The sequence below is a fragment of the Gossypium raimondii genome, chromosome 11, assembly GCF_025698545.1.
Source record: "Gossypium raimondii isolate GPD5lz chromosome 11, ASM2569854v1, whole genome shotgun sequence".
In the NCBI taxonomy this organism is placed as follows: Eukaryota; Viridiplantae; Streptophyta; class Magnoliopsida; order Malvales; family Malvaceae; genus Gossypium; species Gossypium raimondii.
The window spans coordinates 55,338,611-55,482,789 of NC_068575.1; the positions used below are offsets into that span (position 1 = coordinate 55,338,611).

The window sequence follows — 144,179 nt, forward strand, 5'->3', positions numbered from 1 at the left end:
CAAAAGAGGTGGTTGGACTTGTGTTGCTACCTCTCTCCATCTTTGGGCATATTACCTGAAGCTCTCACTTTGCTTCTTTTCCATATTCTATAGTGTAATTCTGTCAGGTTTCATGTCTGTTACATGGCTATATTGCTTCATGAGAGCCTGTGCCAAATCTTTCCATGAGCAAATTTTGGCACGGCTCAGTTGGTTATACCATTTGGTAGTCGACCCAATCAGACTATCTTGGAAGCAATGAATTAACAGTTGATCATTATTAACTTATCCTGTCATTCTTCGGCAAAACATCATGATGTGAGCTTCAGAGCAACTAGTCACATTATACTTTTCAAATTCTGGAGTCTTGAATTTCAGCGAGAGTACTAGATCTGGGACTAAACTCAGATCTTTAACGTTAACCCCACAATGGTAATCAGCATTTTCCAATTCTCTTAGTTTTTCTTCCAACCACCTGTACCAAACTTCGAGTTGTTTTGGCAGTTCCACCCTTACTTTTTCTATTTCTGCCATTTCGTCTAGATTAGAAACTATATGATTGGTTGGATTGTCCCCCAGATTGGAACCTGAGCCTGTCGGGTAATTCATTGGTATCGAGGTACCGGTCTGATATTGTTGGGGTCTGGTAGTAATGGGTGCCCCTTATAGATGCACGTCTGGTTGGGCCTAGACGCTTATTGGGGTAAAACCTGAGGGATAGATGGGGGCTTCATTATCATCCCCACTGTTGATCACTAGGCCTTTCCCTTTTTCAAGCCCTCTAGCTAGTAACTGCGTTACTTGGCTCATCATACTTCTTTGGGATTCTAGCATCTGATCCCTCATGTCTTGTTGAATTTTGGTCAGTTGTTCTTGCATCTGCGCTTGCAGCTGGTCTTGCATGTCCTTTTGCATTTGCTCTAATCTCTCTAATCTTTGGTCCATGGTTTTAGTTTTTTCGCGTGTACCGTAACGATATTCCAGGGTAACTGCCATAATTCTAATTAATTAGGACCCTTTTGTAAAATTTAACGCATTTGATGAAATGCAATGCAGATGCATGAATGCAAAAAGAGGCGTTGATTCTGATTCAATTATATTAAAATAACTTTACTAGAAAATATTTTTTTTACATAAAACGAATATTTATACGGCATTGCCCTCATACTCCAGGCGAAGACATCGATCCTTTTCTTCATATCCGAATGTTAAGATCAAATCTCGCGAACTTTCCAATGGATGCCTCTACTAGCTTCTTTTTGCTCGATCTAGACTGCGACCCATTGCTCACTCATCCTTGTGATACTCGTTAGCTTCTTTAACAAAGCTGGGACGTTGACGGCTCTCAAATAAGCTTTGTCGGCTTGAATCCTCGGGCAACGAAGCAAAGTCGTGTACTCATTCATCAGACTATCACCTTTCTCTCGTTACATTTTCTATGACCATATTCGGATGACCGCATTGTCTTCCACTTTATCAAGAAATCCATTTTCCATGACCAGCTCTCTATTTAGCAACTGAACGTGAATCAACACCTCTTTTCTATGATGAAAATGCAATGCAATCATAACCACAATAAAAGAAAACACGTCAGTATATAAAATATAAAAAGAGCACTTATTTGGATGACCACTAAGAGTTTGGTGTGGTTCTACCTAGGGTAGAAACAACAACAAAACACAACAGGTTTTTTTTTTTTTTTTTGCAAATTCAAATTGAGTTGGGTTGGGGTCAGGCAAAAAAAAAAAAACTTACCCAAGGCCTACCTGTTTAGAAAACGAGCCTCATTTTTTTCCAAGCCCATTTTTCGGGCCTATATTTTTGTCAAAACCCTCCCACTTTTTAGATGAGCCTTTGGGCCTGGCCATCAGGTCTAATCCCACTTATGGAGTGGTGGTAGATTTGACAACATCTATTCTACTACCATCCCTAAAATGGAGTGGGCAATTATTTTTAAAAATATAGTAAATTTTTTAGAAGGTGGATTTTTTCTTAAAAAATATTTAAGTTTTTCAATGACATTATGTAAAATATAATATTTTTAATTTAAAAATGTGTATTAACTTTTTTTCTATTTGAATTGATGTTTAATTAATTCAATCGTTTTAGACAAGTACAGATATAAAAATTTAAAATATTATATAAACAATATTAAAAGACATGAAGTCTTTTATGATAATATTTTATTTAAATATTTCGATTTTTCTTAACGGATGAGTTGATATTTAATATTCAATTAATTTGAGATACTAACTTAATCACAAGTATTATATAAGTTACAGTAACTTGGTACATATGATCACAAATTTGGCATCTAAAACGTGCAAATTACTAAAAGTTAAATAAAATTAATTTTATTATTTTGTTCGAGTTTCAAATGATAAACAATTTTCTTTTGATATAATGATAATTTGAATTCAAACTATTTCTGAAATAGACCAATACTTAATCAATAGGCCACAACTTGATTACAACAAACTTATCTTTTGCATTAACATTTTAGATTCCAAAAGAATTTGATATAGGTTTCCAAAATAATCTTTCACAATTAGTTTATAATAATTCATATTATAGTTTCGTAATATCAATAAGTGATTGAAAAGAATAAAATGGATGTTTTTTAAGTATTTGGATTAAAAATTAATTTTAAAATTATTATTATTAAAAAATCTTAAATACCATCTCTACCCCTGAACAAAATTAATTTCAAACCATAAAACCACCTACTTACTTTTCAAGTCCGTTCTTCGTGCCTTTAAAACGCCATGCAAATGAGAAAAGTTAGGCGGTACACGTTTACGCGCAAAGTTTAACCAATCATATGAAAGAGTTGACTGAGTCGACAAATGAATGCGGTCCGGTTGAGGCGTTCAATTTCAACTAAACCCTTTATTGACCGACCGCCTTCTCTTCTTAGCTTATGTCAAATTCTTAAGGTATTATATATTTTAATATATTAACATTTTACATCATATAAATATTATTATATTTCATTTTCAATTTATTTTGATGTGTTGTGTTGTATTTCTATCGTGCAATTATATTATCTTCAAATATATATTTTTTTATAGAAATATTCAAAGTTGGATCCTCGTATAAATTTATCTTTTTTCTTAACAATTTCATTATAAATTCTAATCATCTTTTATTTTTCTGACATAATACTTAGAATTACCTATAACCCTTTCTTAACTCATAAATAGGAGAATAATACGTTTCAAACACATTTGAACCTACATCTCCTACATTAACAATAATACTCATACCAATTTATTTAAGATTCAATCAATAAATTTACCCATATTTCGATGCAAGTATTTTATCCTCATTGCACAATGTAGAAAAGCAATATATCAAACACCGCTTCTAAAATTGAAATTGCGGTTTAAATACTTTTGAATTTTACGTTTTAAATGGTAAATTATCAAAATATTTTTATTTCTATTCATTATTTGAAATGTATTGAATTTATATTTTACATATCATTATATTAAATTATTTAAATATTATTTATTATTATGTTTAAATTTTTAAAAAAATTATGTGTTATTAACTTTACAAATAATTTATTAATTATTAAAAAGCATTTAAAAGTATATTTTATGAATATTAATTATATTAAAATGTTATTTAAATTAAATTATTTTATTTTCTAATATTATGTCTAAAATATTTTAACTTTTCATCGTAATTTTTACAACAATGTCAAACATTTAAAATCAACAGACCACTTTTTTATAGTACTTTCTAAAACACTTTTTTTTTCGAATGGAAGTTTTCAAAATCACTTCTCAATCGCAACAACAATACTAAATTAACCCTTTATGTATACATAATGTGGGTAAGAAAATACGAGATATGAGATTTTGAATGTTAAACATTCATCAAATTTCTCTTGATCATAATATTTTAAAAATTTTTATTGGGATAAAGTCCAAAAATATATGTGAATTTTGGTCCAATATGTAATATTATGCATGAACTTTAAATTTTTACAATTTTATACATGAAATGTTGATTTGTTTCCATTTCACAACCAGCCAACATCATTGTCAATATACATCATTTTTTTTTGTACTACTGATGATTTAAGCCTAGGCTATTCACGAGGAAGGTAAACACCTTGTCAATAAGTTGCAACTTAGCGTTTAATATACTGCTATTTTACATTTACATATTTCATACACAAATTATCATACTTATCTAACGTAAAAATACATTAATATATTCATTTCTTTAAATGTATACGATTAAATTAAAATCAAAATTTCATATATACATTTGAACCACCGTCAAAGCTTTAAGTGTATAATTGTATTAAATCAAAGTTCATTATCAAATTGTACATTAGCTTAAAGTCCATGGATAACTTTGATATTTATCTCTTTTATTTTGTAATTTCTTTTGGCATGTAATCTATAAAGTTAACATTTGATGTGTTAATAGTGTCATCTATACTATATATAAAACATTTGACTGAGTTGGTATTACAAGTCAACCAGGCATCAACTCAATTGAGTAATAACAAAATACCCTTCCTTTACATCATAAATTAAACCATTTTGAGGGTAATATTGTCAGATTATATCTTTTATATATGAAAATAAAAAATATACAAATACAATAAAAATTGAACTCAAGTCTCTATAATTTTAATACTTAAACTTTATCAACCAAAGCTTAACTTATTATTTATATTATTTTTATAAACATTATGTTATATAATTCTATTTTTAACTAAATGTATCATAATTTAATATAACTTTATGTTTATTAGTAAGGGTTATTATTCTATCAACTACTAGTGGAGATTTTAACTCCACACGAAGAATTCAAAAATGACGTGTTTGTTTTAATTTATTTTAATTTTTAATATTCCTTAAAGATACGATTGTGAAAATTTTAACTTAGCTAATTGTGCACCAAATAATTTTATTATTAAGAAATTAAATAATGATACATTATTATTGAATTTAAACTATAACTTGTCATTTTCTAATTTATTGATATTATAAAACAAATAAAATTGGCGTAATATTCTAATGCAAAAAGGAAAAGATAAAATAAATGGTGGAGCTTAAAAATTTTTAGGGTCAAAATTAAATTGCATATTTTACAATAATAAAAATTTATATTTTTAAAATGTTTAAATAATTAAATTAAATTTTCCCTACTACGCTATCCACCAGATAAAACAAACTAGGCTTGAGTGTCATTAAAAAATTAAAAATAGGATGACCCGAAGACTTGGCTAGCCTTTGACTACCCCATCCACCCAAAATAAACGAGCTAATAAAGTAAACTCGGTGGAGGCCGCCCAAATTAAGATTAGCGGTATCTATAATTGTTTGATTGGGTGTAATAGGTCATGCGGTTCATAATAAAACAAATATTTGGTTCAAGTGCATAACTCATTACAGGACGGGCCGTGTAAATCTTTATTACAATTGAGATGTTGGTTAATTGCTATTCGATGTAATAATGAATAGAGAAAAAAAATCCCCTCAATGCAAAGCTGATTTGAAGAAATCTACTTTTCAAAAAGCAAAGCCGTGATGATGCTTTTCGTTTTAGTATAGAACTTTGTCCCTCACTCTCTGTTCGAATTACATTTTATTTGACTTGGTGTTCTTGCTTTTGTAATACTACCTTTGAACTATTGTGAATCATGTGATGCATGAATGCATAATTATATATAATTACTTGAAATTTGGTGAAAATATCAATTAAGTTTTTTCAACAAAAACACATTCAATCAAGCTCTTGAATTCTCAAATTATATCAATTAAGCCTTTTTGATCAACGTTTTTTTGTCTTTGACCCTTACAGTGTTGATAAGGTCGTTAATAATGTTGATGTGGCACTCTATGTTAGTGACTACTGCTGATGTGGTATTGTCGCGTGTATGTCATGTCAGTAAAGTTAATAAGCGTTAACTTTTTCATTCATTTGAAATTAATTTGATAAATAATATAAGTTCAAGAGTTAAAAGAGACAAAAAAAATTTTAAGGTTAAAATATTTTTTTTATCAAATAAAAAGACCAAAAAAATCATTTTACCTTACACTACCAAAAAAGAAAACAAGGAAGAAGAAAAGGTGAAAGCAATATTAATGAAACAAAGAGTGAAGCCATAAAAACCACAAATTTAGTGACAATTGACATAAAAAAATAATATGGGTGATCCTGCAACTACGTCATTTTATCTTTGCAAAGAATCAAATAACTAATCAACCAAGAATTGATATGGAGAGTTGGATGGGTAAAAAGTGTCACGAGATAGATCTGGAAGAAAAAAAAATAACAAAGAAAGGAGAAGAGAAGAGATAGAATTTGAGAGAGAAAATGAAGAAGAAGATACTGAGAATTTGGTTTTCAAATTTCATTACGGTTTTTTTCTCTGTCTATTGGTACTTAAGGAAACCAAATAATGAACTTGGACAACTGGCACTAACACACGCTCAAACCACATCGTTTCATTAAACGGTGTTTCCATCAAAACGAATCATTTAAACGAGCACTAATTCCCTTAACCAAAACGTACCATACACAGACAAAAGAAATAACAACAACAGTAACAGAATTATCATTAAATCAAAACCCTTTGTTCAAAACTCAACTGATAATAAATAGTAAGAGGAAACAAAAAGGTTTTGGATTGAGTTTAAAAGTAGTAATTAATAAAATATTTTATATTTGATGATAAAACATTTTCAAACGAGATTTAAAACGTTCAATTTTATTTTTAATGACGCCGCATCATCCGATTTATTAATAATATACATATGAATACGTTTTAACATCTTATTACCATCAAATTGATGAATTTTACTTCTTTCCTTTGTTTTTAAGTTGAACACTGATATTTTGAAAGGGGCGGTTAAACTTAGAAAGGCCTCTATAGCCCAAAAATATGCCTGCCAACATGGGTCTCCAATCCATGAAGTGATAGCTCTACAAACTTAGAATGCGTTGAGCGTGAGGTGTTTAAACGGTTAATCGAATCGAATTAGTATTAATTAAAATATTTAATTCTTTAATCATTAATTGGATTAAATTTTTTTCAAAAAAAAATTAATCGAATTAAAATATTTCAATTAATTCGATCAGTTAATCGAAATAATCGAAATTGATATATTTTTTTTGTTAAAACAAATATAAAACATATAAAAAAATTGATAATGTTCATTTAAACGAATTAATCGAATTAAAACTACATATAGTTTGTATTATTAATTATTAAGTTCGATTAATTCGATTAATTATCTGATTCCGAACCGAATTAATCGATAATCAAATTTTTTTTAAAAAAATCATTAACCAACCTTCTATTGAATTAAACTGATTAATCAACTAATTAATCGAATCAGATCGCTACCCAATATCCCGAACCCAATCCTTCCCATTTATAGGTACATCACATGGGTTGAACCCCTACAGTATCCGGATTATTAAGTTTCAAAGCTGTAGAAAATTTATTACTCGGATTTTTTGGTCCTCAGTTTCAAATTAAACAGGTACAATACAAAATAGGATCAAAGGTATTAGGCAAAAGATCTAGAAATTAGCTATTGAAAACTGTTTTTTAAACAAATGATTTTATCCGCACATTGATTTCCTTTCTTATAAATATATTTGAGTGAGTCAATAGATGAAATTAGATATAAGTAATCTTTTAATGAGACTATTTGTCTAGGCTCGAAGGTCCATCTAAAAAGTGAAAGGATTTGGACAAAAATATATGTTCGAAAAATAGGTTTGGACAAAAAAAATTTTGTTTTCTAAACGGGTTAAGTCTTAGGTAAGATTTTTTTGTCCGGACCCGACCCAAATTAGTTTCAACTTTCTTTCTTGCTGCCATTGCGCTCTTATATTACTACTATTTTGTTGTTATTGTTTGAATATTATATAACTATTGTTTTATTGTTAATTTTGTTGCTATTTAGAGGGATTTACTTGCTAAGTTACAACTATCTTAGTGTTATTTAAATATAAAGAGTTTTTTTAAATGTATTTTCAATTTGTTAGGAAATATTTATTTTAACATTTTTAGTACATTTGATTATTGTATTTTTAAATTTATTTTTATACAAAATAATCTTAAAACATTAATACGAACAGATGATATCAGATTCAAATTTAACATTTTTAATCTGGACTGATTAATTTTTTAAACAGATTTAAAATTTTGCATCAAGAGCAACCTACCATCATTACAATAGGTTAGTGCTAATTCCCAAAAGGCTATCTCATTCTACTTCTTTATTTCATAATATGTAATCTCCCAAACTTGACCTAGACGTTATGGTTAGATTGAGAATGCTACATTAGCCACCGAAATAGCTAAGCTAACTTACGTTATTTTTTAAGACTTTAAATAAACTCAATTTAGATAAAACCGTAATTGTACTTTGAGTTAGCGTAAAAGCATTCATTTATTAGGTTGTGTATGCTTAGAATTCGTTTTATTGTTGACAGTGTTGTTTTAGAAAAGCTGTTTGCTTGTCGCTCTTCTTTAAAAAAAAAACTCGAAGTTAAACTAATACAGCGGAAAAATATATTTTTCAAGTCATTTTGGAAAATTAGTTGCCTTATCAATTTGTTTTTCAAAAACAGTTCCTTTGCAAGGTAGTGGAAACTAGGGAACAATATCAAATTTTACTTAAGCCCATTATTATGCATTATCCGATTATTATGCTTGAGTAATCCATACATGTAAAAATCTTCAAAAGAAAAGTTATCAAGTCACAGACTAGAAATAATTAAAATTACTAGCCAAAATCAATAAAGACTTAATAATACTTGTTCTCCTTTTCTACATTAAAATCATAAATTCTTAATTTCATAGTTAATTAAATACAAATAATCAATGATTGATGGATTTGGGTTTGAATAAGATTCTTGTATGATATTACCATTTATAGTTGCTTAACTCCACACCATTCTAAATATAAATATTAAAATTTTCTTAAATATGTTTTATTTTTAGTTTTTAAAATATATTATTTTTATTTAATATTTAATAAAATATCTATTTCTTTTACTTTCATTATATATTTTATTAAAATTTTATTATATTTTAATATTTACATTATAACATAATAATATATTTAATTTTATATATAATTCAAATTACATAATATATAAATAAAAATATTATAAAATTAAAAACAAATTAAATAGAAGTTCAAGCTTTGATTAATACAACATGTGACAACTCATATTTTAAACAAAGTTAATATTTTAATCAATTTTTTTTATCTTGTTATGGTATTCATCTCTACCCGATTCTCAAACCGATTCAGTTCCCATACCAACCTATAATTCGGTCAGCATGTCCAGCTTACTAATATATAGTTCGCTACCATGCAGTTCGCTTACAGGAGTTCGCATCACCATGCAGGTGAACCCCTACTCAGGAAATACGTGTTCACTTTATAGTAGGATATGTGTTTACCTACATGCGGACCTATCTAATCCTAGTACATCAAATCATGAAACCGTGCCATATAAATAGGAAAATGACTTCCATGAAGAGGACATACACAAAAGCACTCAACATTTTCTCTCATATATCTAGTTGAAGTTGGGAGCAATATATCTCAACTTTATTTCCACAAATAACCAACTTTAGAAAATTGGAAAGGAAATTTGATAAAAATATTGATGAATATTTTTGTACAGTAAAGTAGAAAGAAAATTGAAAAGATGAAAAATTGATAGAGTAGAAAAATAGTATAATAGAAGATATAATTTTTCTTTCTAAATTTGCTTGGTAGGAAAGATGACAAATCAACTTTTTCTTCTTGATTTGAATTTTTTTAGGAAGAAAATGCTGAAAATCAAGAGGAAAAATTTGATTTGTTGGGATAGGAATGGCGTGGAATCATAGTTTCATACGGTCTTTTTTCCTTTTCAACTAATACACATCAATCTCTCGGTTTCTCTTCTCTTCTCGTTATAATTTAGAATGATTTGATTTTATGAATTAGGATAGCAAATGATAATTTCTTATTTTCTTTCTTCTCAATTTTATTTCTTACTATTACCAAGTGCACTTAAAATTTATTTATTTTCGTAAACTTTGTTTTTTATTTTTTTAATTTTCCCATCACCCAAGCATACCAATTAAGTAAATAACTATATATAATTTAAAACAAACAAGACTATTGAAACAAAATAATAATATACAATACTAAAGTAATGAATAGAATAATTAGAAAGGTCATCCCTGGGAATTATTTAGTGTAAACCCCTCATAGATGTAGTTGTGGATGTATCATTATATCTCTTTATTTAAAATCTTGATCAAGATATCAATTTGAAATATAAAGCTAGTTTTTTTACAGGCAAAATTGAAGGGGGAAAACAATAGAATATTCCAATGGCTTCTGATAGGTTAGTTATGTGGGTAGGTAAGTGCAGTTCCCCGGTAAACAAATGATGAATATCGATGCCTGCAAGCAAAGAAAAACATATATCATGCATCCATGTATATTATTTGGGATGAAAACAAATGAAGCAGTAGAAAACAGAGAGGAAAGCAAGGGGAGAAAAGAGAAACGGAGCTCCCTTCACCCCAATACCTAAAAAATCAAGGTAATGACGTCTCCTAGTTCATGCAAACCCTTAGCTTGCGCATCCTCGGCCTGGCTTTCGATGTTTAATGCTGGCTAAACTACGCATCCAGGGGCATCCATGAACTAGCAGCCGTATTTTACCACCCCTTCCTTTTAGGTTCGGAGTTCAGAGAGCCCCGTAATTGGTTCCCACTTTCCAACCCTTCAAACTCCAACCATATATGTTTTATGTTGTAGAGAACTTGTGAAGTTACATGGAAAATGGAATGTCCTTTTATAGGCCAAAACATGAGGATAAATGGAGGAAAGAGAGGAAATTTGGGTAGACGAGTTAGTGATTTTAAGAGAATCAACGAATAAGAATATTTTGTCTGCAAAATTGATTAAGCCAAGATTAGTGGTGATGAAAAAGCATATTTTTTTACCATGAGTTATCATTATTCGCTGAATAACATCTATTATTGTTTCTCCATGATTAACAAATTAAAAGTGGGATATCTTTTAATTTCTTAACAATTGTTTAGGCCAACATATTTCTCAGTTTGTGCAGTGATGAAGTAGCCAATGAGGATTTGGTTTCTCTAATTGGGGCCGGGTACCTCCATTGTTGCTGCTTAAACTGTCCTTTTCATTAATACGAAGTGATTAAGATTTGAAAAAGATTTAAGCTTTAATGTGGGTCAATATTATATATTAGCTTGGCCTTCTCCAATGTTGTTCTCTTACATGCACTATTGATTAATTGAATGGCAGTTTAAACTTTTGAAATAACCAATATCCATTGCTCTATATGTTGAAAGAAGTAAAGCTTATTCTTTAATAGCTGCTTGCTTTCCAGAGTGGTCCACTACATAAAAGCATACAAATATGTTCAAAATTCATAGCTTCCCCCTTGCTTTTGTTTATTAGTGCCTATAAATTCAATGTTTAATGCCGTTTACGATTGCAACTTTTGGTCGGATTCTGAACTGCTTTTGCTTTGTTTAATGCCTAAAAAAAAGTACAATCTTATTCTCTCATGGTCAAAAGCAACAAAGAAAGAACTATCAAATTTCAAAGTTCTGTTTTTTTTTAATTGATACCACTCACGATATGTATCTTATACAGGCACAGATTATCAAATAAATTTTGAACTCTGTGTTAGAGGATTCTTTTGCTTCGGTGGCAGGCATTATAAATTAAAAAATGGAGCATCGTAGAGGTTGTAGAGGTGACCGAGAGAAAGATTAGAGTAGACCTTTAAGAACTAGTGTTGTGGTAGGTGATAGTGATAAAACTAAAAGCAATATGGGAATGAAGTCTATTAAGGGACCAGCAATCTACTTGATCAATGCTATCGTGGGATAACATTTAATTTCTCATTACATGTCTAATTCCAAGATTACAGGCCCAAAAAAAGAAGGTTAGTGTACAATCTTTTTTATAAACTAGCACGAAAACCCTCGATCCTGAGTGTCTCAACCAACCACATCTAAAATCAAGCCTGGCTTCAGCTCTTTGCAGCTTTTGCACGAGATTGCTGCCCTTCTAGTCTTGCTTCTAGTAGTTTTGCTTTTAAGGTATTCTCCTTAAAGCCCGGGGGCAATTTCAGACAAGAATCTGACTTTTCGAAATCAGGAGATGTCAACTTCGAGACCCACTGTCGAACTGGACTAGCGCGACCTTTGGATACACATTGGAATGATTCTTCCCTCAAGCTACACTCAGGATGAACTTTGTCACCTTCCGAGGAGAAGGAATGATTTCTCATTAGCCTATCAAGCACATGACTTGAGCTCATTCCGTGGGATCCATTCCGTTTGACTTTATTATCATGTACAGGCGCTCCGGTAGCCATTTGTCCTTCAAACTGCCCTCGGAAACTATGGAATCTACTGCTCTTGATGGCATCTCGAGACCATGCCTTTTTCCTAGATGAAATTCGGTTTCCTAATTCTTCACGATGACTTACCAAAGCATTGTCCCCGTGAAGTTTACAGCTCCCCTTGCTTTGGACTCTGTTGGCAGTTTTGTGCAGTTCATAACACTGTGAGCCGCTGCCACTGGAATATGCTTCATCAGCTGCACCTTGAGGGGCACTGACAGCTTCATTTAATGGAAAGGATTCTAAAGAATGTTGATGTGAGCAATTCCCTTTAGGATCACTTTTCCTTGACCCAGTGGAGCGTTTGGCTTCAAGAAAAGTTTCTATATCGAGGCTTAACTTGTCAACAATCGAATTCTTTTCTGCAAGATCAGTTTGACCTTCAGCAAGCTTCATTTGCATCCGCTCATCGAGCCATGCCTCTGAAATATGGAGAATTAGCCGCTCAGGGTTTTCCCCGTCAATGTGATCAATCTCGTACTTGTGCTTAAGGAACCGCAACTCCTGTTCGTATTCCCTTATTCCTCTAGCAAACTCATCGCACAAGTTCTCCAACAGAATTCGTGCTTTTCTCTCCCTCTCAAGTTCTTTGAAAGCATTAGCAAAAGAAGATCTTACCTCAGAGAGTTCTCGAGCTAGCTTTCGGTGCATGCTTTCAGAGCGCTTCCTTAACCTCCTCTCGTTTTCCAGCTCATCTCTCACTGGCTGAACAGCAGCTTTGATTCTATCTTGCTCTTTGTTCTTCCTAACAAGTTTATCCTCCGTGACTTGCTTCATGAAATTGTCCATCTCTTGCCTTTCTGTTTGCTTTTCTTGCAACAACTCTTTGATCTGACCCCGAGAATGATCCAGTTCCATTTTCAGGGCATTTACCAATGACATGTTTGATACATGCTGTTCTTCAAGAGCCCAGATTCGGTTGAGTACCTTGAGCAACTCCGTCGATGTCTTAAGGCTATAACCTGATCTTTCAGTCCTTCCCTGAAAATCCAAAGAACTCGAAGGTGCAATTGCAGAGTTATAAGGTGCTATCTGCAAAGAACACAGTTATGAATCCATTAAGTAATAGAGTTGCAGTAAAATGGCTTTATATGCCAATCCGTTACATGAGGAAGCATAACCAAAACAAAGAACTGTAAGGTTGATTGTAAACATCAACTTAATATGATTTGTCATTTTCCAATCTCTGTTGAAAAGGTTATCTCTTGATGGAAGATTTGGTCTATTAGTTGCATCTTGATATGGCGCTATTAACACGGTAGAAGTTTTTCACACCCCATGGGGGTCTATGGAGGTTTTGGTCATGTACTTGGAAGCTCAAGGAATATTGTCTGTTTCTACTGAAAAGAAAAGGTAGTGCCCTTTACGACTGAGGTTAAGGAGATAGCTAATAAGAGACACTGACATTGCAAATGGTTGTTTTGTTAGTTTGAAGTCAAAATCTAATATCAGTTTATCGAAAGCAAAGAAACCAATCTACAGATTATTGTGAATAGATGTTAACCTCCAGTGAGCTTCCACAACTTGCAGGAGATACATGCTGTGGAGCGCGGCCATTTTGTTCAACTGATCGACAGTGTTGCATCAGTGATTCTGCAATGTGCCTCCTCGAGCTACTTGCACTTGCTGGCTGACATTAGATTCAGGGAAAATATTAATTATATATAGAACTAGACAAAGGTGGGCATCTATTTGATTAAACAAGAGATATTTGGGAAACACATACTGTATGGAATAAGATCAACAAGCCAAATTGTAGAGAAGACAAACCAATTTTTAGTTTGCAACTAAAAGGCAAATGAATCTCAAACATATATACCAAACAATAAAACCAGTAAAAGAACCAGTCAAGCAGCAAAGAAAGCAATTTTCACTGACACAACATTAAACTGTTTAATGATGTTTAAAGCTACACTAGACAGACTTTAACTATTACACAACCTGATACATGAAGAGACAGCATTAATCAAAAGACATGGCTTTTCAGTTCACACAGGCCATAGATGAGCAGCAATAGAAATGGTGATTAAAGCAACTTGAAGTGAAATTTAAAGAGGAAAAAGAAGAAAAAGCAGGCATGTTTTACCCTTAGAGCATATGTGTGCGCCCCACAGAAGCAACAGGAAAACCAGACATGAGACAGCTAAGAGTCTCAACCATTAGTGTCAACAAGAGGCAAAAATGTTCAGAATTCACAGCAAAGAACAAGCAGAGTAAAGCAAAAGAAGGGTTATGACGGACAGAGAGCAACGAGAAACACAAGACAAGGGACAGCAAAGCAAGCAAACAATTAGAATCTAAAAAAGGCAAAACCTTTTTCTTTCTTTTAACAAAGAACATACATAAACAAATAAAAAATTGAACCCACTTAAACTACCCAAAGAACCGCCAAAGCATTACACGAAAATTCAAACAAAAGCTCAAAACTTTAAAATTAAAAACATTTCCTTTTTTTTTTTCAATCTTTACAGTTACTTGAAAGAAATCAAGGGAGTACCTGAGGAAGGGGAGTGGCAGGAGGATCAACAGCAGTATCAGAAGCCTTGTCATGGTGTATGCGATGCTTAGAAGCTCCTTTGCGCGTACTGGGAAGTGGGTAGTGAGGATGAAGTTCCCAAAGGTTGGCACATAGTTTTCTAGCTGAAACAAAAGGTCCAGTGGGAAGTTGAAGGAACTCAGGGTTAGTAGCATTTTGAGAAGGGAACTCGAGTCTCCAAATAGGTGAAGGAGTTGAGGGGCCAGCCCTTTTCCCTACCAGGATCCCGCCTTTCAACTTTTTCACCATGAAATCTTGATTTTCTCCTTCACCCTCCACACCTTTTTCTTTTCTTTCCATCACTGTGTGCGTTCTTCTCACACTCTCTCTCTCTCTCTCTTTTCAAAATTTCAAACAATGGGTTCTTTCTTCACTCATTCTCCTCGGTTTGTCACTCTTTTTAGTAATGGGTTCTAGGGTCATGGTTCTTCTCTTCTTTGCTTTGTCTCTCCTCGCAGTTTTGGTCAGCCTCCCAAGACTCGAATTTTCATCGCTACTTGTGGTTGTGGTCATGTGCGGTTCTCCCTTGCTTTGTTTCTCTCTCTCTCTCTTTTCTATTATTTTCCCCTTAATTGAATTTGCCCCTAATTGAGGACTTTTTTATTTTTGGCCTGACCTTAATTCAGGACTGACACTTGTAAGTATCACTCATTGCCTTTGGATTCCCTTAATTCTAGGACATTCACCCATCTATATCCATGTGTGTTTTCATGGCTTTTTATTCATCTATGTTATACACAAGCAAAGAGTGGATAATAAAATTAATGTAACTTTTTTAGTTGATATTTAATTTTTGAAAATAAATTTTACCCTTTTTTTAATAATAAAAAAACGTTATCTAAAGAAACCAATTATTGAACTCTTTTTGTTAACATACTATATATAGATACGACACAGTCGACAGAATAAAAGGAAACAGCATAACTTGACGTCTAAGTTTTACTTTTATACATTTAAAAGAAAAAAGGAAACGCCCACAGTTGAGTTAGAATGCCATTTTCAAAGTCAAAACATAAAAGTGTCTCCTCTTTATTAATTCATTATTTAAACACACACAGAAAAGGAAATGGTGTAGATAAGAGAAATACACCGTCGTTTAATTAAAATTTTCTATAAGTAGAATCTCGTGTTCTAACTTATTAGTTAGGGTGTTTACTATTCCAAACGTAATATGGATTCAAGTCACTGTTATTGTTATGTTTGTTATTCAACCAAAAAATATCTATAAATAAATAGCGAAAATAAGAAGAAACGTAACCATGCCATTTGAGTGAAACGAAGGTAAAATGTGGAGGTGCAATGCAATGATGGCCAAAACACTCATAGGGAAGAATAAAAAGATGGTGAAAAGCCATGCGGCTCACGCACAGACAAAACACAAACATAGCATCATCTACCTAAAGCTATAAGCAAATATTATAGGCATAGATAGGGTCCAATAAACCCTGTGCTTCCTCTTCCTATACTCTGCTGCACACTCAACTGTACTAGATTCCTCTTCCAAACAAAGGGTTTTTTTTATTAAAAAAACAGCTTATCTGAAGCCAGAAACTTTGTTGTACGACCTATAATTGTCTTGCAAGCAATGCATATCTAATACCTGATCCTCCCAAATCCACCAAAATTTGTGGTCCCATATCTTCCTCTCTAACAAAAACTGTGGTTTTTTAACCTTGTACTCATTCATTTTTAATAAAGGGTTCTAATTGGAATTAAAAAATATTATAATGGTCGAGTTTCGACTGTCAAAATCTAATTTCATTAGTTAGGAGACTGAGAGTTTCTGATTTTGCCACCAACAAAATAAATCATATGTCCAACCCTTAGTCTATTCATTGAAGCATATAAAGTACTGTTAGGCGAATATCGAAATAAACGTGACATTACAGAAAACCTGCAAATGCTTGAACCAAGATAAATGATGATTATGATCAGTCTAGTAAATTAAACAACGTCTTTATTTGTACTGCATGTATTAAATTCCATATGGTTTAGAAACCTACATGCCAGAATTCGTTTTTTACCAGTCAATTAACAAATCGAAGACTATAGTTTAATTTGTGGAATTACAAGACGACAACACATGGATTGATATACCAGAGATGGACCACTTTAAAAAAAAAAAAAGTTATTTCTATCTTTTATCTTAATTGAATGTGGTCCTGATTATAAAGCTCATGCAGTTTTACATTATAATATAACTTCACCACATTCCAGAATACAATTAATGTCATTCAAATATATATACCATTAATGCCCGACATGTAAATGATAAAACATCCCTCACCCTACTAAGTTGATGCCATCATTTATCACATACATAGCCAACCACATATGATGCCATCACATGAACCAATGAATGTTCATCTAGTGAGTTAGGGTTTTCTGTTTTCATAGAGTGCATGATTTTTTGTCCTTACATTTATCAGAAGCTAACCCTAATATGATGCCATAAGGCACCATTGTTTCTTTTGTCCCTTACATGGTTAGGGTTGAGCGCAAGACATGCTGAACAAATTTTCATTATTCCCTTGCATGATCTCCATTTGCAACCTAAAACGTGCACATTCAGTTAGGTGCAGCAAAATTTACTAAGATTATGGTCCAAGAAACTTGACAGGAGCCCCTGAACTCAAGCTTGCATTTTTGTGTCAGAGGAACCCAATGCAACCCCACAACCACGATCTTTATGATAGAATGCTTGTGCTTTCGGCTGGAGCTGGACCATTAGTAGTGGGAGAAGGAAAATTTCGTGTCCATTGGCGTCCGGTTGGCTCAGTTGCACTCAGTGTTACAGTTAAGTTGGTTTGGGTTATTGTTAGTTGATCCAAATTTATTTCCATTTGGACCACTTTCCCTTGCCTTGGGCCTTAAATTGTGCCACCTAACTCAACTCACTCAAGGCAAAGCAAAAGCAGTCAAATTAAGATGCGTTTGATTGCTTTAATTGGCAAAGGCATGCCTGGGGCACGTTTAACAGTGTTGTGTCGAGTTGTTAAACCCTTGTATCATTTTATCTGACGGTCACACAGCCTAAAGCAAAAACCATGACTCTTGCAAAATTTAACCTTCCTAGGCTTTTATGACCAAATTTTAATTAGAAGACAAAATATGGAACGGTGGGAATTATGGAACACGCTAGACGACAAAGTTGGAAGAAAATTCTCTTTTGTATGTTTTAAGGAAAGAGTACAAAACATCCGTTTGCAATAATAATAATAGTAATCCACGACAGAAGAATCAGAATATATGCAAATGCAAATAGCCAGCTCTGCTTCTGCACAAATCCACAAATCTCTATAATAAAATAATAACGATACTCAATTACGATATGCAGTGGGGTTCCACACAAAAACCACAACAAGAAAAATGCCTGGCAGGGTAACCGATAGATTTCACCTCTTTTCCCTGTAGTTCGATTACCACTTCTTTAATGCAAAGTAAATGAAGGTTCGATGTTCAAATTTAATGGCAGATGGGAGGGTAATAAAAGAGGCAGCAGGCAAACAGTAAATTCTCTACTCATCAATACTCCAAAAATGACTGAAAAATCCTTGTATCAGAGACAAAGTTATTAATCTGCAGATAAAAGATTTGGCAATGCAAAACAATTACTAATATCTTCAATTTTCATAAATGACCACCTTTACCCGCTGTGTGATTTTCTTTTGGACAGTGATATAATTCATAATAACTCAAAATAAAAGCCAAAGGGAAAGAGCCGAAAAAGGAAAAAGGAATGGTGGGAATTTGGGATGAATTACCCTCAAACCAATCAGAAATCAATTAAGGAGCAAATTCGAGTCTAGGTTCAAAGCAAAAACCAGTGAAAAGCTGAAGAGGGAACTTCTTTGATACCGGACACTTCTGCGCCCATTTCCATAGTTTCTGATTCATGTCGAAAACAAGAAGAGCCGGAGCACCATAGCTCTGGATATATATGAGATCATCTGTACCGCTGCTAGCAAAAACATCATCCAATTCACCAAATCCTTGGAAATACTTATGGGGCATGCGAGCAACCTCATTCCAATTCCTCCCCTCAAGAACCCAGATTCCAATCCCCTTGATTATATCAGGCCGGTCTTGCTTCCCCATACCTCCAACCACGACCAGCTTTTCCTTTAGGTTCATCAGACGACCGCAAGAAAGAGGGCCAGGCACTGGAATAAAACTCCTCAACAACGGAGATGATCGACCAGAGAGACTATATGTAACTAGACCATGCCGGTTTTCTGGTGTGCCACCCCCAGTTGAGTATATCAGAAAGTATAAAATCCCATCACAGATCACACTTTCATCTCCACCCCTCCATCCTGTCAAAACCTCAGTCAAGGAGGTTGCCCACATCCTAGTTTCCGAATCATAAATATGAATTGAAAGGTCCCATTGGAAAAAATTCCCAGGAACTTGTTTAGACTTCACAACAGATACAGTATAATTGTGTGACATCCTGTTCACTGAGATCGACAGCGCACTATAATCAGGGAATTTCGGACCAGGGGGATCCTCGAGCTTCTTGCAATGTTTGGTGACTGGATTGCAGACATGCAACTCGCTTCTACTGTCATTGTCCATGAAACAAACCAAGCCACATGATGAAGCAATAAACCAGTTAGGAGTCTGAATGCAAGGCAGTTCAATGCCGTACCACTTTCGAAGGATCGGGTCATAGGCATAACCAACCGGTTCATCAGAGCTAGTAAACATAAAATACCAAGGCTTTTGCGATAAAACATTCGAAAAGTTCCATAGGAACCTTTTGGAACTGACAATCTCATGCCACCTTCTACAAACAGAACCAGCTCGAAAAATGCTAGCAACGGGGAGAAAAGCCAAGATCCGTTCTAACAAGTCGTCAGGTAGGATTAAGTCCACAGAAACCGCAGTAGTTTCTTTGTTACCTTCATCAATAAGCTCCGAAAACGAATCTAAGCCACCAACTTCTTTTGACATGTCATCAAAGCAATGGCTGATCCATGAAGTCTCTCCCTTCATGATGAAGAACAGCTAAAGAAAATTCCTGAGAATTCAACAAAAACAACAACAAATTTCTTAACAAAATCAAACCAAGCAGGTAAAGAGAAAGTAAATGGGAATCTATCACCACATAAAGCAAGAAATCATAAAGAACTAATTAAAAATCTTAGGCCATGTCCAAACACAAGGGACCTGAACATATATAACAGATTGATATAAGAAAGGCATGACAAAAAATTTATTCATGCCTTAGTATGAAGCATACTACAAAATCGACGAGAAAGCAAAAAGTACTGGAAGCACATTGGGCTAATTTTAAAGAGGAAAGGAGGAAAAGGACGATTAAAATGTGACATATTGTATGGAAACATGACTGTATAACTGTATTAAGCTGCCTAGCATAAGAACATGAAAGAACAAAAAAACAAAACCCATAACTTAAAGCTTGAGGAAGGAAAACAATTCAATAAAAAAAAAGGGTTTTAGAACTATGGGATTACATGCATGCCAATAAAAGGATTTGGCACCAAGTTCACACAGCCAAAAAAACCTCAGATGAAGGGAGAAAAAAAGAAACATAAAAATTTAAGGCATCTAATCATCTGTATCATAGCTAAGACACATACTTAGAAGGAGATACAAACGATTAAGGGAACAAATCAACCAACATATTAAATTAATGTTACCTCAAAAGGAGGACAATGCCAGAATTCTGATCTCTAAGAGGGAGATAATATCAAACACAGGAAAATCAATCTAACTGCATCAATAAATTAAAAAAGAAAAAGACCTTATCATTGGATATATACAGAAGCAAAAACAGAAAAATGTGAATCATTTGTTACTTAAAAAAAGGAGAAAAGCATTTACAGAGAGTAACATCAAAGTTATATAAAAAGGAAACACTTTTTTTAACCAGATTTCTCGCTAGAGTAAGAGAATTTAATCCAAAACAAATTATGTTCTTTTCAGCTAAATAAACAACCTTTCATGAATTTAGCAAACCCCCCCCCAAAAAAAAAAAAAAAAAGAAAAGAACAAAAACGTTTTAAGAATAAATAAATAATGTTAGGTAAAAAGAAAGAAGGATTAGGCCATCCTTACCTATCAATCAAACATCAAAGGTGAAAACCCCACATAACTAAAAGAATCAACAAGCATCACCAACTAAACCAAAACACCATTAGATTAAAGACAGGGAAACGGATCAATAAAAAAAAAAGTGAAAATTTTTCTCCCAGAAAACATGCTCACGAACCTGTAGTGGAGCTGATTCCGGGATAACTGAAGAAATGGGTGTTGGTAGATTCAGATAAAGTTTCCAGATTTAACAAAAAGACAAAGAAAAATCATGCTCACATGAAAAAAGAAAAAAAAAACGGATCATTGGCAGTGAAATATAACTTCAAAAATGAAATATTTAAAGAAGATTAATGGAGACAATATGTAATTTCTTTTTTATTTCCCCTTAAAACAACAGGGAACAATGAAGGGGTCACTCCTGATTCGGCTCATAATAAATTCCTGAGCAAAACCCATTGTAGAGAAAAGAGATTTTGGTTTCGGTTTTTCTTAGCAGTGTTTTTTAACAAACAACAGAAAAAAAAAACGATAGGCAAAGGAATGAAAGAGAGAAACCGGTTTATGTAAAGGATGCTATGTTCATGAATATTTTGAGTACTGACAGAGAAAGTAACAAATAAACGGAGAGTGGTAAGGGAGCGCGTGTGGCGCGTGGAATCTCCTTTTTTTTTCCTTCTCTCTCTTTTTTGAATTTTCTCCTTTTCCTTTTAGTCTAAAAAAATGACAACAACGAAATAAGTGTGGGTGGGGTGGGAAGGTATGAAAGTTTGAGGTGTCTTCAAGCAAGATGTTGATTTTATTGATAGGATAGGAATAAATTATTATATCATTTTAGAAAAAGTAAATAAAATATTATATTATTTTTTATTCCTAAAATGACTTTATATAATTGTTTTAATTAAATATTTAAATAGTATTATTGAATTAATGTCGCATTAATATACTTATATAAAACTTTGTTCATATTTCTTCAAAAAAAAATTCACTTAAAAATTAATATAAATTAGTTATTATCGCAGATATTGGAGGGGGAGGTTAACAATGCGTTTGAATCGTATTCAAAACCACCCTGTCTTAATCCAATATAAGTTTTTTTTTAATGAAGATACTATTTTTAGAATAATTTTTTTCTTAATAAATATTATTACAATATTTCATTTTTAAACCCGGTGTTCATTTACATTATATGCAAGTCCGATTTTGGGAGCTGTTTGAGAGTGCAACCACCTAGAGCTCAAGCTTGGGAGAGGCCTAAAAAATATTTTTCCAGCTTTTAATATGAAAATAATAATAATAATTTAATTAATTGTTTAGAACTTTCAAATTTTCACCATAAATATTTTATCTCTTAAGGTTCAAAAGATTTTCAATTTTATTATATTAGATTTTATATATTTTTTTAAATGGCTCAATTTATTGTATGTCAAAAACAGCCTGATTATATATATATATTTATTTATTTATTTAAAGTAAGAATAAGATCATTTAATAATGAATTATTACACAGATGGATTAACGAACGGATAAAGAAAACAAAAGTAAAATCCCCCTTCTAAAGAGTAAAAACTAAAAATTAATGCTTGCAAAAAAAAAAAAAGTGAGCAGTGGTTTATACACATGGATAGTTTTCAGCAATATAATATATATTAAAAATCTTATCATCGAAGTTAAGCGGGTTGGCAGGTGTCTCGGTTAGGGGTATACAAATTTCGAGTAAAATCGAATTAATTCAGTTGGGGTCGGTTAATAATTTTTTGGTTCGGTTCGAAATTAGTCGGTTAACCGAATTAACCGAATTTAATAAATAAAATTATAATATATAAATATCCGTTCAGTTCGGTTAATGTTTTGGAAATATAAATTAATCGGTCGGTTAAATTTTATATGTGGTTAACCAAATTAACCGAAAAAGTTCGGTTCGGTTAATTTTTAAAAAAAAATTAGTTCGGTTAATGATTAAAGGTTTAAGAGGGTCGGTTAATTTGGTTAATGCTAGTTTGGGCTGGTTAACCGGTGGGTTAACCGATTGAACACCCCTAGTCTCAGGTCTCCCTAACATTTTCATTAGGTTTATTTATAATTTATAAAATTTTAAATTAATAATGGTAATTTAATTTAATTATTTAAAATTATAAATATATAGGCTATTAAAATTGTGAAATTATATTTTATTATCGTAAAAATATGCAATTTAATTTCGCCCCTCCGAAAAAAATTTTGACTTCTCCCCGATGTATGTGTGTATTAGAAATTTTATCACATGCGTATATACAATATCAAAATGAAAAATAGATTAAATTGTGAGTAAAACTAATTTAAATACAAAACGCATTGGATTAATAATACTAATTTAATACAATTGTTTTTCATTGATCTGAGTTTGTGTCGTGTTCATTTGCAACACTAACTCAATCAACATTATTCATATCTGAAATATATAAAATTTAGAACACAAATATATTTATTAAACTTTCAAATAAAAACTAATAATTGCTTTAGTTCTTATGGTAAATAAAAAAATTATATACATGGTGTACTTGATTCAAATCCCATTATGGATAAATTTTATTGGTTATAAAATTATAAGAAAAAAGACGAAAATACACATAAAATCATATAATTTACTTTGCAAATAAAAGGTTTCTTTGGTAATTCCTTAACTAAGTTGAGATTTGGTTGATAAGCGACACTAATAAATACTAAGTATAGAAATGCAACCGTTGTAAATAACAAATTTCACATATTAAAATAAAATTGTATAAAACACATTAAAATAGAGTTTTGGTTGAGTGGTAAATTTAAAATTTTACTAATTCAACAGTAGATTTAAACCCCACAATATACATTTTTATTGGTTTTTATTAAAATGGTAAGACAAAAATATCCTCAAATAATATGGCTTATTCTAATTACGGAATGACATTTCTGTAATTTCTCTAAACGAGTTGATGCCCGGTTGACTCATGACATCAACTTAGTCGGGAACATAAATAATAAGTATATATATACAACTGATAAATATAATAAATTATGCATATTAAAATAAATATACAAAAATACATTAAAATGAAGTTTTGTTTAAGTGGTAAATTCAAAATTTTATGAATCTAGTTGACGTAAGTTTAAATCTCATCATATATATATATATATATATATATATATATATATATATATAAAAATAAAAATGTTAAAGTACCTTAAAATAATATGGCTTGTTTAAATTATAGAAGAGCATTTTGTAATATTCCTAATTGAGTTTGTGGCGATTGACTCATGACACAAACACAATTAGGAGCTTAACTATTAATATAGGTATTTATATACCAATGAACAAATAAAATGTGAAACCACATCAATACTTTTACTATTTTACTAAAAATTTAACCACTCACATATACACATGAATATTACGTTCTTAGAATATAATGTTGTATTTAAAATAATATACAATAAATAATGAAACATATAATTTGAAACTAATTATTAATCGACATGCAATATATACGGTATTAAAATAAAAAATAGATAAAATTGTGAATAAAATCAAATTTAAACACATAAATACATTAGATTAATAATATTAAATGCGCTACTGATTATTTATCATATTATTGTCATAAATCTCGAGTTAATTTTATGTTAACTTGTGACATGCACTCAATCAATGACATTATAATTTAACTAAATGAGGTAATAAAATATGCATAATAAAATTAGAATGTACAAAATATTTTAAGATAAAATATTGATTGGATGGTAAAATTAAAGTTTTATCAATACAAATGTCACGGACTCAAATTCCATATATAATATTATATTTGGTTTTGGTTGAGTTGATTTTGTTTGATTCGTGACACCAACTCAATCAAGGTTAAATAATAGTATAGATATACAATTGATAGAGATAATAAATTATGCATGATAAAATTAAAATTAAATGTCATGGGTTCAAATCCCATATATAAAATTTTAATTAGTTTTGGTTGAGTTGGTGTCCGGTTGACTTGACACCAACTCAACCAAGGTTAAATAATAGTATTGATATATAATTGACGGAGGTAACAAAGAATGCATAATAAAACTAAAATATAAATATCATGTTAAAACCAAGCTTTGATTCAATGGTAAAATTAATATTTTATTGATGTAAATAGCATGGATTTAAATCCAAGTATTTGAACATTTTATTGATTTTTATGATCAAAAGTAAAATTACATTCGAATAATATAACTTATTTTAATCACAAAAATATTTTCATATTTTCCTTAATCAAATTGGTGTTATATTAATAATATACATATTTTTTTATATTTTCTTTAATTTAATCAATATAATTTAACTCTCCACACCAACTTTATCATATTATAAAATTGGGATTTGCCCACCCCAAATATTGCTTTCCTGCTAATCAAGACCTTATTTTTATTTTAGTTGTGATTTAATGGTAAAATAATTTTAAACTTTTTTATCAAATCTTCATCAATAGTCTAATTCTAGAGACTATCCTTTAAATTGTTCCAACAATACAAAATAAAACTCTGATTTTCACTCTTAAATTATTGATTGAAATAATAACTATCTTGTAAGAGAAAAAAACACATACTCAAAATTCAAGAAACACACTTATTAAAAAAAAGTATTTTTTCAATAAAAAAAAAAAGAGAAGAAGCTGAAATTCCTTTTTTGTGGGTGTGCGTGTGTTTGGCCACAAATTTCCTTTTGGTTGATTTGTGCGGGTTGGTGGCACCATGCAGTGCAATGCATGTACAATGAAACCCAGAATTGGTCGCTAATAAATCGAGTAGCCGACGGATACTGAGTTGACTTTTAATGATATTTAGTGACATATTTATGTTTGTTTTTGCTTTGTAATAATGGGAAACTGAAAAAAGAAAAAAAAGTTGATAGTGGCATCACCAGTTCACCACTAGTGGACCTCTTTCCAGCCAAGCATTTCTGTGCACATCAACTCATTTCTCACTTACAATATTATTCAAATGAAGGGTTCCTTTTTCTTTTCTTTTCTTTTTTAATTTTTTAATATGTTGCTCAACTTTTATAAACATATTTACCTACTATTTCTTTTCGATATGGGTTTAATCATAAAACATTGTTACAATACCCACTTATTGTAACCGAATAAATATATAGAATATAAAACATATTGCCTTATTTGTATATACTTGAAATGTAAAAGTCAAAGACAGGACACTGAATGGGGTATTAACCCGAACATTGAAAACGATATTTTTAGCAGCAAGGGTCAGAGGGCACGCTCAGCAGCAGTCGGTCTACTTATTAACAATATGTAGTGTTCGTATCTATGTAAATAATTACGACTACTTGAGATTTTATGGAGTATTTGTTTCGATGTTGTTGTTACGGTAAGTAAAGTAGCTGTATTCAACCGATTTGCTTTCATTTTTCTTATAAAAGTGTGCTGTTATCTTTTCCTTCTTTTTTTCTTATACACTTGACACTCTTTTAATATTTTGGGTAAATTGTATAATTTGTCACTAAATTGTAGATAAATTTTTATTTTAGTTAATTAAAAAGTTATAATTTAGTCACTGAACATTCGAAAGTTTTCATTTAAGTCGTTGGATTGTTAAGGAGTTTTTTTTTAAAAGCTTCACCAGTGAGCTCTAAGTTATGATTCAACAATCTATACAATGAACCAATACTGATTAATGAGTAGAAGAATATACATTAGATCCAAGTTGATTTGACAGTCGGTGTCGAAGATCGGAGAAAAAAATTGTTTGAATTTTGGTTCTCAAATTCATGACATGTAAAGTTATTTCATGAAAAAATTGAGTTATAGAAGAGAAATGGAAAGAGAACTTTCAATTGGTGCAAGAAGTACGAATAAAGAAAGCCATATAATATCTATTTTAATAGCCCTGTGACTTAAATGAAAAATTTTGAATTGTTCAGTTATCAATTTGTAACTTTTTTTTAGTTAAGTGATCAAAACAAAAACTAACTTATAGTTTAGTGACTAATGGTGTAGTCTATAATTTTAATTTTTTTTATGATTTCAGTTAATTTTAAATATTATTTTACAAATTTTAATGATTTTTTGGTTTAGTTAACTCCCACATTACCGATTAACAAGGACACGTGGCATGTTCCGTTTGGTTGCTAATTTTTTTAACACCATTAATGACAAGGGTCCAAAAATAATAAAACAAGTACCAAAATATACTAATGTGAACAAATGAATATAATTTAATGATCAAATTGTAAATAAAACCTATTTTAAAAGATAACAGTACACTAATCACTTTTCAGAAAAATTGAAGATAAATAAAATAATAAACTTTAATATTTTAAGTAATCAATTTTTAATACCGAAAAATAACATATTATTTTTAAATATAATTTTAAAGTGAATGGGCTATATTGAAATTTTTATATACACAGGCCATTTAATGATGAATAAAATAATAAACTTTAATATATTAAATAATCAATTTTTAATAATTGAAAAGATATTTCTAGTTTCTTTTCTACATTATTCGAGCGTGGTTTCAATCATCAAAGTTCATTATTTTATCATCTTCAAATTTTTCTAGAAGTGGTTATTCAATATTTTTATTATAACTTAGAGACTTCAACTAAAATTCTGTATTTTTATTATTAGTAAATATACCAATATTAAAACTACTTAAAAGTAACATATAGGTTTTAATTTAAAATTGTAACTATAATTTTTAACTAAAATTTTTAAATTATCATATTTTAAAACTAATTGTATTTCAAATATTTTAATTTTTATAATAATTTGAAATATAAATCTTAATATTTTAATTTAAAAAATAACATACTATTTTAAAATAAAATTTACAAGCGGAGGGACCATGTAAAAATTGACGAGGAATTTAATCCATACAAGTGTGCCTCCCCCTTAGCTTACACACTTTGACATAAATTAGATTCCTTATCAATCCAATCTAAAACCTAAATTTAAGTCCCAATTTGATATCTCTTATTTCGATTTTCACCTCCTTTGACCAATTTTTTTTAAATAAATTTGAACCCATATTATTGTAATAATGAATTATTTTATTCATATTATTTTAGTGATTTTTCAATATATAAGACAAAAACTCAAACACCAACCGTTCTAACTTCGACTCGAAGTTAAACGTGATCAATCAATGTCCGATTAGGTTTCCAACGCTATTAACCACTTCTATAATTTTTTTTTTTTTCATATCGAGAGAATAAGAGAGAGAAGGAATAGGATCAACGCAAACGTGTATAAGCTTCACCAAATTATTATTATTATTATTATTATTATTATTATTATAGACTCATTGTAATGCTTAATTGGGAGTAGTTGTGTAAATGCCTGGACTGGTCTTGGAATTTATTAAAACTAGTGGCGAATGACGAGGGGTGGAATGGAAAATGGACGGCAACGGTATATGGAAAAAGGTCTAAAATGTGGGAAATATGCCGTGTGTTTAGCGGACTTTATAGCGGGGGCGTCCCGCGTGCAGCCACACCTAACCCATTTGTTGGAGCAACTTGTGGGGTCTTCCTAAAAACATCCACATCGGCGAGGGTGAGTATTAGAGTTGTTCATGTATCGAGTTGGGTCAAATAAAAAATTTAGACCTATTTTCTAGGTCTGAGTTTTGTTCAACTTAAAAATGGATTTAAAATTTTGCTCAAACTCGGTCTGGATTAAAAATGTTAAAATTCGAGCCTGATTCAACTCGCCTATATGAAATTTTTTTATATAAAAGTAAATTTAAAAAATATAATATATCAAATACACAAAAAAAATTATAATAAATATTTCCTAATAAATGGAAAAAATAAAATATATATTTAAATAATATTAAGATAAGACCCGGGGCTAAAACCAAACATAGACATCACAAGAACAATACCTCCACCGTTGAGGGAGTAAGACACTCCAAAGTAGATACTCGCCCTCAACGCTCATCTTTGATCTTTGATCTATGATATATATATTAGGGGTGCTATGCACTTATACATATATAAAATAAAAATAGTTTTATATTGTTTCGTATATTTTTGTATGATTGATATTTTAATGAACCAATCATTGAATTTATTGATATAACTATACTTTATCATGTATGTAAAATTTTGAATTGATCCGATATATCTACCACATCGATCTAAAATACTATATATATTAATATTTATTAAACAACTAAAAGTATTTTTACATAAAATAAATAGTTAGAAATTTTAAATATATGTCAAAATTGATATGGATGATATATATGAATTGAATTTGAAATATGACGGTTGAATCATTAAAATTTTAATCGTACAAAAATATATGAAAGGGTGTAAAATTATATTGATGTAAATGAATCTATCCCCATTACATTATATTATATTAAAGCGCAAAGTTAAAGAAATTTTTTAACAGACTAATATAACATTTATTGTCCATTATATTACTATATTTACCGTTTTAAAAATTTTTATTATTTATAAATAATAATTTTAAATTAACTTATCACCAGGCAATCATTGGGGAGCTGGAATAATGCTGTGCTAAGGGATATTTGGAGGATGCTGAGAAGAGATTGGGAAGTGAAGAACTGAAGGTCTGCCATGTTCATCGTGAGGGGAATCGGGCAGCAGATAGAATGGCAAACTTGGCCGGTCATCATGGTCTTGGTACCCATACGTATAGTCCGAAGTCGTTGGAATTATACATGAAGATACTGAAGGATACATAATGGCTAGAGTAGTATCGATTTAAGTTTTAGTTATGTCATTTTATACAAAAAAAGAAAAAGAAAAAAGAAGAAGACTTTTATTAAAATGATTTTCTATAATATTAAATAAAAATTAAATTTTATATTGAATTATTATATATTTACATTATTATGTTTCCATTAGTAAAAAAGAAAAAGAAAAAATTATATTTCCTTTTTAAATAATAAGTTTTAATCACTCATATGATAAATAAACTTATATTTCACATATAACATTTTATAATATAATATAAAAATATTAATTATATATTATCGATCAATTTACAGTTAAGAAAAAATTGAGTAGTGAAAACTTAATTTACAATATATTAAAATAATTGATATATTTGAATTAGTACTAGATTTGAATTATCAAAATAATCGATATATTTTAATTATGTTAATTGCTTATTATTTTAAATAATGTTTTACATTAACATGACGATATTGAACATCAAAATATTAAAATATATTAATTATAATTATAATTTTTATTAAAATATTAAATAAATTAATATATTTTAATAGATTCAATAAATTGAATAAAAAATTATTTTATATTAATTATAGCAATTGAGAACATGATATTTAAAAAACTAATTAAAAATTAATGATATAAAATCACATTATAAAATTAAAACTAGTGTATGATAAATATATAACCATGCATATAATTATATGGATGAACATTTATACGAAATATAAGGCTTTTGTTATATAATTGCCTTTATTTTTATTTTTCTTTTACTATTTCTTTAAGGGCTTTTGTGTTGAGTCTGGCTGGGTAGACTCGAAATAGGCAAGTATTTAGAAAAGAAATATAACAAGAGTTCAACCATAAGGAAAAATATTACATGTCCTCATCAAACGAGTACCCGTTTTCCTTTGCTCTTAAGCCTACATATCCTTAATTGAATTTGAACGTTTGGGACAAATTGGGTCTCTTTTTCAGATGTTTTAGATTTAGAATAAACTTTCAACATAAATAAATATTTGATATTTAACAAATTAATCGGTACATGTATATATAATTAATATCATTATAGATATTTATCATCTGTTCTTTTTGATACAATATCTAAATATTCAAATCTATATTTTTCTGCACTAGTAACAATGCCGATGCAATTGAACTAGCATCTAATCTGCGAGCATATAATCTTTTTTAATTGTAGAAGATGTGTTTTTCTACAATTGCCACACATTTTAGTATTTACTTTTGAATTTATCATCTACTATTGAAAAAATCAGTACAGAAACTGGAAACCTGTATACTGTTAAACATATGTGTAACCTCACTCGAGCACCACTCGAGTGGAATTTTCTTAGAGTGTCGGTTTGAATCGGAGCAACAATATCATAACATTTCATAGCATACCAGCACCTTCAACATCACTACTCATTGGTTTAAGATAATTCATTTAGTATGTATATAATATATATACAAGATATAATCTTTCGTGCAATATTTTTATTCATAAAACTAACGAAAAGAAGGGGGTTTAATTGAAAAAATGACAAAATGGTTTAAATAGAAAGCTAGAACTTAGATGGAAATTGTTAAAAAGTTGGAGAAATAGTTTAAGCGAAAGATGATATTGACAGAAAGGAGTCATCAATATTGAGCATTAAGCATGCCGTCAAGTCAAGAAAGATACGAAACACAGGAAAACCGAATGGTTGGCGCAAAATCCGGAGATTTGTAAGGGAAAGACAAGCAAAGCAGAGCAGAGCCGTAGCTGTCAGCTTCCCTAGATCTGACACCATGGATAAGAGAAGAAAAAAAGAAAGTGAGAAATCAAATTTGCACAGATTGCCTCTCATAGTCCAATTAATTAAAAGTTTCTCGACCGTCAGAAAACTTCATTAATCGGCTTTTTTGCGACCTTGATAATGCCATTGCCAGCTTGCTCTGAGTCAAATAAAAACACGTGGTCTCCCTTCTCTTCTGCGTCGCTTGTGCTATTTACCACCCACACTGTCTCCCAATGCATTTAAGTTGATGCTTCTTCACCCAAGTTTATAAAACTTCATTCATTCATTTACTAGCCGCCAACAAATCGACAGTTGCCTTCTTACACTTCTTGTTATTGGTGCAAGGTGCAATGTACTTTCGCATCGGCAGTGTTGAGGGAGGGAGAAACCCAGATCCCCATCGCTATACAGCATCAAGATAGCTTTGGGAACTTTATACTTTGTATCTTGATGACATGAGAAAGCCTTAATTAGACCCCTAAATAATTTGTTAATTTGTCCGAAATTATCACATGTCAAATGAGCTACTAGCTTGGACTCATTAGTTCTAGACTACTACTGCTAAGCTATGGGCTTCTAGACATGGAAAATTCATATTTTTGTCAAACCCCAGCTTAAAATTTTCATTTAAGGCCATTGCCCCAAACCCAACTACCAAAAGACAAGTCACCTATTTAGTGAATTCACGAAACACTCTATTGATAAAATTTCCTTTGTTTTTCCTGTTCTCAGTATAAAGCCAAAAGATTCCAGTTTTTTTGGATAAAAAGGGGAAAAAAAATCATTTTAGAACATGTTTCACGTAAATAATTGGGAAATTATGCACTTTTTCCAGTGGTCGTAATTGACAAATAACAATCTAGAAAATAATTTGAATACAAGTAAAAAAAAATTATCAATTTGAATACAAGAAAATAATTAGTCTTTGCTCTTGCAAACACGGCAAGGACACCAATGAAACATTGCAAATCAAACATGCAAAGATTGGGTCTTTGTTTCCTCAATCTTCTAAAGCTTCTGAAATTTATCAGACACATATTCAGAGCCATTGTCAGTCTTCAAGGCTCTAATTTTACAACCAGATTGATTTTCAACAAATGCTTTGAACTTGCAAAAGGCTTCAAACGCTTCTGACTTCTGCCTCAAAAAATAAACCCAACAAAGCCTTGTCAAATCATCTATAAACAGAATAAAATACTTATTGTCACTGATTGAAGCAATTTTCATAGGGCCACAAACATCAGAATGCACCAATTCGAGCCTTCCTTGAGCTCTCCAAGCACTGTCAGCAGGAAAAGGCAATCTAGCCTGCTTACCAAGCTGACGAACCTCACAAACAGTCCCACTAGCTTCAATTTTAGACATGTCTTCAACCAAATTCAGCCTATGCAACAAATCAATGGATCTGAAATTAGCATGGCCTAATCTCTTATGCCACAAATTAGTGCTATCAGCAAGGCTCGTATATGCCTTTCTTTCCACTTGACTTACATCCAACATGAAGCACCTATCAGTCATAGAGACTGTAACTAGCTCCTGACCATGCAAGTCTTGAACAATGTAGCAACCATTTTTAAAAACCAGAGCATAGCTTTTTCCACTAATTGGCCTACACTAAGCAGATTCTAGTCTAAGTCAGGTACAAAGAGCACATCAGTGATTAGTTTGTTACCTGAACCAGTGCTAACCAACACATTGCCTTTGCCTTTAGCCTCAATTAGCTTCCCATCTCCAATTCTGATCTTCGAGCAGAAGCTTCTGTCTACGCCCTTAAATAGCCTTTCATCAGCCGCCATATGGTGTGAGCAGTCATTGTCTAATAGCCAATCACTGCTGGCTTTCATTGTACCAACAAAATAGGTTGTTGTAAACACATGCTCCTCCTGAGCTTGCAGATCCTCAGCAGGTTTAGCCTGTTGCTGAGCAGCCTCCTTTGCCTTGCCTTTGTACACCTTCTCTACATGACCAAACTGTTTGCATTTTCTGCATTGGATGTCTGGCCTATACCAGCAATAATTCTCTGAATGTGTTGTCTTCTTGCAGTGAACACATGGTGGAAACACCCTTTTTCCTTCATCTCTTCTTGGTTTGTCTCTCATGTTGTGCCAAGGCCTTTTGCCTTTCACACTCAAACTCGAGCCTTCACTGACTTTTGCCGGGAAAGCAGCTTCAGGGTTTTCTTCCTGCATATTTGTTCTCATTTGCTCAAGTGCATACAGGGAGTTTATCAGCTCAGACAATGAAATGGCTGATAAGTCCCTCGAGTCCTCAAGTGAAGAGATCTTTGACTCGACTTTCTCAGGGAGAGTTGTAATGACCTTTTCAACAACTCTACTCTCGCTGAAGTCTACTCCAAGGAGCATTATGCTGTTGACCATAGCCATTCTTCTGTCTGAGTACTACTTGATGGTCTCAGACTCTTTCATCCTCAAATTCTCAAAGTCTCTCCTGAGATTGATTACTTGCTGCTGCCTCGTTTTGTCAATCCCCATGAACTCCTCCTTCAGCTTCTCCCACGCCTGCTTAGGTGAGTCACAGGCCATGATGCAAGTGAAGATCACATCAGACACTCCATTCTGCAGACAGGCCATAGCCTTATGCTTCTTGTCTCGCTGATCAGCATGCTGCCTCATTTGAGCAATGGTGGGATTGGCTCTCAATGGAGGTGGTTTAGCATCATTTTCGATCACACTCCACAGATCATGTGCCTGGAGGTATGTCTTCATTTTAACTATCCAAATGTGATAGTTTTCTCCAGTGAATACAGGTGGTGGTGGTGGAGTGAAGCTCATTTTGCCAAACTGAATTCAAGTCTTCGATTTCCTTTTTAAGCTTTGATATTTTTACAAAATACAACCAATAACAAAGGCTCCTCAAAGACTCGGGCTCATGATACCATTTGTTGGAACAATGGCAGCATGCAACAACTGATTTGCAAAGCAGAATCAATGAAAATCGAAGCCAAAAAGAAAAAGAAAAGAAAGCAGCAACAAAGTTTTTGAACACTAAGCAAAATTGTAACTGAACAATCATCTTTTTTATTCAAATTTCAAAATGTATTTAAGTTACAAAATGATAAACAACAGTCACCTAATAGCTTAACTGCCCCAACTAATGCATATCTAATACTGGCTTAAAACAAAATATAAAAATAAGCTGACATACCAGCTTTTACATCAAAATCACATCACTAACTTAATCTTACTAACTTTGTAAGTAAGTTAAGATTGAACTAAACTAAATTACATAAGAACAAAATGTCCAAATTGGATTGATTCATTCGGTCCAGCTTCAGTTTTGCGCACCAAGCAATGTTGCTGAGCTCGATGGCTGCATTTCAGTTGCTTTGCTGCTGCTGATCTTGACAGTAGCTGGCTGCTGGTTCCATGTTGCATTGCAGTCCTGCTTCAACAGTTTCATGGGAAAGGAAATCCGATGAAACCTTAAAGACGAATTGATCATTCCAGGTTGGGTTTTCGTTGCTGTGACGGTCAATACAAGTGCGGAGCTTGAAGGAGGAATTGTTCCAAGCAAGGGCGTAAGTTTTCGTTTGGTGACTCGTATTTGTACCCGATCGTTCCTTAAGTCCTTGCGCAGAAATTAAGGTTATTTCCAGCACATAAATTTTCTCCATCTAAGCCTTCTTTCTTTCTTTCTTAACTCAGAAATTGATCGAGAAAAGAAAGAACCTGGGAGATTACCAAGAAAGGCACCTTTGAAGGGAAGGGTATTGCCGGTGAAAAACTCCGACAAAGAAAAGATGAAAAGGAATTAGGACAAAGATTGATGATTTGTAAGTGTAGGAGATTCTGATTCTTTGAGTAAAATATGAAAAATGCATGCGAGAAAACTGGAGAAAACATTGACTTGTGTTGGTTGGTAGGGTTGGGCCAGGTTGTGCAGTGCATGTTGGAAGCATATTTAGGGTAGTTTTGTTTACATTGTAAAAAGTTTTAAGGAATTTGTTTTTACATTTTCCTATATTTATTTCACACAAAATAGTTTGATCAACGAAAAATGACTTACAGAGCAATGGAAAAAAGCTCCTCAATAGATAATTTTACTTTTTATATAAAATTAACTTAAATAAAGTTTAATATTATTATATTGATAATAAATTTTTTATTTTTAAAAATATTTAAAATATTAATATAAAATATTATATTTTTAATATTATTAAACATAAGTATTTAATTATTTATATTTAATCATATAATAAATTATTAATATAATTAATATAATTTATTATTTTTAATAAAATATTTAATATTTTAATTTTATTTTAATAGTAAATTTTAAAATAATAATTTTAAATAATATTATTCACATATTATTGAAAATATCAATATTAATATTTTAATACTAAATATTTATTACAATTATAAATATATTAATAATAAATTTTAGTAGTATAAATGTTAAAATATGTCATAAGTTTATATACTCTTCACAAATTTGCTATTTAGTTTCGTAATTTTATTTTCAAGAATTTAGTCCTCTACTTTCCAGATTTGAAAATCAAATCCAACTGTTGACATTGTTGATTTCTTTGTCAAATTTTTTAATGCCAAATTTTTAAATAAAAAAAACTCAGTTGGTAGTCATGTAACTAAAAAATAATCGTTGCAATGAACCTAAATTTAACAAAATATTTTTAATATATGTAAAAACAATGTAAAATATAAAATTATAGATATAAAATAAACTCAATTAAATAATAAAAAAATCTAAAATGTATGTTTATTTAATCGAAAACGACTTTTATGAAATATTTTTAAAGAACCTGCCAAATAAAAGAAAATATTTTACATAGATTCATCCAAACACCTGAAAATATTAAATTTTACAGAAAAGTAAGTCATTTTTTAAAAATCATTTTTCAGAAGCCATTTTCAGTGAAACAAATGGAGCTTTAGTTTTAAGTGTTGGAACCACCAACAATTGTATAACAAATGTTGTACCCAAGTTACACACTGCCTTGACACAAATGGCAAAAATGTTGTACATAAAAAAAAAAAGAAAACCCCTCAACCACGTAATTAATTATACACGCTAAATAGCAGACAAGAATATTACAACATACTACTCAATCTTACTCCAAGTGTAAAGTTATACATAAATTATAATTTAATGTTTAATATTATTTATAAAATTTGATTTCGTGTAATTATATATATTAATTAAATTTTAATTTAATTTAATGAAATAAATACATTAATTTATTTTATATTGAATAAATATAATTATTTATATAAATAATATGCAAACATAAAATGATATGATATAAAAATAATGTTAGTAATTTAAAAAAATTATATAAATTATTTATGAAAATTGAATCAAATCAAGATGTCATGTATAACATTACATGTTGAAATAAAGTTAACGATAGTTTTAAGATTTATCCCTATTTATAAATGACTAAACTAAGCATATTTAAGGTTGTTCATATTATTTGTATTTAATATAATTTATAAAAAATCTAATTAGCATAATTTTTATATAGTATTATATATAACCTTTATCTCATATAAACGAGATAATATATAAAATTAAAAACTATATAATACGAAGGTGGAACTCAAATTCAATTTATATTTTATTTAAAAGAATTTAAATATTGGATGAGAGTTTTGAGTTTTCAAATAACAATTAAAAAGAAATTTAATTACACCATCTAATAGAGATAGGACAGTTAAGTGTAAAGTCCAAAAGAAATTGGGCTATTTTTTAGGCCTCACAGATTGAAGGTCGGTTAAAAAAAGCAAGACATAGCGAGATAAACCCAAAACCCTCACTCAGCTCTTTTTGCCATCTTCTTCTTGGTTCTCATTCGCCTCTTTTGGCGGAACATCTTATTGTTTCGAGGGGTTGTTGTTCAGTTTCAAGGTTTCTTGCTTTTTTGTTTTTACTAGTTTCAATCTGCAGCCATGGGAAAAGCAAAAAAGGCCCCCAAATTTGCTGGCATGAAGAAAATAGTCACTCAAAAAGCTATTAAACAGCTAGTGTTTTTTCCCCGTTTTCCTAATCCTCTTTTTTTAAATAAAAAAAAAATTTCCTTCTCTTTAATTTACTTTGCTTGATATAATCATCTGGATTGATTGTTGTTTATGTAAAATTTCAGTTACAAGGACCAAGTTTTGAACCCTAACAAGAAGGACCTCAGCAAGGAAAAACTCCCCAGAAACGTGTAAGCTTATTTATATTCTTGTATGCTATTTCTAATTCTTCTCTACATCGTTTTTTTTTAATTTAAGATTTTATTGGTTCCTTTCCAATTTTGTTGATTGTTATATGGACCAGGCCGAACGTTTCTTCAGCTCTTTTCTTTACACACAACACCTCCTTGGGACCGCCTTATCGTGTTTTGGTTGATACCAACTTCATCAATTTCTCCATCCAGAACAAAGTAAGTACTTCGTAGTTCTTGCCCTCTTGAATTTTGTAAGTACTTCGTAGTTCTTGCCCTCTTGAATTTTGTTTTAGGGTTTAATTTGAATGTGATAATAGTAAAATTAGGTCTGTTATAAGATGTTTATAATCCCCTCTTGCAAAGTAAAAAAATAAATTGCAATGTTAATTTTATCCACATGCTCTTTTCTTATGATTCCATTTCTTGTCATTGATAATTCTTAACATTTTTTCCCCTTTGGTAGTTGGATCTGGAGAAGGGAATGATGGACTGCTTATATGCAAAATGTGAGTTATGGAGTTGGTTTTCCTTTTAAACATTACTTTGAATACATTGTGCATTTTTCTTAATTGCTAAATCTGTCTTTTTTAGTTACAATCCTGGTCCTTTTTGTTGCTGAATCTAATCTGTTCTTTTGCATTTGAAGGCACTCCTTGTATCACAGATTGTGTGATGGCTGAGCTTGAAAAATTGGGCCAAAAGTACCGTGTAGCTTTGAGGTAAAGCTTCCATTAACCTTTAATATGCAATATCTCTTTGCAGTGTCTTATCTGGCTAAATGCATCTAAATGTTAGTCTTTGTTTCTTAATTTGCCCTCAATCTATCTTTGGAACCTTGATTCATTTGTTGCAATACGACTTGGTCAATGCTTCTAAATGCTAGTCTTTGTTTCTTAATTTGCCTCAATCTATCTTTGGAACCTTGATTCATTTGTTGCAATACGACTTGGTTCAACAGTTATTTCTGAACTGGTATTTCATATTTAATTTTATTTCGATATTGACAATGACAACCTCTTTGCAGTTCACTGGCCATAGTTTTCCTTACATTAGCTAATAAGTGTTCTCTCTGTCTCTTGCAGGATTGCTAAGGATCCTCGTTTTGAAAGATTGCCATGTGTCCATCAAGGAACCTATGCTGATGACTGTATTGTTGAGAGAGTTACACAGGCATGAACTTAGTATCTTATGTGCAATTATATGCTAGCATCATTCTATCCTTTCAATGGAAATTTGCTATAAAAATTTATTTAGGATTTATTTGATGTTTGTTTACTTGATGTTTTGGTCTATAAACACACTATTTAAGGCATGTACTGCAGTTTTGCATTATGAACGATTAGAACAAACCAAGAGGAACCTCTTTCAACCATTTAAAGACAAAGAACTCTGAAGTATCTCTCTCTCTCACTTTAGAGCAATTGACTTCTTAAGATGTAAACTTCTGGACTTGCATTGGTGTCTTCAAAGAATCTGCCTGAACTTTGTGGCTTGTCTAATTTGAAGAAAACTTCAGTGATAAGATGGATTAATAAGGATGGTCTGCAATAACACCTCAGCACCTCTGTTGTCTGTTAATTTGATTTTATGTGGGGTGACTTCAAGCCTGCTCCATCCTTACTGCTTATACTTACATTCTTAGAGTTTGTCTTGGCTAAGGCTGTTGTTATTTTGATTTTATAACTGCCTTCCCTTTTGTTTTTTCTGTTTATTTTCTTCAAACATGAAGTTTATTCATTCTGCAAATTATTACTTCTAATTAACTATGTGTTTCATTGGAAACAGCACAAATGCTTCATTGTTGCTACATGTGATCGGGACTTGAAGAGAAGGATTCGTAAGGTATGTATGATTAGTTAGGCGAGCTGGCATTGCATTTGAACTGAACTCTGATGGATAAAACTTATTTATTGGCAGGTTCCTGGTGTGCCAATTATGTATGTCACTCAGCACAAGTACTCAATTGAACGACTTCCTGAAGCAACCATTGGTGGAGGTAAGCTACATAATATTGTTATTATTATTGTTTTCTTTGTTCTTTTCTTATCTGTTGCTCATTTTGAATTATTTTATTTTATCTTATTTGCAGCTCCAAGATTTTGACATGCAAGTATTGATATTTCAGTAGCAGTGATCTCTGGGTTCAATTTTGATACGATGAGATAAAGTAGTTGAGGTTGTAGATGGGCTATATATTATATATAGCTAAACATTTATTTGCCCAACCTATGTAATCAGCACCTCTCCCAGTGTTTTATTTACTCTTTTCCAGATTAACATAGTGCATGTCTTCGATAGGTGATCTTAATGGGTGATAATTTGAGAGGCGTATACTATTTTAACAGTATAATACACTGTACTTGTTTATGACAATTGTAGTCATATTTCTTACTTCGATAATCTGAATTTGCTACTAATTGGATCCATACGAGACTTGTTTCTAACGTCATGGAGGTGAAGCTAGTTGTGAAACACAATATTTTATCACCACAAGGAACTACACAAAGGGAACATCATTCACGTTAATTTAATAACCTTAAGAAAAATCTTGGCGCAAACTATATCAATGAACAGAGATATTCTGACCCAACACCTACAACCCCATCCATAATCATTCCCCTACCATACTGCTTCATCTGCCACAAGGTTATCACTGTCATCGTTTATCCGATCACAAAACAATATTCGTTAGAAACTCCAAACTCCTGCTCTATGAGTCTTTAAGACTTTTTCTGATTGAATTCTTTTACTTACATGTAAAACTACATGAACGAACTCTTTGTTCTAGATCTTTGGTATTATTAGCAACTATGTCAGCATTCTTGCGTCAACGATCCGTCGTCTGATCCATTTTCAAATGCCTCCCCTATCTCCCCACCTTCATCAAACTCTCAAAGATCCATTTCGGTCTTCAGCCGCACAGGCATAATTGTTCTCCTTTCTCTCATGGTCATCCTGGGAGTATTCACACCCTGGTCAGGTATGTCCCAGTCCATGTTCTCTAACTCGAGAAAGGTATCATCTCTCTCCAAATGGCGAGACTACTCTATGGCTGAAGCCGCGTCGTTCGTCACCAAAAATGGTACCATAATTGTGTGCGCCGTCAGCCAACCTTACTTGCCTTTTCTTAACAATTGGTTGATTAGTATTACCAGACAAAAGCACCAAGAAATGGTCCTTGTGATAGCTGAGGATTATGCTATACTCTTCATAAGGTTAATGAAAAATGGCCTGGCCATGCCGTGCTAGTCCTGCCCGCACTCGATTCACAATCTGCCTATAAATTTGGCTCTTAGGTTCAATTCCTGTTTTTCATATCTGGGTTTGTTTACTGAAAGTTACCTTCTTATTGATGCTGATGGGCTGCTTGGTTTGTAGGGGTTCTTCAATTTTACTTCTAGGAGGCCACGGCATTTGTTGCAAATTTTGGAGCTTGGCTATAGTGTGATGTATAATGATGTTGATATGGTGTGGTTCGGAGACCCCTTTTGCTATCTTGAAGGAAATCATGACGTTTACTTCTCTGATGACATGGCTGCGGTATGTATGCTAGCTTTGCTATATCGTTGTTAATTTGTTTTGCTTTATATGTAGCTTAATTTCATATTTGGAAGCATGGAACAGAGGAATGGATAAACATTGCTCGACATGTTTTATAACGTGTCATTCAGAATATTCATTAAGATTAAGCTAATATAAGCAGTTAATTAAAGTTATATTCTGTAATTAACCTAATGGGCACCCAAGACCTCAGACTCTAGGATACTGTAAAATGGACATATTGTGCTGCCTTGCTGCATTTATTATATACTTTTTCCATGCTTCTTCTCTTTGGTTGATCAGGTGAAGCCTCTGAACCATCCCCATGATTTGCCACCTCCAGGAAAAAAGGGTCGCACTTATATATATGCAGTTGCGTGATTTTCCTGCGTCCGACGGATGGAGCAAAACTAGTTATGAAGAAATGGACTGAGGAGCTTCAAGCTCAGCCATGGTCCAAAGCAAAGAAAGCTAACGATCAACCTGCTTTTAACTGGGCACTAAACAAAACTGCTGGATTGGTATGTCTATGTATCTTATCGCCATTACCATTTTAGGCTTGTATTCTATCCTTTTATCCGTTCTACTTCTTTGTTATTCATTTCTGGATTTTCCTCAGTTACCTTGATAATTGCCTTTTAAATCTTGTGGCTAACTCATTATCCGTATTTGAAAAGTATTGCTATCAATGCGGTTCTTTTTTATTCAAATGAATCCTCAATCGTGTAACTTAGACTGCATATGTTGGCAAGCCGGAAATTGGTTCATCGTAATGCTGACGAAACATGCATGGTTAAATCCACCTATAGGTTCTTTAGATATTTCATTTGCTTCTATGTACTACTTCCTTCTGTATGTCACAAAAACTGTCAGGTGGCTCATTCATCATAGGACCTTCATTACTGGTTCATTGCAAATTGTTGTTGGTCATTGCCTCTATGTAACGATTCCGGGGTGTGAGATCTGTGCTTCTACGAGCCTTCTCTCTCTCTCTCTCTCTCTCTCTCTCTCTGTGATATTCATAAATTGATGGTATGTGATCAATTATTAGATGTTTCGGGTATTTCCGATAATCATGAATTGATGATACTTTCTGCAGGTGGATTTATACCTGCTGCCCCAGACAGAATTCCCAACGGGAGGATTATACTTCAAGAACCAGACATGGGTGCAGCAAAGAGCAAACCAAGGGAAGGAACGTTATAATTCATGAGAATTATATCACAGGTTTTGAGAAGAAGATAAAGCCCGAGAGTATGGGCTATGGTTGGTCGATGATCATGCCCTCGAGTCTCCACTAGGCAGATTATGAAAAAAGTTGGAAGATCTTATCATTCCTTCCTGCAGAAACCAATTACAACCTCAATGAACATTGTAAGAGGTGGAGGCTTTACTTATATCCCATGCTTGTATGGGCTTAGATGCACATGGTTCATTGGCAGCAAGCAATGCTTATTTATTTATTGTCAATCTGAGGGTTTTCCCTGAGCTGATCAATCAAGTTTTTGTCACAATATTTGCTTGAGATTATGCAAGTAGAAATGAATGTCTTTTTGTTATATAAAGCATTAGAATAGTATGGTTTGTTGGTTAACAAGTGACTAGCGATTGTAATGTATGCTTTTACATGGATGGGGTAAAAACCTGGACAGTGATGACAGAGTATGTGGGCTGTCCTCCTCCATTTTCTTTTCTTAAATAAATTGCCTGGAAAATGGGTATTGCTTCCGCTTACGTTTGTTGAGAACAGCAGAGCATTGAATTGAAGTGAGTCTTTTTTTCCTCTTTATTCAAACCTACTTTACACGGGATTACTAAATATGTATATCATTACTCATCAACACATGATCTGATTGCTCAAGATTTCTTCAACACGTGATATGATTGCTGTAAAAAGAAATCAGAAATTCGAAAATGTATCGAATGCGTTTGCCGGGAGTCGAACCTGGGTCAATTGTTTTGGAGGCAATTATCTTGTTTGAGTAGGAATTCAATTACTGTAGAAAATTGTCGGCCAACAGTAAATTAATATATTTATTCCTGGAAAATGAAAATGGAGTATGGTCGAGATTAGAGATAGAGGCAGCACTATCAAAAAGACCATTTCCATCCCTTTTCCTATTTATAGTAAAATCAAAATTCTATTTTTTTTTATTTTTATAATTACAAATCTATTATTCTATTTCTTTTTGTTCTATTTACTAAATTAACGACTTTCAATGTAAAAAGGTTTCTTTTTGACAAATCTTATTTGTTCTTATCTTATTTTTTATTTATAAATAAAATAATATTTATCAGTAAAAAATAAGTCATTGTGATAATAATTATATAATATATTTACACTACAGACAAGGTAAGAAAAATCTGAATTAAGCTAAAGACAGGGTTAACTAAAATGAAGGGGAATATTAGATTCTGGACCCAAAGTTGCAGCTGGGAGCCAGATTCCTATTTGTCTTTTAATCTTTACCCTTTTCTCTTCTCTTCAGTGTTTGTTTCACAGTCACCCTTTACTTCTTACGTCAACCCCTTTCCTTTTATCTCCAAATTTATCGCTTCTTTTGCTTTCATCCTTCGGACCAATATATATATATATATATAAAGACTCCAGCAAAAGAAAATTCCCTTTCCATATGTCTATTGCTTTGTGATGTATATGTCACACTCTAATCTGTGTTCATCTTCGACAATTCATTGACCTTCCAAATCCATCTAAATTCCCATTATTATAGCCATATTTACTTACAGATCATAATACTACTAGTCACTAGCTTTTCTCTTTTCGTGTTAAATAAACACTGAAGAAACACCCACTTCCAACCTTTACTTTTGCTTTTTGGGTCTTGAGTTGTTTTTTTTCCTCTTTATCGAGCTGTTGTTTTGGATGAGAATGTAAATGGGTTCTTTAGAAAGTCCAATTTCATTGAAGAGAGCTGGTAGTAGGAACGAAAGGAACCCTTTTTTGAGCCGAACTAGATCGAGGTTTTCTCGTTTCTTGCTCTTCAACAAGCTAGATTACATCCAATGGATTTGCACAGTTGTTGTTTTTCTCTTCTTTGTGGTGTTCTTTCAGATGTTTTTGCCTGGTTCAGTAATGGACAAATCTCCAGATTCCTTGGATGATAAAGATTTGGTATTTCGTGAATTGGGATACTTGAAAGAGATGGGTGGGTTAGATTTTGGTGAAGATATCACTTTGGAACCCTGTAAGCTTTTACAGAAATTTCAGAGTCAAAATAAACAATTCAACTTGGAATCTTCATCTGCTCTCAACCGTAGCCAACACCGTTTCCAATATAGAAAGCCTCAGCTTGCATTGGTTAGTGAAAATAATTCTCTTAAAAAAAAATTATACAATGGATTAATTATAAGGGGACATTTTGTATTATTGGATCTTTTTCTCCATGCTGCTACTTATGATATATATATATATTTTCTAAATTCATACTTGAAGGTGTTTGCTGATCTATTGGTTGACCCACAACAATTGCTAATGGTGACCATTGCAAATGCATTGAGAGAGGTTGGTTATGAAATTCAGGTAAATAACACTAAGTTCTGGGAACTTCACCATTGTGAGTTTGATTGTTTTCCTTTCCTTTTCTTTTCCGTTTTTTAGTTTTAATGGTATAATCCTTTTTGTTAAGTCTAGGGCATACTACATGTCTTTCAGTTGTTAACTTAGTGTTTATCTTAGAAAGTAATAGCAGTGACAATAACAGAATCTTAGAAACTAAGTTAATCTTGTGTTTTAATTATTTTTCCTTGGAAGGTCTACTCCATTGAAGATGGTCCTGCGTACGATGTCTGGCAAAACATTGGAATTCCAGTCACTTTTCTTAAATTCAATCCCAGTGGGATTGGTGTTGATTGGCTCAAGTACGTGGATTTTGTTCATAATCTCTGTTAAATTCACTTTTGGAATCTAATTATGGTATACGGTGTATCAATCTGCAGCTATAATGGCATACTTGTTAGCTCCCTTGAGGCCAAGAGTGTTTTCTCAAGGTAAGATATGCTATTCTATTTCCTCTGCAAGAAAAACTTCCTAGTTCCAAACTTTTCTTATGTTTCCCCCAGTAGACTCTTAGTGGTTTTCCAAGTGAAGAAGATCGTATTGTTACAGCTATATAGATGAACCGCAGTTGTGTTTTAGTGAAGTTTTTTGGCTGCTGTTGAGATAAAAAAAAAATCAGCTGGCAACACCTTTTACCTATGGCTGTCTGACGTTTAAGATCAATTTAGCATAATACTGAAGACATTAATACACTTTATTTTATATTTTTACTACTTATGCTCAAGTCTGAGTCAATTAACATGAATGAGTGTACTTGTTATAGTTTTATGCAGGAACCTTTTAAATCTCTTCCACTTATATGGACCATCCATGAAAGAGCTCTTGCTGTTCGCTCAAGACAATACACATCAGCAGGGCAGATTGAGCTTGTGAATGATTGGAAAAATGTTTTCAATCGTGCTACTGTTGTTGTCTTCCCAAACTATGCGCTTCCGGTAATAGTTATCAGATAATCTTTTGGTCATCAATTCATTGTCAGCAACTTACTAACTAACAATGGCTAAGGATATAGGTTTTATTTGGTCCCATTTAGGTCTGAAGAAGTGCTAAATTCTTGGATAATATTCTAGAAACTGGTTTATATTCTGAGCCAGTTTCTACTTCATTCCTGCTTCATGCAACTTTACTTCCCCTAATCTAAGAGTGGGGCTTTAACTTGAGATTAGTTTCCAGTGATTTGGCTTCCTTCTGCAGATGATCTATTCTACATTTGATACTGGAAATTATTATGTTATTCCTGGTTCTCCTGCTGATGCATGGAAAGGAGAGAATGCAATGTATTTGTACAAAGATAATCAGCGTGCGAGTATGGGCTATGGACCTAATGAAGTGCTTATTGCAATTGTTGGAAGTCAATTTATGTACAGAGGCTTGTGGTTGGAGCATGCACTTATTTTACAGGCTTTATTGCCGCTCTTTGCCGACTTTTCTTCTGATAATGATTCTATTTCCCACCCTAAAATCATTGTTTTAAGCAGTGATTCAGCAAGCAACTACAGCATGGCTGTTGAGGTATGATTGTAATTACTTTATCCCATGACATGTGGATTAAGTTTATAGGTGGACATAGTTTTTGACCTTCTCATTAGTTTAATCCATTCCACATATATTTCGTGTTCCCCAGAAAATTGCTCTTAACTTAAGATATCCCAGTGGGGTGGTGAAGCATGTAGCTGTTCATGGAGATGTTGATGGCGTTCTGAGCATGACTGACCTTGTGATATATGGCTCGTTTCTTGAGGAGCCTTCATTTCCAGAAATTTTGATAAAAGCCATGAGCCATGGGAAACCGATCGTAGCACCAGATCTCTCCAATATAAGGAAATATGTAAGCTTCTAATGCTCTTACCAGTTCATCCATATTCTGGTTTATGAGGCAAATTACTGACTTTCTGTTGGAAATAACAATTAGGTAGATAACAGGGTAAACGGTTATCTTTTCCCTAAGGAGAATATTAGTGTTCTGACACAGATCATATTGCAAATGATATCCAAAGGAAAATTGTCACCATTGGCTCTAAACATTGCTTCGATTGGGAGAGGAACTGTTAAAAATATGATGGTTCAGGAAACTATTGAAGGATATGCGATGCTACTGGAAAATGTTCTCAAGTTTCCATCAGAAGTTGCACCTCCTAAGGCTGTTATAGAACTTCCTTCAAAGTTGAAGGAAGAATGGCAATGGAATCTATTTGTGAATCTTCAGAATTCTACACTTGAAGACAAGAGTTCCAAATTTTTAAACAATTTAGAGGAGCAGTGGAACCATTCTCAAAGAAAGAAGTTTGGTTCGCCAGTTGCTATGAATGATTCATTTTCATATGAGATTTGGGAGGAAGAAAAAAAGATGCATATTTTCGATACTAAAAGGAGACGAGAGGAACAAGAGGTAAGAAGTTGTTTTGGGAAGTAATATGTTATCCACAAATTCAGTTGTAACAATATAAGGAGTCTTTGTTTAGTTTTTACTGAATGAAGTTTCGTGCTCTTTCTAATATGTTGTAGTTGAAAGATAGAACTGATCAATCTCGTGGCACCTGGGAGGATGTATATCGAAATGCCAAGAGGGCTGATCGTGCAAGGAATGACCTGCATGAAAGGGATGAGAGGGAACTCGAAAGGACTGGTCAACCATTGTGTATCTATGAACCTTACTTTGGTGAAGGAACATGGCCTTTCCTGCACCGAAGTTCTCTTTATCGTGGAATTGGATTGGTGAGTTATTGAAGCATCATATTGGGTTGGTCTTTTTGTTTTTATTCAATTTATTGATTTACTTGTAATAAATAAGAATTTGTATAAAAACTTAAAGCTGTGAAAAGACGGGCATTCATGTGCTGGAATCTCTAACTCTGAGGAATATGTATGCTCAATGGGTGTTGCAGTCCACCAAAGGTCGAAGACCCAGGATGGATGATGTTGATGGACCATCTCGTTTGGAACTTCTTAAAAACTCCTACTACCGAGATATTCTTGGTGAATATGGGGCCTTTTTTGCAATTGCTAACCGGATTGACCACCTACATAAGAATGCCTGGATAGGGTTTCAGTCATGGAGAGCAACGGCTAGGAAGGTAGGCCATTGCCACACTCCCAGCCTTGTTTTTTCTTGTTTATTTATTCCCCTTCAGAAAGCCCTTTTATCTCTGCATGCTGAACACATTTTAATATATTTTGTTCTTTTATTAAATACATTTTTCATATTTAATTGTGGGGCGTGAATCAGGCATCCTTGTCTGAAGTTGCTGAGACATCATTGTTAGGCGCCATTGAAAAGCGTAAGTATGGTGATGCTCTGTACTTTTGGGTTCGGATGGATAAGGATCCTAGAAACAGCTTGCAGCAGGACTTTTGGTCATTTTGTGATGCTATAAATGCTGGAAATTGCAAGTAAGAGCTTAATAGATCAATTATTTCAAATGCAAAAGCATGGAATTGTAAAAAATACTTGTGTATCTACCGTACTGGCATATTTTCTTGTCTCATTTACCATTCCATTGCAGGTTTGCATTCTCTGAGACTCTTAAAACGATGTATGGCATAAGGACCGAATTGAATTCTTTGCCACCCATGCCTGAAGATGGAGGCACATGGTCTGTCATGCAGAGTTGGGCTTTGCCGACAAAGTCCTTTCTCGAGTTTGTCATGTTTTCAAGGTTATAGTTGTTACACTCAATGGTTCTTTGCATGACCCTTCTAAGCTATGTCAATTTTATAACTTGTCTCAATGGCAGGATGTTTGTGGATGCATTAGATGCACAGATGTATGATGAGCACCATCAAAGTGGTCACTGTTATCTAAGTTTCTCAAAGGTAACTTGCTTATTTGCATTGATCTTCTCTTTCAAACAAGGTATAAATAAAGTGCGTTGTTATTATTAAAATTAATCTTATATCACCGGGAAATAACTGTTCATTGGACCGCCTGAAGTCACTCTGAGCCCTACAAATAGTACTGACGTATAAAGGTCTATAACTTGAATTGCCTGTTCTATTATTGAATGGCATTCCTTTCAAAGTAGTAATTTTGTTCTACAGGACAAGCATTGCTACTCAAGGATGCTCGAGCTACTTATAAATGTTTGGGCATACCACAGTGCACGACGGATGGTGTATGTGAATCCTGAGAGCGGTGTGATGCAAGAATACCACATATTCAAAGATCGGAGAGGTAAAATGTGGGTGAAATGGTTTGCCTTGAACACTTTAAAGGCGATGGATGAGGATTTGGCGGAGGAGGCAGATTCAGACCACTCAAAGAGAAGATGGATATGGCCATCGACAGGGGAGGTTGTGTGGCAAGGCGTACTGGATCGAGAGAGGAACATACGCAACCGTCAGAAAGAGAAAAGGAAGCAGAAAAGCAAGGATAAACAAGAGCGGATGAGGCATAAACACCGTCAAAAGGCCTTAGGTAAGTATGTGAAACCCCTTCCAGAAGAAGATATGGAAATTTCAAATTCAACATTATTAACATCTAACTAGCTTCATCAGTGTGTGTTTTGCAGCCAATCCATGCTAGTAGAATCTTTAATTTTTATTTTTTGCTAGAAAGGATGTGCATTATTTGTGTACATGTTAGGTTTTTTTTTTTTTTTTTTTAAATTTTTTATGTAAAGCTAACAGCATACCTCTGGTCATTGATGTTTATGAATGGCTCATATTGTATTTGGTGGAGATTATAGAAAAAAAAACGTGTTCGAGATGCAAATACAATGGTTAAAATTTATTCTCTCTTGGAATTACACTTTTAAGAAGAATGAAGAGAAGGCTTTAAAGATAAACATGAGATGGTCAATAATTATGTGGTGATATTCCAGACGGGATCGTATTTAGAACGTAATTTTGTTTCAAATTCATCCAGATATGATCGTAAGATATAGTGAATCTAGCATGTTTAAAACGATTAACCCCCAACTTTCAAGGTGTTTATGCACAAGAATTATTATTTACTCTACTCGTGCTAGGACTCCGCATAGAAGCACCAATAAATAAATATTACTTACTGTACATATAAGCAGAAAAAAAAAACATATTTTTTCCGCTTACTTTAGAAAACTGAGATTTTTTTTAAAGAAAAATGAAATCTTTGATACGAATGGCAGGCAGAAATCAGGAACATTATGACACCTTTGCTTTAGCTTCAAGCCAAAAACAAAATACACAAAAGGGGTAGGTTTAAACGCCACCTTTGGCCTTTGCTCATTATTATTTTGAACAGAAAATACAAAATGAAGACATCTAAGGTAGATCTGTATTGTATTATTATAATAAGTTTATAAAATAAAAGCAGAGCAGATAAATAAATCCGGGTGATAGTCTAAACAGCAGGGAAAAATACGCAAACAAAAGAAATTGAGTTCAGCTTGAGAAAAATACGCCATGTTTGCCCCATAAACCCATCCTCAGCCATGTGTATTAACAGCTTCCCACAGCAAATTCTTTGGAGCTGTGTTGCTTACGTCCCTGGCCTGCATTGCTGCAGTTCTCAGTGTCTTTATCGTTGATACATTGGCATCCCAAAAAGACAGACTTCTGTAAGGTAGATTATGTTTCTTGCAAAGATCCTTCACCACCGGAGATACCTTCCTTAATTGGCATCGGGGCAACCTGGGGAACAAATGGTGCTCTAACTGGAACTGCAAACCACCAAAGAACCAATCCATCCAAGATGAACACGCTATGTCCAATGTCCCGCTGGTCTGCTTCTCGAACCAGTCGTTGCCGTTTGGAGGTCCAACATATACATTTGCTGAGAAATGGTTCAAACAGAACTGGATATGTTGAATGGATGTAACAGCGAAGCTTGTTAGAACAAACATGAACCTTTCTGGCCAATTGGGTAGATAGGAAAGCAGGAGAGGTAACCAAGTCCAGAACACAAGGATCCCCATTATGTTAAATGCTCTATCTGGGACTTTCCGGTTTGAGAACAATAGCAGTAATGTCTGTAAATACAAGTTCACCCTTGCCACACACATAACAGGATAAAACGTCAAATGCTGGTAACTGATGAGAAACCTTGCAAGAGGGTCAAAATTCAACTTCCTTCCGTAAAAGCAAGACGTTAATGAATTGAAAAAACGTGAAGAGACTGCAAAAAAGGGGATATGCTGGAGGTCAGGGTCATAATCCAGGCTATTGCAGGCAATGTGGTGCGCATTGTGAGTCCATTTCCACCAGGCAATGCTGATACCGGTTAAACAATTCCCAGTGATTATCTGAGCAAGTCTGTTGTAACCACGGCTACTCATTACCTGGTAATGTCCAGAATCATGACCGACGTATGTACTTTGTATCCAAAGCATTCCCAACACCATGGCTGCACCCAGATGAGCCCACACGCTATCGCATCTCAAGACACCGTAAAGAACAATGGCAAACATGACAGCTACAGATGCTAATGAACAAAAAGCCACATGCCCTTTCGTTTCGAACATACCCATTTTGGAAAACTCCGTGACAAGCCTTCTGTAATCCTTGGACACATCCGAGACCTGAAAATCTTGGAGATAATACCCAGTGAACAACTTATCAAGATATTTCCAAGCGGTTCCAGGGTGATAAGCTATAAAGGCATCGGTAACATCTTGGCCAGCCAGATTCAGAAGCGGGATTTCCCCACCAGGATGCTCCTTAGCCCAATCCGAAACATTGTAAACTTTACCCTGGATTGAGATCCACAAATCTCCTGGTTTGTTGTGTTTTTTCAGCTCCTCGGCGGTAATGTACTCCTTCTTACCCTCCATTGATCCTCCCTCACCCAAAACACGAGAACAACAAGACGAAAGTATTCACAAAGGGGAGAAAATATAAATTAACCAGAGTCAAGAAAATCAAGCCAAGAAACCCCCGATTGGTCTTTTATCCGTATAATGAATGTATACTTAAATGGGATAGAATTGATTGAACCAAATCATCCCATTACCTGGGATTCTAATTTGGCTTTGATCTTAAAAGCTCCTCCTCCCAATGCTTAACCTCTTGTTGTTTGAGTTGCTTGAGGCATTAACGGGGTTATTTATAAAAAAGAAATTGGTTTGAGGGGTTTTTTTGACAGCGAAAGCCACGCGGTTGAACCAAAGCCAGCCAAAGAATACGTTAAAGAAAGATTTGAATCCCTAGTCATTTACAGTTTTACCAGCATCAGAATTCTAACAACTTGAAAATTTTTGTATGACAGGGGACAAGATTTGTGGGCCATGTTAGCCAGTGAAGGGCTGTGATCCGCTTTGCGCTATGAAGATATTTTGGGGAACGTGAGATGGAGCTTGGACCTCTCATCGCATCATGTGGGCTTTGTGGAGAAAGCCGCTGCCCTTTTCCCTGTTATTGCTTCGCATTTGACAGACCATCTTTCTCTTCTTTTTTTAAAAGCCAAGCAATTTAGCATGCTATTAATACTATATTTTAACCCAAATAGCTTCGCTAATTAATACAGGAATTTTTGTGTTTAATGCGTAATAACTGAAATAAATACAATGTATCTATTTATTAATTCGTCTAGGGTAAATATGTCATTTGAAAGCAATGTGTACAGACTAAAAAAGCATCTTCTGCCCATCAAGAAAGCAAAATTTTCAAACATTTTTATTGGGACTAATTTTTTTTTGGGTATGTAACAAATTTCATTGATTTATGGTTTGAATCATCATTATGATTTCCAAATTTACTCCACTTCAAATCAATACGATAAGACAAGAGTATATTTACCCCTTTTTTTTCCTTTTATCTTAGATATAGTTTAACTAGGATTATCAATAATTTCCATAAATATAAAAATAAGAATTTGTATAGCACAAGAAATTAATGCAAAATAAAACATATTTGAACCAATAAAATTAAATGTATTTATAAATAAAAACAGAAGTATGCCGGGAAAAATATTTAGAGATACATAACATTTTAATTCTGTTAAAAGAATTTAAGGTCTTTGTATTATTGGCAAAATATGAAGTTTTGTGATTTTGAGGATTCAAGTTCAATTCTCGTTCTACATAAATTTTACATCAATTATTTTCAAATTTATTTTAATTTAAATTTCATCATGAGTAGATTTTTTTAACTTAAATCTCACTATGTGTAAATATTTATAAATACTTTTTAAATTATTTTAAAAATATTTGAATCTTTAATATGATTATATTTTGTAATAATTAATTTCAATTATAATTATTTGTAGGTATAATTATACTTGGTATAACTTTTAAAAAAAATTCTTTTTTAGCAATAAAGCTCGACTTAGGCTAAATTGGGAAGGAATGAAAGAAAAAAGACATAGAATCTCTAGATAAATGATTTGGTAGTGCCTACGACTAATTGTTTGTTTAAATCTGGATTTGAAGACAAATCTCAAAAGGGGAAGAAATAGTAGTGACTGTGTTGTCTTTTCTTTTAAATATGGAAAAAGAATGGGTAAAATGAGGAAGTGATCGAACGTGAGGACCGTACATTGGTCAGAGTCGCGTCATGGCAGCCTTGATAACCACGCTCTCGCCACTCCACAACTAGGTAGGGAAGGATCTTTTAAAATTTTAGTCCCAGATCTCTTCACCTATGAATTTCAGTTTTGACAGATAAAAATATATCAATACTTCTATTTCAACACTTACTTTTACTTTCTTTACTCGAAAGTTTCTTATATTAAGTTAAATAATAAATTAATCTTTATATTAAAAATTTTATTTATTTTTACTGTTAAATACAGATATGATTAATTGAGCAACTAGACAATAATATTTGGTATGCTATATGTATCTTGTACCGGCATGGAGGGACTAATTCAAGTAAAATGGATAAAATTTTTAATAGATAGTGAAAATGGATGAAAGTTTTGACATGGAGGGACTAATTCAAGCAACCAAACAATAATACATCATCACATAATGATAGAAAATTGATGATTTTTTAACAAAAGAATTGACTTGCTCTTTGATTTAACATTCAATGACTAAATTACTAATTTTTTAGTAGAGAAGGCAAAATATAATCCAACGCTTAGTACATTTAAATTTGCTCGTCCTATTAGCTTGGCTTTCAACCAGAGGAAGATGAGGATGACGTCAAGTCATCATACCCCTTATGCCTTGGGCGACACACGTGCTATAATAGACCTGATTATGGGTAGTAAAATTTAAATTCATGGGTAGTGACTTAGCTTAGCGCGTTATTTTTCGATGCATAGGTGAAAGATCAAACCGGAGTTCTCGTTCAAAGTAGTGACTATACCTGATTATGGGTCAGGCCATAAAGGCCCGTCTGAAAAGTGGGAGGGTTTGGGCAAAATATATAGATTCAAAAAATGGGCTTTGGGCAAAAAAAAAAGACTCGTTTAGAAAACGAGTCAGGCCTCGGGTAAGCTTTTTTGGCCCGAGCTCGACTCGAATTTGCCAAAAAAAAAACTATTGTTGTTTTACCATTACTTTGCTGCCATTTCACTATTATATTACTACTATTTTGTTGTTACTATTTAGATATTGTGTAATTAATTAGTATAGTTAAATTGAAATATATATATTATAAATGGTTCAAATATATCAGTCTTTGCATTCTTTGTAAATTTAAAATTTAGTCTCTATACTTTTGTTCTTAAAAATTTAGTCATTTTACTTTTCAAATTTCAAAATTTGAGTCTAACAGTTAATATTTTTAAAATTATTTTATTAAATTTAAGTTCATTACAATATTTTTTAATTACATGGTTATTAAATGAGTACTTTTTTAATTTCAAAATGTCATATCAACAAATTTAACCCTATTAACAAAGGAATCTGGACTTTGAAATCTGAAAAGTAAATGAACTAATTTCTTAAAAATAAAATACATGAACTAAATTCTAAGTTTTTAAAAAGTACAAGGACTTTATGGCAGATTTTAACCAACAACTTTCGTCTTTGATAATTTTTCCAAAATTTCATTGTCATGACACGGAGGGAAATGCGTATTCCTCCCTCGCTTCAAATCAGCGGTCCCTTTTTTATGGAGGGAAAATTGTACCGTTGGGCCAGCGATTCAAAAGCAGCGCTTCCAACAATCAAACTTGGTTCACATTTTTATAACGGGAGAAGAATAGGGAAAAATGGAGCGGGAGGAAAGTAGCCGACATAGATTAGGGGTGAGTTTGGATGGGCGGTGCGTTTACCTGCGGTTAGTGTAAAAACAAAAGTAGCGGTGAGATTAGATAATGTAGCGATACTGTAGCATAAGACAAAAAGTAAGCTAAATGCACCGCACCGCCCATCCAAACCCACCCTAGCTCAAATCCTAAACGGCGTCAGTGAAGGTAGAGGTGAGGTCGTTACTCATTATGAAGTGGGAGCTACAAATTCATCGGCCCAATAAAAAAGCCCGCTAATTATTGTTCAGGCCTGCCCCAATACCTAACGTTTAAAAACAGTATATATTTCCATAAACTACCATAAATCTTTTTTAACGATCACTCCTGATGATAATCCGCCAAACTAAACCTCAATGTCATCTAATCTAATTAGTACTGCCATAAATAATTAACCCAAAAATTTAAGAAGATTTAATTTACCAATCTTCTTTGGCACGTCTTCCTATTCCCATTCTTGTTTGCGGGATCTCGGATACTTTCAAAACCTCTTTATCTTGAATAACAACTATTGGTTGCGGGATCTTTAGGAGATGTGGACTTCCATTGCTAATTTGAAGGAAAATTTGAATAAGATAAAGCTTGACGTGCACGGGGATGACGACGAAGAACTCGAGATCTACGGTTCGGAGAATGGACGCCATTCGACTTTCTCCGATAGACGGAATTCTCATACATTTGCACACTCAAAGCCTGTTTCCTTCTCTTCTCTCGCCAGTGGAATTGATTCGCCGTTCAATTCCGAGGTATGATTGCAATTAATTTTCGAGCTTGAATTTAAAAAAAAAAAAACTGTATCCGGTCTTCTGATTTCACGTAGCTTTGAGTTGATTCAGTGTGTAGTTCAGTGCCGTAAATAAATATTTAATTATATTAGTCGACACTTGACCGTTTGGGGAGCAAGTGAATTGCGGGTATAGAACCCAAGTAGCTCGGTTTAATGCTTTCTAGCATTGCAATTTTCTTATTTGAGTTAGAAAAAATTGATTCAGGTTTGTACTATGGTCAAAATTATAATATTTGAAGAGCTAGTGGCTTAAGATCGAAACTGCACCACTTCTGCGCTGCATGCACTTCTTTTGCTATTATACCGGTTGGTTTGTTTTTTTGTCTTGCTCATGCTATTATACTGGTTGGTAAGGCATTTGTGGTATTCCAATCTTCATGCATGATAACGAAACCATCTTCCTCCTCTCTCTCTCTGTGTGTTATTTTTGGTTGATTGGAAGATACAGAGCAGAAATTAAGAAGCTTCAGGAATCTGAGGCAGAAATTAAGTCCTTATCAGTCAATTATGCTGCTTTATTAAAAGAAAAAGAGGTACCCGATGGTTGGTTGTAGTTCTTGTAATAAATTTTGGGGTTGATCTAAAGTTCAAATCTTTATAAATGATAATGATTCGAATAATTATTGAAATTGTTATTCCTCCATCATACATGGAATCCATAATGTTTTGCTTATTGCAATGAAGTATGTTGCTTTTATCATCCATTTTACAATTGTATATATCTAATACTTGATTTATGATACAGTATCTAATGCTTAAATAATAAAATTTGTCAAAATTGAATTCAATATCTATTTACCAGTCAGTATTGTACAAGTCCCTAGGAGGAAAGTTAGGGTAGCAGGAGCCATTGTAGAATAATAATTAAAAAAAAGGTATGGAAGGTTTCCTTTCTCATACACCCTGAGAATTTGTTGATGCAATTTTCTTTTTTTTTTGTTTTACCTGTTTCATCTTTCTCATATGCTTCACTTGTGTATTTTACTCCATGATAATGTCATGCTGATTGGAGCTGATAAGGCTATTCAAAAATTTGGGTCTTAGAATCTTCACAGGTAGATGTCATGCTGGTGAATGCTTGTTTGGTAATCAGTGTTAAAAGCTAGAGAATGGGCATCTAATTTTGTAAACCGTACATGTTGATGTTAAATTAGTCATTTAAATTGCAAATACTTGTACTCATCACTTTATTCGAACTTTCTGCCAAAAAGTATCTCTTTTGCGGTTGTCTGAACTCCAACGTACTGGGTGTTAGTTGGCAGATTATATATCATGTTTAGATCTTGTATTCCAATTATTTTACTATCATAACTGCTTCTAGAATATGCTGCCTGTTTTGCTAATCTTAGAGGCATCCTTTTATTAAAATTTTGGTTTTGAATGATTTATGCCCAATAGATGTGTTGCTATATTATTGTTCATACTTTTCACTTGCTGCTACTTAGCTTTCATTTTTACATATTTTAGTGGCTTAAATTTATTTCTCCTTACTCACCCGTCATCCTGTTCTCCAGGAGCAAATTTTCAGAGTGAACCAAGAGAATGGCTCATTGAAACAAAATTTGAATGCAACAAATGCGGCTCCGAGTGCAGCTAGAAGTGAAATTTCCGAAGTATCAAATAATGGAATTAATGCACTCAAGGTACTAGAGTCTCAATTAGAGTTGTTATCTGAGATTTGCTGGTTTATTGGAAAATTGCGGAATTCTTGCAATAGGTTCCTTAATTCTAAATTATTTGTAGTTTCTTGTAATAAAAGCTAACGTAATGTGGGCCTTCAAGTGTGTTCTTTCTGATGTTATTAGTGCTGTAATTATCTAGCAAGAAGCAAATATAGATAAAAAGGGATTTCATTATCTTATGTTTTCATACCTTTTGCAACCTCTCAAGTAGTGGATATCATGGAAACTTGAACGTAGAAATGAGATCTTTATCTTAGAATAAAAAATTGATCTTTAAGCTTTACAACTTTGTGGTCTTGATGTTTTCCCTCTTTGATGAAATGAGTTGGCTAGGATACCTAACATGGTTTGGTGTTTCAATTAAGTGAAAGCAGCATGATATTAATTGTTGAATATTCTTCTTACTCTTATACTGTAACATGCATTTATTTTGATGGCTCTGCTGCCACCAAGTTAGAACTAACAACCTGTATTGATGTGCATGCCTCTTTATGTTAATCCATTTTATGCAGGGAAAAGGTGATCAGTCAGCAAACCGACAGCATAAGTCAACAAGTTTAGTGAAAAACTGTTATGCTGGAAACCAAATGTCCAATGGTCTTAGCTCTAAACATGATGAGGTAATGGCTTTTTTTTTCTCTCTCCCTCTTTTTTTCATTTTTTTTTTGTAATAGGTGCCGTTTTAAGCTGCCTGGATATATAATTGGTTTGCACCTGGTGCATGCATCCTTCTGTTGTTTTATTCTTCCCCCCTCTTTTTATGGGATGGTGCACCCTTTCTAATGATTTTTTCCATATTATTCTAGTATAGAACTTTTTCCTCCTATAAGTTTAGGTAATGAGTAAACTTGATAAAAAGATATATGAATGCCTTCTAGGAGCTTGCAGATTTGCTGGAAGAAAAAACTAGGTCCCTGGAGGCCATTCAAGCTAGTCATGAATCACAAATAAAGCAATTCAAGATGGAACTTGAAAAAGAGCATGATAAATTAGTGAACGTACAGATAAGATTACAAGGTATATTTGTACACCTTAAGACCCAATTATGATACTTGCAGTCACCCCTTCTCAAACAATGGAACAGTCTTTTTTCTTTTTCCATCTAATTTTGTTTTACTTTAAATTTCCAGAGGAGCACAAGCTGAATGAGTCTTTTCAGGAGGAGCTTAAGTTACTGAAATCAGACAAGGATAAAGTAAGATTCTCAATCTGTCAGATATGATAAATGTTAAACTATTTTGGCTGTATAAAGTAAACTTTAACTCTTTTGCTTATAGAACCCTAATGGTTCACACTTAATTATCAATTAGGATAGTGATGCTGAGTTTTACATGCTTTGTATTGCTTCACTTGAGCATGTTTCCAATCATATAAGGATGTTGCTGTACCATATATTTTTCTGTATTTTTAGCCTCAATCCTGGCAAGTCCAGTGTTCCTAGAAATTAGTATGTTTTTATGATGTTTATGCTATGTTTGTTGCATACATACAAGTTTTATTAATTTGTTAGTAATTGCTACTTCATGGGATAGTGTTATTCATTTGAGTAGCATTTAGGAGGTAGAAAATCATTTTGATCTATTTCATCGATTGTTTCATCACTAAAAGAATATGTATACGCTCTTCTCTTTGTTTTTGTTTCACTTTTGAGTTCTATTGTCAAATATTTTTAATCCATTTAATTAGCAGCGCTCTGCAGAGTTGAGCAAAATACGCAACGAATCGAATGAGAAAACAATAGAAATAAGTCGTCTACAAAAGGAGTTGAATAGACAGGAGGATGAAAGTTCTGATGATACAATGGAGAATATGAAAAGATTGGTTGCCACCTTGGAGAAGGAAAACACTCATCTTAAGGTTGACACTTGCCCGATTAAATTTGTTTCCATTTTAGTGAAGTGTATCATTGTTAACAAAAAATACGTTGACCTTTTCGATCCTGAGTTTGCTTCACTTACATCCTCCTATAGATGGAGAAGAATGAATTGGAGGCTGCTCTGGAAAGTAGCAAGAAAGCTTCAACTGACAAGATTGATAAGATTGATCCCATTCCTTCAGAAAATCTGGTAAATATCCACTTTGATAAGCATATACTATATGCAGTGTAGGTTCTTTTTTGGGGGGAGGGGGTTGTTTTTGGTCTGCATGCACCCATGCGTTGTAGTTGGAGAACTTGATCTGTGTAGAAATTGGTTATTGTTGTTATTTTGTGTGTAACACCCCTAACCCGTATCTATTGCCAGAATAAGATTATAGAGCATTACCGGAGTTTACAAATTAATTTACAGACATTTCATTTCATCAAGTATTCATATTTAAAATCAATCAAAATCAAAACATTAATGAGCTAACGTTGGCTAATTTAACTTTTACATGTCATTCAATGCATTATTCCCCTAACATGCATAAACTCAACATTCAAGTTAGTTCAATAATTTCCATGTATCAATAATATATATACCAAGATTGATGAGCTCATCAATTCCATGATTTTCATTCTCTTGTTATTTTTTCATATTTATCCTGTTGAATTTTTCGGAATTTCGATGGATTTTCAAGGGTACACATTAGTGTACAAATTCGGGTCCGTCAATTCATATTCATGTGCGCACATTTCCATTTCAGAGAGCACACTCCCGCGAACCTAATCCTTACAGCGGGATTACCTGTCCAGGCTAAATCCCCTGTAATATAAACTCATAGAGTATTGTCGGGATTACTAGTCCAGGCTAAATTCCCTACAATGAGAATTACTCTAATGAGCTTGGATTTGAATTATCAGTCCAGGCTAAATTCAGACCCTAATTCGAATTACCTGTCCGGGCTAAATCCATTTTCTACATATTCTTTGGGAGGGCTATATCAGGATAGGATTACCTGTCCGGGCTAGATGCCTTTTACCATCAATTCCTTTTCAGAGATCCATCGAATTTTCCTTCCATTCAACCGGGATTTCTTCCCCTTTTTATCAAATATATCAATATTTCATCAATTTTCATACAATGAACATTCAAATCATATCCACATCAATAACAAACATTTCAGGCATTTAAGAATATAATTCAAGTTACACGAACTTATCAGGCTAAATTGCAAAAATATCAGAATTCAAAGATATTTTGGTAATTTTCTATTTTCTCAATTTTCACCCAATCTTGATCTAAATTAATATTTCATTCAATTTATTAATTTAAATAATAAAACAATTCATTTTATGCAATTTGGTCACTTTTTGATATTTTTACAAATTTACCCTTAAAATATTACTTTTATTCAATTTAGTCCCTGAACCTAAAACATACAAATTAGCCATTTTAATGAAAACTCATGCTAGTTGAATAATTAATATATTTTCCTCCTCCTCCTCTCCATTCCACATCCTTAATGTATATAACATATGTAACATTATCTATAATTTCACTATTTATTTATTTGTTCATTCAAAGTTGTCCACTTGAGTCATAGTCACAAAATTATTTATATCTTGAGCTACGTATCTCCGAATTGAGATCCGTTAATTTTCTATGAAACTAGGCTCACATGTCTTCTTACTATAAAATTTTCAGAATTTTTGGTTTAACCAATAAGTACAGTTTATTCTTTAAAGTTTCCCCTATTTCACTGTTTGACAGTTCAAACCCCTCTTCACTAAAAGTTAATTATCTCTTTGTACAGAATTCGTATGATGTCCTCGTTTGTTTCTCTTGAAAATAGATTCATTAAGGATTTTAAAAATATAAATTATAACCCATAATTATTTTTGTACAATTTTTAATTATTTTTCCAATTCAGAACAGGGAACCTGAATTCATTCTGACCTTGTCTCACAAAATTTATTATATCTCATGATTTACAATTCCATTACTTACATCGTTTATTTTGTGAGAAACTAGACTTAATAAGCTTTAATTATATATTTTATTCATACTCTAATTCGGTTTCCACGATTTATGTTGATTTTTCAAAGTTAATCTACTGCTGCTGTCCAAAACTGTTTTAGTGCAAAATGTTGATTACTAAATTTATAACACCCTTATTCCCTTTCTCTATAATATTTCCCATCACTTTCTCTTATTTTCCTTCACTAATATATCAAAACATAAGACCTTATATAAGAAAACTCCACTATAACATCATTTCCGTACTTTTCAATAATATCACACTTAAAAATATGTTGAAATCTTGATGTTCTTACTTTTTCCTATTGGTTTCAACCTTTAACTTGATTTTCTCTCTCCTCCAGCTTCTATTACTTGAATTTAACTTGATATTCTTGCTCCCCATAGTCTTCTTGTTATGTTTCTCTCTTGATGGCTATGAAAATTCTTTTAATTTATAGGTGAAAATGGTAAATATTTGGTGGAATGACCAAATTGTAAAGAAAGCAAAATTTTCTTTATTCTCTTTCCTTCTAACGTGAAATGCATGGGAAAGATGATGATTTCTCTTCATCTTTCCTCCCTTTTATATTAATTATTTAATAATAAAATAATACTAAAATTTTAAACCCTAAAACCTAATAACATTTATCTAATTAATTAATTAAAATATCACCAACATTATCATTACCTTCTAGAATTCTCTCTCTAATTAACCATTTTGCCCTTTATAATCTTTTAAAATTCCATCCTTGAGTAATCACTTAATTTGGTAAAATTGTAATTTAGTCTCTCAAAATTTTCACATTTTCAAATTGGTCCTAATTTATTCATTTTCCTTAATTTCTAGATTATTCCACCATTAAAATATTTACACTATTGGTCCTTCAACTTTTGAATTTATACTTTAACCCCTCAAATTTTGAGTATTTACTCTTGGACAACAAAACTTTTCTCAATTTTGCGATTTAATCCTTTTTGAATTAATATGTCATAATATACTTCCCAATGTTGACATAACTCAAAATTACTCTTTTATCACTTTATTTCCTTATTTTATATCGGAATATTATCTTACTTTCTTCTGTGGTAATTTTGGGTATTACATTGTGTGAGTTTGTTAGATTATGTATTGGAGAAATATTACTTTTCAAGTAACTTTTAATGTGTAGGTGTTCCATTTTATCAATTTTTTTTAAATGTATACCAGAAGGTAGATTCATCTGGAAGTTCTCCCGGAAAGAAAGAAACGGAACTATCATTGCAAAAATTGGAAAAAGATCTGAAAGAAACATGCTGTGAAAGGGACAAAGCTTTGCAAGAATTGACTCGTCTTAAGCAGCATTTGTTAGAAAAGGTTACAGGTCCCCGAACTTTTATGGAGTTTTGTTCAAAATTTAACCTTATACATCTTCAAGTTTCACTTATAGTGGCCTTTACCAAAGTGCATACTTAGAGTTTATGTTGCTTAATATTGTTCCTCCTGACTAGTTGATATCACAATCATTTGTGTCTGTTTGATATTTGCATGCAACTGGCCTTTATTCACAAATGTTATGAAAAATATTGCTCTACCTTGTTACCATAGTTCATTTCTCCCACTCTCCTTGTTGACGAAAAAGTAGAAAAAAGAAAAGAAGAGTTTTAACATATGATTTTTCTATGTTAAAGACTCTAGACTTGATTTTGTAACTTCTATATTGATGCTATATTTTGTGATATTTTTATGTGGATGAGGATGTTCGCTGCATGCTATCATGAGATGGAAAAAAAAAATACTAGCAAGGTTGTCTAACTTTTAAGCTTTCTTTAGTATCAACTTCTGCTTTCTGTTTCATGTTCTAGATTCTATGAGGATCCTGGATCCTGTATGTTTTAAGTAGATGCAGTTTTGTACAAGTTCTGCTGTCAAAATTGGCGGTGTTTCCGGTGCTGCAATATTTTCTAGGCATCTGAAGAATCGGAAACAATGGATGAAGATAGCAAAGTTATTGAAGAACTTCTTGAGAGAAATGAATATCAAAGAGCTCAAATTGCACATTTGGAGAAAGCCCTGAACATGGCAATGGCAAATCAGGAGGAAGTTAAGCTGATGAATAACAATGAAATTCAGAAGTCAAAGGAAATTATTGATAATCTGAATAAGAAACTTACGAACCGAATGAGAACAATTGATGCAAAAGATGTTGAGCTACTAAATCTTCAAACTGCCCTAGGTCAGTACCATGCTGAACTTGAAGCCAAGGTAAAAAAAAAAATTTGGTATTGTGTAGGCATAAACTTTCTCAAAAGCGGTGGGTGAAATAGAACTCAGTTTTTAATGCTTATATTATTCTGTTACAGGAACATTTGGAGCGAGATTTGGCTCTGGCAAGAGAGGAATCAGCTAGACTTACAGGTCTTCTGAAAGTATTGTCTTCCCTGCTTTCCTTTCTAGTTACTTCTCTCATTAATGGATTCAATAAACAATGTGACTTAGGAGTTTTATTCTATATCAGATTTTTTCTGAACGTATTACAACTTCTTTCTTGAGTTCAAATGTGAAAAATCCTGTGTCTTGAGGTCAAAGAGCTTTTCCCCACTTTTTCTTTCTAATCATCTATGCATTCTCCAGGATGCAGATGAACATGCAGAATTCTCAAAGAGGGAAAAGGAAGAAATTCTGACAAAGCTTTCACAAACTGAAAGAATGCTAGCAGAAGGGAAAACCAGAGTAAACAAGCTTGAGGAAGATAATGGAAAACTAAGGCGTGCTCTCGAGCAGAGCATGACAAGGCTTAACAGAATGTCAATGGACTCTGATTATCTTGTTGACAGGTTAGCCTGTTTAAATGTTCAATCAGGTTCTTACTACTGAGGAACTGTCTGCATTTTAGAACTGGATGTATGTATATCAATATCTGCTTTCAGTTTTCTTTTCTTCAATTTTAATGCGAGCTTTCTTTTTCTCTCAACGGATAATAGATGCATCATCTGTGTTCAATTGAATAGCACATTTTATGTCTTGTAAAGGAACTTCTCTAATAAACTAGCAATCTACCTTCAAAGAAAAATAAGCCTTCAATGATGAACCCTGAAAAATTCTTAGGCCGTTACTGGTGGGGTAAGTTTCAGAATTCATATGCATCGTTTTTGCAACAGTTGGATTTCAGAACCAGTGTAACCATATAGCTGTTAGCTGATACCAACTTCTTCTTTCACTACAGAACCAAAAACATTTGTGCAAAAACAATAGATGCCAAGAAGAACAAAAGACCTTGGACGTGTAGTGGGTCTTGAAGTACTATTTCTGCATCCCCCTTACCAAATCCACCCATATTAGGATTAATTGTTAATGGTTGATCGAGTTTGATAGATTCAACCACTTGAATATCTTTGATTTATTATATTCTCTTATTGTGTAATCTGTCATTGAATTATTGTAATGTAGCCCTTATTTTTCTCTCCTTTTTGAGTTTGGAACTGCTGTGAGTCATTTTCTTTAATATTCTCTAAATAAATAGTTCGTTTTGCAGCCGTATTGTGATCAAACTACTTGTGACTTACTTCCAGAGAAACCACAGCAAAGAGGTATTATGGTTCAAGTAATTTTGTAAAAGAACTAGAAAAATGAATTTTCTCTATTCAATTCCTTTTGTGTACTGATATTCTTGGGTTCTAATGCTGGAAAATAATTGCTTGTGGGATATAAGTTAGACTCCTACTGTGCTTACATTCATATAAATTTTTAGGTTCTGGATCTTATGGTCCGGATGCTGGGATTCTCTGATGAAGACAAGCAGAGAATAGGTGTTGCTCAACATGGTCCTGGCAAGGGAGTTGTTCGGGGTGTTTTGGGTCTACCTGGTCATTTGGTTGGTGGCATTTTGGGCGGCAGTCCAGCTAACACACAGGCAAATATGGCCTCTGATAACCAGGTTCTTTTTTATTTTTTTAAATTTTGGTTTCTCTCTGCATGTATTACTTAGGACACACTGCAAATAGCATTAGGGCCTAATCGGTCAACCAGTAGGCTTTGAAAGCCACTGCGATCTCCACGATCCATGACATGCAAATCACAGAGTATTCAAAGTTACCCATGATCATTAATCTTCTAATATAGGGGTGTCCTTTTTAATTGCTCTTATTGGTATAAATAATTCAATATACTTGGGAAAATCCAAGAGCCTCAACCATCTTTTTCTCCTCAGTCTATTGCAGATCTGTGGGTTGATTTTTTGCTCAAGGAAACTGAAGAAAGAGAAAAGAAGGAACCCATAGAAGATGTCGGTAGATCCAGGGAAGACCTTCATGGAAGAAGTCTGAACACTGCAGGACCCAGTACATTTGTGTCAGAACAAACAACTGCTGTTTCTGATGTCTCGAGATCTAGTTTCTCTCCAAGCCCTTTACCATCACAAGGAAGTTTTCAGCAACTTGAACATTCTGATTCTGAATTCTCAACAGTTCCCCTCACCTCATCAGAGAGCAGCACTCGTCTATCAAGACTACTGCCAAAATACTGAAGTTTTTTCTTGGATGATGTAATTATTCAAAGGTATAGTTCTTTATCCATGCTGTAGCCACGATGAAACTCACTTCCATCAATTCTTTCATATACTTGAAATGAGAAGATATCCTTACATTGTTCAGTGCTCCATGCATAAAGGTAAAGCGGTTCATGACAACATTAATTGAATACCAATAATGCTATTATCTCAGCATAGTATTCAAGCATAAGATTACCACCATTTCCCACTTCTTTTTGCTCTTAAAATAGATGGAAGAAAGCATAAAGGACTAGGCATCAGGTAAAAGTAAAACATCCCAGAAATCAAACTGGTCAAGAAATAACACGCGCTATAACACAAAATCGGATTGCAGCCATATGTAAAGAGTTCGGTCTATTGTTAACAACTCATTGCTCCTAAACGATTATATTCTGAATTGCAAGGCAAAACATTTGTGAACAGTTGATCGAGGATTGAGAAATAATACCTCTACCTAATGTGAATAGAGAATACAACCACACCCTTGAAATCCCCAGGACTACCCAAATGTTGCTGCAGTGCAAAGCATTCTAAACTTTCTTGGTCTTCAAGGGACCTATTGGAATTTTACTCAGAACTTTGACATTGAAAACTGCACATTGCTTCTTTATCTCAACCATCGCCTTCTCTGCAAACAGGTCAACCTTCTCCTCATATTTCTCATAGAAAACCGGCACCATATGCAGCAATAGAAAAGCTGATCTCCAGATAAAAGATAAACAAAAAAGTTCAGTATGGTATCATAATAGGAAATTAACTTAGCACTAAAACTGGTGAGCAGTGTCATTACCTATGTAGAACAAGGTCAAGAAGTTGCACCAACTCCCCACAATTGACAGGACCCAGGAAGCAGCTATAACCTGAAACCCAAAACATGGATGGCGTTCTTCTAAACAATGAAAATATAAGTGATCCCCCCCCCCCCAGTCAGACTTAAAATAATCATCCACAAAATCACCACAGACATGAAAAAAAACACACCATAAGGAACTTCTTTGGATTTCTTCCAGAGGCAATATCTCGCAGTAGTTTCAGTGCCTGATTAAGTTCCAGTGTCAGAGCAGAGGCAACTTGGAGGAATGGCTCCTCCGGCAAATGAACTTCTGGGATGTGAGGTGGAGTCCTATAAAGGAAGGGGGGAGGGGAGAGGGGGGAATGTCAGGGTAGTCTTTAAGAAATCATACAGTATGTAACCAAAGCAATTAAAGTTCCTGCAAAGACTGTAAAACTTACTTGTGGATGAAAGGTATAGGCATTGGAAAACAGGAATATTAGTGCAATAGAGAGAATAAAAGTGTGACAAAGTAGAGTAAGTAGGTGGTATTCCATTAATTAAAAAAGGACCCAGATTGCAGTTGCTCCACCAAGCACACCAGCTGAAATCTTCTTGTTCCTCCACAACAACAGATCAGCAGGTGCACCAAAATATTACCAACGGAATACAATGGAAAGAGACAAACATCAGCATCCAACGCGAAAAAAAAAACAAATAATCCACAAATTCAAGAACTTTATGTTTTGCCTTATAACTCAGCATGCAAAAATGAAGACCCCAAATATTGAAGTCGCGATATGCTTAGATGGCTTGTGTCTCAAGCAAAATAGAATTTTAGTTAGTCTTTAAAGAGGTAAAAATTTCAACTTTCAATTTCAAGTTTTTACTAATAAATGAATCAATAAATCCAAAAATGGGGCCAAGGCCACGCATTTTCTTAATTACCAAACGGATCAGAAAGCATATAATAAAAAATACAGATCCATTAACCTTCCATCAATGTAATATTTTTTTAAGCATTTCTAAATCTGCATTATATCATTTACTTACAGTCCAGCAAATCCATTCCGAAACCAAATATAAAACCCTGATCTCATTAACAATATATGAAGCATATATCCAAAAATGAAATGACAGGTCAGCAGTTCGTACATTTTTCCACCACCAAGAACATGGTGAACGGGTCTCTCTCTTCCAAGCACTCGATAAATCTTAGCTTCAACGGAGGAAGGGGAACTCGGGTTCTTATGATCCGAATCCGATGATGAATCATGGTCGTGATCTTCCCGATAATCTTCCCCATCACTGACTCCACCGTCGATTGCTTACTCTCTGATTCCTCCGCCATTGCAAAGAGAAAAGAATCCGACCGAATACCCTAAAAGAATTGGATTCTTTGTCTCCGATTCTTGAGATGTTCAAGAAGTGAGTGTGAAAGTGAAAATACGCAAGCAATGTAATAGGGTTTTAGCGTTAAAGTTAATGATTAAAATGCCATTCTATAATTTTTTTTAAATTTTAAATTTTTTTATCTTTTATTATTTTTATTATTTATATTTTTACCACGTGTCATATCATTGTTGTGACACATGGCTTTAATTGAAAAAAATTAAGGACTGGTAACTTTAACAATCAACTATTAAAGTTATCGGTCAAAGGGTTTTTTGATGCATTTTGACAATTCAAGTATCCAATTGAGCGTTAAAAAAATGAGAGGCTTAATTGCTTTTTTTGAAAAAATTTGAGGGTCTTTTTGATGCATTTTAAAACTGCAAGTACCCAATTGAATGTAAAAAAAAAGCAGGGGCTTAATTGCTTTTTTTGAAAAAATTTGAGGGCCTTTTTGATATATTTTGAAAGTTCAAGTACCCAATTAAATGGAAAAAAAAAACATGAGCTTAATTACTTTTTTTGAAAAATCTTGAGGGCCATCTTGATACATTTTAAAATTTAAGTATCCAATTGAGTGTAAAAAATTTTGGCTTAATTACTTTTTTTGAAAAATTGAGGACTTTTATGTCCTTAAGCGAAAAGAAATCATTTAATAAAATTAATATATAAGTTAAAATATCTTTCAAATCTACTACTCTTCACACATTTGAAATTTAGTCATTTTATTTTTATTTTTAAGAATTTAATCCTTTTATTTTTATTTTTAAAATTTAAACATAATTGATAACTCGACTAAAATTTTCTGCTAAATTTGTTTGTTTGACATATTCACACATTTGGAATTTAGTTATTTTATTTTTACTTTTAGGAATTTAATCTTTTATTTTTCAAAATTTAGAATTTAAATATAATTGGTAAATCTAGCTAAATTTCTCTGCTAAATTTATTGGTTCGACATCTTCACACGCTTGAAATTTAGTCATTCTATTTTGATTTTTAGGAATTTAATATTTTTATTTTTCAAATTTCAAATTTTAAATATAATTGGTAACTTTTTCTACTAAATTTGTTGGTTTGACATTTTGAATTAAAAAATACTCACTTAATAGTCGTAAAAAGTTTTACAATGAACTTAAATATAACCAAAAAAAATTAATAGCGTTAAAATTAAATTTATATTTTAAATTAAAAACAATAGAGATATTAAAATTTAAAGATGTAATGTTGAAAATATAAATAAAATTGTCAATTAATATAAAAATGTATTGGAAACTTTAAAGTACGTTTGAGAATTCAAGCTTTAATGAATGTGACAATCAATGATGAATTTTAAAATTATACAGATTTATCATTTTTATAATAGTCTCGTTTGTCTATTCAAAATTTGTCTGTAATAGAGAAATGGCTATTATATAGCTACAACATCATGTTGTTATAGAAAGATAATTGTTGTAAGTTTACCATAGAATTCATATAATGAATTTTCATTAAATAAAAAAAGAGAGTGTAAGACCCAATTTTTTCCCGGCCCAATAACAAATAACCCCAAAAAATAAAATAATAATTAAAATGTCCACAGTCCAAAATTACAATACAAGCCCAAAACCCATCAGCACTATCCCAATTAAACCTAAACCCTAAAGGCCCAATGGTCCACAATATAAACATTCAGCAAAAAAGGAGGCAAAAAAAAAAAACCCTAGGGCGTGCCGCATGTCAGCAGGGCTTCCTCGCATGCCGCCGCCTCCCGTCACCTCCACGCGCATCGCACGCCACTGACACCTATAGACAGAAATCAATGCAAAGCAACAGAATAATCCAACAAAATAAAGAGCAAAAAAACAAAAAGATGAAGATCAAACGGTTGAAATATAGGTTTTTTACGCACACATTGATTCGAAATATATAAAAACAGAAAGTGTTTTTTTTAAGGTGATTATTTTCGATTTCAATCCTTTTTTATTTATTTATTTTTTCTTTTTGTTGTTCGAATATAAGAAAAAGGGGAAGGGACTCAACGGAGTTGCGCCGCCCCTTGGTCGTCGGAAGGTCCCTTCTTCAGTGACAAAACTTGTCGTTGAGAGGGCTGTTAGTCCTTTTTTATTGCCTTTTTTGGGTGTTTTGTGGTTGGATTTGAGTTTAGGGGGTTGAAAAATAAAAAAAAAAACAACTTTTTTCCCTCGCCGGCCACCGTGCGCGGCGGCGCTAACGCCGGTGGTCGGTGACCGGCACAGTGGCTAGCGGCCAGACTTTGGCTGAATTTTAGGGCTGGGGAGAGGGGACTTGAGAGAACCCCCAATATTTTTTTCTGAAACAAGGAGAAAATGAGTCTATTTTGGAAAATTTTAATTTTTATACTGCCATTGAAACGACGTCGTTTCACCTGGGAGTTTCAGCGCTGAAACGACGTCGTTTTGCGTGACCCACCTCAATCCGGTCCTAGATCTGCGTGTTTTATAGCGCGTGAGAAATTTTCGCAAATGGTCCCCTGTATTCCATATTGAGTTCAAATCGATCTTTTGTTCCCTTTAAATATGGCCACGCATTTTATTTTTTGTTCCAATCTGGTCCGCACAAAACGCAACGTTCTGGAAGGCTGTGATTATTTCCCATTTTGATCCTTAAACTTTTATTTTCGAGCTTAATTTAGTCATTATCTGTTGTTAGTGCTATTTTATCTATTTTTATTTTTTCTTGTAAAATTAACTGTTTAATATTATTTTATTTATCATTATTATTGTTATTAGTACTGTTACTATTATTATTATTATTGGTGCTATTATTACACTTATTTATATTTATTTACTCTTTTATTATTACGTCGTTTTATATCATTATCATTATTTCATATTATCATATCAATTCAATGGGATTTATTTCTTTAAATGGCTTTATTTTATGATACATAGTTTTTATCAAATTACATATTAATTTTCAGTCCTTTCTTTACTATAGTTGTATATATATTTGCTTACATCTATTTTTTATCTATAAATATCTAGTTCTAAAAAAAAATCCTATTTTAATATACTTCACTAACTCCAACTTTTACGTATAGTACCACATATTATAGCCACCCCATACGTATTACTTTTTTTTAAATTTTAATATATTTTGAACATTACTCTAAAATTTACTTCGGATAGTATTTTTTATTTTAATCTATTTCAAATTTTTGTATATTACTTATGTTAAAATTTCTATATATATGCTTTATTGATTCACAATTTCCATTCTTTTCATACCATTTATTTTTCTAGTCATTTCAAAACTTATACACTTGGCTTGTGTTTGCATTAATTAGCTCGTTTTTATTTCAAATCTTGATATCGATATTCGACATGTATGATTGAGATTGTTATCGCTATTTAGTTTGTGTTTATTTATTATTCATGATTTGTTAACGTGTATTTTATTTTTAAATTATACTTTTGCGTCGCGTTACATCCGTTTAGAAAAATATTGAAATTGTTTTATCCATAAGTTTTCAACCACTCGGTATCCAAGATTCTCGAGAGGATTGTGCCCTAACTTACTGAGCTTCAATTCTCCTTGTTGAATTTAAGTAACTGAATATCCATTTTTCAATTTAAATGTAGAAATTCCAAAATTAAAGCTTATCTCAAAAATTCGATATGTTGTGTCCTAACGCATTGGATATGACATGTTATTTTTCTCAAGATGAGGTTCTTTTCTAAAAAATAATAAAAGCAATATTATGTAATTGGAAATTCGAGAAGTCGTACCCTAACTTACTAGGACTCGATTTTTCTCGTGTTGAACCCAAATAACCGAATATCCTTTTAAAAACTAAAATAAACATGTTTTGAGGAAAAAACAAAAGGGAGATTATTCTAAAAAATATGATGTATTGTGTCCTAACTTACGGGACGTAATTCTCTTTTCTCGATTAACGTAAAGTATGTCATTTTCCTCAAATTTTTTAGCATTTCAATAAAGGATCGAATTTTAAATCTCTTTAAAGTTTTCAATCTTCGACACTAACACACTAATTAATCAACTAGGTACCAGTTTTGGGCGCATCGAGGGTGCTAATCCTTCCTCATGCGTAACTGACTCCCGAACCCTTTTTTTCTAGATTTTGTAGACCAAAAACTATCGTTTTAGTAAATTTAAAACTTTTACTAAAATGATTAAATTATAAGGTGATCCGATCACACCTAGATAAAAAAGGATTGGTGGCGACTCCCATGTTCTTTTTCGTTTTTAAAAATCCAAGTCGATCCCGTTTTATCAAAAAAATGGTGTCAACAGTGAGAATTTTGTTAGAAAAAGAAAGAAAGTGAGATTCAAATCAACAAAATTAAAAGACTTATAACATGTGCATGTATTATTGCTTTTATGTATATTTTATTTTGCATTATTTCACGTGATTAATTATAAAGTTCATAAATCTTACAAGTTTTTTTTTGAATCACATAAATATTACAAGTTCAATTAATCAATATGAGTTATCAAATTAAATTAATTAATTTATAATGAGTTACTAAATTCAAGTAATCAATTTATAAGTTTATGGTGTTCCAAATTCATAGCGAATATCTAATTAAAGAACTTAATAGTTTCTTAAATTGATATCGTTAATTCCACTCATTGAAGACTATTTTCAATTAATAAAATATGATTAATATATTTCTTCACGAGAAATTAATCATTTTATTGAAATAATGTTTTAATTAATAAGACTACTTATATGGAATAACGATAATTTTACTCAAAAATTTAGACCCTATGTTGTTATAAAGAATGTACTTAATAACTATGGATATTAGTATTATAGGTGAAAAGTTGTTATAGAGAGATAAAATAAAATATAAAAATTGATTATTCTAGAAATTTTGTTATTATAGCGAAATATTGTTATAGTGAGGGTTGATTGTATATCAATTTAATGCTCAATACAATAAATAATTTTTAATTTTGCATAATTGTATAAATCAAACTTTAATTGAATTATTTATTAAAAAAAGAAACTTTAATTTTGAAAGGGAAAATTCGTTAATTCGTTCCATGAATGAGACCTTATGACTCGGGTAAAAGAAAAAGAAAAAACACTTGTCGTTGGAGGTGAAGGACAAACTCTATCAACATTCAGCATCAATAGAACAATATGACACGTTAATGATCGACTTTGGCACAACTCAAACACGACATATTTAGAATAACTGCAAGCAACTATCACGATAAAGAAATCAATCCCAAATAGTCCAAAACGGTAGGTAAAATGAGAAAAGAACTAAGCATCCACCAAACTTAAGAGAACGACAACAAAATCATCCCTAAAATCACTTGCAAAAGCAAGACTACATGCATAAGCAAGATTAAAAAATGTGCCACAAGAGCAGACAAAAATTTCTAAAAGTAAAGACTTATTAAATAATAAAAAAATAAAAACTTAGGGTAATCTACACAGAAAGTCACTCAACTATCAAAACATTTCATTTTAGGCACCCAAAATAAAAAGTTTGCACTTAAACACTCACGTTATATAAGTTGATCATTTTGGTCACTCCCGTTAAAATCACAAACGACATGCTGACATGGTAGTTAAAAAATTAGTATCATAACAAATATAACCCTAAAATTTTACATATTATATTAGTTTAATCATAATTTTAAAAAATTAACCCTCAAAATTGACAAATAATCACAATTTAATCCTCAAAATCTTTATCGTGTAATATAATCCTTTTTAATTGAAAGATTCAGATCTGTTAAATCCTGAACAACGTCCAACTAAATTCCATGTCCTGAAAATTAAAAAGCCAAAAATAAGAACTTGAATGAGTAAAAAAAAAAGGTTTGAAAATTTCAAAACATGAAAACCCACAGGTCAAAGTTGGGGCAATGCATTCATATTTGAAGAAGGTTTCGTAGAAAGCTAACCTTAACTGGAGTCAAAGTGGGTGAAACGCCATTGATCCTGTAAAAAAAGATAACAACATAAATTTAGAACCTAGAAAAAAAGATGAAACCCAAAATCAAAATCAAACAAAATACGAACCAGCATGTACTCATCCTTATAATAAAATTTTCATATTCATCAAGACAAGGATGTCACTCCATTTTTTTTCTTAGATTGTTGTTTCTTTGAAGAACCCAAAGAGGATAAACTTAAAAGGGAAAAAGAAACCCTTTTTTACGGGTAGAAAAGAAGGAAAAACAACAATAATGTTGGTTGAATCATGCAAGGCTAAATGCCAGTTATGCTCGAAACTCTTTCATTTTGTGTTTCTTTCGACTAAATTGCTTTTAACAATTGCCCACTAAACTTTTTAAACTCGAGGATGAAATTTTGAAAGTTAATATTTTAAAATGACTAAATTGATATATTATGTAAAAGTTTATGGCTAAATTTGTTATTATATCAATTTTTCAACTGCCATGTCTGCTTGTTGTTTGTGATTTTAATGGGAGTGATAAAAATGATCAAACTATGCAATGTGGGTGCTTAAATTGCAACCTTTTTGTTTTGGATGCCTAAAATAAAAAAAATTTGGTAGTTGGGTGACTAACCATGTAGTTTACCCTAAAATTTAAGACAACACAGTCCAAATTAATTCATGAAATCATTTATTATTTTGAAATACTCTTAAAACAAAAAGAAATTAAGAAGTCGGCGAAGAGCCACCCACTTTTCAAGGAAAATTGTTGGTGGCCCACAAAATAGATCTATAAACTGAAAAGAGGGAAGACACGTGGAGTGAATGAAGAGAAGAAAGAAATGGTTGGTGGGAGGGAGAAAAAGGTGGATGATAGCCAGCACGGAAGCTAACACCGCAAAAGAAGCAAATGACTTGAAGAAAAAAAAGAAGAAAAGTTTGAAAATAATATATTACAGAAAATTATATTCATCTAATATAAAAATAAATTGATGTATTTATATTTTTATGCACAATTAAATTAAAATAAAATTCTCATGTATATTATTGAACCAAAATTAAAATTTAATGCCTAAGCTTATTTGTAGTAATGATTAAAGCTCTAATTTGACACCTATATGACATGGATTAAAAAAAAATTGGTAGAAAAGAGACAGCATTAAACGATTACAACAATCAATTCATACATTAAAAGGATCTAAACCTATTACGATCTTCAACCAACAAATTTCTAACTGAAACTGGTGAAACTACAAACAAATGGAGCAAAGAGTCTCTTGTGTCAGCACATTTAGTCATGTGATCCGCAACCCCATTTTGATCCCTCAGAATATGTCGGACACGAACCTCCCATCTTCGACATAGCAACTGATGTAATAATCTTAATTCCACTAAGCTACTATTGGCTCCTCCACCAGACAAGATCAATTCAACTAACAAAATGTTATCACAATCAATTTCAACCTTTTTGAACCCCTTCTCCCAAGCTATAAAATCGCTCTTGTCTCAACTTTAGAAGCTGATTCTTTGTCGAAACTCATCGTATAACCCCACAACCAGTTTGCATTCGAATCCCTTAACACTCCTCTAATAGAAGCACTCTGTCCACTAATCGCACAGCCCCATTTGAGTTAATATTTACCTAACCAATTTTTAGAGGCGACCAACTCGAAAGGACCCTCATGGTTCTTGGCGGTTTCATTTTCACATATGAATCTGGTAACTCCTAACCCAAGTGTAACCTGTATCCACGATGACTTAGGTGCACTTGTGACTATTAGAAAAAAAAAACAGACATATTTTTATTTTCCAAAGTAGCTAACATAAAATTACAAATAGAGTTTGCTAATCAATATCATCACTACTCAGGCTACTTTTACCATGCAAGTTCCATAATAGCCACTCCTTAAACGTCAAAAGAAAAAAAAATACTCTAAGCTTGCCTTGGAACCGCTGCTAACCATACAACTTTAGCAAATGAGCAATCTTGAACTACATGAACCCCCTTTTCCAAGCCACCATTACACAAAACGCAATTACCATCATCTGTTGTAATACCCCCTACCCATATTCGTCGCCGAAATAGGGTATGAGGCATTACCAGATTTTACCGAATAATTTTTTTGTTATTACAAGTTAAATACTATTCATTTATCGCAACATGTCATGACATCCCTTAGATGGGCCTCCGAAGCCCAAAACATACATCGGGACCAAACCGGGATTAAATCGAAACCATAAGAAATTTTTTGCAAAATCCCAAAGTTTTTTTTGAACTTAATATAACCCCTTTATAAATATCTAATCTTTCCTGCAATTTTAAACCGAGACCAATCCAACACAACCAATCCATTTCAACATATTTTCAAGATAGATTTAACATATTCATAAGATAACCTCATCACATACCAAAACCAAAATTTGTTAGCCATACCAATGGATAACCATACATTCATTTCACATTAACATTTACTTTACTAGCTTATACATGCCATTGATTTCCAAAATAAAGTTTCTTTATTTACCGAGATCTTGAGGTTGATAGTGTGATGCATCTCTGACCAAATCCAACCTCCGAGCTCTTAACACTACAACACAGGGGAAAAGGAAACAGGGTAAGCACTTTGTGCTTAGTAAGCTCATGTAACAAGAATTATACTTACCTAATATTTTCAATACAATGCAATAAACATTCATACATCCATTCATTGCATTATTCCTTTAACATGCACAAACTCAACATTCAAGTTAGTTCAATAATTTCCATGTATCAATAATATATATACCATGATTGATGAACTCATCAATTCCATGATTTTCATTCCCTTGTTATTTTTCCATATTTATCTCGTTGAACTACTTGGAATTTCGATGGATTTTCAGGGGTACACCTAAGTGTACAAATCTGGGTCCGTCAATTCATATTCATGTGCGTACATTTCCATTTAAGAGAGCACACTCCCGCGAACATCATCCTTACAGCGGGATTACCAGTCCAGGCTAAATCCCCTGTAATATAAACACATAGAGTATTGTCGGGATTACCAGTCTAGGCTAAATCCCCTGCAATGACAATTACTCTAACGAGCTTGGATCTGAATTACCAGTCCAGGCTAAATTCAAACCCTAATTCAGATTACCCGTCCGGGCTAAATCCATTTTCCACATATTCTTCGAAAGGGCTATATCAGGATAGGATCACCCGTAGGATCACCCGTCCGGGCTAGATCCTTTTTACCGTCAATTCCTTTTCAAAGATCCATCGAATTTTCCTTCCATTCAACCGAGATTTCTTCCCCTTTTTATCAAATATATCAATGTTTCATCAATTTTCATACAATGAACATTCAAATCATATTCACATCAATAACAAACATTTCAAGCATTTAAGAATATAATTCAAGTTACACGAACTTACCTCGATACTTGTTCGTATGCAAAAATCTACTAATCCCGAACTTTTTCTTTTCCTCGATCTAGCTTCGTATTTGAATTTTTTGGATTTAAATAAATAAATTTAATCACTAATTTAATACATTTCATGTTCATATGTAACATTCTCTATAATCCCATTATTATTTATAGTTCATTTAGAGCTGTCTCCTTGAGTCATAGTCACTAAATTATTTATATCATGAGTTACGAAACTCCAAATTAAGAACCACTAATTTTCCCTGAAACAAGACTCACATATCTTCTTACCATAAAATTTTCAGAATTTTTTGTTTAGCCAATAAGTACAGTTTATTCTTTAAATTCATCCCGATTTTGTTGTCTGGCAGTTTTAACCCTTCTTCACTAAAAATTAATTATCTCCTCGTACAGAATTCGGATGATGTTCTCGTTTATTTTTTTTGAAAATAAACTCATTAAGGATTTTAAACATATAAATTTAAGCTCCTAATTATTTTTATCCAATTTTTGATGATTTTACGAAGTCAGAATAGGGGAACCCGAAATCATTCTGACATTGTCTCACAAAACCTATTATATCTCATGATTTACAATTTCATTGCTTACATCGTTTCTTCTATAAGAAATTAGACTCAATAAGATTTAATTTCATATTTTATTAATCTTCTAATTCAATTTTCACAATTTATGGTCATTTTTCAAAGTTAACCTACTGCTGCTGTCCAAAACTGTTTTAGTGCATGATGTTAATTACGATTTTTCCCCTAAGCTTTCAATAAATGATAATTTCGTCCCTACTCAATTAACCTCTCAATTGAGATGATTTTTCTCAATTAACACTTTATTATATCACTTTAAACTACTTTATAACCTTTGGAAATCATAATTTTAGCACTAAACTTTGATTCCCAACTTTTTCACAATTAGGTCCTACAAATCAATTTCTATTGAAATTACCTAATAAAATCATCTCATAAACAAACTAAAGCTTCAATTTCAAGCTATTTCATCATAAAATTCCAGCACATATTCATAGCAACTTTCAATTTCATTCATAAAATCAAAAACTAATGAATTTAGTAATAGGACCAAGTTGTAAAAGTCTTAGAAACACAAAAATTAGAAGAAAAAGGCAAGGATTAACTCACTTGGTGCAAAAATTATGAAATACCAGCTTGAATAAACCCTTAGGACGTTTTTTGCTGATGATAATGAAGAAAATATGAAGAGAATTCTAGATATTACAAGTTAGTCCCATTTTTATTTTAGTAAATTTTATTATTTTCTCATTTTGCCCTTATTTCACCAATTCTCCTTATTTTTCTCAGCTTATGCCGCCCAAAATATCTCATTTTGGGCTTATTTTCAATTTACGTCATTCCTCATTTAACAATTGAGCTATTTAATCCTTCTAGTAACTTTTAGTCATTTTCACTTAATTAACTACCAAAACGTAGAAATTTTCTAACGAAATTTTAATACCATATTACTAACACTTCATAAATGTTTATAAAAATATTTCCGACTCGATTTTACGAGATCGAGGTCTCGATAGCTTATTTTTACCCAATTTCTTCAATAATTTCTTTTTCTAACTAACCACTAAATCGGTAAAATTTTTCTATCGATATTTTCATATGATTTTCCTATCATATTGATATTCATGCAAAAATATTAAAATAAATTTCTCTTTAAATCAGATTTGTGGTTACAAAACCACTGTTCCGATAACCTTGAATTTAGGCCATTACATCTGTCATGTGCATTTGCCTTCTTTCGTAATTCGCCAACAGTCTATCCTGCCACAGAAGCCATAAGAAAATGCACACCCTTTGAGGCGCCCGAGCTTTCCAAATCACCTTCTAAATAGGAGAAGCACCATTATCCTCAATAAATAAATTCTTATAAGTTTCAGCAAAGAAAAACCCATCATTTTTCATCCATTTCCAAACCAAACAACCCGATCTCACCTCAACACTTGGAGGCATCATCATTGCAATTTGTCGAACAATGTGCCTTGGGACAAGATCATTAAGACGATCCCAATCCCAAAGTCCATTTTCAGTCACCAAATCACAAACGTGTAAAGTGTTATCTGGCTGGTCAAATCCTTTAAAAACTTCTCGTAGGGGACCACACTACCTAATCCACACATCATTCCAGAAGTTCATGATGCTACCATTGTCAATAGACCAGTAAACATTACCAATAACTTCTGGCCAAACCCTCATTAAAGATTTCCACAAGAAAGAGCAATTACTGCTGAAAATAGAAAATGAAAGTACCCTTTGTACACTATATTTTTTCTTTAACACACTGACCCATAATGCATCAGTATTCGAGAGCAAACGGTAACCAAGTTTTAGTAAAGAAAATTTGTTTTGGGCAACTAAGTTCCGCAAACCCAACCCTCTATTATCCAGCGGACAACAACAGTCTCCCCATGATAAAAGAGCATTTTTCCTTGTATCAGCAGTAGTTCCCTAAATGAAATTACGAGAAATTCTTTCAATCTCATTGCACACAGAGATAGGGATTTGAACGATATACATAAAGTAGTTTGAATAGCTAGAAGAATTGACCGTACCAAAGTTATTCGACCTGCCATCAATAGTTTCCTCGCTTCCCAACCAGACAATTTTTCCCGAATTTTATTCACAACAAAATCAAAACTATTTACTGTAACTCTATTATGCAGCAACAACAATCCTAGATAAATACCAAGATCCTCAACTCGATTAAAATCCACATTGTTGCATATCGCCTCAACAACAACTCTTGACATATTAGGGGAAAAAACACCTAAGATTTATTCTTGCTCACCTTCTCCCCATAAAAATAACAAAAAGTCTCCAAAAATGCTATTCACCACTACTGCTTGATCCCTACTAGTCTCACAAAGAAGTATAAAACCATCAACAAAGAAAAAGTGAGATAATGACGGACCTCTTGAAAGAACTACCCTTTTCAATTGCCTCCTCGATAAGATGTCCAAGTCGCTCCGTGCAAAGGATAAAAAGATTAATGTTTAAGTTTAAGGTTGATTCATAATTTATAATAAGGGTAAGTATTTGTTACATTAGCGGTATAATTTTTTTTATTCCACAAGCAGCATTAAAAATTTGTCACATATATTTTTTTTTAAATATTTTACTATATCCTTATTTAACACTTGTTAACTTTTGACCCTATTTACAATTCTCAAAATTAATGATTTATTTTACTAAAAGGGGGAAATACAAGATTTTTTAAAACCTTATAATTTCAAGAATCATGCCCCAAATTCAATCCAAAAGAAAGCATGAATATATAGTACATAGTAGACCTGTCCATGGGCCGGGCGGCCCGGCCCGACGGCTCGCCCGAAATATGGGAGGGTTCGTGTAAAAATATAAGCTCGAAATATGGGTTTGGGCAAAAAAGCGAGGCCCGTTTAAAAAACGGGCCAAGCCTCGGGCACCACTTTTTTGGCCCGGGCCCGGCCCGGCTCGAATATAATAAATATATATTTTTTATTTTTATTTTTTTATTTTTATTTTTATTTTAATTTTAAAATACTTTTAAAATATTTTTTTATTTTTAAAATAATTTTTTAATGTTTATTAAAAAATGGGCCGGGCCGGGCTCAGGCTTATGATATTTTTTCTGGGCCGAGTCTAGGCAAAAATTTAGGCCCATATTTCAGGCCGGGCCAAAAAAATTTTCTGGGTCCAGCCTGAACCCGGCCCGGCCTGGCCCATGGACAGGTCTAGTACATAGTCGATGTTATGGTGGCCCGACTCCACTTTTATAAAAGCATTGGCCCATTCCCATGTGCAAAAATTTGTCTCTTTTTTAACTCTCAAACTCTCTTTAAGTCGTAAGACAAGGACAGACAAACCTACTTTCATTCAGATGATGATATCATGCCATTTGCTTCTTCTTCTTCATCTTCATCTATCCGTACCTCTATGACTATAGAATTAAATTTTTGTTTATTTCGCAGCCATGAATAATTAGTCATTAGGTTCTGAACTGGTTTCCCATCATCATATCATCTAATCCATCAGAAAACATTATTAAACGAAGGGGACGATGGACGGTCCTTGTTTTCAATGTCATGCTGTGTCTATTTTATGTCAAAAAGTTCTGCAGTATTGACTCAATTCCATCCGGAATGTCAGAAGCAAATAGCACTGTGTCTCAGGACTCTTTTGACATGACCCTCACCTCATTCATATATCAGTGGGTTCTCTTTAGTTCCTCTGTTCTCTCTCTGCCATTCCTGGCAGTCGGTTTTATCGTCAATTAGACAATAAACTTTTAGTATTGAAGAACAAAAAAAGAAGAAGAAGCTTTAGGGATATTAACCAAAGGTTCGAGTTTTATAGAAGAAAACAACAATATTTAATCAGATAAAAAGAAATGGACTGAAACCATTAGACAAGAGGAACCGAGTCAATGTCTCATAAATGAACAAAGAAAACAAAATTGATGCAAATTATTCATTTCAAAATTAAGCTTATATAATTTGCTGAAACAAATCCCGAAACTAAAATGAACTCCCACTGAATCACTTTTTACCACCTAATTCATGCTACTCATAAAGCACCCGATTCGCTAAAAATCCTTTTCTTTTTCCCTCGGTTTCCCCTAAAATAACCAAATATCATAATCCATCGACCAAAAATACTCCATACCCAATTTTCCTGTTCCTTAATTACCTAACCCCAAAAAATTGTTTTCTTCTTTGTTGGGCAGGGGAAAAAAACACGATGACACCCAAAAGTCACCTAATCCTCCGATCCGCAGCGAACTGAGATAACGGCACGACTTCCGACAAGGGAGTGGAAAGTGGGGTCGGAAGCGGCGAGTTCCGGCAAACGGGACAAGATCCATTGAGTTTTAACCAAGCATCGATGCAAAAAACATGGAAATAATGCTTACACTCAGGCATCATCCTTAACATCTCCAAATCCTTGTACTCACACAGACAAATGGAACATGTGGTGTTCAAGTTACTAGCAGCCGAGTCTTTACAGAACTGGAACTTGGGGTAAGAATTGATAACGGCCTGGTCGAGTCCGAGGACGACGTTATCAGTGGCTTCATCTTCAGCAACGAAGATAATAGTGGGGAGCAGGATGCCATCGGAGTTGGAGGCGGGGATAGCGGAGGGATTGGAAGAGAAAGCGCGAGGAGAAGTGGAAGAGCGGAAACAGATGTAAGAAGCGAGGAGGATGGTGGAGAGGAGGACGAGGAAACCGACGGCGATGGCAATGGAATAGCCGAGGCCTAAGTTGGTGAGATAGGTAGGGGAGGAAGGGGAAGGAGTGGACATTTGGGGGCAAGGCAAGGATCCATTTGTTGATGGAAAAAAGGCAAGTGTAAAGGAAGAGATGAGAAAGTGGGTTGCTGCATTTAATACTCAGTTTGGAAACAGCGGGGTGTCATTTATTGTGATGTTGCCCACTGACTCTTTTTTCTTAGCTTTGCCGTGATTTCAATTTCATTTCTCCCTCAAACAATGGGACTGCCCCTCTCTGCGCATCCCATTGCCTAGCTATCTTCTATTTTCATTATTTCTTTTTCCTTAATTTTCTTGCAATTTTAAATTAGTTTCTTAGTTTTTAATGAAAGTCTAATAGAAGCAATGCAGTCATATTAAAACACATTGTTTAAATTAATATCAAATAGAAGAAGTGTAGTTTTATTCGGCCCTTGACCTTCACACAACTCTAACAAAAAACATTATGGAAAGAGCCAAATCAGAAATCTTTGAATGGGAAGAAATTTCAAAGGATGGCGATGGCAGCAACTTGTAGTGTCCCAGAGTTTGGTCCCAACTCCAAAAGGTGTTCAGCTTAATTTGTACCTTCTTTTTCAATATATATATAATTGTAGTTACTAAGTTATTAACAATGGAGAAAGCTAGTCTGAATTCATACTATAGTGGCATGCTTTGTTTTTTTCTTGCTTTTTCTACAATATTCTTCTACTTTTTAGTGGGAACCTAATACCTTTTTTTCTTCAGCATTTCGCACACTATCATGATACTTTTTAGTGGAATGATGTTTTATTTTATACATACAAGGTTAAAACTTCTTCATATATCTTTGTCTCAATTAAAAAAAAAAAAGCATGGGAAGCCAACATCAGCAAGCTCTTCTTTTACACAATCTACCATAGATATATTTCATCTATGCATTTATAGACAAAACACTAACATCTGATGGACTTTCTTCCCCATTTCACTTGCATTGCAGCAGTAGCTGAGACCTTAAAAACAGAGGCTCCACTTAAACAGGTTGTGTGATGTTTAGTATAACACTGAATAATGGTCATGGTGTTGCATTTAGTGTTCAATGGTACTTTTTCCTTTCCGGTCAAGCTAATTCTGTTTCTGCTCTCTTTTAATTGAAGGAAAGCTGCTAGCCACTACTAAGTTTTGGGGTCATGGATTCATTCACCATTAATGGGTAAAAGAAAAGAAAAAGGTATACAATTGCATGACATTAGTCGCACAAATTTGGGTTTGATTGTATGAAAAAAGCACAACAAATTAACAAAATAGCAATGTGATCCTACTCTTTTTAAACCATGGTCGTGAAAAGGGCCAAAAGCAAAGAACCTGTCCCCACTTTCGTTACTACAGTGCCAAATACTTTATTTCCCACCTTTTCATACTAATAATAATATAGTTTTGATTCAGTCAAAGTTCACTCTGTAGGTATGTTAAGGTTACGTTACCCAAATTTTAAGAGATTATTTGTAAGTTAAAGTTGAATAAAATATATTTTCTTTCTAGAATATTTAGTATTTATGAGTATAATATATTTATTATTTATTAACATAATATATTTGATTTTGATTAGAATTAGGTTTTTTTAACTTATAAATAGATGTAGTCGAAACTCCTCTTGTAATCATTCGAATTCGACATAGTAAATTTTCTTCTTTTCTGTCCGTAGTTTTTTTCGAAAGAGTTTTAACGTAAAAATTTATGTATTTTTTATTTTTATTTATCTTTTCTTTACGATATATTATTATTATTATTATTGACGTTCTATTTTTAGACTGTAATTTTTTTTTCCTCCCTTCTTTTGGGTTATGGTGTTTGGTCAATGAAATCATGTATCTAATTTTCCACACCATCCGATGTATATTTCGATGATGGCAACTTTGGGCCACGAAATAAATAGTAGTAGTAAGCATTAAACAAGCAAGTTGCCTGTTAAAGATGCTTACATTGTTAACACCTATGAAATTTACCCATCAAATTTCCTCTTTTTCTTTTTTTCTCTGTTTCTTTTGTTTTGGAGGTAGGCATCTCATTGCTCTCTGGCCTACGGCTGGACCAAATTATTAATAGTTGTTCAATGCCTAAGGCTGGCGTAGGCATCTCATTCAAGTAATCAATGAAAAAAGAAAAAGAAAAAAGTGGAACACGGTTGTTGAAGATAAAGGTCCGGTCAATTTTTTTGTTTCTGAAATAAGTTGGGTAGAATTTAAGGCGTTGGGGGTGAGGAAAATCAACATAAGTGAGGGTGCCATTCTGTACAAGCAAATTTAATCAATGTTAACTGCACCAAGTAACCATCCGCAGTCTTGTGAGCAAAAACTGAAGTTAATTAATAATATATATTATTTTAGAATTAAACCAACTTCTAATATATATTATTTTTAATTTTTAAAATAAATTTAAAATATATAATATATAAGTTTTTAACTAAAACTTAAATCAACCACAATTCATATTTTATTTCTCTTTTATAAAAATAAACAAGAAAAAAAATTAATTTAAACAATTAATTTAACTAAACAAACGGATAAATATTAAGTCGGTTAGTCAATTAGTTGATTGATGAGTGAATTTTTTAAATATTTTTAACTGAACCAACATAGGAATCTCTCGGCTTTTTTATAAAACTTACTCAAAATTTTACATTATTTAAGAAAATATCTCATTTTGAAAATTATGTAAATAAATTATTTATTTTGAATAGTAAACGTCGGCAGCATTATTGCCATTGGCGTCACCACCCTTGGCTTAAAAAAAAATTGAGTGTCGCTGTTGCCATTGGCGGCACCGGATTGAAGTTAAATAGCCTTTAAAAAATATAAGAATAACAAAAATAAACTCTTTTCAATTTTTATTATTTTTTAAAAACAATAAACTTAAAGCTATATAAAATTCTTATTTAAATTACTCAAATATACCCCTCAAAAATTTTCCTCAAGTTTTAAATAAAAATTTTTACATGAGGGAAATTCTTGAAGGATATATTTGGGTAATTTAAAAAGAATTTTATATAATTTTAATTTTATTGTTGTTATTCTTATATTTTAAGAATTATTTAAATTTAATTTAAAAGAGAAACTTAATGCAAATAAACCAATAGTTTAAAATCATTTAATTTGTGTTGAAGGGGAAATGGGTCACCACTTTCTTCATCCAATCTAAAAGAGTAATTGCTTTATCAGGTTCTTAACCGTTTTATATAATCATAATTCAATTCGGTAATGCCAATGACAACGACAACATCTAAAAAAATTATTATTTTTTTAAAACCAAAGGTGGTGATGCCAATGACAATGACGTCACCGATATTTACTGTTTAAAACAAGTCATTTACATACATAATTTTTAAAGTGAGTTATTTTCGTAAATAATGTAAAATTTTGGTTTATTTCTGAAAAAAACCCGAATCTCTCCTAATTTCTGTCTTATATGTGCTGCTTTGTCTCTGCTCTCTTGACTCAGCTTCAATGAAGACAAAACATTAAAGCCCCTTCATAATAAGCTTGTTACATAAATTTCGAAAAAACTAATTTTTATGAATGATAAAATGAGCATAAAAAATACATTAGTTCCTAAAAGAAGTAACATCCCTTCTGTTATAAATACGTGGCTGTGATGTGAAATTGATCAATTTTGTATCAAACGAGCCAAAAAAAAAAAAAAATCATTGTATTAAAGCTAACTTCGGCAAAAGCTTCAGTGATAAAGAAATTATAATCATACCATAAGTTCACTTACCTAAGATGCCGCTATCTATGTAAAATAGTATTATATGTATGTATGTATGTATGTAAGCTAGAGGGCAAGGCAAGAAGCAAAAATAGTTTCAAAGCTAGAGATCAACCTTATGCTTGCACTTCTGTTCTTGAATTGCCTGGCTGGTGATGTTAACTGTCACCGTACAATTCATCGTTACCGTAACATGCTTTTTTATAATGTTTAACATATTCACCCTTCCTCCAATTCTCGAGTAACTGATCATGGTCAACGTCCCAGAAGTGAGATCCGCAGTCAGATTTGGACTGGCCAACACCCGATCCGTTATAATATCAACGGTGATATTCATCTGTATGGTCCGACGGGCCTTTGCGGTGCCCCCAGGGCCTCGAGCATCCCCGACTTCGGTGCCGTAGTAATAAAGAGTAGTGGTGGTGTTCCTATACTTGAAAGACGCTATGTTAGGATTTTTGACGGAGACGTCGGCTATTAATGATATGTTGGCCCCAGATGTAGGGATGGAACCATTGATTAGGTCCAGATTTGTAAGTGAGACGGCATTCAATTTGATGATCGGATCCTTGACTCGAAACACTGTGAAAATTAAGACAATAATGACCACGGCTAAGATGATGAACAAAGCAGCGATGCAAGCGCAACATCGGATGAGTTTCTTGCGTCTGACTTTTTTGAGTTGCAAAGCAGCCTCTCCGTCATCACTGGTTGGAGCGTCAGCAGCCGGCGCTAGAGGCCTTACTTGGTCCCTTTCCACCATGGCTACAGCTTGGGGAAGGAAAATGATGGAATGATTTGTTGTGGAGATTTGGAGGGATCTGATTTGGGGTTTTATAATATTTTAGTAAAGTTTGTATGTGTTTCTACCAAAGTTCTCATTTTCAAGCTGCTCTATGTTGACTTGGAGCTCTTTTTTCTTTGGCAATCAAGTTAAAGACCAGAAACGGCAAAATGTTACTACCACCGAACACTTGAATCACGTTTGGAATTCGATCGATATATAGATTAAAATTTTATTAAAATAACAAGTTTCAACCCTCCATATGATACCAATTAAAATTATTTTTATAAAAGAATTAAAAAGTGAGATTTTCTTTTTTCAGATCATAAATATGTGTACAACAACTACAAATCAAATTTTAATGTATTTCAACATTTAGCAATATATATAAATAAGCTGTTTGATTAAAAACGTATCAGAATTATCGATTATGGATTAAATTAGAAATTTGCTGCAGTTAAGGTTAGGAAGTTTCCTGAGCATCAATATTAAGAACTGGACAGGAAGCCGCCTTTTGATTTGACGTTTTGAGGTGGCCAATTACCAAACCCCACGGCCACTTAGGGCACCATGTTCCTAATCAAAAGCCTTCTAGATGAAATTTTTATTTAAATTAACACACCATTGCCGGAAAAAGGTTTAGCATATTTAATATTTTTTATTCGGTAAAAGGGTAACTTAAATTTTTTTCTCATTTATAATTGAAAAAACTTTGCATAATTAATCTGATAACTTTTAGCCCTTCTTTTCTTATCATTTCTCGTTCAATATAGTTAAATTATTTTCTTTTGAATGGAAAATTTGATCCAATTATTACAAATTTAATAATATTAATGTGGCAACTTGTATGACAATTTATGTATATTTCATTATTAATATGAATAATTTTCATGAACTTTTTAAAATTTGTTAAAATTTTAGATTTATTACTTTTAGATTTTTTCTTTATGATTTATAAATGGGCTGCCATACAAGTAGCCATGTTAAAATTTTAATAGTTGGTTTCGTTTAAAAGAAAGCAAATTGATTAAATTTAAATGGTGAAAATCAAAGTGATTAGAAAAAAAGCCTTAAAGTAAAAAAAAAAAAAAAGAAGTGAGTTAATGGTTAGATTTATTATTACACCAAAAAATTTTCACTAAAATGAAGACTTAATACCTTTTTTGGCCCCTGTGCCATTGCTGGTTCATGTACTATTTTATCAATTTGACTCCTCTGCTTTTATTTTGTATAGTTTGTTACCCTAATCTAGTTGTCTGTTAAAAGAATTAAACCAAACAACCATATACTGACAGTGTCCAAAAAATCAAAGTTTTTCAAAATTTTAAAAACTAAAAATCCAAAATATCATTAAAATTTAAAAAAAAATCCCAAAAAGCTTTAACCCTTAGAAAATTATAAAATCTAAGAAATCATGATTTAAAATTATCAAATTATTTTTAAAATAATAATTTTGAAAATTCTATAAAATTTAATAGAATTAAAGGTTTCTGAAAATGGTTTTGAAAATTCCATAATTTTATAAAATTTAAAGAAATTTATGATTTTTGGAAATTGTAGAGATATTTTGCATTTTTCATTTTTATTAAGAATTTTAAGTTTTATTAAAGAAATACCATAAATTCTAAATAGAATCCATAAAATTCTAAAATTTATAAATAAATAAATAAAACTCAAAATCCATAAAACAAATTTTTAGAATTTATGAAAATTTCAAATCTTTCGAATTTTTATAAATTTCTTAGTTTAAGATTTTTGAATTTTTCAATAATTTTAATTTTATTATACTTTAAAATTAAATTGTTTTAATATTTTTGTTGCATTTTAAAATTTTAGATAATTTGTTTTATTTTTTGTTGATATGCAGTGTCATTAAAATTTTAACGGAAATTTAGATGTAAATGGGCAAAAGTAATAAAAAGAATAAGAAGCAGGGCCAAGGCCGAAAGAGAGGTATTATACCTAAAAACTTTTTTAGAGACTGTTGCGTTGCTACTCCTATATCGTTATCTCCCAGTCGAAACTGGGAATGCCTGTTCTGGGAAAAAGTGTACTAGTTTCGTCTTGTCATCCTGAATGATCCCTGTTTTAGCTTTTTGTGAAAATGAATTTCCATTTCGTCCACACTATAACTATTGGCCAATGGAAAACTGTTAAAATTTTGGGAATTAATGCGAGCAGTGGGAAAGTATGGAATCTTTCCCAAAGTTTGGCAACGAATTCAGTGAATGTGTCTTAGCTTCAGGGTAAGAGAAAAAGGTTGAATCAGCCTTGATTTGTTCGTTGGCAGGCAGGCTCGCAGCATTGTATTTATGTCTTCCTTGTCCTGTTGGGTAAGGGTTAAGTGAAGTCTAATAAAATGTCTGCCTTAATCATTAAGTAAAGGACCCTGATTCTTCAGACCAAAAAAATTAAGTAAAGTTGGGTATTAACTCTGTTGAGTAATAAAGCAAAAGATGTATCATATTAAAAGAAAAACAACCTAGTATGGTTCGATATATTCTTCATGTTACAGCGACACACAAGTTTTATGAGTATGAGAGAGACATAATAATGATAAATCTAAAAGATGTCACTGAGAGTAGGAAGCTTGATCTCTCCTTTCTGAGAGAGAGGGATAGTGAAGTTCCCAACGATAGGAAGATCAATGGTGAGACCCAATTCCAATTCATAGTCAATGTCCCAATCTGCACCAATATCCTTTGCCAAGCTTACTAAGATGTTATACGGCACCTTCACTGGCACGTCCAGCATCGTTGTGTCGCCGGCTTTCAATGACCCCGGGTCTGGTATTGTCCCTGATGCTATCCCTCTGTCCCCAAATTACACATATAATCAAAATCAATAATTCAAACAAAATAAACAAAGAAGAGGGAGGAAGAGGGAACATTACCTTCCAGCACTTTTGAAATTGTAAGAGATCTCACAAATGGGGATGGAATGGCTGTAGGGGTTGGAGACAGAGACCTTAGCACCATACTCGACGCACTCACGGCTCACATGTTTCAGATCAACGTCCGAGACACTAGCCTCCGGCTTCTTTATGTTGGCCACCTTATCCACCACGAAGTCCTTCGCCTTCTCCAACAACTGCGACATTCCGTACAAAGTCTTTTTTGGAGGGTTTTGATATATTCTAGGATGTATTCTGAGGATGAGCTTCGCCAATGCTCGATTTTTCCCATTTACTTATATAGAGCGGAGGAGGCATCTGGGTTGGTGCCACGTGTAAATGAGACGTGATAGGTGGATCGCTTCATTGGGAACACGTAAGAAGGTGGATGGGAGAGTAGAATTAGACGCGTAGAGGAGGTGGTATTTCCGTGGATGGAGACCTCTGCTGTCGGCTCCTTGTTCTTTACTTTTCCTTTCTTTCTCTCCTTACACATGTTTTACTAGTTACGTGACAAAGAAATATATACAACTTTTTAGGGCAATTACTTAAATTAGGGTTTAACTTTTTAGGAATTAAAGATTAAAATTAACAGAATAGTCTAATAAATGTCTAATTTTTATAAAAGCGTTTAAATGGAGGTTAAATTTTCTAAAATGTTTAAATAAGGACCTCATATTTTGTAAAGTATTCAAATAAGGGTCAAAATTTTTCAAAAGTGTTTAAATATGGCTTCTCAAATGTTGTATATTAGGTTTAAAATTATGTTCTAACTGCTTTCTTTTCTTTTCAAGCAATATCTTATTCAAGTATTATGTGTTTTATTCTAAACACATCAGCATTTACCTAATTTTTTCTTCAAATTGAGATTAAGTATGTGAAAAACTCTTATTTGAGCACTTCTGCAAATGTTAGGCCCTTATTTGATCATTTTGAAATGTTTAGCCCTTATATGAGCAACCTCTAAAAGGTTGAGCCTAATTTGAGCAACCTCTAAAAAAATCAATTTTTTTTTCGAATTTTAAGTTAATCGAATCGAGTTATTCATTTTTTTTAAATCAACTCAATTTATTCAAGTTCAAGTCAAGTTGAATTTTACAATTTGAATAACTTGAATAACTCAAATAAAAATTGGTGTAAATGTCCTTCTAGTCCTTGTCAATTTTGAAAATAAACAAATTGGTCTCTTTCAACAAAAATACAACAAAAATAATCAAAATAATTTTAAAATTTCTTTTAAAATTCAAAATATTTATAAAATTTCAAAAAGATATATTTTTAAAAATTTAAAAAATTAAAATTCTAAAAAATCTAAAGAATATATACAAAAGGTTAAACAATTTTTTTAAAATAAAATGATAATTTTGGGACCTAAATAAGTAAATTAATTGTTCAAGTTTATCATACTAAAGTATCTTATTTTGCCATTTATTTTGTTTTGAAAGAGTTTTCAAATATGTATGGTTTCAAATTTACGTGCTCTAGCATGGAATTAGTTATATTATAACAATATTTTAATTTGACATGTTTTTTTAAATTTAACTCGAGTAATTTCACTCGATTTGACTCGACTTGATTCAAAAAATTTCAAATCAATTTAGGATAATAAAATGAGACTTGTCAACTCGATTAACTCAAAATTTTTTTCACTTGATTTGACTTAATTGAATTGAGCGCTCACTCCTAAGGTAAAGTGATAAAAAATTGTATATAAATATTTATTTCTAGTCACTTAATTTATTTTAAATAATAATTTTAATTCATTTAAAGATTTTATATAAAAGATACACAAAATACACAAAAATATTAAAAGCATTAAAATTTTAAAAAATTATAAAAGTTCATTAAAAAAAGCATGAAATACATGTGAATTACTATATGGGCTGCCATGTTTAAAAATTTAATGTTTTATTCATAATTTCTGTTAGAAAAACAATAATTCAACTTTGTTTGAAAGATTGATGATCAAATATGATTTTTTTTTAAAAATGTTGAGGGTCAAATTTAACTTAAAAAGAAAAAGAAAAAGGGCCAAATTGACAAAAAAGTAACGTTAAGGGCTAAATATGATATTATGCCTAATCCATATACAACCGGCCCGGCCCAAGTTGGCATGAAGCCTGGGCTGTGTTTTTATCACAAAGTCAACCCAGTGATGACGTGAATATCCAAAGATTGAAGAACAACATTATAGTGGAAACAGAAGACGAAACAAGTTTATTACAATTGATTCTATACTCCAAATTTTACATGCAAATAAAAATGGAAAAAAAGAAGCAGTTTATGCGTATGAGAAGAACAGAAAGCTTAATTGATATCACAGCAAACATGAAACTAAAAGCTAGAAAGGAATTGCATTTGCCTGAGAAGAGGAGTTAGGGTTTCCATAAGCTTTTCGCAGGGATGGTTGTGAATTCCTTCGTAAGTGGTCACCACGATGCTGGTGTCTTTGGACAGCCTTTGAACCTGTTTCTTCACATTGCATGTGTGATGCGTGCACCGATAATAGCTCCTTCATTTTTTTTTAAAAAAATATTAGAAAAAATACAATATAATTTAAATATATGAGTACCCTTTTCTATTTATTAAAAGATGGGTTTTGGGTTCTAGACATCGCCAAAATTGTACACACATTTTTAGAGAATCTTTTTAAAATAATTATAATGAATTATCGGATTAATAACTCGAATATATCTAAATTAATAATTATAATAAATTAAAACTGCCCAAACATTATAGATAATAATATAGTTATTTTTGAAACCAAATCTTATAATATAAATTTAAATAAATGGTATAGTATGAATGTAGAATATGATGGCATTTTAACAGATTAATTCACTAGTTCAAGATCAATAATTTCAGTTAGAATTAATCGTGAATAACTAACTCAATGAATTATAAAGTCTTAACTTTGTCAATACAATCAAATTAAACTATAAACAGTCGGGTAAATACATCACATCCCTTAAAAATGCCATATCATAGTTTAAACTAATATTGCATCATTTAATCAAGTGTGCCTCATACATTGTGTCAACTATTACATTATAGTTTAAAGAATTAACGGTAAAATTATTTTTTAACTTTTTCTTTTTGCTAGATACAAAAGAATAGAAAAGAGTTTTCATATATGCATCAAGTATTATAATTATTATAATAATTTTGGGCTCTTTGACAGTAGTTTAAAATTTAATCCCTTAATTTTTATTTTTGGGAATTTTTTTCTATTTTTTAAATTTCAAATTTCAAATTTTAGATTTAATTGTTAAATAGTTAAAATTTTACATACATTTAGAATTTAGCCTCCCAACTTATATTTTAGAAATTTCATCTCTTTTTTTAAAATTCAAAATTTAGGAGCAATTATTGTTAATATCATTAAAATTTTTTAATGAATTTGATGGATCATAATTTTTAAATAAAAAAACTCACTTTGTAATCATGTAATAAAAATAAATTTAGGAGAAAAATTTTAAGGATATTAACAATTGACTTGTATTTTTAATTTTAAAAAATTAAAATTACAAAATTTCTTAAAATAAAAATAAAAGAACTTGGATTCAGATCAGTAGGATTGGCTGGTTAGCGTTTCCAACCCTAAACTTAAAAATGGATGTTAAGAATATCTTGAAAAGGCTTCCCCATGTCATACTGCCCATTGCAGAATATTGATACACGTAAATTATTGCAATAAATTGGTTAACAGCAGATTGAAACCAGCGTATATAATTTGGTTTAATAACATATGCATGCTAAAATTTTAGCTGCAGTACGTTCGACTTGGATCATATAATGCATCAAAAGTTAAGAATAAACATGCATGCCATGCAACGTACATGTAAGAGAAACAAACCTTGGATGTATGCTATTCTTCACAGCTTTTTGACCATACTTTCTCCACCTGTAACCGTCGTCCAAAATGTCATCTTCACTCCTGGTTTGGAAAGCAAACCTAGGCCGGCTTGTCTTCTTTATCCTACTGCCTTTCCTCTTATCCATATTGGCGCCCTTGGCATCCTGATGATGATCGGCTCCATTCTCAGACATTAAATTATTAGAACCGCTTTCAATCATTAGCTTATTCTCATGACCGGAGAGGAGGCTAACCCAATCGATATCGGGGAGAATATTTTGAGTTTGTAAAGGAGGATGCAAGGAGGAGGAGGGAAGTGAAGTTGGGAAGAGGAAAGGAACATTAAGGGGTGATAGTAAGGGCGGCGGTGGGTTACTTTCTTGGCCATCCATCTGTGAGAAAGTGAGAGAACTGAGAATGATTAAGAAATGAAGTTTAAAAGGGAGAGGAAAATGGTGGAAGGTAAAGAGGTTGGACTGCCCCCACCCTACAAGTACAACACAGAAGAGGAGAAGTGTTTGATAAGAGTTAAATTTGGGAGAGGGAGGAGGCTAATTGCTAAGGTCTTTTTAAGTTGTAATTCCTTTCTCTAGCACCCAACAACATCTCACCTACTTCTGTTCAACTGCCCCTCTCCCCTCCCTCAAGTGATAGTCGACACGTTATCACCAAAGCATGCATATATAAACTCATATTATATAACCTGAAGAATTTAGTTTACATTTAACATTGTAGTAACTCTTTGTAACCTATAGTGCAATCTTCTTTGTATAAAAAACCTATACATGTGCAAATGCATTTTCTTTCCTTCTTTTCATGTTACCATATAAGTCAAGTGCTACACATGTTGATTATTTGTTCTGCTTACCAACCAACTGCATTTGCCTTTTTGTGTATGAAGTGAGAAAATAACCTAAAATCTTAATTTTACAAGGAGATTACATCCCGGGTCAATTAGTTTTCTCTATATTATAGCAATTTAACTTCGGCATTTTCACCTTGTTGATGCATTAATAGTGTATAACTTAATATACTATTAGTAAACTAGATGATACTAAATGAACTTAGTTTTAAAATTTTTTGATGATCTATCAACATCTAATTCTTTTTGACCATCCATAGACTTACACATTTTCAATGCATCAAATCAAAATCCATATAAATGTACAAAAATTTTGACTGTTGATGACAGTTGAAACAATGATATAGCATCCTATCCAGCTCTAGAAAATAAGGGAAGACCCCATATATGATTGTGAGTTGTATTGCGTTGTAAACCATAGGAAACAATTCTTTCACTTGTTTTGTACGGTACTTTAACCATTGTGAGAGTTTAGCGATTTGGTCACTCGTCAATTCCCCGCAATTTGACTATACTGCTCGTATGTTCTATTGTCTTATGTCAGCTTCAACTACACTTTTTTTTTTTTTTAAACTTTGGTGAGCTAAATCAGTTTCCCTTACCATCAAAGACTTGCTACTCTCAATGCTTTCACTTGTTTTGTAACTAAAACTTAAGTGCACAACATGCAAATGGATTCAATCATAAGACAAAGACACTTCCAGTGCGGCTGATTATGATAAAGAAACTCAACAATCGTATCAAATACAAGCTTGGTGCCGAACAAAGTTTGGTTCCTCATTATGTACACAGGCAATACCCTAATTTTGATTTCAGAACAAAGGCTTCTTCCCGTTTAGCATCCCCATCAAGTGATCAAAAACTTGCCCACCTCCATCCCGAAGCCCGGAATGCATGTATTCATTGGTTATCCATAACCTTATTCCTGCTATCTGAGACGCTGTTTCCTTGACCAGCTTGAAGTTAACATACATATCCTCATAGTATACGGCAGCTGCTACCGGTACCTGCTAGCATTTTAGATAAATTAATAAAGTACTAGGCCGAATTGGAATTTTCGTAAAAAAGAAAATGTGGATACTAATCTTCATACCTTGTTATTTTTCAATGCAGTGCCATCATACAGTGGAGGCCAATCTTCCTTCTCAGCCAATAATTGAGTGGCCTCTTTGAAAGGCCTCAAAGCTTTAACTTCATCAAACATCCATGGAAATATCATCTGCATAGTTTTAAAACCACGTGCATTAACTAGCAGTATAAACATCATGATAAAACCACAGCACCAACAGCATAAGCGAGCAATGGTTAAGCCTTTTGTTGGCACCCCAAAAGTCAGGGTTCAGACCTTGCTATTGTCACCCTCTCCCCCAGTTTGTAATATGAACCAAAAAGAAAAATGCTAAAACCATGGCAGAGAACTAAAATCAGGAAAGCGATTTGTAGGCCACAAACTACACTTAAATGTCTGAAGCCATAATAATTGTAGACGAAACTCTTTCCTGAAAAGTATCAAATTCCTAAGCATACATTACTGACAAGAAGATTCACCTTCAAGATGAAGGTTCAGTTGAATAAAATCGTCACCACTCTGGCTCCTCAAAATGCAAGGGGATGCCATGGTACACGTCCACTTTGACAAGGTTTGAATGTATGGCATTATATACAAGTAAGAAAGACTTGCACTATATATATTTACCTCAATAGCTATTTGGGCTTACAAAAAATCTTGGGAGTCATGAGATCCTATATGTCAGTGCTAGTCGCAATCTGACCAAGAAAGCAAGCAATGAAGTCTCACTCTATGTAGATGACAGGAAGCTATATAAAATATCTTCAATGTCTCTGAGAAGTTGCCATGCCTTTAACTTATTTGAAACCAAATCACGAATAAACTTGGACAATCCAATGCAAATTTGTCGTAGTAATAGTAGTCATCTCTAAAACACAATAGTATTACCTCCCCTGTAAAAAGCACAGGACGCCCTTCTTTTGCAGCCTTGATTGCATCAAATTTGCTCTCGTGATCAGCCCTCACTCTGTGAGCAGACCACCGCGAAGAAGCACCCTTTAGAACACAATGTAGTTAATATCAAGTTCAAATAACATACGTATCAAGACCTTGCTAGGTGAAGATTGTTTAACCAGAAACCAAATACGTTGTTACATTCTTTTCCATCATTAGAGATCGTGTGCAATGTTACAAACTATACCATGAAACTCAAGAAAGCAACATTCTAAAAAGCATGGAAGCTTACCTGACAGTATATTGACTCATGGAGAATAGCATAAAGTGGATTTGTATCAAAGGACACCCAATTTTCGTACTGCAGGTAAATGACATTAGATAGATCCACTAGTAAAACCTCAATTTGTGATCAATAAGGGGGGAAAAATCTGTGTTTTCTTACTGTATTTAAAAAGTACGAACTGATTTGCTTTGGTGCTCCAGGAACTAAAATTGGATCCCAGGCCCTCTCAAACCTGTAGTTGTTAGTGAAAGATGAAAACTAAAAAATAATATATATTGCACAACATTAAGTCATAAGTTCTAAAGGATGGAATTAGAAAGTGTGAATTCTAATGTCTTACATATAATGCAAGCGTTCAAAACCAGCGCTGGATCCTAAACCAGATAGACCAAGAAATTGCAGCCCCCTGGGGGTTAAGATTCCCCCAGATGGAAGAGGTACCTGAAGAACAAGGAAATTTGAAAAAGATTTGAGGTACAATTCTAGCATTTTGGTAGAACAACAAGATCAAATGAGGAAGATCATCACCCCGCCTGCTTCGGATTCTGCCAAAAAGGTAACAATATCTTGGACAATTTCAATATCTTGAGGGAACCTCTTATAGTATTTTTCATTCTGATGAATAATCTGCTCAAAGCAAGCTCTATAAACAGAATCTGCAGTACATCCATCTCCAATCGGAGGTATCCCTCCTGTTAAAAGCACTTGTTTCAAACCTTGGGGTGCAAAACTCAGATAAGTAACACCACAAAAACCACCATAACTCTATACAACCAAGAAAACAAGGGATAAGATAACGGCACGGTGATATGCAAATTACAATTGTACACAAGCACAATCATCAAGAACAGAGTATAAACTGCTATACCTGACCCAGAACAGTCCAAGGCCTAGCTTCGGGAACAAGACGAACACGGATGAATTCAGCATCGTTCACGATACTGTCAGCTCGAAAATGTGTCAAGTAATCAGCCAGTTTTTGGGCAGACTTTATTTGCTGCATAGATGATGGAGTCAAAGGGGTTGATAAACCTGTTCCTCGCTGCAATAGAAAGAGGAAGACATCAAGGATTCAAAGCATAAAGAGGCAGTGAATTTCAATATAAACATTTTCAAAGAGACCATGCCTGATCCATTAATACAACCCGAAATTCTTCGCATGCTTTAAGTATCCACCCACTGGCTTCAGTTGGTCTAGGGCACTCAAAACCAGGCCCTCCTTGAAGGTATGAAAGATATGGCATTGGCTGCTCTTCTTTCCCAACTGAAATCCAATTCAGCATTAAACATTATTCAATAACTTAGAATCAATCTGGTTTCAACATTGTTTCTTGAAACCCAAGCGAAAATGAATCAGATATTAATCAAACAGTGATTTATTCAAAAAAATAAATTAATTAAACAAGTTTTCCTAAATTATAGTTTAAAGGAAACTAGTCGGATTACCAGCAACGATTTCGCGAGCGAAAATGGATATCTTAGAAGAAGCTTCCCGATTTTTATAATCCAGAGGGACCATAAATCGGTGGTCCCGGAGTCGGAGGCCCGGTACCGAGTACCAATTCCCGGCGACGTGCTCCGGCATTGACTGGCCAGTGGAGTCGAATTTTGGGATGGACATGGCGACTACTGCACGAATTGAAGTCCGACGAAGACGAAAGCGGTGGAGTCTGGCGGATTGGAGTGGCGAAAGAGTAGCAGAGATAGATGATAAAAAGGACAAGTCAAAGGAAAGGAGAGGCTTTATCAAGTTAGGTGGCGCGTGAATTTTCAACATTTTCGGAATAGTGAAGTCCGCGATGCATAGAATTTTTAACAGATAAGGAAGGACACGTAGATTTGAGTTTTAGCGTGTTGATTTAGACTTGCAAAAACCTTAGTCGTTGGATGCCGACATTCACTTCAGATTCAGATCTTACACGTGATGCATGGGAAACTCAACATGCGTGCAAGAAACGCGCCAAAATAATTACAACTTCGTAAAATATCTCTATTTTAATTACCTTGTAAACATTCGAAGTTTGGCATATCAACGAAGCAAAATTAACACTACACTACTCGTATCAAGCGATCAAGCTTGGAATGTGTTGCATGAAATGGGGAGACTGCGAGCGCCTCTTGAAGCTCCTCCTTTCAATGCACTTTTAGCCGAATTAGGGAGGCGTGGGGATGTTAAGGGAATGACTACAGTTTTGGCTGAGATGGAGGAGAGTGATATTATGCCGGAAGTTGGAACTCTGGGGATTCTTGTTAATCAGTTATGTAAGTTAGGGAGGGTTGATGAGGCGATGGAAGTGTTCGACAAAATAGGTGAAGAAAACGAGAGTGATGGTCTTTCAATTGAAGCTGATGTTGTTATCTATAATACTATGGTTGATGGCCTTTGTAAGGCAGGGAGGCTTGAAGAAGGGTTGCATTTGATGGAACGGATGAAGTCCACGAAGGGTTTGGCACCTAATACAGTTACTTATAATTGCTTGGTTGATGGGTTTTCTAAAGTTGGAGATATTGAGATAGGGAAGGAGCTATTTGATCAGATGAATGAAGAAGGGGTTTCACCTAATGTTGTATCTCTTAATGCATTGGTGGTTGGTATGTGCAGACATGGGAGGATCAATAGTGCAATTGTGTTCTTCAACGATACGCGGGGGAAAGGACCGAAGGGCAATGCAGCTACGTATGCTACTCTAATTACTGCTTTATGTGATGTTGACGATTTCCTAAGGCGGTTGATCTGTTTGATCAAATGTTGAGAAGTGGATGCTCTGCAGATACTACTGTTTGCTATAGCTTGATCTACGGTTTTTGCAAAGCTGGAAGGATGGGTGATGCCAATGATGTTTTGTCGAAGTTTAAACAAGCCGGTTTCCTCCCTGACATCAAATGCTATAATGCTCTTGTCAATGGGTTATGTAAGAAAAGCTTATGAAATCATCAAGGAAATGGAGGAAGTGGGAATGAAGCCTGATAGTGTCACCTGTAACACATTGATCGCTTATTTTTGCAAAAGTGGGGATTTGGCACTTGCTCTTACGGTGATGAAACGGATGATTAAGGACGGTCTTGTGCCTACTACTGCCACATATAGAGCGCTTCTACATGCGTGCTGCTTAAATGGAAAAACAAAGGGAGCCATGAAGCTTTTCACTGACATGAGTTCCATATCAATGATTCCACCAAACACTATAACATACAACATTCTTATAGAATCTTTGTGCAAGAATAACGAAGTCAAAGTCGCTCTATCTCTGATGGAAGATATGCAAGCAAATGGGGTGAAGCCTCATACGACCACTTACAATGCATTGTTTAAAGGCCTGAAAGAGAAGAATATGTTGGAAGATGGCTTAATATAGATGGACAGTAAGATTCAGCACGCTTGCCATCCAGACTCTATTAATATGCAGATTCCAACAGAATGGCTTTCTGCTGTTGGTGAACTGGAAAAATTGAAAAGCTTCGTTCAAAGAAACAAGGTTTCTACCTCGATTGCATAGAATGGTTGCAATATGAAGGTTTGTGGATTATTGTGTGGCATAATGTAATGACTTGGCCATCATCGGGGCATGAAAGAAATGAGAAAATTGCTGTTTTTTGTTCAGTCTATGATGGCCAGCGGCAGAGCTTGACCTAAAATTGTAGTTGAGTGAGCCGACTGAACCTGCAATTATATCTATCATTGGTTCGGAAAGGCTTCATCAGCTTTCATTGGAACAGCCCAAGGGGAGACTTACATACTCCAATGGATGTTTCATCATTATTAATTTAGTCATTTATATTATTTTGTCTATAACTGAGAAACCCAAGGGCTTATTAAACCACTCTGTAAACACCGTTGCCACGATAATTTGAGGGCAGGCGGGCAGGCAAATGGCATATAGATGTTGCCCTTATGTCCCCACTCCCCGGCATCAAATATACATATTCAGGTCAATTCAATTGAATCAAAAACCTATACAAGGAAGGTAATCGAAGATGGCCATGAACCTGATAAATTAATGAGCAATTTCCCACTTTAGTTGTATCAGAAAATACTAAAAAAATTAAAAAAGGTTCCTAAAAGTATTACTTCTCCTAACTCTGTAGCTAACTTTACACGAAATAGGAAACTATTTTTGTCTACAAGACTCGTTAATGGAATCCTAAAAAGGTACTGAACAAAAAGCATTTTCGGCTTAGATTCTAACAACGGGGTACAATCCAATTCCCTCTACCTTTTGAAATGTAAGGCATATACAAGCATCAAAAGCAATGTTCCAGGACGATTCTTAAACGCCACCGGCGGCAGTAGCTGCATTGCTGGCTATCCAGGGAAGGTCAAAGCTCGGCTGAAAACGATCAGAAAAACAATTACCAGTGACCATGTCAGCGATTCCTTCTAAACCCTCGAAGAAATCATCACTCACCGCCGTGTCTGACATCCCAAAATCATCTTCCCCTTCATCTTCAACCAAATCCTCTCTGCTCCCCGCCTTTGTATTTTGAACCATGAGTTCTTCATCCACGGAGGTAGTTAGAGATGAGCTTCCGGCGGGTTTGGCAGAGAAGGGTTTGACGGAGTCGCCGGCGGTGGGTGTTTGTGAGGTGCAAGGCTTCTGGCGGGTACTGCCCGCGAGTGAATTGCGGTGCGTCGGAGCAGGGTGGTTGTGCTCAGCTGTGTATGTGACTATGAACATAGCCGGGTCGGTTCTGCTCCGTTCCACTTGTTTTCGGGCCAAACATCCTTTCGAGGTGCTACATCTGTAATATCCCCTGTTATTCATCAAAGAAACAAACAACCAAAGCTTCAATCAAACAAGCAATCAAAAATCATAAGTTACTATAAATTATAATCCAACATGAAAAAGAGACAAATTACACCTCTCTGTAAAATAGTTTACCTTGGATAAGGGGAGCCTTTGATAGGCTTTTGTCCATATTTTCTCCATGCCCACACGTCTGAAGAGATCCCTTCTGTTGGGACTTGGCAAACCTTTTTTAGCTGGTTCTTCCTGTTAATAGGGAAATTAAACAATTTTAATAAACTCAAAAAGAAAAAGGAGACAATCTTTATGGGTTTCTGAAGATATCTACTTTTTTTAATTACAAGTAAACTAAAAAAAATTCACCTTCTTTTAGATCGAGAATTATGAGAAGTGGAAGTCGCAGAATTGTTAGTAGGTGCAGTAATAGCAGTGGTAACAGAGGCAGCGAGAGACAGCTTAGATTGCTGCTGTTGCTCTTCTATCCGCGCTTCTTTAGAGAAGCTGATAGAAGAAAGTGAAGATAAAGGCGTGCTCTGTGGGGAAAGTGGCTGAGATTTGGGGAAGAAAGGCTTGTAAAGCTCATGCAATTCTTCCAACTGATTTGGGGAAGACAAAGCATGACCCTCAAAAGCTTCTTCACTTCCAAACGAAGAAACACCAGACTGAGGAGGGTGCAAATCCGCCATGGAATAACCGCTTCCAACACCACCGTTACTGGTTGCTGTAACAGTGGCGCAACCTCTGACCACCGCATGCAAATCCCAATCAACTTCCATGAGACCAGTATCGCTTCCTCTCTGTTTCAAAAAAATATAATAAAAATAAAAAGCCTCTGAAATCTGCAGCTGAGCTGACTCCTATGGCAAGAAACTGTTAGAAAACAGAGAGAAGACGACAAAACAAGGCGCTGACTTTTTAATGGCTGCAAGAGAGAAAGCAAAAAATATAAAAATATGGAGATTGTGTCAGAGTGGGGTTTCGCAATTATATATAATAATTAAGAAGCGAATGGAAGGGATGGATGAGAGAGACAAAGAGTGGTATTTTGGGTGAGCAAAATTGGGAATCTCAAAGCTGTCATTTTCCTTTATTTTTAACTACATTAGAAACCACTTCCGGTTTTGGAGTTGACTTTGCAACATTGTCAAAGAGGAGAGAAATGTCAAAACGGCATGTCGTCTCTTTTTTTCCGTCTTTCTGAGCCTGAGTGGAGAGGCTCGTGAATTAACGACAAAAAATGAATAAAAGTGGGTGCCAGTTAACTTGGGTGCCCACATCAATAACCTATATAAATCTGCGTCGCCGACCGACACTCTATCCTCTCCCTTTTACTCTCCAAAATAAAAATCCTATCTGAAAAGATTTGAGTTTTTTTTTGTATTTACAATTGTGAAGAGTAAGTTTTTACTTTTTGTTATCGAAGATAAATTTTTGTTCAAATATTTTCCTATTTTTTTGCCCATTTTTTTGTACTTATAAACTGTCTTTACAACTTAATTTTAAAATTTTATTGTATTTGACAAAATCCTATCTTTAGGCACTTTATTAGTGTACAAAATAATTTTCTTAAATTACAATCACCATAATAAAATAAAATGAAAGCTATCTAAGTCCTTTAGTTTTAAATAAATAAATAATGGCTAAAATAACTACTAATTTATATTTAATATTTAAACAAAAAATCTATTTATATACTTCTATTTTGATATATTAAATTACTTAATAAAATAATAAAACTACCTGAGCCTAGACACCAACTCATTAATAAGATTACTTGAAAATTTAAATTAAAATCACAAAACAAAATTCAGAGAGTTGTGTTTAAATATTTTAATTTGACTAATTTATTTTAAAAACCCTTAAACTATTACGCTTTATTAAAAAATCCTAAAACAAATTTTGTACCTACATAAACTCCTAACTTATGATTTTTTACCAACAAAAATTTGATTTTAATATTAAAATAAAAATATTTTTAAAATTTAAAATTAATTTACATTTAATAATGTGAATTCAATGAGAATAATTCATTAAATTAAAAATTAAAATTATTTTTAAGAGTTTATTTAAACAAATAGTAATAATATTTAAGGGTTTATTAATATATATATTAGCCATTTAATTTCAAAAATATGTTGAAAAATATTTGGGTAAATTACACCATTAGTCACTATTATGGTAAGTTTTTGTTTTGACCACTTAACTAAAAAGGTTACAATTTGGTCACTAAACTATTCAAATGTTTTTATTTGAGTCACTGAACTATTTAAAAAATTCTGTTTAAGTCACTAGGCAGTTATTTAAAAAAAAATCACTAGTGAGCTCCAAGCAACAATTCGACGATTGGTATGGTGGATCAGTACCCATTTACGAATAGAAAAACATACTTTAGATCTAAGTTGATCTGATGGTCAGTGTCGAAGACCGAAAAAAAATTTGTTTGTATTTTTGTTTGCAAATTTGTGATGTCTAAAGTTGTTTCATGAAAAAAAAATGAAAATGTAGAAGAGAAAGGGAAGAAAAGTTTTCAATTGGTGCAGACAGTGCAAAAAAGGAAAGGCATACAACATCGATTTTAACACTTCGGTGACTTAAAAGAAAACTTTTGACATAAAAAAAAAAGTTGAAATGTAGAAGAGAAAGGGACATAAAGCTTTTGATTAGTGTAGATAGTGCAAACAAAGAAAGCCATATATAGTATCAATTTTAACAATTCAATTATTTAAATAAGAACTTTTGAATAATTCAAAAACTAAATTGTAACTTTTATAGTTAATTTGACCAAAATGAAAACATACCCATACTTTTGTGACTACTCGTGTAATTTACCCAAATTATTTTCATAGCTTTGCACGTGGGACAGCTCTCGCTCCGCTCGTGACTGACACGTGCAAAGTATCACTATTATGTCTTTTATTCTTTTGTGAAAATAAAGAAAGAAAGAAGAAATTAATTTCTGGACCCCGATATTCCATTCCTTTCGGTAGATTCTTCTGGACTTACCTAAAACAAATGAGAAACCGACAACAAGTTTTCGGGTATCCACGTGTTTGTTGAATGTAGCGAGTTTATCAATGCTTTGCATACTCGAAACGATTGCAATTTGACCAGTCATTTTCACCGACGGTTGAAAGTGGAAGCTGGATTGTTCACGAGATCCAGATTAGTACGTGACGGTGAAACAAGATAAGGTGAGTTGGCATCGGCAAATAAAAGCTCCGAAATTTTGTGGGCCCATATTCTATTTCCATCTTTTCTTATTTTTCTCTTTTATCGTTACAAACCATTTTACCATTAAAGTCTCATTTTCAACTTTATTTACGAAAATAGGCCAAATTTTTCATTATTAATTGAAAATAACCGATTTTAGCAAAACACGTCCACGTATGAGCATTTTTGGGGGAAATTTCAGCAAAACGCTTCCCTAGAGGAGCGATTTTGCCATGTCAGCACAAAGCGCGCCCACGTGGATGCGCTTTGCTTACGTGGCAAAATCGCTCCCCAGGGACGCTTTTTAGCCCATGTTTTTTTCCCCAATAGCTATTTGATTTTTTGACCGTTTGGGGGTCCAACAGTAAAAAAACCTATAAAACCCCCATCCTATTTTTTCACACAGTATTTCTTCAAATTTCTCTCAAATTTCTCTCTAAATTTCTCAAAGCTCTCTTTAATTTTTTTTTCTGAATTAGTATTTTTTTATAATTTCAAAAATATTTGATCGTGTTAACAATGGTCGGGGAATTAATTCGTCTCGATCATAAACATATCTCCGTTGAACAAATGAAAATGGTAAGGGTTAATTTTAATTTTTCAATATTATTTAATCTTTTTTTCATTTATGTAATTCTTATTTTATAATTTTTTATAACAAACTGTAGATCGGGTGTTACAATGCCATATTCGTTATATGTCTAGTATTCCATCACCGTTGATAGAGAATTACTTACGGGAAGCGGGTTTTTGGCACGTGGCCATTATAGGCCGGGAGTACAAGTTGGACCCGAAACTCATCAGCGCGTTGATAGAAAGGTGGAGACCCGAGATGTACACATTCCATCTTCTATGCGGAGAGTGTACCATCACTTTGGAGGACGTGCAGTTACAATTGAGATTGCCGGTGGATAAGTCTGCACCGACCAAGTCTGTTCAATCTGCTGATTGGGGAGTCGTATGTTACGATCTTTGAGGTGTAATTCCAGATAGTATTTACGGAGGTCAGATCGAGATGGGCTGGTTACGAGACACATTTTCAGAGCCAGTGAATGATTCGACTGAAGTAGAAAGAATACGATATGCTCGGATATACATTCTTGAGATGATTGGATTATCTGATGCCAGACTTATCACGAAACCTCATACATTTGAGGTGGCTGCTGAAACTCGTTGATTTTAGAGCAGTTGGCGAATTTAGTTGGGGGCCTACCTTGTTGGCAACATTGTACCAGGAGATGTGCGGGGCGACGCCACCAACTAAAGCCAAAATCAGAGGTTGCCTATCACTACTACAATCATTGGCTCAGTTTCGCTTTCCATTTTTACGTCTTCAAGTGGACCACCCATATACATTTTCACTCATAACAAGGTAAAATTTATATTAGATTTTACAATTATTACATAGATTTAAAATATAATTGTATGCTGAAAATTTATTTAATTAGGTGGAACCATTCGGCGAGTTATGTTGGAACACCTACCGTTCTTGAAGATATACGGCTTCTATTAGACTAACGGTTGGAAGCGCAAGTAAGTATTAAATAAAATATATATACATAAAATAGTTGTTTCACATTTAATATTTAGTATTATGTATATAACTAATATTTTTATTATGTTCATATAGTTTCAATGAATATCATACGAGGATCTAGAAATTCAGGCAATAATTCCGGATAAATTCTTTCAAAATCTTAATATTTGGCATGTGAAGGTCTCATATGTCAACTATACTACCGTAGAGATGCACCAGACGGATAGAGTGTTACAGCAATTTAAATTTCGACAATCGATTCCCGTGGCACTTGAGGTGCTCGATGATGAGCACAAAATTGACTTACGGCAGTCGAATATGAATTGGCCGGTATTCTGGTCGAAATATATTGAAATATGGGAAATTCGGTATGATCATATACCTACTCAAAAATCGATTATCGTTTCAGAATTAGCGTGCATACCGGATTACATGCCATGGTTTAGGATACATGGCAAGCCATATTTACTATCAAAAGTGCAAAAATATCGGTAAATTCGTGTTGAAAGGGAACGGCGGAGCCCTTTAAATCCAAAAAGAATGGATGACGGCATGGACCCATCAACAATGCTCACACAATCACTAGGCCCAACGCCTCAACCGATGACAGCCACATCACAGCCTCTTCAGATTATGCCAGGTGTGTATCCTAGCCCTTATATGTATCATAACCCTTATAAGTTTCCTAGATGAGCGATTTTGCCATGTCAGCACAAAGCGCGCCCACGTGGATGTGCTTTGCTGAAGTGGCAAAATCGCTCCCCCAGGAACCGTTTTAGCCCGTGTTTTTTTCCCTAACAGCTATTTGATTTTTTGACCGTTGGGGGGTCCAACAGTAAAAAAAACCTATAAAACCCTTATCCTATTTTTTCACACAGTATTTCTTCAAATTTCTCTCAAATTTCTCTTTATATTTCTCAAAGCTCTCTTTAATTTTTTTTCTGAATTAGTATTTTTTTTTAAATTTCAAAAATATTTGATCGTGTTAGCAATGGTCAGGGAATTAATTCGTCTGGATCATAAACATATCTCCGTCGAACAAATGAAAATGGTAAGGGTTAATTTTAATTTTTCAATATTATTTAATCTTTTTTTTTCATTTATGTAATTCTTATTTTATAATTTTTTATAACAGTCTGTAGATCGGGTGTTACAATGTCATATTCGTTATATGTCTGGTATTCCATCACCGTTGATAGAGAACTACTTACGGGAAGCGGGTTTTTCGCAAGTGGTTATTATAGTCCGGGGGTGCAAGTTGGACCCGAAACTCATCAGCGCTTTGATAGAGAAGTGGAGACCCGAGACGTACACATTCCATCTTCTATGCGGAGAGTGTACCATCACTTTGGAGGACGTGCAGTTACAATTAAGATTGCCGGTGGATAAGTCCGCACCCACTAGGTCCGTTCCATCTGCTGATTGGGGAATCGTATGTTACGATCTTTTAGGTGTGATTCCAGATAATATTTACGGAGGTCAGATCGAGATGGGCTGCTTACGAGACACATTTTCAAAGCCAAAGAATGATTCGACTGAAGTAGAAAGAATACGATATGCTCGGATATACATTCTTGAGATGATTGGATTATCTGATGCCAGACTTATCACGAAACCTCATACATTTGAGGTGGCTGCTAAAACTCGTTAATTTTAGAGCAGTTGACAAATTTAGTTGGGGGCCTACCTTGTTGGCAACATTGTACCAGAAGATGTGTGGGGCGACGCCACCAACTAAAGCCAAAATCGGAGGTTGCCTATCACTACTACAACCATTGGCTCAGTTTCGCTTTCCATTTTTACGTCTTCAAGTGGACCACCCATATACATTTTCACTCATAACAAGGTAAAATTTATATTATATTTTACAATTATTACATAGATTTAAAATATAATTGTATGCTAAATATTTATTTAATTAGGTGGAACCATTCGGCGAGTTATGTTGGAACACCTACCGCTCTTGAAGATATACGACTTCTATTAGACTAACGGTCAGAAGTGCAAGTAAGTATTAAATAAAATATATATACATAAAATAGTTGTTTCACTTTTAGTATTTAGTATTATGTATTTAACTAATATTTTTATTATGTTCATATAGTTTCAATGGATATCATACGAGGATCCGAAAATTCGGGCAATAATTCCAGATAAATTCTTTCAAAATCTGAATATTTGGCATGTAAAGGTCTCATATGTCAACTATACTACCGTAGAGATGCACCAGACGAATAGAGTGTTACAGCAATTTAGATTTCGACAACCGATTCCCGTGGCACTTGAGGTGCTCGATGATGAGCATAAAATTGACTTACGGCAGTCGAATTTGAATTGGCCAGTATTCTGGTCAGAATATAATGAAATATGGAAAATTCTGTATGATCATATACCTACTCAAAAATCGATTATCGTTTCAGAATTAGCGTGCATACCGGATTACATGCCATGGTTTAAGATTCATAGCAAGCCATATTTACTATCGAAAGTGCAAAAACATCGGTAAATTCATGTTGAAAGGGAACGGCGGAGCCCTTTAAATCTAAAAAGAAGGGATGACGGCATGGGCCCATCAACAGTGCCCACACAATCACCAGGCCCAACGCCTCAACCGATGACACCCACATCATAGCCTCTTCAGATTATGCCAGGTGCATATCCTAGCCCTTATATGTATACTAACCCTTATATGTTTCCTTTTCCCAGTCCTATGCCATGTTGGAATGCATGGCCCGGTGCATATCATTTCCCGATAACTCTAACTCAACCATCGATATATAGGCCGCCATCATAGGAGGGATCGCACGAGGCACCGTCGGGGAGCTCTTCTCATTACCAATCCCTTTCGCCTTATGAGATTCAAACACCTCCGCTGTGGGTGATGCAAACACCTTTGCATTCTTTTTTCTATCAAGGTGGGTCATCCTCCTAATATCCACAACCATAACCCCCACCGGAGTAACCACTCCACAACCCCCACTAGAAACTAAACCAAGGAGGAATCCAGTGCGTAACCGTCGGCGACCCCCATGTAGCACTGATTCCGACTAGCACCAACATTGATTTTATTTAATATATTTGTACAGATTGTTTTTATATTATTTCATTTTAAAAAATAAAATTTGTTTTTAATATTTTAATACTAATTTATTTTTATATTTTTAATAAAATAGAAGTTCTTTTAAATAAGGTAATATTTTTAATATTTTTATATTTTTAATAAAATAGAAATAATGCAACATAGTTTTATTACAGTAACTATCAACTATTTCGATTTGGATATGATTGAATTGTATGACCTGAGTTCCCACACCATCCGCATAACTTATGTTGGCTCGTTCTTTCCTGAATATCCATATTCTACTCGAGCAAGGTCGACCTTTTAGTTTACGATGCAATTCTCTATCTGGTAACAACTTAAACGGAGCAAGCTGTACAGATGACTACTTACATTCATCTGGGAACGGTGGGAATACGTGTCTCCGCACATTATACATGTATTCTATTTTGTACACTTCGTCGACATATATCATAGGATCCAAATGGAGATTCTGACATGCTACAATTGCATGAGCGTATGGATAACGAAGTGCGTCAAACGTCTCACAGTCGTAAGTCTTATTTCTCAGGTGTACATAATATTGCCCGCCTGTAATACCTTGGTTCGATCTATCAAACTTCGTCACACGAAACCAAAGGTTGTCATGATCGTGACACACCGTATGCATGGTGTTGGCCCGCGCCTTCGTCTTGTTAATTTTTTGCAATACCTTCCGACACCATACATGACCTCCTTACATTTGACCTTTATAACTCACTGCTCGCTTTGGAAATAGTACCACTAAACAAAAATGTCTCTCGCACAACCGAGGTTATCGGTAAATGACGCGTTCTTTTTAGAACAGAATTTATGCATTCAACCAGGTTTGAGGTCATATGACCATATCGTAGGCCACCATCGAATTTTTGTGTCCACTGTTTGAAAGGTATGTTACAGAGGTAGTCTGCGTCTTGTTCGTTAACTGAACGGAAAATCACCAACATCTCATAAAAATGATCCTTATTGGTCTCGTACCCTTCTAATATAAGTTGATAGTGAAAATTACATACCACTCTTCCATTCAAAATAAATTGAATATTACAAATAAAATTATATTAATAGATATTAAATACCCATGTTGGTCACTTGCCGTCGTTCAGTGGTAGACCGATATTACCCGTAGTAGTTGGACGCAACGTGCCTTAGGCAATATCAATGGTGTGTGTGATCTCATAGGCTTCTCTGTCACTCATTTGCCGCTAGTATTCTAGTGCCCCGATCTGATATAACACAGATATCAGGTTGGGGGAAGACATGCCTCATTAACATAGAAAGAAAGAAATCCAAGTCATCACCTGATTCCCCTGGTGTTATTGCAAACGCAATTGGAAAGATTCTCCCACTGCCATCATGTGCTACAGCTAGCAATAGCCGATGCGTACATCTACCATACATAAAGGTACCGTCAATTTACACCAATGACTTGCAGTACACAAATGCGTCCCAGCATTGCTTAAAGCTCCAGAATAAATGCTTGAACACTTGGCATCTACGGAGCAATCAGTTGTTATAGTACACAGGTATCGTTTCAATGTCTGTTATGCAACCTGGGACGTACCTCTCCAGCACCTGACACTACTGCCACACCTCATTATATGAAGCGTCCCACCCACTATGCATATTTTCTAACGCCTTCTGCTTAACTATCCAAGCTTTGCGGTAAGAGGGCGTGTACTTTAATTGGCTACGAATATTGGCAATTAAGAACGACACTAAAGTCCTAGGATCCGCCTTCACCGTCGGTAGTATTAAGCTAGCTAACATATCTGAATCCATCTTGGGATGATCTTGTGAAACACCTGTCAACGAAGTACGTTAAATAATGCAACATTACGTAATAACAGTATTATTCAAAAATCCTAAACACCTAGTGATACTGTACCGACAACACATGTATGTGGACCTTTTTACTTTTTTTATCTCCTACAAGCCTGTCTTTTTCTTAACCGAAGCCATGATTTTCATGAAAATGTATCCTCTTGCACTGCATACTTGGCCTCGAACTTCTTAGATTTGGATTTAACCACGTTGTTGTTAACCTCGTTCATGATGCTATGTTGTTTTAATGCACCAAGAAAACTATCATTACTAGAAAACTCCTTATCAACTTCCAATTCACTCGAATCCAATGATGAACTTGTACGGTCACGTCCTCTGTGTGGTAGATCTGGACACTCTAACGTATCATCTGCCAATAGATCGACATTATGCATGTGGGCTGAAGGCGAGTACGCCCTGAATCACGAATCTTCTTCTTCTTCATTTGAACCCCCTTCAACATCTTCAGGTTCGGTTGGAATAGGCTCTGATTCAGAAAATAACGTAACTTCTGCACCATCGAGGCCAGACTCTCGAGGTGGATCCACATCGGACTCATCATCCAACCCACCATCATCTGCAATGTATGAGGTCCCATTACTGGTGAACGTTGTAGGGAGTACATCATCCATTCTTATGGATGTTCCATAACATTCCCAATCAAATGTGGGTTGCCAACCGCTAAAAGTTGATGTCATTCTCAGTACATATTTCCAGCATCAAACATCGACCCACTAAGGTGCATGTCTCATCCACTAACCGAGTGTCATGCAGGGGTTGTGTATTCCATATTGCTACCAAACACGGGCACTTCATGTTTTGCCTCCTACTAACGGAGTGTCGGGTAGGGGTCGTGTATTCCTCTTGAACATCAGTAAATGTTGAAGTTACAAATGCTTCATTTGGCGATGAAAATTGTACATATAACTCAAGATAGGGTGGTTCACTAGCGAGATGAGTCTGCACCATCGCTTCCAAGCTACGACTACTTTTGATATCAAATGAGTCATGTCACGGGATTAATCAAAGCACAAAATTGATATTTCATAGACGGAACTCTCATTGGCATCATTCTGAAGATTTTACGCCTAATTATTTTACGAAGTTCTGTCAAATCTATGTTCTAGTAAAAAATCAGTCGCGCTGTATTCTCCGATAAACAACAACACCGTTCTCGATGTCACGGACCTAACCATCATAGTAAATAGTAACACTAATACGTTCACTCATCTTCAATTTTTATTCTACTTAGCCTCAATTTTTCTTGCTGTAACTTATGCAACCTGAGAATGAAATTTGGCTCATTTATAGTCTAAGGCCAAACAAGAACTATTGTAGAAAAAGTGTGTCCACGTAGGAGCTTTTTTCAGTAATTTTGCTGACAGTGCATCCTGCTTGAAGCGTTTTTGACACTATTTTTTTAGAACCGTCTTCTCAAAATTATTTTTTCAAGAACTACTGTAAAAAAACAACATCCACGTAGGAGCTTTTTTCAGTAATTTTGCTAACAGCGCATCCTGCTTGAAGCATTTTTTACACTATTTGTTTAGAACCGTCTTCTCAAAATCATTTTTTCAGGAACTACTGTAGAAAAAGAGCGTCCACGTGGGAGCTTTTTTCAGTAATTTTGCTGCAGTGCATCCTGCTTGAAGCGTTTTTTACATTATCCTTTCAAAACCGTATTCTTAAAATTACTTTTTCAAAAACTACTGTAGAAAAAAAACAAAAGTTTTTATATTGTCAAAATTTCTCTAAGCCCTAAACATAAATTTTAAAAAAAAACTAAACCATAATTTAATTGTTTTTTTAAATCCTAAACCCTAATTTAATTAATTTATTTAAAACCTTAAAAATCTAATTTAATTAATTTTTTTAAAAAACCCTAAACCTTAAACCTACCAAAACCCCTAAATTATTTTAACAAAACTCTAAACCAAAAAACTCTAGGGACTAAACATGCAAAAAGCCCTAACCTTAAAAAACTCTGGGGAAGCAATTTTGCCATATCAGCAAAACGCGTCCACGTGGGTACGTTTTGTGCTAACATGGCAAAATCACTCCCCCAGGGACGTGTTTTACTGAAATTTCCCCCAAAAATGTTCATACGTGGACGCATTTTGCTAAAATCGACCATTTTCAGTAAATAATAAAAAAAATTAGCCATTTCCATAAATAAAATTAGAAATAGGCCTTTAATGGTAAAATGGTAATCCTTACAACTGGCATGGAGTGGCTCGTGATTTTAGGATAATTTATCTCACCTACTCACCTATACCAAATAACTTTTTGAGTCTTGACTTTTTAATTTGACTTGGTGTTAAAAGGGTAATATGTTACATTGAGAAAAAAAAAAAAAGGTGAGTTTTTAACGATGTCACCCCTATCTCTAATTATCAAAAAAACAAATTCATCACACCTAATGATGTGAAGGTGGAAAGTGATAGTTTGCAAGCCACACAACTTTTATATGGTGTTACAAAGAGGGGCTGTCAGGAGTATTCGAAATTTATGCTGTAGACAATTGAATGTTAAAAGGTAGTGTTTGGATTGTAATGTAATAATTGAGTTTGAGTATTATTTCCTGTAATTATATAAACATGATATGTTTGGATAATTATTGTAATTTATGGGTTTAATTGAATTTGGTGTAATCAGAGCTACAATTATACTTTTCAATTTTTAAGGAGAGAGTAAGAATTAGAGTAATTATACAATTAATTTCACTCAAATTTAATTTAAAAAATATTTTTATACAAGTTATAAAATTATATTATAAGCATAAACATGTATCAAGATTTAGGATGATTATCATAAAATAATTATTATATTATAAATCTTAAAATATTTTATTATAAAAATAATGTGTATTTTTATAAAGTTATAAAAGAACAATATCATTTTAATCTTATTTTTTAAGCTATGGTAAAATGTTTTTTATAAAAATCATTTACATGTTATAAAAGTGCTATAGTATATTTATTTATAAAATGTTATGCCAAGAAGTATGAACATAACTAATTTATGTATACATGCTATATATGAACATAACTAATTTATGTATACATGCTATATATTATAAAAATATATATATACTTATCCATAAAAATGTTATAGTATTTTATCATTACTTATTTATAAAAATAATTTTCTAAAATTGTGACAAAAATTATATTATTTATAAGAAGCGTTATGAAAGTTTTGAGCAATTTTGTATTATTTTTTACTTGATTTTTGTGTTATAAAAAAAGGATATAACCTAACATAAGTTGTAACACCCTCGCCCGACCTGGTCGTCGGGTCTGAGTTACAAGATGCTACAATCATTGTCAGAGTAACTACCGATAAAAATACAGTAATTATATCAATCAAATAAACATTTATAACTTAAGCACATTCATAATACAATTCACAACTAAATATGAGCCTTAATTGAACTTACGAAAGCTCTTTTGTTAACACGAGCATGAATTAGGATCAAATTGCAAAATTTTGAAAATCCAGGAATGACGTCGTGACGTCGCCAAACAATTTGTCATGTTGTGACGTTCGACCACTCAGCGTCAGGACGTCACAAACTGTTGGCTAATGTTGCGGCATGGGGAGTTTCTCATCTCGGCGTGGACTCTATTTTGGTACATTTTAGGCCAGTTGGTACATATTCCATGCCAAGCCAAACCATTAGCTTTTAATTGGTGCATAGTACACACTTATATCCTGCACAAAATCAATCCAAAAACATGTTTAACCATTCATTTGATTATTTCTAAACTTCCATTCCAACATTTTCATAAAATTGGCAACAACAAATCAATCTAACCATACCAATTCAATCAACCAAGTCCTTGGTTCATAATCATCCAAAATCATCCATCTTACTATGCCTTATCACACTCAAAATACCATTCAAATAATGTTCATTATAACATAACACATTACCAATGCATTCTTATCACTTTTAACCATGCCATATCAAAACATATTCAAAGTATCAATTGGATGATTTAAAGTATCAATTGGATGATAAATCAAGCATTACTACATGTTACCAAAGCATTACTATTATACTATGCATTTAGTCATTCCACACTTCAAACCTTAAACATATCAAACTAATTTATCCATCCAAGTAAACACATATAATAACATTTAAATACATGCCACATAACTGGACACAGAACGTTCCAAAAGCTATTGATTCGACGACTGGATAGTATGAGCTCCGAGATGATCCAACTGACAGGATTCCCCAAATGGACAACTATAAAAAATAAAACAACAATAGAGTAAGCATTTCGAAAACTTACCTCAATTCACAATTAACACAACAAATTAGCTAACTAAACAACTTTCTAATCTTCACATTTCACAACAATAATATGAGATCATCAAATATGAATCGTATAACATTTCAATCTGTATAATACAAATTCAGTGCCATCCATCAGAATCATCGAACATATACATCATTTACATCATTCCATTTACATATAGATATTTAAGCACAACCTCGTAACATTATTACGTCATTTCCCTTTTAAAATTTAATTTAATAGCCCAATGAACTATAATAAATAAATTTGGATACACGAGTAACTACACCACACTAGAGACACCAAAGTGCAAACCTATACAAGTTTGCAACTAACCCTACTGGCATGCCAATCGTATTCTATCCTTTAATACATTCACTCGGGCACAATAAACTCGTTTAACCATCTCTTTACAATTCAGTCCCTGTCTCACCTTTTTAAACCATTTTGTAAATAACTCAAGTTACATACACATATACACAAAGATTATAATTCAAGTATATATAACAATTAAATATATCTATAGCATATAAACTTACCCAACAAAACTCAACAAAACAAGTTGAATCGTAGAGACTATTCAACAATTTTCCCTTTCCCCCTGTTATCCTTGACTTGATTCAAATCTTGATCTATACGATAATTTAATTTTAATTTATCAATTCCAATTATCATATAACATCCAAATATATGCATATGACATTTTAATTTTATTTTACAAAAGTTCTCTAAAATTTCACATTTAATTCAATTTAGTTCCTAAAACCGAAATTGCCATAACTTTCAAATTTGAGCCTCGATTTTGAAATCGATTTCAATTTCATCCTTCTACAAATTAAACCTTTTTTTTTCATTACTAAGCTTAAAATCTAACCAAATAACATCAAAAACTTCAAGAAAACATCAATGGTAACTTTTGTAAACTGTAACGGTTTCACAAATTAATCTCTAAGCTAGCTAAATCAAGCTTTCAGGATCTCAAAAACATAAAAATTATAAGAAACAAACTTAAAACGGTTTACCAATTTTGAAAAACAAAGTTTGGACGATGGAAGGGTTTTCTTCTTCCTTTAGAAATGGTTCGACTGAAAAAGATGATAGAAATATGTTTTATTTTCTTTATAATTTCCTTTTATACTTTGATTAAAACTAAATAACCTTAACTAATCTTAATCTAATCATCGTTAAACTAAACTAAGTGGATGATGACATCACCATCCACCATTCACAACTAAAAATAGTTTAATTATTCAATTGGTCCCTAAATTAAATAAAAATTCATAATGATATAACTTTTATCACTTTTATGATTTAATTTATACCTTAATTAACTATCTATTTGGAAAAACTAAAGGATCAAACTTTAATTAAACTTTATACTAATCTCATAAATATTAAATAATAATATTTACAGACTCAATCGTCGAAAATGGGGTTCCAAAACTATTGTTTCGATACCACTAAAAAGCGAATTATTATATAAGTCTTTCTTCAAATTAAGTTTATATAAGTTTTTTATAATTAAAGCGACAGACTATTTGGATTATGAACCCAAATATTTTAAGGTACATGCAAATTATCCAAATAGAAAATATTTTCTTACATCATATCATGAGGTATGATATTATTTAAAAGAATAGTGCTAGATAGAAGCACAATAGACAGCTTGCAAACTCTTCAATTTGAAATATTCAATGCTTCAAAATGTGATTGAGAAGACATTTGTTGTTCTAAAAAAATACTTCTCATTTTAACAACATCACCTTAGTATAACATAAAAGAGCAATGTTAGATTGTACTAACATGTTGCATATTTCATAACATCAATCATAGGTAGAATTGAGATGATCCATAGTTTGAAGAGTACATCGAAGAAGGAGATTTTCGAAGTATGGATCTTGATAATCTTAATTATGCAGATACAAATTCAAATGATGATGAACTTGGCCAAAAACCAACATATAATGATAAGAGCATGTGTTAAAATTGAATACAAAATTTATTTTTATTGTTATGTTTTAGTAACTGTATTATCAACTACTTTTTAGACTGACACAATATATATGATAGTTTGATTTTAATTCTTGTTACTTGTTTTTTTTGTCTTACTAATAATCTTTATAGTAATTAATATTTTTAAAATTGTAAATTATGTAATTGTGTAATTACAATTTGTATTACCAAATATGATATAGGAAATTATGATGTAATTACAATATGCCACCAAACACGTATAAGAAATTACAATTCCTTGTAATTATAAAAGAGTGTAATTATTACCCTAGTAATTACATTTTCATTCAAGTACCCTGTATTGTCCAAATAGACTTACTCACGTTTACAGGATTGGCCAATCGTATCAGCACAATCAAGAATCAATCGAGATACCGGTTTAGAATAAGAGGTTGGGTTGGTTGACCCTCCAACTGGTATGGACCGATTGAACCGGTTTTTTCTCTTTTTTATTTTTATGATCTTTTAATCATACTGATCGACCCATTAAATCAGTGATCTGACCAATTTGACCTCCAATCTAATTCTAAAAACCTTAAATTTAAGTGGGAGGAACACTAGCAATTATGTAACTTAATTGCATTGTTGGTACTCTCCTAAGAGTAATTATATTTAATAATTAAAAACTATTTTTTAGTTGATATTTTAAGAGCATATGTTAAATTAATGTTTTTAAATATAATATTAGAAGTTGGATAATATAATTCAAATTCTTGTTAAACGAGTGTCTAATAATAGTTTTAAGCATCCTACATTCAAGTCAATAAAAACTAATTTTTTTAAAAACATATTTTTCCTAACCAAACATTTATTTTAAAACAGTTTTAAAATTAATATAACTAAATTAATTAAATAACATATGAGAATATATATATATATATAATATTTTAATTTAAAAAATATAAGTTTAACATTTTTAGTATTTTTCATGTCGGTTTTATAGTTCATATTCAAGGTTGTCACCTCCAACAATACTATTTAAAGAAAGAGTTTATCTAAGAAGAGGTTTTAAAGATATTAAAAGAAATCTACTAAATTAATAACTGATTTAAAACAAAATCATTTTGTAAATATATATATTTAAAAATGTTTTCAATAAATTCATAATTTATTACAAATTGGTGTTGTTTGATAAATTACATTAAATACAAAGAATTTTATAAATGTTAAATTTATATTATAAAATTGTACATTTTGTTAGTAAAACTTAAGTGTTTTTATATAATTTAGTCCTTTGATAATATAAATATTAAATTTAAAAATTCTTGTTTCATAATTTTAATATTATTAATATAATATTTTATATTAGTTTAGATAGTTTTGAGATAAAAAATAAATATATTAATTTTTTACAAAAGTAAAAAATAATTTATTTTAAATATAACTTTCTAAAATAAAATGAAGTTATTTTTTCCCAACTATCTACCTACTTATTCAATTCAACAGTTTTTTTATAAAATTTTGATTTAAATAAATATCTATTAAGATTATGAAATACATTTAAAAAATTAATTTTGAATAAAATGAAAATTTGTAATGATTTATTAAACACACCAATATCATCCTAATACTATAAATCCAACATGACTTACTTAAAATAAAAAAAATTGCTTTAATAATGACATACACGTTTCAAATTATGTTTTCTTTTATTAATCTAAATACAATTAATGGTGAAGTAGATATTTTTGTTTTAGACCTAACTTCAATAAATCGTGCTGAGATTAAATTATAATTAATCATTTTTAAGGTATCTAAGCTATCCCACCTTGCATATAGTTATATTAAAACGAATTAAAGTTAGAACTGTGGATGCGGCCTCCACTTCATCTCATTCAATATAGGCCTTTTTTTATATATATATATTCAGGTTGCTTATATGTATTTTGTTTAATTTGGTTGTTGAATTTGTTAATAAGTGATATATGATTATACTTAAAATAATAAATTATTAAAACCAAAATTAAAAAAATTTAAATCTGGCATAATAAACAAATATTAATTGTGAATCGATTGAAGTCTCTTTTCCCAAAGTTAATTGGGTAAATGTTGAGAAAATGCAAATTATTTTTCTTCATTGTTGCCATAGAAATTAGTGCCAAGCTCGGGTTTAGGAGGGTGAAGGACTTGGGTACTTATTTGAGATTGCATGAAATGTAAGTGTTTTCTTTTTAGCACCAAGAGTGAAACTTACAAAATATGTGATCATCATCATTTTTAATATGATTTCAAAGACATCTACAATTAGATTGAGAGATTTATTCGTGAATTCATTTGGAGTTGGAATAATGAAAGTAAGCTGGGAAATAATTTGCCAACAGCTTAATAAGGGGGCTTAGCATTGAGAAAATTGTTTGATCAGAACATGTCTTTATTGAAGTTGAGTTTTGATATTATCTCTACTTTAGATTTCCATACAAACCAACAGTTCGTGCAATTGACCTCCCAGAAGTTGAGGTACTAGCTGGAAGAAGGCTAATTAGTGACACTTAACGGATATAAGGTTGTTGGAATGGCTTTCGGCCGTGTTGTGATTGCATGAAAGGTTACACCAGGAGCTTGGGTATTTGCTCAGCCTTGCAAGCTAAAATGTGGTCAATTTGTGATAAGTTCCTCACCGCAAACAAGTCAAGCAACAACAACATAGGCTTTATTCTATGGGAAGTAGGATTAACCCGCATTTATCGAGAGGCAAATGGAGCGGTTAATTTTATGGCTAAATTTCTTTTGGACAAAGAACCTTGACTCCAAATTTTGGATCTCCACCAGCAAAAGTTCGACCAGTCCTGCTCAATGACATCAATGGACGTCCTCATTGTAGACAAGTTGCTTTGGCTTAGTAACTTTACTCCGTAATTTGCCCGTGTTGCAAATAATAATAAGGAGATAGATATGTTTATACCAGTTTAAAATTATCTTAATTTTACACTATTTCATATTATTTTATATGATTAATATTTTAATAATTTAACCGTTGAATTTAATAATCATTCATATAAATCATATTTATCAAATCTATTATAGTGTTAAAAGAAGGGTTTTTTTCATGGTATAAAGTAAAATACATATTATAAGTGTGATTTTAAAATTACCAAATATCTTTAAATTGTATTAAAAATAATAAAAAATAAAAAAGACATAATAATTTTTAAATCCGCTTGTAATAGTGTTCTTTTATTATTATAATTTTACTATTAGTATACCTAATAAAAAGCAATCAAGTTGATGGATCCTTAATACTAATATTCCTTTTTCGGATCAGCAAAACAAGTGTATCAATTTGCATAGGTTTCCACATCGTGAATGTGGCAATGATAATAATGATGCAAATTTCACATTGGGTTTATTTCGTGTACACCAATAAATTAAGCTGCCGACTTGGCAAACTGTATTTTCAGAACCATCAGTCCTTTGCTTTTATTGAATGTATCATGATGATATCCATAGATTCGGAATTGCAGAAAGAAAATTCCTTTTAAAGATAGGGTTTGGTTGGTGCCAAACCAAGAGATGTTGATAGCAGCTTAGTCAAACATAAACCATACTTTGGGTTACAATCTCTAGGTTAGGCATGGGAATATTGTGACACGACTTGCAGAGAGATTTTCCAAGTTGAACTAGAATGATGTATTGTAATTCGATGGAGACTTGACACCATATCGATGATTACAAGACTTGGCAACCATACCTAATATGTGGCTTCTGTCTATCAACCCTACGTTTTAGCACTTAAAGAGGTCGAAGTAATTATTGGAATAATCTTGTTTTTAGTTTTGTGGCACGAAAATGATTAATTTATAACTAGTAGACACCTTGGGTAACCAAAAAGATTAGCCAAAACCATATACTCCTCTGGCCCTACCACACTCCGTTTCTTCTTTTTTCCCATCATGGACTTGAAAGGTGGTCTCCTCCAGCTAACCCATTGCACAACAGTAACAAAGCATGTAATAGATTTCTTCCAAACATTATAAACGTCCAAGGCGAGCCTTTTAAAATAACCCACCACTTGTGTCACGGGACTAGACCTTTCTTCTTGCAATCCGTGCAGCCTTAGGCGATCCGTTCGTCACAAACTCGCCTAAGTCAGCCTTTACACCCAAAAGTGAGGATTATTTAAAACTCCTCCAAGGCACCAATTTGTATGGCGGAAGCGATTGTACCATAAGAAACTACAAAAGAACAACAGAAAGTCAAAGAAAGAATGCATGCAAAGTGTTTGAGTAAATGCTCAAGAATTCTATTACTCTTAAGAATTCAGCTTACAACGGATGAGTATAAATGATGGGAGGCTCTCTATTTATAGTTGAGCTCCCCCAAAATCGATGGTCATGATACATTTACATTGACAGACGAGATTCATTATATCCCTTGATTTTAGGGATTTACAAGATTTGCCATATCTAATCTAATCTAATCTAATCTAATCTTTACAAGATATGATTCTCTCTATCTTCTAAGATTAGTTACTAAAATTAGCCTAAGTTGTCATGTCTTCATCATCGGGCCAACCAGGTTTCAATCTGACAGGCTTCTTCAATAGTTCTCTGAATCGGGCCAGTTCTCGTGAGCTAAATGTTCCCCATCTAATCGATAAACCTCTATGGGGCGCTTCTTGTGGCATGATCACGGGCTTTGCACTTTGGCCCGTGACACTTGCACGTTAGATTGACTTTGTCTTTGGAAAATCTCTATGTTTCTTCCTTTCCATAGTCCCCATATAATGGTCACAAAAAAGATCCCCCAAGGAAGCAACAAACTTGTTAGTTGTTCAGACTTACTGTTGTTTTTTATCCGGTGCTTCAAATCCATATTGAAGAAACTCGGTTCTTGTGAGAGAGCTTGAATCGCACTCCAGACTTCTTTGGCCACTAAACAATCTCTAAGAATATGATCTATAGATTCGATTAGATCACCACACCGTTGACAAGTCGGGACTGCCACTATATTCTTTCTATATCTTACTTGATTAGTATTAATTTTGTTAAAGATGATAAGCCAGATGAAGAACCTCACTCATTCCAGACATTTAAGCTTCCAAATCCACATCAAATTCTCTCTAGAATCACCCTCCTCCTATCTATTACATAGCGTATTATAAGCAGAGGAGACTGAGAATTGTTTATCCTTTGTCAAACCCCAACAATATTTATCTCAGTTCTTAAAGAAGAAATAGGAACCGCTTTTATTTCCTCTACTATATTAGCAGGCATCAAGTTTTGAACCTCATGGAGCCTCCACGTCTTCGAATCAGATTAGTAATGCTCAACCTTCCAGTCAGCTTGATTAGAATCCGATAAGGACGAGTGAATTAACGATTTCTCTCCAACCCACCAATCTTGCCAAAAGCTCACTGTCATGCTATCACTAATTCACCATTAATCCCATTTTTGATGAATTCTTGGGTAGTTAGTAATCCCCTCCAAGTAGAAAACGCATGTGCAGTCCCCGTACTGTCAATAAACTGAGTAGAATGCAGGTATTTTTTGTAGAACACATCACACCAAAGTGCGTCGGCCCTTGTATGTAGTTTCCAACCATGTTTGGCAAGTAAAACTAAATTGTTCTTCCTAGATTTCCTCAACCCCAGACCACCAAAACGTTTCGCTCGACAGACGTCTCACAATTTAAAAGGCCTCCATTGATGGTTCGTAATTCACTCCAAAATCATCTCCATAACAAGAATGAATAAATAAGGTGATAAAGGAACACCCTTATTGAGGAGAGAAATTTGGTAAACCTTGTCCATTCCACAAAATTGACAGCTTATTTGATTTTACGCAAAACATAACCAAGTCAATGAAGCTTCTCAAAAAAGCAAAATCCACCGGTATTGCTTCCAAGAAATTCATACCCACATTGTCGTATCCTTTCAGCAAATCAAGTTTTTAAAATCAACACCCCTTTCTTACCTTTCATATTCATCATGACCACTTCCTAAGTGATTAAAATGGTATATGGCCTGCTCTTTCTCGCTAAGAACTATTCTGATAAGGCCCGACCACTTGCTGTAAGATTGGTTTCATATGAAGCACGAGAACCTTCGACAAAATCTTGTACGAAGTGTTAAAACAGTTGATGGGGCGGAACAAAGTAATCTTATTAGGATTTGGACCTTTCGGAATTAAAACAAGATGAACTCTTGTCAAGTTACCATCAAAATAACCTCGACACAACGCCTCGTTAACAAACCCAAATAAAGAAATTTTCACCATTTCCCAAAATCTTCGATAAAAGATTGGTTGGATCTCGTCAGGGCCGGGAGCTTGTAATCCCTCCCTAGAAAAAGTAGTTGTATGAATCTCCTTCATAGAAACTACATTGTAACTACTCAATTTTTTAATCAGTGTCAAGAAAATACGATTTCGAAATCGATTTTTGTCAAACAAGTTAATTAGATTATTAATCAAGAAGTTGTCACGAGAAATATGAAATTGAAGTATTGATTTATTAAGTGGTTAAATTAGAAAAGTGTTAATTATAGTATAGAGACTAAATTGAGATGTGAGTTAAATTGGGATATTTGAACAAGGAATTAACCAAGGATTTAAATTGCTATTAGACTATGATTATTTTTGGTTAAAAGATTAAGGTGATTAATTGAATAATTTATTTGGTAAAGGATATAAAGATTTAATTGAAAGTGATTCAAACTAGAGGAGTGTGATTAAGGAAATAATTTAAGCCTTTGGAAGCTATTTAACCATAGCTATGTTGGAGAGAGTGGATGAACTTGATCAAGGTCATTAGCATTTCATGTAGCGATAATGGCCATTGGATCATTATATTAAAATAATTATTAACTTATTTATATATGATAAAAATGAAAGATGAAAGGAATATTTTTATTTCTTTATTCTTGCGAATGGCAACCAAAGAAAGAGTAGAAAAATTTTCCATTTATTCTTCCTCCGTTGTCGAATCTCATCCAACCAAGATTAGGATGATTTTTCTTTAAATCCTCGGTAAATTCTTAGTTTATGATGGTGGTTATACATGACTCAGGTGTTAGATTTTTCAACTATGACACTACATTTAAATTGTTATGGTTGAATTCTTGATGAAATGAAAGCTTGAAAGTGAAGAGTTGATGAATATTAAGCTTATATTATGTTATGATTTTGTTAGATTCATAGTGGGAAATGTTGAATAAGCTTGAATTGAACTTAGGTCAAATGGTTAATTATGAGTTATTAGGGACTAAATTGTAAAAAATGAAAGTTGTTAGAAGTAAATGTTCTGAATTGATAGTTTGAGGTCCTTGGAGAATAAATACGAAATCAAATTTTGATTCGATCGGGTAAATAACGAGATATGAGCATTTTAGACATTAAGATTAAAAGGGGACTTAATTGTAAAAAAGTACAGTTATGCTTGGTTGTTGGTAATCCCTTTGTTGTTATGAACTAATGTTATTTTGTAAACGAATTAATGTATGTAGTTAACGATGAGGTTGAAATGTTGATGGACAAAGGCGAAACAGGCGATAGATAATAAAATTGGTTTGTGCTAACTTAATATGTTTTAATCCATGTTTTTAATTGGTGATTAAGTAACTTAAGTTAGTGGTAGCTATAAGTTTCAAAGTATGCTGTTTTATGTTGTGATTAATATTTAAATGATAGTGTAAATATCAAGTGGTGATCTCCAAGCTTGACTAATGAACAAGGTAAGTAACTATACCTAATGTAAATTGATGTAGTTGAAATTGAACGCTAAATTTCTATGCTTGGTTTTATGATTTGATATAAGGCTACGATATGAACTATATTGATCTTGAGATAAGCTTGATAACTTAGATAATATTTGTTGAAATCATATAATGTATATGCATATTTGTATGTGGATGAGATTGGTATAAGGCTCAAAATGAATTATAATACAATAATAGTAATTGAAGTAGATATAATGTGAAATATAAGATATAATGCTATAGAGATGAGCTTAAAGACTTGATCATATTGATGAGGTGATATTTTCATAACGTTTGGTGGTTTTAGAATTACAATGAAAGGATTGATTTAATTTTATTATATGTTGATGACAAGCGATAATGAGAATTGTCTTATTAAGCGATGCTGACATAGTCAAAGTATAGTTGGCATGCCATAGGATTTTTATATGTTGTTGGTGGGAGCATTTTAGCACTTCAATGCGATTCGTTCTAGCACTTCGATGCAATTTATTTTGGCACTTAGGTGCAATTCATTCTGTAGAGTGTTAGGGGATTGATTTGTATGCCTACACTAGTGTCTACATATAGTTAATAGGGGTTAAAAGTAAATAATGATAAGTCATTTTGATATTAATAATTAAACATCATCTTGATTTTGAAAATGATATGTAATAATGATCGTACCAATAATGATTATAAAATGATTTTGATACTGAGATTGAAAAAAAAATAAAATGGTAATATGAAATAGTTAATGATGGTATGGATTATGATAACACGTTATTAATGAAATACTAGTTGGTTGAATTGTTTTGATGATTTGATGTGTAACACCCATTACCCGTGTCTAACGCCGGAACAGGGTACGAGGCATTATCGGACTTAAACACAATCAACCATTTCAAGCTAAAACATGTATATTTCAATATCTACCACAACCATCACTTTCAAATTTACTTTGCATACTTAATCATTCATACTATTACTTTATTACTTCAACCCCTATACATGCCATATTAATAAAAAAGATGTTTAACAGAATCTACCGGAGTAAATCTGGATAGTGTAATCCTTGATGTAGATCCGATCCTCCAAACATATATATACGTCAATCTAAAAGAAACAATAAACACATACAAGTAAGCTTACAGAAAGCTTAGTAAGTTCATATACTCATAATAAAATCTTACCAAAATTTCATTAACAATTATAATAAACAAGTATAATACAACATTTCCTGCCAACCACAATCTAACACAATGAATTTACTCAATCGAGCTCAATATTAGATATCAACTTATATTCCAACATTTAGCTTCAATTGCACTTACAAATACTTGTCAAATTAAGGATCGTCTTACGGATTTGAGTACATCGTTTGTCCGGTGCTACGATTTGTTTGAATCCTTTGCAATGCTATAACTCAGTATGGTTTTCTTCACTGAAATATCATACCTACTTTTCACAACTCAGTATGACTTTTGTTACTGAAATACCATACCTACGTTTCACAACTCAATATGGTTTTCTTCACTGAAACACCATACCTACGTTCCATAACTCAGTATGGTTTTCTTTACTGAATTACCGTACCTACATTCCACACTTTGTCATGGATCCACCATGGACTTATTCATTAATTCATCACTCGTTACTGAATGTACGTACTCAATTCTGCGTATCCCTAAATTTGAACTTACAATTTGATTTTCACAATAATCATAATTCAACAACAATACACAAATTAATACATTAAATCATTCCCAAATTAACAATTAATCATAAAATTTTAGCTGTATGAACTTACCTGGGCCAATTTGTAGGAGTTGTAAAAGTTTAGGGACTAGTTTGATATTTTCTTTTTTCTGCGTTTATCTTTAGATTCCGATATATAATATAAATTTTTCCATTCATTAGCATCTAGATACTAATTCACTTCGTAATTTATTCCTTCAATTTTCTAAATTACACTTTTACCCTAAAATTTATAGTTTTTACAATTTAGTCCCTACTCAATTAATACTTTAATTGAACTAATTATTCCTCAAATAAAACTTTATATAATCATTTTAGGCTATTATACAGCCTTTTATATTCAGAATTTCAGTACTAAACCCCAATTCCTAGCTTTTTCACAATTAGGTCCTAAAATCATTTTCTACTAAAATCACTTAATAAAATCATAATATAATGAAATTAAAACTTCAAATATATGATAATTCATCATAAAATTTCATCACTTATTCATGGTAACTTAAAAAATCACCCATGGAATCACAAACTAATGAATTCAATAGTTGGACCTAGTTGTAAAAGTCACAAAACATAAAAATTTCAAAGAAAAAGCAAGAATTGAACTCACATGGTATAAAAATATCAGAAACCAGCTTGTTTAAGACCTCCTATGGCGTTTTTGCTTATGAATTATGAAGAAACCTCTAGATTTTTTAATTTTGTCTTTGTTTTATATGTTTAATTTGCAAAATTTCCAATTTTGCCCTTATTTCTCATTATTTTCTTGCTGATTTTCTTGCCCACACCGTCAAACCCATATAATTTGGGCCTAATTTCCTTTTAAACCCTCCTTATTAGTCACTTAAGCTATTTAATCATAATTTAACAAATTTTGCACTATTCTCAATTTAGTCCTTTTTAATTAATTGACCATCCAAATGTTAGAATTTTCTAACGAAACTTTAATAAAAACTCAATGAAACTCTATAAATATTTCTAAAAATATTTATGGCTCGGTTTATGAGTTTTAGGTTTCGATACCTCATTTTAGACCCAATTTACTTATTAATTTCTTTTTAAATCACAAAATTCACTAATCCAAAATTCTTCTATAATCACACTTGACTCATATGTATTTATTTATTAAATTTTAAAACTCACTGGTCAGATTTAGTGATCTCGAATCTCTGTTTCTGACACCACTGAAAATTAGGCTGTTATATGATGAGTTTGATGTACCATATCAAATGCATGATTATTAATTTAATGATTTTATGCTTTTTATTCAAATTATGTTAATAACGTTGAGTATTCAATACTCAACGTACGAATTAATTTATTTTTGTGCCCAAGCTTTATTTAATTAGTCGAAGTGGTTGTGAGTTTGTCAGCATCCAAGACATCAATTCTCAGCTCAGCTAACGGTTGTAATGTCCTTATAATGTTAAGTTATATATGGCATGTACCTAGATCAATAGGAAGTAATCTGAAGTTCTTATGCTATTTTGAGTTGTAGTTATCTAATGTTGCATCAATTGGATATTTTGGGTGATTTTGGTACTACTTGTCTTATGGTCAAATGATTAGTTTTGCATAAGTAGATAATTGGCTCAGTTAGGTTAAGTTATGATATATTGAGTGTCTTGTTTTAAGATTCTTTTGAATATGTTTTTAAATGTCAAATAAGTGTGCATTGGTTTGGTTTAACCTTGGTGTGAAATAGGTGGCATTTAGGCATCATTTTCCTATTTGAAATATTATATTTTGGGACATTTGATATGCTGGTCTCAAGACATAATGGTCATGTTTCGAGACACTATGAACAATAATGATCATTTCATACATTTCTAGGTAATAGTTTCAAGACACGTTGAACATGTCTCAAGACATACATTGCCACGTCTCGAGACAAATAATCTTTTGTCTCAAGACAATTAAACATTAAATCTAAAACATTTCCCTATTTCAAGTCTTGTTCTTGTTTTGAGACATCTAATCATCGAAGTAAAAATAGGAAAACAAGGGAAGCATTTCTTGAGACATAGTAGTCAATGTCTTGAGACACACTGTAGTATTTCGAATGATTGAGTTTGGATTTGAATCCTAACTTCCTATTTGACTATGTTTAACTCTAAAGCCCTTTAAATGAGACCTTTTAATATTAATCAATCATGTTTATGCTGATTAGTTGTGAATTTATGAAAACTATTATGATTTAATGCCATATTATTTGATGAATATATTAAGACAGTCTGAGTTACTTTGGCAACGTAAAGTGATGCCACGCATTTGGATCCGATGATCGGGTTGAGTGTGGAGTGTCATATTTAGTGATATTAGAGCTACATGGTTAGCCGAATCTTAGATTAAATCAAACCCCATATTGAGTTTAGAGGTACATGCCATTTAAGTGTCGAGTCTTAGCTGAGATTTGAATGTCGAGTTTACTTGTTAAATTGTTTATATAAATTGAAATGCTAGTATAAATATAATGATAATTAGCCCATTGTGGACGGGATATAATTGATGATTGATCTTTTGTGGATGAGATATGATTGATGATTAGTCTATTGTGGATGATATATAATGTTAAAAATCGTTAAAGGAGTCGTAATCTTAAGAATATATGAAAGTACCAAAATTTGCATGATTTGTTCTTATTCATTGATAATTAAGTATTATAGCCCATGAATGCATTGGTGTTGAGTGTTACTTTCATCAAGCTATATGTTTGTTGAATGTGTATATATTTCATAAATGTTGATTCAAAGTTGAAAGTGTGATACATACTATGTAAATCGGGGCTATGAATAGTATCTAATCAACAATGACATGAGTTAAAGGTTTTATTTGTTGAAAATGAGCAAGGAAGAGTAATTAAGTAAATGTAATGTGATAAGATATGTTGAAATGATAGTTGATCTTATAAAAAGTATAATAAGCTTAAGTGATTTAAGTGTTTCGGGAAATAAAGTCAGTGTTGGAAAATGTGCCTATATTGTAGTAAACATGTAATTATTTTTTATTTATTTGAACGATGAATAAATAAATAAAGTTAATTCTGCATTTCACTATTATGTCTTTTTTATTTATGTCTTTTATATTTTACATGCATAGCAAAATTGTGGCAAGCAAATATTAGCTCATTGATTCTCTAAGTTCAAACTGAAGATAAGTAGCATTGTAAGAACGTTTACGTTGCGAGAAAGACAACTTACTTTAGTAGATAATCTAAATAAGTCGGTAATCTTGTACAAGAATCAAAGTGAGCATTTGATTCAAATACTGAGAAGGATTATTATGTCGTCTACAATTTCAATTAGGGAGATGACTAGTCTTGGCTATTGGAGCAGTTGACTCCATGAGTAGAGACATAGATGTATTCATTGGTAAAATGATATATTGGACTGGACCTAAGATGAATTCATTCTGAATCCGTTTGTGAATTAATTCACTTGTGACGTTCATGGTGCGATTTACCTAAATCTTAAGTTAGTCACTGACCATGCGTATGCAACTCATGTGCTTTGATATAATTAAAGACTTATGCTCTAAAGATGATCGAGCCCATAGCCGATATGTTGGGTACATGACTTGTGTATGCCATGATCTACTAACAACAGTGGAATTCATAGCTCAATTAAAGAGTTAATGATATCCTCTCATTAGCATTGTGTGTATTGATAAATATGGAATGTGGCCACGGGTTGCTAGTTCTCGAACGAGCAATTTATCACGGTTATTTGTTAACAATGATCATATTAATCATTAAGAAGACACAATGGTGTCAATGAGATAAAATAAGATTGTATTGAGTGAACGGATTTAGCTTAAAGGAATTAAGGATATCATATGAGGGTAACACATATGACGAGGTCATTGGACAAAACAGTTGGATGGATTGCTTTTTTAAAGAGTATACAATAAGAAGTTTTCGATCATGATACTTATTGTGGACTGACTCTATGATTAAGTAATTGCAAATTATCGGAATGATGCTTCTAGATATAATTGCAATCACTAGAGCCTAATTGTATATGTTCGATTGGTCCATTCGTTAACTAAACAAAAGCTCGATCGGCTATATTTGAATCAGAAGAAAATTCTATGACTTTGAGAATAATTTAATTGAGTCGATTTATTCGATGTGAAATTAAATTAGGTGGTCACAAGAATTGTTCAATTAGAGAATTTGATTATAGAATTTTCTTGAAAAATTAATTTAGAAAATCTAAATGATTTTTGGAAAAATTAATTTTGATAAAGTAAAATTAAATTAATCAAATCAATTAAAATTAATATGATATTTTTGGAAGTTAAATTTCAAGTCAGACAATTGGCCCAATGGGTAATTGAACTTGAAAATTGGATCCGAGATCGTAAATTAGGCTCGAGAGCCCAAAACCAAGACCAATACCCAAAAACTGGTCGAACCGAGCTCGATATGTGAAACATGTAATACCCCCTACCCGTATTCGTCGCCGAAATAAGGTATGAGGCATTACCAGATTTTATCGAATAAATTTTTCGTTATTACGAGTTAAATTTTATTAATTTATCGAAACATGTCATGACGTCCCTTGGATGGGCCTCCGAAGCCCAAAACATACATCGGGACCAAACCGAGATTAAATCGAAACCATAAGAAATTTTTCGCAAAATCCCAAAGTTTTTTTTTGAAGTCAATATAACCCCTTTATAAATATCTAATCTTCCCTGCAATTTCAAACCGAGACCAATCCAACACAACCAATCTGTTTCAACATATTTTCAAGATAGATTTAAAGTATTCATAAGATAACCTCATCACATACCAAAACCAAAATTTGTTAGCCATACCAATGGCTAACCATACATTCATTTCACATTATCATTTACTTTACTAGCTTATACATGCCATTGATTTTCAAAATAAAGTTTCTTTATATACTGAAATCTTGAGGTTGATAGTGTGATACGTCTCTGACCGAATTCGACCTCCGAGCTCTTAACACTACAAAACAGGGGAAAAAGAAACAGGGTAAGCACTTTGTGCTTAGTAAGTTCATGTAACAAGAATTATACTTACCTAATATTTTCAATACAATGCAATAAACATTCATACACCCATTCAATACATTATTCCCCTATCATGCACAAACTCAACATTCAAATTAGTCCAATATTTCCCATGTATCAATAATATATACCATGATTGATGAGCTTATCAATACCATGATTTCCATTTCCTTATTATTTTTTCCATATTTATCCCGTTGAATTTCTCAAAATTTCGATGGATTTTCAAGGGTACTTTAGTGTACAAATCCGGGTCCGTCAATTCATATTCATGTGTGCACATTTCCATTTCAGAGAGCACACTCATGAGCCTCATCCTTACAATGGATTACCATTCAGCTAAATCACAAATATAAACTCATAGAGTATTGTCGGGATTATCAGTCCAGGCTAAATCCCCTGCAATGACAATTACTCTAATAAGCTTGGATCTGAATTACCAGTCCAGGCTAAATTCAGACCCTAATTCAGATTACCCAGCCAGGCTAAATCCATTTTCCACATATTCTTCGGGAAGGCTATTTCATGATAGGATCTCCAGTCGGGGCTAGATCCTTTTTACCGTCAATTCCTTTTCAAAGATCCATTGAATTTTCCTTCCATTAAACTAGGATTTCTTCCCCTTTTTATCAAATATATCAATGTTTCATCAATTTTCATACAATGAACATTCAAATCATATTCACATCAATAACAAACATTTCAAGCATTTAATAATATAATTCAAGTTACACGAACTTACCTCGATACTTATTCGTAAAAAGAAATCTACTAATCCCGAACTTTTTCTTTTTCTCGATTTAGCTTCGTATTTGAATTTTCTAGATCTAAATAAATAAATTTAATCATTAATCTAATACATTTCATGTTCATATGTAACATTCTCTATAATTCCATTATTATTTATAGTGTATTCAAAGCTGTCTCATTGAGTCATAGTCACTAATTATTTATACCTTACCATAAAATTTTCAGAATTTTAGGTTTAGCCAATAAGTACAGTTTATTCTTTAAAGTTCCCCCTGTTTCACTGTTCGACAGTTCTGACCCCTCTTCACTAAAAATTAATTATCTCATTGTACAGAATTCAGATGATGTTCTCGTTTATTTCTTTTGAAAATAGACTCATTAAGGGTTTTAAACATACAAATTTAAGCCCCTAATTATTTTTCTCCAATTTTTTATGATTTTCCAAATTCAGAACAGGGGAACCTGAATTCATTCTGACCTTGTCTCACAAAATCTATTATATCTCATGATTTACAATTCCATTACTTACACCATTTCTTTTATAAGAAACTAGACTTAATAAGATTTAATTTCATATTTTATTCATCCTCTAATTCGATCTATACAATTTCTGGTGATTTTTCAAAGTTAGACTACTGCTGCTGTCTAAAACTGTTTTAGTGCATGATGTTAATTACCATTTTTCCCCTAAGCTTTCAATAAATGATAATTTCATCCCTACTCAATTAACCTCTCAATTGAGCTTATTTTTCTAAATTAACACTTTATTATATCACTTTAAACTACTTTATAACGTTTGGAAATCAGACTTTTAGCATTAGACTTTAATTCCAAACTTTTTCACAATTAGATTCTAGAAATCAATTTAGAGGTGCTCATGGGTTGGGCGGCCCGGCCCGGCCCGAAGGCCCGCCCGAAATTTGGGAGGGTTCAGGTAAAAAAATAAGCCCGAAATATGGGCTCGGGTAGAAAAAGAGGTTGTTTAGAAAACGGGCAGCCTCAGTAAAATTTTTGGCTGGCCCTACCAAATTTTGTTATAATTAATATATATATTTATTATTATTTATTACATTTACAATTTTACATTTTAGACTTTTAGTTACCTACAGTACTTACCTTTCCCATTTCCCCCACCCGTTCAAACTTCAGAATCCCTAACCCCTTCCCTTCCCTCTTCTTTTTTTTTCCCCCAAATCGAAAACCCCACCTCCACCTCCACCGATCCACCATCCCACCTCCGGTGTACGGTCCTCGACAACTCCACCTCCAGGCTCCAGTTCTACGACGCTAGCGTTGTTGTTGTTCTCTACTTCTCTTCACTTTGATTCTTCTGCAACTTCCGAAGGTATTCTTTTTTATGCTTTATGTTTTATGTTGTCCAAAGATTTGTTTTTGTTTTCTTTTTAAGTGTTATGTAATGTTCGAAGGTATTATTTTTATGTTATGAACTGTTGAAAAATGTTATCTTTTTGTTATTATGAAGCCCCAAAGTTTCTTCACTTCGATTCTTTTTATGTTCACTGTTGAAAAATGTTATCTTTTAAGCCCCTGTTTTCACTATGTTTGATGCTATATTATTTTTATGTTCTTTGGGAATTTTGTTTTATGTCTAATTTATTTGCTTTTATAAGAACTAAATGACTAATCTTCTCTGAGAGTACATGTATAGGCTTGAGGAGGGTCTTATTTTGTTTTATGGATATAATATCGGGAGAGGGTTAGGGGAAGACAGGGTTTGAAATGATGTCATTTAAGTGCTTTGTTTTCTGTCTATTTGTATATTTTATATGGTTGACTAATTCACAATTTCACATTCAAAGTTAAAATTTCTCATCGACATATAAGAATGTTAAATTAGATAAAGCAGGTTTTGAGAAATTAATTACAGATTGAATTCACGTTAGAGGTTAACTTTTTGGCCTCTTGAATTGTGAATTGGGTTTAGTTTATTCCTTTAAATAGGGTAGCATATGCAGAAAACATGTGCCAATGCTCTGCATGTATTTTGTGTACAATATTCTGGTTGACATTAAAAATGGTTACATTCACAGATCATGCCCCAGCTTTTGGGTTTAGTTCCATTATGAAGATTTTTCCATTATGAGGGTCTTATTTTATGTCTGTTTGTTTCTGGTTAATCTAAGTTTATAAAAGTGTATAATAAAAGTGTTGTTGCAATATATATATTCCCTTCCATTTAAAGTGCTAAATGTTTGTTTATATGTTTATATCTGGAAATAAAGCTCTCGGAATTTTGAAATTGCATGGGATTCGAGCTTAATGAATTTATTATAATGTTTACTAAGATCACACGCTTAGTTTCTCCATTTAATCTCATCTTTTTTTCTTTGCTTTGTTATATTGCAGAAACAATCGACATTGAAATAGAATTTGGCTTACATTAGCTTCCTTTCCCGTAAGCTTTCATTTACATTTTCTTTTTACTATTTGGTTTAATTTGATTTTCCTTTATTTTACTTTGTACAACATTTTGCAGATTAGCAGATTTCCCCGTAAGCTAAACTTGCTTATCTAGTATCTACTAGTAGGAAAATAATGGGATTGAGAAATACAGATACTTCTATTTAAGATTTTGGATTGGATTTATGCAGTTTGAATTTTATTAATTTCTTTTTGGTACATATGTAATTTAGCTTATAGAATAAGTATGACTATCTCAATTGTTTAAACGCATAAAGGATGTTTTCTAGGTTAGGTTTATATTATATATTTAATAATTTGCCTATTGTTTATATATAAATTTGAAATCTAATAAATGTTTTTGTTCCATTCAATTCTTATTCCTTTTTATTTGCATTTTAATTTTGTTTATGCTTTTCCTCTACATAACGGTAACGAACTTTCAAAGTTAAACTATTTTATCTAGTTTTCATTTGTAGACCATGATATTTTTAAAATTATTTCAAATTTTTTATACAAGATAATTTTAAAGATAACTGATTGTATCTTAAAATTGTTTCAAATGTTAGATGAATTTTATTAAAAAATATTTAATAACAAAAAAATATTTATAATTTTTAAAAGATTAAATTAATTTTTATTATTTTAAAGAGTTCAAAGTACAATTTTATTATTTATAACAAATTAAAGAGTTATTAATTTAAAATTCTATATATTTATAACAATTTAATAACAAATTAATTTAAAATTCTATATATTTATAACAAATTAAAGAGTTGTTAATTTAAAATATTTAATAACAAATTATATGGATGAGTAGTGTTTTTTGTTAATATAACAGCAAGTTAATTAGTATTTAGTAGTTTAAAGAGTTACTAAATTAAAATTCTATATATTATAAAAGTATGCATCCAATCTAAGTGGATGAGTAGTTTTTTTTTGGTTAATATAACAACAAGTTAATTAGAAGTTTAAAGAGTTATTAATTTAAAATTCTATTATAAAAGTAAGCATTTAAAGAGTTCAAACTTCAAAGTATGCATCTAAGCTACATCATCCTATTTGTTTTAACCTATTTGTATATTTAATAAAATATTTGTATATATATTCAGTAACCGATTTATAAGTAAGATTATTTTTGGATTTCAGGACTTCAATTTTTATGACTATGGCTAGTTCGAACACTCCTATACCTGTGGACGATGGGTTTAATGAGTACGAAAGTGCTGTCAAACGTCAAAAGTCTACCACTTCAAAGGTGTGGGATGAAATGACAAAGCTTGACTGCGAGGACAAAAATGAATTGAAGGCACAATGTAATCACTGTAAGACTATCTTCTCTGCTAAGTCTTCTAGTGGAACCCTCATTTAAGACGTCATCTAAATAGCTGTTTGAAAAAAGTTAATAAGGACATCACTCAATACACCATAGCCATTCAGCCATCACCCGAAGGTGTTCCATCTATAAAAAACTACAAGTTTGATGCTGATGAGTGTCGTAAAGCTATTTTTACTTTTCTTGTGTGTGGCAAGCATTCATTTAGGACAGTTGAAGAACCCGCATTTAGATACATGATGAGAATTGCTAGTCCTAATTTTAAGAATATAAGTAGACATACAGCTGCTAGGGATGTCCTAATGTATTATGCAAAAGAGAGAGATCGTGTTAAAGAAGAGTTGGCTAAAGCACCTGGTTTAATTTGTCTAACTTCTGATAATTGGAATTCGGAGCATACTAATGATGAATATATTTGCGTTACTGCTCATTGGGTTGACAAAGATTGGAAGCTACAAAAGAGAATCATAATGTTTAGAGCTTTATTTCCTCCGTATGATGGTTTGAACATAGCGGATGAACTTGTTTTATGTTTATCTCAATGGGGCATAGATAAGAAAATTTTTAGCATCACTTTGGATAATGCTTCTTATAATGATGTTATGGTTTCTTGTCTTAAAAATCGTTTTCGTGCAAACCGAGCTATTTTGTGTGATGGTGTTTTTTTTCAAGTTAGATGTTGTGCACATATATTGAATCTTATAGTTAAAGCTGGTTTGGAACTTGCTGATGATGTTGTTGGTAAGATTCGAAATGGAATTAGGTACATAAAAAAGTCAGGAATTCGTAGGAAAAGATTTTATGATGTGGCCGACAAAAGTTTTCATTTGAATGTGACCAAAAAGTTGCGTCAAGATGTGTGTGTAAGATGGAATTCTACTTATTTGATGCTTGAATCTTCTCTTTACTATAAAGATGTGCTAGATTATTGGGGCCAACGGGATAAAGATTATCAAATATTTGCACTTTCTAATGAGGAGTGGAGAAATGTTGTTATTCTTTGCAAATTTTTGAAAGTCTTTTATGATGTGACTTGTATTTTTTCTGGTTCTAATTATCCGACGGCTAATCTTTATTTTAGAGGGGTTTGGAAGGTTCACAAGGTCTTGCTTGATACAGTTAAAGGTCCTTATTCGTTTTTAACTCCAATGGTTAAGCAAATGCAAGAGAAATTTAATAAGTATTGGGCTGAGTATTCGTTGATATTGTCATGTGCTGCAATTTTAGATCCTCGTTACAAGTTGAATTATGTGCAGTATTGCTTTAATACAATCTATGGTGTTCATGCTTCAGATTTTGTTGAGACCATTCTTAGCAATCTTAGACTATTGTTTGATGAGTATGTCAAGAAATCTAAATCCACGTCTTCCTATTTGGGTGGGAGTTGTAATGTTTCGGATAAAAATCCTGTTGATTCTGGTTTGGATGAACACAATGATAATAGTGCTGATTTTGGGGGATATTTTGATGAGAGTGATGATTATAAACGGTATTTAAATGAATCTAGCACTAGGAGTGAGAAGTCACAGTTGGACATTTATTTGGAAGAACCGGAGCTTGAGTTGAATAGTCAAATAGATGTTTTAGATTATTGGAGCAAAAGTTCAGTTCGATACAATGAGCTTTCATTATTGGCTCGTGATCTTTTGGCAATTCCAATATCGACTGTAGCTTCCGAATCGGCTTTTAGCATGGGTAAGAAAGTTATCACACCTTTGAGGAGTTCACTTAAGCCAAAAACGGTTCAAGCCGTTGTTTGCTTGGATGATTGGATGAGAGCTAAGGGATTTTCAGCAGGTAATTATTATTCTCGTTTTATTGTTCGAATTTTATATTATTTTTTCATCAATTTGATTATCTAATTATTTATTCTTATTTCATGTTAGAAATTGGTTGCAAAAAGGACAATGAGGACGATGACGACGATGACGACGATGAGGACGATGAGGATGATGATGTTTCTTTGGTAGCTTTTTAAGATGCTTTCCTTCTAAATATGTTGATGGACAATTTATATTTTGTTATGAAATTAAATATGTTGATGGACAATTTATATTTTGTTATGAAATTAAATATGTTGATGGATTAATGTATGAATATTATGGTTTGTTGCTTAATTTTCCAAAGTCATTTATATATTCCAAAGTCATTATGTTATTATGCAATATGCATAGAATATTTGTGACATTTTTTGAGCTTTGGTATTATTTGACGCTTTTTTGTAGCTTAAAAGTTAAAACTTAAAAGCAATAGCAAGGCTTAATTGCTTATTGTCCATTGATAATATCTTTGCTAGTTCTTATTACTTGTATAATCATTTTACTTTTATTCTCTTTTTAAGAATTGATTGTTACCTAAATGTCACAAATCAGTAATTATATACAATTAAATAACACCTAAATTCAATTAGTTGGTAATTTTTAAACTTAAGAGTGTATTATTGTAATACTACATCAATTCTAACATAAAGTTTATACTTTATAGATAACATGATGAAAGCTATTATTTTAAATTTATTTTCATTATATACAAAAAAAGTATAATTTGATATTTGATTTAACTTTAATAACAATTAATTTAAACTTTTAAGCAAAAAAAAAGGCAGGCCCTGCTTATATTTTTCACAGTGGGCTGAGCTACATCTCAGCCCATATTTGAATGGGCAGGCCCGCCTAGTAAGCTGGTAGAAAATTTTTTGGGCCGGCCCAACCCGCCCGACCCAAATTTATGAGCACCTCTAAATCAATTTCTATTGAAATTACCTAATAAAATCATCTCATAAACAAATTAAAGCTTCAATTTCATGCTATTTCATCATAAACTTCCAGCACATATTCATAGCAACTTTCAATTTCATTCATAAAATCAAAAACTAATGAATTTAGTAATAGGACCTAGTTGTAAAAGTCTTAGCAACACAAAAATTACAAGAAAAAGGCAAGGATTAACTCACTTGGTGCAAAAATTATGAAGTACCAGCTTGAATAAACTCCTAGGACCTTTTTTGGCTGATGATAATGAGGAAAATATGAATAGAATCTAGATATTCCAATTTGGTCTTATTTTTCTGTTAGTAAAATTTGTTATTTTCCCATTTTACCCTTATTTCACCAATTCTCCTGATTTTTCTCAGCTTATGCCGCCCAAAATATCTCCTTTTGGGTTATTTCCAATTGATGTCCCTCCTCATTTAACAATTGAGCTATTTAATCCTTCTAGTAATTTTTACACCTTTTTCAATTTAGTCTTTTTCACTTAATTGACTACCCAAACATTAAAATTTTCTAACGAAATTTTAATACCATATTACTAACATTTCATAAATATTTATAAAAATATTTTTGACTTGGTTTTACGAGATCGAGGTCTCAATACATTGTTTTTTACCCAATTTCTTCAATAGTTTCTTTTTCTAACTAACCACTAAATCGGTAAAATTCTTCTATCTATATTTTTATACGATTTTCCTATCATATCAATATTCATGCAAAAATATTAAAATAAATTTATCTTTAAATCGAATTTGTGGCTACGAAACCACTGTTCCGATAACCTTGAATTTAGGCCATTACAAACCGAGCTGACAGTCCAACCGGTGGCTAAACCGGACCGGTTGGGTCGTCATTGACCCAGACTGAACTAGCTTGGGATGCCGTAAGGGTGTCGAACCTACATCCCCGGACATAGTGGTGCCGATGGCTGTGACGGTGGCATCCCGGTGGCCAACAAAGTTTGGTCGTTGGTGGTTGAACAGTGAAAAAATTGCATTCCTACTGGAATTCTACCAGAAAATTTGATTTCAGATTAATTATTATAAAAATGATATTATTTTAATGATTTAATATTAAATTAAATTAAATATTTATCTTAATAGTGTTTTATTAATTTAATATCAGAGGGATTATCTTAATTTTTAACAACAAATAGTGTTTCAAGAAAAAAAAAACTCAAATTTTAAGGTGAAATTTTAATCTAAAGAAGAAAAAAAAAACCTTATTTTCTTTGCTTTATTTTTCTCTTTCTTGACACCATTAGAGTTCTACACATCCAATGGCCCATAAAACTTTGGCAAAGATAAAAGCCGAAACCAGCCATTATAGAATATATTTTATTTTTCTCAAATCTTAAGGGGGAAAAAGAAAAAGAAGAGGGAGTTTCATATCATTTTCTCCCCTTTTGATTCTTTCATATCCTGGAAATGAAACGATCGGAGTACTTGTTGTCAATGGAAATGTAGCTGCCTTTCCTAAACCCTAACCCACACAATTTCTCGAATGTCGATTAGTTTTCATTCACCTTCGTCTTCTTTATTTTTATATATAAATATTCCTTCTTACAATTCATTTTGTTTTGGCAATTTTTAAATAATTTTCTTCTGTATTGCTCTTCTGATTATTGTAATGAGACGAACTTACACAGTGAATCCGGAAATTGCTTTTGATCAACGGGGGTTATTTTCGTGATCCAGTTCATCGTTACCGTCACCAAATCAATGGGGTTATTTTTCTCTTTCTGATTAAAAAGTGCACGTGCCACACGTGAGCTGAGCTATTTTCCCGCCTTGCAGCTTTCGTGGCGCCTTTACAATTTTATTTTTCAAATCCCGCTCCATTTTTTTCCCGTGAAAAATAGAAAAGGAGTGAGAACCCCAAAAGAAAAATTAGCAAAAAAAAAAAAACAAAAAACGAGAGCATCGAAGTAGCCGGAGCAATGATCAACGAGAGCTCCTTTTCCAAAACCATATGTTCTATCTGCTACGAAGATCTTAAACCGATCGTAGAAGATCTCCAGTGCATCTCCATTTGCGGCCATGTCTTCCACGAGCTCTGGTCAGTATTTACACATTCATTTCTTAGTTAATATTCAAAAAATATATATATCTAAACGACGTTTTTTATTATTTTCTTTTGGAACCGTACAGTTTACAACAGTGGTTTGAGTACTCTTCGAGTTCTACGAAGAAGTACAATTGTCCTGTATGCAAGCAAACTTGTGTTGGGCACAATGCGACTCGTCTTTATTTCCAATCAGTTGGAGACCAGACCCAGTCGGTTTGCTCCCAAAAGTTGATTGATCGTGAGGAAGATGCGGAGTCGTTACGCTTTGAAGTGAAGAAGTTGCAGTTCAAAGTATCGGGGCTTAGCGAATCCTTAAAACGTCATGAAGAGAAACACGATGAGATAAACGAGCAGGTACTTTTTGATTCAATTATTTCGTTCTGAAGAAATGCAGAAAACGCTGTAGTTATATGGAGTAAAAATGGAATTTGAATTGAAAATTTAAATTTCTCTACTTTCAATTTCTCAAATCATGTGTCTTCTGGAGTTTTAGCTGTGTAATTTCAGAGATCAGGCGAGGAAGGAAATGGCCTTGAAAAACGAGGCCCTAAGAGAAAAGGCATCTATTCAACAAAAGCTCAGTTCTAAATCTGAGGTGACTATTGTATGCCATCGGGGAAAAATTATTTTCTTTTAGAGTTTCATTTAAATGATTTTGAATATTTTTTGGGCGATTGTAATCTAGGAGCTTAGTAAATCAGTTCTGGAATGTTCAAAGCTGGAACAAAGGAATTTGGCACTAGCCAAGGAACTTGCTGTACTAAAACTGTGAGTTTTTTATTCGTTTTTCTACTCTTATTATGTCAAAATGCCAGTTCCAATTATGTTAACAATTAAACAAATCAAACACTTACAGTCAACTCACAACCCAATCTCAAACATATAAATCAATCAAAACTCAATAGCCAAACCCAAATCAAATACGTACCTAAACCGATCTATTAGCACTTTTGTTCTATCTTTGACAGTCTAGAACTGAACCTTTAGATATACACATCCATGGGATCTCTCCTTTAGCCCTGTGGAGTGTGTACCTTGCAATCCTACGACCCTCTTTACATCTTTCTTCATACTACGTTCTAATTAATGATGTTTGTTACTTACTTGTTTCTCTATGGTTTATGATAGGGTGTCAGATTTTGACCTGGAGCAAGGCGAGATTTTAAAGTTAGCCTCACTGGGTAATGAAGGGAATAGCCAAGATGTAGTAGATAATCTGATTAGGTCACTATCCTGTCATAAAAAGTAAGTTGGTTACCACCTCTGCATAGTCCATCTGCTTACCTTCTTCAAGCTACATTGTACAAGTCTAAATGTGTTTTCTAGATAATGAATTTTTATAAGTTCAATTAGTTTTGGCTTGGCTAACTTACTAAGATTTATCAATACATTTTGGAAGTTTAATACTGCTCGTCACTGATGCTCAGTTATTACAGTTGAGCATGTATTAAGTGGCTTGGCTAACTTGCTTACTAGGATTTAGCAATACATTTTGGAACTTTAATACTGCTCGTCATTGATGCACAGTTGTTACAGTTGAGCATGTAATAAGTGCTGGGTGATTTAATTTTAACTCCTTGTAGTGGGGGAACACCCTATCCATTTCGAACGCTCAAATATATATTGGGTCATTGGATGGTGGTAGGCTAGTGATTGAAAAAAAGAAAAAGAAAACGGGAATTAAGATTAACATATCTGCTCATCTTGCTCATGTCGTCTAATTCCAAATGCAAAGATTGAAAAACGAGCAAAGAAAAAAAAAGATTGTGTTGTCCTGATGTTCTTTCTTTGTTGTGATATTGGGCATTGTTTTTCTTTAATATATATTTTATTAATAATTCAAATTGCTGCAATTATCTTTTCCATTTCATTTTCCATTACTGATGGTTGCAATCCATCTCAAACTTATACAGGAGTTACAAAGAATTGATGGCCAAGTGCAATCTTCTTGGTAGAGGTGAAGCTCGTTTGCAGAAGAAACTTGAGAAAGCAAAATCAAAGATAGACAAATTAAAAGTGAGTCTGCTATGAAGCATTATGAATATCTTGTTCCACGAGTGCTGTAATGTTACTGAAAGTTATTCTGTTTTATGGTTTCATCAGAAAAGAGTCCAGGAAATGGAGACACTGATTGAAGTGAAAGATAATGAAGTCTTGAGGGCTCTTAAAGCTTTGAAGAAGACTGATAGTAAAATGGGTGACAATTCTGATTATTCAAATGCCAAAAATTCTTCAAAAGAACAGCAGATGCAACAACCTAACTTGGAATTGAGTGGAATATCACTTAAACCTTTACCAAGTTCAAAGAAGGAAAACACCCCTCTAGATAGTCCTAAGGCTGCCAATTATGGTAGAGAGGGATGCTCAAGTACTGTGGTTATAGACGATGAGGGAAACATGGGTGAGGATGTATACATAATTTCAAGTCCTGATTTGAAATGTCGAAATGGTGAGAATATTATTCAAGAGTCTGCTACATCACTGCCAAAGGCAGTGTCTGATGTTAATATGGAAGCTGCAACTGTGGCTGGATTTTCAGGGTCGAGAACTAGTTCAAATATTGATAATGCTACAGAAGCTGCTCCCATAAAGCCCATGTTCAACATTAAAATGGATACTCCTTCACTTCCACTTTCTGAACAAGGTATCTTGTTATCGTGGTAAT

The 144,179-nt window shown here is 32.8% G+C and overlaps 14 protein-coding genes, 1 long non-coding RNA gene and 2 pseudogenes across 21 annotated transcripts in view; 6 read left to right on the forward strand and 11 right to left on the reverse strand.

The window, feature by feature from the left end:
- Positions 1-10,183: 10,183 nt before the first annotated feature.
- LOC105801461 (uncharacterized) lies at positions 10,184-10,787 on the reverse strand. Its single transcript, XR_001135934.2, has 2 exons — positions 10,566-10,787; positions 10,184-10,436 (listed from the first exon to the last, which is right to left on the reverse strand). It is a non-coding gene; the product is annotated as an uncharacterized LOC105801461 (long non-coding RNA).
- Positions 10,788-11,853: 1,066 nt separating this feature from the next.
- On the reverse strand, positions 11,854-15,531 carry LOC105802758 (hypothetical protein). The gene is made up of 3 exons (XM_012634587.2): positions 14,921-15,531; positions 13,928-14,053; positions 11,854-13,455 (listed from the first exon to the last, which is right to left on the reverse strand). The coding sequence occupies exons 1-3, from the start codon at positions 15,257-15,259 to the stop codon at positions 12,049-12,051; spliced, it is 1,872 nt and encodes a 623-aa protein (XP_012490041.1). The 5' UTR covers positions 15,260-15,531; the 3' UTR covers positions 11,854-12,048.
- Positions 15,532-18,570: 3,039 nt separating this feature from the next.
- LOC105802757 (F-box/kelch-repeat protein At3g61590) lies at positions 18,571-21,746 on the reverse strand. 5 transcript variants are annotated; one of them, XM_012634584.2, is made up of 4 exons: positions 21,198-21,745; positions 21,044-21,106; positions 20,626-20,699; positions 18,571-19,982 (listed from the first exon to the last, which is right to left on the reverse strand). In XM_012634584.2, the coding sequence occupies exon 4, from the start codon at positions 19,955-19,957 to the stop codon at positions 18,746-18,748; it is 1,212 nt and encodes a 403-aa protein (XP_012490038.1). In that variant the 5' UTR covers positions 19,958-19,982; positions 20,626-20,699; positions 21,044-21,106; positions 21,198-21,745; the 3' UTR covers positions 18,571-18,745. The 5 variants fall into 5 exon arrangements, with proteins under 5 accessions (XP_012490038.1, XP_052480068.1, XP_052480066.1 ...); XM_052624108.1 differs by lacking the exon at positions 21,044-21,106; XM_052624106.1 differs by having other exon boundaries at positions 21,044-21,745.
- A 15,565-nt stretch (positions 21,747-37,311) lies between these two features.
- Positions 37,312-40,150, forward strand: LOC105802756 (uncharacterized). Its single transcript, XM_012634583.2, has 9 exons — positions 37,312-37,532; positions 37,656-37,721; positions 37,835-37,940; positions 38,188-38,230; positions 38,371-38,443; positions 38,807-38,894; positions 39,510-39,566; positions 39,642-39,720; positions 39,814-40,150. Exons 1-9 carry the CDS (start codon positions 37,462-37,464, stop codon positions 39,825-39,827), a joined length of 597 nt encoding a protein of 198 aa, XP_012490037.1. The 5' UTR covers positions 37,312-37,461; the 3' UTR covers positions 39,828-40,150.
- Positions 40,151-40,283: 133 nt separating this feature from the next.
- Positions 40,284-42,993, forward strand: LOC105802755 (UDP-D-xylose:L-fucose alpha-1,3-D-xylosyltransferase MGP4-like; annotated as a pseudogene).
- Positions 42,994-43,771: 778 nt separating this feature from the next.
- Positions 43,772-49,583, forward strand: LOC105802753 (hypothetical protein). Its single transcript, XM_012634580.2, has 14 exons — positions 43,772-44,583; positions 44,719-44,805; positions 45,037-45,143; positions 45,222-45,272; positions 45,605-45,776; positions 46,036-46,353; positions 46,466-46,669; positions 46,754-47,230; positions 47,347-47,556; positions 47,727-47,915; positions 48,068-48,231; positions 48,345-48,497; positions 48,576-48,654; positions 48,880-49,583. The coding sequence occupies exons 1-14, from the start codon at positions 44,161-44,163 to the stop codon at positions 49,324-49,326; spliced, it is 3,081 nt and encodes a 1,026-aa protein (XP_012490034.1). The 5' UTR covers positions 43,772-44,160; the 3' UTR covers positions 49,327-49,583.
- Positions 49,584-50,014: 431 nt separating this feature from the next.
- LOC105802754 (delta(8)-fatty-acid desaturase 2) lies at positions 50,015-51,868 on the reverse strand. Its single transcript, XM_012634582.2, has one exon. It carries the CDS (start codon positions 51,588-51,590, stop codon positions 50,247-50,249), a length of 1,344 nt encoding a protein of 447 aa, XP_012490036.1. The 5' UTR covers positions 51,591-51,868; the 3' UTR covers positions 50,015-50,246.
- Positions 51,869-55,288: 3,420 nt separating this feature from the next.
- On the forward strand, positions 55,289-65,941 carry LOC105802750 (golgin candidate 3). Of its 2 annotated transcripts, none has more exons than XM_052624261.1 (14): positions 55,289-55,701; positions 57,257-57,385; positions 57,937-58,044; positions 58,303-58,441; positions 58,555-58,619; positions 59,111-59,281; positions 59,395-59,490; positions 62,513-62,659; positions 63,251-63,547; positions 63,646-63,711; positions 63,917-64,119; positions 64,818-64,872; positions 65,034-65,219; positions 65,493-65,941. In XM_052624261.1, the coding sequence occupies exons 1-14, from the start codon at positions 55,489-55,491 to the stop codon at positions 65,805-65,807; spliced, it is 2,190 nt and encodes a 729-aa protein (XP_052480221.1). In that variant the 5' UTR covers positions 55,289-55,488; the 3' UTR covers positions 65,808-65,941. The 2 variants fall into 2 exon arrangements, with proteins under 2 accessions (XP_052480221.1, XP_012490029.1); XM_012634575.2 differs by having other exon boundaries at positions 55,290-55,701; positions 59,114-59,281.
- Positions 65,942-66,132: 191 nt separating this feature from the next.
- Positions 66,133-68,055, reverse strand: LOC105802752 (reticulon-like protein B2). 2 transcript variants are annotated; one of them, XM_012634578.2, is made up of 5 exons: positions 67,759-68,055; positions 67,065-67,214; positions 66,813-66,954; positions 66,622-66,691; positions 66,133-66,528 (listed from the first exon to the last, which is right to left on the reverse strand). In XM_012634578.2, exons 2-5 carry the CDS (start codon positions 67,085-67,087, stop codon positions 66,362-66,364), a joined length of 402 nt encoding a protein of 133 aa, XP_012490032.1. In that variant the 5' UTR covers positions 67,088-67,214; positions 67,759-68,055; the 3' UTR covers positions 66,133-66,361. The 2 variants fall into 2 exon arrangements, with proteins under 2 accessions (XP_012490032.1, XP_012490031.1); XM_012634577.2 differs by having other exon boundaries at positions 67,065-68,055.
- Positions 68,056-81,733: 13,678 nt separating this feature from the next.
- On the reverse strand, positions 81,734-82,833 carry LOC105802749 (RING-H2 finger protein ATL67). The gene has a single exon (XM_012634572.2). The coding sequence runs from the start codon at positions 82,633-82,635 to the stop codon at positions 82,084-82,086; it is 552 nt and encodes a 183-aa protein (XP_012490026.1). The 5' UTR covers positions 82,636-82,833; the 3' UTR covers positions 81,734-82,083.
- Positions 82,834-86,251: 3,418 nt separating this feature from the next.
- On the reverse strand, positions 86,252-87,283 carry LOC105802748 (late embryogenesis abundant protein At1g64065). Its single transcript, XM_012634571.2, has one exon. It carries the CDS (start codon positions 87,086-87,088, stop codon positions 86,429-86,431), a length of 660 nt encoding a protein of 219 aa, XP_012490025.1. The 5' UTR covers positions 87,089-87,283; the 3' UTR covers positions 86,252-86,428.
- Positions 87,284-89,551: 2,268 nt separating this feature from the next.
- On the reverse strand, positions 89,552-90,285 carry LOC105802747 (late embryogenesis abundant protein Lea14-A). Its single transcript, XM_012634570.2, has 2 exons — positions 90,003-90,285; positions 89,552-89,921 (listed from the first exon to the last, which is right to left on the reverse strand). Exons 1-2 carry the CDS (start codon positions 90,206-90,208, stop codon positions 89,672-89,674), a joined length of 456 nt encoding a protein of 151 aa, XP_012490024.1. The 5' UTR covers positions 90,209-90,285; the 3' UTR covers positions 89,552-89,671.
- A 1,905-nt stretch (positions 90,286-92,190) lies between these two features.
- Positions 92,191-94,386, reverse strand: LOC105801460 (probable WRKY transcription factor 43). Its single transcript, XM_012632757.2, has 2 exons — positions 93,859-94,386; positions 92,191-92,514 (listed from the first exon to the last, which is right to left on the reverse strand). Exons 1-2 carry the CDS (start codon positions 94,248-94,250, stop codon positions 92,337-92,339), a joined length of 570 nt encoding a protein of 189 aa, XP_012488211.1. The 5' UTR covers positions 94,251-94,386; the 3' UTR covers positions 92,191-92,336.
- Positions 94,387-95,404: 1,018 nt separating this feature from the next.
- LOC105802744 (uncharacterized) lies at positions 95,405-98,771 on the reverse strand. Its single transcript, XM_012634566.2, has 10 exons — positions 98,416-98,771; positions 98,097-98,233; positions 97,838-98,011; positions 97,498-97,734; positions 97,310-97,410; positions 97,129-97,201; positions 96,976-97,044; positions 96,678-96,785; positions 95,814-95,939; positions 95,405-95,727 (listed from the first exon to the last, which is right to left on the reverse strand). Exons 1-10 carry the CDS (start codon positions 98,744-98,746, stop codon positions 95,533-95,535), a joined length of 1,551 nt encoding a protein of 516 aa, XP_012490020.1. The 5' UTR covers positions 98,747-98,771; the 3' UTR covers positions 95,405-95,532.
- A 126-nt stretch (positions 98,772-98,897) lies between these two features.
- On the forward strand, positions 98,898-100,466 carry LOC105802746 (pentatricopeptide repeat-containing protein At3g61520, mitochondrial-like; annotated as a pseudogene).
- Positions 100,467-100,935: 469 nt separating this feature from the next.
- Positions 100,936-102,658, reverse strand: LOC105802745 (WRKY transcription factor 22). Its single transcript, XM_012634568.2, has 3 exons — positions 102,078-102,658; positions 101,850-101,960; positions 100,936-101,721 (listed from the first exon to the last, which is right to left on the reverse strand). The coding sequence occupies exons 1-3, from the start codon at positions 102,488-102,490 to the stop codon at positions 101,238-101,240; spliced, it is 1,008 nt and encodes a 335-aa protein (XP_012490022.1). The 5' UTR covers positions 102,491-102,658; the 3' UTR covers positions 100,936-101,237.
- Positions 102,659-140,790: 38,132 nt separating this feature from the next.
- The window catches only part of LOC105802742 (uncharacterized), a 5,271-nt gene continuing 1,882 nt past the window's right edge, over positions 140,791-144,179 (forward strand). Inside the window, exons 1-7 of the mRNA XM_012634565.2 lie at positions 140,791-141,505; positions 141,598-141,868; positions 142,008-142,109; positions 142,200-142,282; positions 142,643-142,759; positions 143,428-143,530; positions 143,618-144,158. Of these exons, the coding sequence (XP_012490019.1) occupies positions 141,387-141,505; positions 141,598-141,868; positions 142,008-142,109; positions 142,200-142,282; positions 142,643-142,759; positions 143,428-143,530; positions 143,618-144,158 (1,336 nt within the window). The 5' untranslated portion in view covers positions 140,791-141,386. The remainder of the gene's footprint in view (positions 141,506-141,597; positions 141,869-142,007; positions 142,110-142,199; positions 142,283-142,642; positions 142,760-143,427; positions 143,531-143,617; positions 144,159-144,179) is intronic.

Coding starts and splice junctions, on each gene's coding strand:
- LOC105802758 (XM_012634587.2), bottom strand. CDS start 15,259: ATGGAAAGAAAAGAAAAAGGTGTGGAGGGTGAAGGAGAAAATCAAGAT. Junction 14,054..14,920: donor CTGCCACTCCCCTTCCTCAG/GTACTCCCTTGA, acceptor ATCTAATGTCAG/CCAGCAAGTGCAAGTAGCTC. Junction 13,456..13,927: donor GTTGTGGAAGCTCACTGGAG/GTTAACATCTAT, acceptor TGTTCTTTGCAG/ATAGCACCTTATAACTCTGC.
- LOC105802747 (XM_012634570.2), bottom strand. CDS start 90,208: ATGTCGCAGTTGTTGGAGAAGGCGAAGGACTTCGTGGTGGATAAGGTG. Junction 89,922..90,002: donor AATTTCAAAAGTGCTGGAAG/GTAATGTTCCCT, acceptor ATTTGGGGACAG/AGGGATAGCATCAGGGACAA.
- LOC105802752 (XM_012634578.2), bottom strand. CDS start 67,087: ATGCCTATACCTTTCATCCACAA. Junction 66,692..66,812: donor ATCCAAAGAAGTTCCTTATG/GTGTGTTTTTTT, acceptor TTTGGGTTTCAG/GTTATAGCTGCTTCCTGGGT. Junction 66,529..66,621: donor CTTGACCTTGTTCTACATAG/GTAATGACACTG, acceptor TCTGGAGATCAG/CTTTTCTATTGCTGCATATG.
- LOC105802750 (XM_052624261.1), top strand. CDS start 55,489: ATGTGGACTTCCATTGCTAATTTGAAGGAAAATTTGAATAAGATAAAG. Junction 57,386..57,936: donor ATGGAATTAATGCACTCAAG/GTACTAGAGTCT, acceptor CATTTTATGCAG/GGAAAAGGTGATCAGTCAGC. Junction 64,120..64,817: donor TCTGATTATCTTGTTGACAG/GTTAGCCTGTTT, acceptor TTCGTTTTGCAG/CCGTATTGTGATCAAACTAC.
- LOC105802754 (XM_012634582.2), bottom strand. CDS start 51,590: ATGGAGGGTAAGAAGGAGTACATTACCGCCGAGGAGCTGAAAAAACAC.
- LOC105801460 (XM_012632757.2), bottom strand. CDS start 94,250: ATGGATGGCCAAGAAAGTAACCCACCGCCGCCCTTACTATCACCCCTT. Junction 92,515..93,858: donor AAGAATAGCATACATCCAAG/GTTTGTTTCTCT, acceptor AAAAAAATGAAG/GAGCTATTATCGGTGCACGC.
- LOC105802753 (XM_012634580.2), top strand. CDS start 44,161: ATGGGTTCTTTAGAAAGTCCAATTTCATTGAAGAGAGCTGGTAGTAGG. Junction 47,557..47,726: donor TTTATCGTGGAATTGGATTG/GTGAGTTATTGA, acceptor TGGGTGTTGCAG/TCCACCAAAGGTCGAAGACC. Junction 47,916..48,067: donor GGAGAGCAACGGCTAGGAAG/GTAGGCCATTGC, acceptor GGCGTGAATCAG/GCATCCTTGTCTGAAGTTGC.
- LOC105802756 (XM_012634583.2), top strand. CDS start 37,462: ATGGGAAAAGCAAAAAAGGCCCCCAAATTTGCTGGCATGAAGAAAATA. Junction 37,941..38,187: donor ATTTCTCCATCCAGAACAAA/GTAAGTACTTCG, acceptor CCCCTTTGGTAG/TTGGATCTGGAGAAGGGAAT. Junction 38,895..39,509: donor TTGTTGAGAGAGTTACACAG/GCATGAACTTAG, acceptor CATTGGAAACAG/CACAAATGCTTCATTGTTGC.
- LOC105802748 (XM_012634571.2), bottom strand. CDS start 87,088: ATGGTGGAAAGGGACCAAGTAAGGCCTCTAGCGCCGGCTGCTGACGCT.
- LOC105802749 (XM_012634572.2), bottom strand. CDS start 82,635: ATGTCCACTCCTTCCCCTTCCTCCCCTACCTATCTCACCAACTTAGGC.
- LOC105802745 (XM_012634568.2), bottom strand. CDS start 102,490: ATGGAAGTTGATTGGGATTTGCATGCGGTGGTCAGAGGTTGCGCCACT. Junction 101,961..102,077: donor AATTCTCGATCTAAAAGAAG/GTGAATTTTTTT, acceptor CCCTATTAACAG/GAAGAACCAGCTAAAAAAGG. Junction 101,722..101,849: donor AAAGGCTCCCCTTATCCAAG/GTAAACTATTTT, acceptor GATGAATAACAG/GGGATATTACAGATGTAGCA.
- LOC105802757 (XM_052624109.1), bottom strand. CDS start 19,957: ATGAAGGGAGAGACTTCATGGATCAGCCATTGCTTTGATGACATGTCA.
- LOC105802744 (XM_012634566.2), bottom strand. CDS start 98,746: ATGTTGAAAATTCACGCGCCACCTAACTTGATAAAGCCTCTCCTTTCC. Junction 96,786..96,975: donor ATGAGTCAATATACTGTCAG/GTAAGCTTCCAT, acceptor TGTGTTCTAAAG/GGTGCTTCTTCGCGGTGGTC. Junction 95,940..96,677: donor CTGTGCTTTTTACAGGGGAG/GTAATACTATTG, acceptor AAAACTATGCAG/ATGATATTTCCATGGATGTT.